Here is a 144,179-nt window from a genome sequence, read left to right on the forward strand (position 1 = left end):
GTGATACTAAAGAAATGCCCAAGAGGTCTCCTATATTCTAGGCACACTGTTTTTTACCTTCACCATGGAGTAGCAGCCCCATTTACCCTGGTAGTCATGGCCCATCACAGTAAGTCCCTTTTTTGCCTCAGTTTAAAATGACCTGGTAGCAGTCTTAACTTATGGTTCAATGGAATCATTACCGTGTATCCTGGTGGAAGCATTCCTTGCTTTGGAACTAAGACCTATAGGTCAGCAGGGTAAAAGGTCACAAAAACAACAGGCAAAACTTTTGCTAGTGGGTCACTGTGGGTAATAGTGAGATGCCACTCCTATTTCCACCCCTCCATTCCTGGACTACCAAGTCTTGGCTATGGGAGAACTAGCATTATATACTGAATGCTGTTTTAAGGCATGTACAGGCTCCTGGAGAACCTTGTCTCAGTCCTGTAAGGTACTGATTGCCACCTGATACTCTAACAGAGTTTCAAAAAGTCATTCCACTGTTCTATCAAGCCAGCTGCCTCAGGATGGTAGAGAACACAGAAAGCCCAGTGAATTTCATGAGCATAGGCCACTGCTGCACTTCATTGATATGAAGTGAGCTTGCATATGAGGCAGAACCATCTATGAACCAGGCCTTAGTTTTCTCTTCTTTTACATTACAGCGAGGCAGGTCTAGCATTTCTAACTCTCTCACAGTGGGCCATCTTTTTATCCATGTTTTAGCCAACCAACCAAACTGTCAGAGTCCTTTTTAACTCCCCGAGCTGCAACATTCAATACGGAATCCCTGCTCAGTGTGCCCATCTCACTAAATGTGGCCTGACCCAACTTTCTTCTACCTTATTTCACACAGTTAATATCCATTCCCACACATACTCTCTGGATTTCTGTCTGGATAAATTGGAAAACTCAAGCAGTTCTTCTGGAAGGTAGTGTACCTCATGAGTCACACTTTGCACCTCACTTTTAGTGGCCTGCTGGGACTTGTGTTTAATTATTGGTTGCTATAGCTAGAATGAATGCTTGTGCTCCCCACAAATTCATATGTTGAAATCCTAACCCCTAAGATGATGGCATTAGGAGATGGGGCGTTTGGGAGGTAGCTACTCATGAATGGGATTAGTGCCCTTATAAAAGAGACCTTAAGGAGATCCCTTGCCTCTTCTTCTCTAACGTGACATTACAGTGAGAAGAGGACTGTCCGTGAGGAAGCGGGCCCTCACCAGACACTTGACCTCGCTAGCTCCTTGATCTTGGACTTCCCAACTTCCAGAGCTGTGAGAAATCATTTTCTGATGTTTATAAACCACTCAGTCTATGGCATTTTGTTATGGTGGCCCAAACAGACTCAGACATTGCCTAGAAGCAAAGAGGAGTGGTGAGAGTGGGTCCTGAAGAGAATCAGTATTGTCTTTCAGGGCATCTGCCTGAGGGAAGGCCATTACAGTTTCTGCAGGTAACGCAGAGTAAATCCTCTCAGGTGGGAATAGAGAGGCTGTTTCTACAGGCAAAGACAAATCAGAGTTAATGGTCTTAAAGCTCCAAACTCCAGGACGCCTGGGTGTCTCTGTTGGTTAGGCTGCTGCTTTCAGCTCAGGTCATGATCCCAGAGTCCGGGGATCAAGTCTCACATCAGGCTCTTTCCTCACAGGGAGCCTGCTTCTCTCTCTTCCTCTGCCTGCTTGTGCGTGCTCTCTCTCTCTCTCTCTCTCTGATAAATAAAGAAAATCTTAAAAAAAAAAAAAAAAAAAAGCTCCCAACTCCGTCGGTTTTCTCACATGTCCCCATTCCACTTTCCAGAATCTCATTCTTTCCCAGTCAGTGCCTTTGCCTTAATAGGAGACACCCTGTAAGTCTGGGAATTCAATGTGTGTTATAGATCAGTCACTCCCACAATGAGGTTCTGAGTTTGGCTCTCAGCAATTTCAGCCCTGCTGTAGGTGATAAAGGTCTCTTTCAGGGCATATATAGACACTATTAGGTCATTTATGTGATGCTTGAGTTGGGAAATTGAATCCCTGAGCTCGTCATCTTTTTCTTCCCCGACTTTGTTCAGTGATGTTAGGAGAAACCAACTCAAGCACACATTTCAGAACACAGCTCATATGCTCCTCCCACCTTTCATTTTCCCTCTCCTCTATACCTTTTACCTTCATCTTTTCTGCCGCAAATTTCAATTTTTATACCTCTTTCAGGCAAAGCAAATTTAGCACCCAGTGAATTAATTGTGTACTCCTCAAATGTTGTTACTGGTTGGTTTGTATTGTTTCCTTTGCAAGGGATAGGAACTTAGTCCAAACCAGCTTAGGGCAAAAGGAGAATTTATTGGTTCATGGAATTAAGGGACAGGTTTAGCAACCAAACTGCAGGAAGGGGAATTTAGCTGTACTCAAAAACCACTGGAGCCAGGAACTAAAATCTGCTTCTCTCTTTGCAGATGGGCAACAAATCCCACTCTTATCTTTCAGCTTTCAACCATCTGGGAGGGGTGCCTTTGCTTCTTTATGGTTCAAAGCTCAAAAATGCTGGGCAAGGACTCTCACTGTTCTAAATCACCCAGCTGTCCTCCCCCCCATATGATGTGTGTGTGTTCGTATAAGAACACAGCACCTCCCAAGGAAACCAAATAGGTGAGGAGGAGGAGCTGTTTCCAGGAGAAATGAGGGATTTCACCACAAATATTAATAATTTCAGCAATCCTTAAGTAAAATATTGGATAACATTTTCGCTAATTTCTGCAACACTTTAAGCAAAACGGCATCAGATCACAGAGGAGGGGGCAATAAATATTGCATGCCAGGTAGCAAGGAGAAATACTTTCAGAGAGGCCTCTTGAGGTGAGCCTTTAGGATTGAGTGTGATTTGTCAAGCCAGGAGGGGATTCCAGGGAGAGAGAGAGTTCCCAGCTTGAACAAATGGACATAAATATCTCCTCTTCTAGAACTCTTTTTATATTCTGGAAAAATGTATTTGAAGCCACCATAAAACAAAGGACAAAAGTATCCTTTCAGCGCAAAGTTAGAGGATTAAATGATCTTTAGTTGGACTGAAACACAAGCTGTGTGAATAAACAAGTGACTAAATCCCCCTACAACTTGACTTTCTCATCTGCTGCATAAAGATGGTGATGGTACCTTAAGGCTCAAGTAAAGATTAAATTAGATAATCCCTCAGCCAATGCTTTCACACATCGTAAACGCCCAAAAAACCCGCTAGATATCAGCAGTTATACTCATAAATATAGCTGAAAAAAATGAATTAAATGCTAAATCCCAGCTATATACCATTTTTAAAGTATTCAGAGTGAACTCGTTATCCAAACCAAACATCGTGAGGTCAAAATATTTAAAATTACTCCTTTTAATAGTTCAGGTACGTACAGTGTTACAAAACCAGGAGAAACCAGGAAGCAGAGTTGACGAGTGGGTTTAGATGCTCTGATTTTGTCAACTGAGACAGGTGAGAAACAGGTGATCAAACCCAAAGAGCTCCCCGAGGACCTGCTGAGCGCCCGGATTGCGCGACCCAGGCGAAGCTGCAGCGAAGGCACAGCCCGGGGGCCCACACAACTCAGACGCGCAGAAGCGCGGAATCTCCGTCTGGCCCCAGCTACAACGAGCAACCCAGGATGGGGGTTCCCCCCAGCCCTCGCCACTCCGCCCGCAAAAGAACCCTGCCCCGCCCCCCGGCCGGTCGACGTCCCGGGCGGCGCGGTCGTGACGCCACTTCCTGTCGCCGGCGCGCACGTGGGAGGAAGTGCCGGTGCCCGCGGCCGCCGCTCCTGCTTGTCTCTCTGGTTACGTTTGTCCGCCGGCCGGGCCGCTTCCTCCAGCTGGGCAGCCGCAATGGGAGTCCCGGCTTTCTTTCGCTGGCTCAGCCGCAAGTACCCGTCCATCATTGTCAACTGCGTGGAAGAGAAGGTGAGGAGGCGCCCGACGGCCGCCAGGGGCTCAGGCGCGTTTAGGCCGCGGCCCTCGGCGCCCGCCACCTGCCCCCGAGGCACGGTGCTGGGTCCCGCGCCGCCCTGTCGGCCTCGCGGACAGGGCGGCCCGACACGCTGTTGGGCGCCGGCACCCGGAATCGGGGCCCGGGAAAGCGGGCGGGGCGGGGCAAGAGCGAAAGGGGTACGAACTCGCTTGAGGGCTGTTCCTCCCTTGCCCGCTTTTTCCGGGACCGGGAGGCCCCGCCCACGGCTTTGTTTCTTTCCGGCCCCGTGCATTTGGTTTTCCGAAGAGTCTTAGTCCATTGAGCCACTCCCGGCGGCTCCACAGAATTAGCTGGTTAGGGCTGCGCAGATGCTGATCCTGGCCTTTAACAACCTTGTAAAGTAATAACCGGCGGCGAGCTTTTTTGTTGTTTACTGTCGGTGCCTGAAAGGCTTCGTAGTGCCAGAGGCCATTTGTTGCTAGATTTGTTAGATTCCACGGCGAAAGCAGCCATCCAGGCAAGACAGGACAAGATAGAAGTCTGATAAGTGCCCCTTGTCTAGGTGCTCTACTGTCGGACAGCTTACTTGTTAAAATTTTCGGAATTCCTGGATGCACTCGAACAGTACATTTTTTGTTGTTAGTTTGTTAGTACATTGACTTTGTCCATTCTTCAGTTTTGTATTTATCGTTTCCGTGTTACCAGTCCGAGTTCGATTTTATACTCTTAATTAGAATTTTTGGGTTGGGAAGGTTCAAGGGGTCACATCATGCCTTCCACCCTTTCGTTTTTGAAGGAAGTACCCAGCTGTCACTGTGAAAACTTACTTTTGTTTCCTCCTGGCACCGTGAGATCTTAATTTTTGCTTATTAGCTATCCAAAGGGGGAATCGAAAACCTTGTTTTGATGGTATTCCCAGTATTCTTTTTTTTTTTTTCTGAAAGAGAAACTTAAACTTAATGCTTGTTTCCTTTGTTTTTTAAGACTTTTCTCAAACATAACATACATCTCATTCCATTTTTACTTTCTAGTGATAACCAGTTCTAACTCTTTTGGTTCTATTTCTGAGTATCATGCTTATACCTGATTTACTGGTTTTGGAACTAGCTGTGGAATTGTAGCTATGATAGAAGACGGTTTAGTCGCTCTTGCAATCTCCTTCCCCCCTCCAAATAATAGTACATCACTATCTTCATTTCTTCTAACGGTAAGCTTGATAATTTTACTATGCCTTTTTATTAAAAATTGTATTTCCTATATAAAGTATCCCTTGACTTTTCACTGTCAAAGCTTAGCTATTAGCTTTTCTACTCTGGCTGCCCTTACTGTTCATCTCAGCGTGTCAGTTATACTTTTCCCTTGTTGGCATCCAAAATTAAATTGTCAGGGCGTTGGTAATACTGATTTATTTCAAAAGCTAAAAAAATTAGGGGTGCCTGGGTTGTTCAGTCAGTTCGGTATCTGATTTCAACTCAGGTCATGATCTTGCCGCTCAGCCTGGAGTCTGCTTGTCCCTCTGCCCCTCCTTCTGTATCTGTCATTCATTCATTCATTCATTCATTCATAAATACATACATTCATACATACTTTGAAAAACAATGAAAGCTGAAAAAAATCAAATAGTCACTGTGCCGACTCAGGTTATGTGCTACTTTTGTCTTTTCCTTGGTGTTGCTTTTCTCTTTTCCTCTTTACATCATTCCCTATCCAATCTCCCTCTTGTCTCAGATATTCTATCAAGTCCTCTTTCTTCTTGGAGACTGCTTTTTGAGATTTTTTATTTCTATTGCTGTCACACTTGATTATTTAGGCTTTCTGGAAACCTGAACAATTCCTTTCTTCAAATTGGAGATACTGTTTTCTGATCATCTTTCTTGGCTTAAATCCTTGGTTTTTATTTTCAGTCAAATTCTTAAAGAAGTGCTATGTGAGATGTTAGTTTTCTGAGTCCGTTGTATCCTTGTACATATGGATGGCCATTAGCTAAACGTAGTTTTAGCTTGAAAATAAGTTTCCCTCAAAAGTTTGAAAATATTGTTCTTTTGACTTCTGTTATCCAGTGTTGTTGATGAGAATTGAACATTATTGTGATTTATTTAATCAACACACTTATGTAGCGTTTAACATGTATCGAGTGTTCTAGACACTTTACAGATTATTAAATCTTCATACTCATATGATTATTACTCATTATTATTACTATTACAGATGAGAAAACTAAAGGATGGAGGGGTTAAGTAATATACTTAAGGTCACTCAGTTAATGTCAGAGCCAGTGTCAACCAGGAAGACCATGCTCTTAATTTATGTGTTCTTCTGCTTTCACTCTTTTGTAATTTATTTATTTATTTTTAATTTTTTATTTTTTCAGTGTAACAGTATTCATTATTTTTGCACCACACCCAATGGTCCATGCAATCCGTGCCCTCTCCAGTACCCACCACCTGGTTCCCCCCAACCTCCCAACCCCCACCCCTTCAAAACCCTCAGATTGTTTTTCAGAGTCTGTAGTCTCTCATGGTTCACCTCCCCTTCCAGTTTCCCTCAACTCCCTTCTCTCCATCTCCCCTTGTCCTCCATGCTATTTGTTATGCCCCACAAGTAAGTGAAACCATATGATAATTGCCTCTCTCTGCTTGACTTATTTCACTCAGCATAATCTCTTCCAGTCCCATCCATGTTGCTACAAAAGTTGGGTATTCATCCTTTCTGATGGAGGCATAATACTCCATAGTGTATATGGACCACATCTTCCTTATCCATTCGTCCGTTGAAGGGCATCTTGGTTCTTTCCACAGTTTGGCGACCATGGCCATTGCTGCAATAAACATTGGGGTACAGATGGCCCTTCTTTTCACTACATCTGTATCTTTGGGGTAAATACCCAGTAGTGCAATTGCAGGGTCATAGGGAAGCTCTATTTTTAATTTCTTCAGGAATCCCCACAGTGTTCTCCAAAGTGGCTGCACCAACTTGCATTCCCACCAACAATGTAAGAGGGTTCCCCTTTCTCCACATCCCCTCCAACACATGTTGTTTCCTGTCTTGCTAATTTTGGCCATTCTAAGTGGTGTAAGGTGGTATCTCAATGTGGTTTTAATTTGAATCTCCCCGATGGCTAGTGATGATGAACATTTTTTCATGTGTCTGATAGCCATTTGTATGTCTTCATTGGAGAAGTGTCTGTTCATATCTTCTGCCCATTTTTTGATATGATTGTCTGTTTTGTGTGTGTTGAGTTTGAGGAGTTCTTTATAGATCCTGGATATCAACCTTTTGTCTGTACTGTCATTTGCAAATATCTTCTCCCATTCTGTATGTTGCCTCTTTGTTTTCTTGACTGTTTCCTTTGCTGTGCAGAAGCTTTTGATTTTGATGAAGTCCCAAAAGTTCATCTTCGCTTTTGTTTCCTTTGCCTTTGGAAACATATCTTGAAAGAAGTTGCTGTGGCTGATATCGAAGAGATTACTGCCTATGTTCTCCTCTAGGATTCTGATGGATTCCTGTCTCACGCTGAGATCTTTTATCCATTTTGGGTTTATCTTTGTGTACGGTGTAAGAGAATGGTCGAGTTATGGACCCTCAACTCTATGGTCAATTAATCTTCGACAAAACAGGAAAAATACAGTGGAAAAAAGACAGTCTCTTCAATAAATGGTGCTGGGAAAACTGGACAGCTATATGCAGAAGAATTGATTTATTTTTATATCTGAATTTTTTAAAGATCTTTGTATCCTTGGTAGTATAAGCTTTCATGATTATGTACTTAGGTATAGGGTTTTTTAAAATTTAAATTCATTTGGATCAGTACTTGGCTGACTCTCTGAGTCTGGAAACTTGTGTTCTTCAGTTCTAGAGAATATTCTTTGATTTTTTTTTTTTTCCCCTGACTTTTTTCCTCTGCCCTCTGAATTCTGGATACTGGGTCTCTGATTTCTTTTTTTTTTTTTTTAAAGATTTTATTTATTTATTTGTCAGAATGAGCACAGGCAGACAGAGTGGCAGGCAGAGGCAGATGGAGAAGCAGGCTCCTGCTGAGCAAGGAGCCCGATGTGGGACTCGATCCCAGGATGCTGGGATCATGACCTGAGCCGAAGGCAGCGGCTTAACCAACTGAGCCACCCAGGCGTCCCTCTTTTTTTTTTTTTTCTTAACCTATAATGTATTATTTGCTTCAGGGGTACAGGTCTGTGATTTATCAGTCTTATAAAATTCATAGCACTCACCATAGCACATACCCTCCCCACTGTCCATAAGCCAGGGACCCCATCCCTCATACCTCCTTCCCCTCCAGCAACCCTCAGTTTGTTTCCTGAGATAAGAGTCTCTTATGGTTTGCCTCCTTCCCTGGTCCCATCTTGTTTCATTTTTTCCCTCGCTTCCCCCCATGACCCCCTGCCTTGCCTCTCAAGTTCCTCATATCAGAGAGATCATACGATAGTTTTCTTTCTCTGGTTGACCTACTTTACTTAACATAATACCCTCTAGTTCCATCCACGTCGTTGCAAATGGCAAGATTACGTGGGGGGTTTTTGATGGTTGCATAGTATTCCACTGTGTGTGTGTGTGTGTGTGTGTGTGTGTATAGATAAAGAAGATGTGGTGTGTGTGTGTGTGTGTGTGTATATATCTATATACATCTGTTGATGCACATCTAGGTTCTTTCCATAGTTTGGCTATTGTGGACATTGCTGCTATAAACCTTGGGGTGCATGTGCTCCTTCGAATCACTACATTTGTATCTTTAGGGTAAACAACCTAGTAGTGCGATTGCTGGGTCAAAGGGTAGCTCTATTTTTGACTTTTTGAGGAACCCCCATACTGTTTTCCAGAGTGGCTGCACCAACTTGCATTCCCTCCAACAATGGAGGAGGGTTCCCCTTTCTCTTAATCCTTGCCAACACTTGTCATTTCCTAACTGGTTAATTTTTGCCATTCTGACTGATGTGAGGTATCTCACTGTGGTTTTGATTTGTATTTCCCTGATGCCGAGTGATGTGGAGCATTTTTTTCATGTGTCTGTTGGCCATCTGGATGTCTTCTCTGCAGAAATGTCTGTTCATGTTTTCTGCCCATTTCTTGATTGGATTCTTTGTTCTTTGGGTGTTGAGTTTGATAAGTTCTTTATAGATTTTGGATACTAGATACTGGACCTCTGATTGATTTATTTTTCTTTCTTTCTGTTCTCCCCTTCCCCCCTCCTCTTTTGTAGCTTTATTGAGATATAATTGACCTCCAGCAAACTGTACCTATTTCATGTGTACAATTTAATAGATATTGACATATGTGTGCATCCATGCAACCATCACCACAATCGAGATAATAAACATCACTCTAAAATATCCCATCTTCCTCTTTATTATTTCTCCTTAAAGCCCCTCCCTGTTGACCATCTTTAATCAACCACTGGTGTATTTCTGAATCTGTAGATAAGTTTTCATTTCCTACAATTGAATATAAATGAAATTATATTGTAGGCACTCTTTTTTTTTTTTGACGTGGCTCAGTTACTTTCATTCAGAATAATTATTTTGAAGTTCATTCATGTTATGTGTATCAGAAGTTCGTTTCTTTTTATTTTTGTATAGTATTCTATGTTGTGCATATATCACATTTTGTTTATTCATTCATGTGATTGAGGAGCATTTGGATTGCTTTGGGCCATCATAAAAAAAAAAACTATGAACATCTATGAACAGTGGTGTCCAAACCTTTGTGTGAATGTATACTTTCATTTCTTTAGAGAAATTACCTAGGAGTGAAATGATTAAATTGTATGGTAGATGTGTGATTATTTCAAAAGGAAAAATTGCCAGACTGTTTTCCCAAGTGATTGTACAGTTTTGTATAGCCACTAGTAGTTTATGAGAGTTCTAGTTGTTCTGTTTCTTCGCCAACACCTAGTATGGTTAGTCTGTTCAGTTTTAGTCCTTTTTTTTTTTTTGTCTTAGTCCTTCTTATGTAGTTTTATCTCTTGGTTTTAATTTACATTTCCCTAATGACAAATGATGTGGAGCATCTTTTTGGGTGCTTATTTGCCTTCCATATATCTTCTTGAGTGAGATGTCTATTCAGATCTTTTGTTCCTCCCCCCTTTTTTAAGAGAGGGAGAAAGGGGGGCAGGGGCAGAAGGAGAGGGAGAGAAAGAATCCTAAGCAGGGGGGCGCCTGGGTGGCTCAGTGGGTTAAGCCTCTGTCTTCAGCTTGTGTCATGATCTCGGGGTCCTGGGATCGAGTCCCGCATCGGGCTCTCTGCTCAGCAGGGAGCCGCCCCCCCACCCCTTTCCTCTCTGCCTACTTGTGATCTCTCTCTGTCAAGTGGATGAATAAAATATTTAAAAAAAAAAAAAGAATCCTAAGCAGGCTTCAGGCCCAATGCAGCTCGATCTCACAACCCTGAGATACGAAACATGAACCAAAATCAAGAGTCAGCTGCTTAACTGATTGAGCCACTCAGGTGCCCCACGTTGATTTTTTTTTAATTGTCAAACCCATTTTGCATTCCTTGGATAAATCCCACTTGATCATGGTGTATTATTTTTATGTATCGTTAGATTCAATTTACCAAAGTTTTCTTGAGAATTTTTACTTTATGTTCAAAAAGAATATCTGTGTTCTGGTATTCTTAGGTTTTTGTCCATTTTTATTATCAGAGTAATCTTGATGTCAGATTGAGTTGCAATGCATGCTCTCTTCAGTTTTCTGAGAAAAGTTTTTGCAGAGTTGGTATTATTTCTTCCTTAAGTATTTGGTAGAATTCACCAGTGAAGCCATCTAAACCTGAAGTTTTTTGGGAAGGATTCTTTTAGCTACAAATACAGTTTCTTTAAGTGAACATAAAACTGTTCAGATTATCTTTTTTTTTTTTAATGAGTTTGTATGTTTCATCAATTCTGTCCATTTCATCTAGGTAGTCAAATTTGTTGACATAAAGTTGTTCATAGGATTCCTTATTATCCTTTTGCTCTCAGTGGAAAATGTAGTGATGTTATCTTTCTCATTCCTGATACTCATTTTTTTTTTGTTTCATTATCAGTATTGCTAGTGTGATCTCAAAGAACTAGCTTTTGATTTCATTCATCTTTTTTCCCTGTTGTTTCTTCTGCTTTTTATTGAGTTTTATCCTTATTTTCATTATTTATTTCTTATGCTCACTTTGGGTTTAACTGCTTTTTTTGTCCTCATTTCTAAAGGTGGCAGCTGAGGTCATTGCTTTGATACATTGTTTCTTCTCAAAGGTTTGGAGTGCCTGCTACTACTGTGTTAGTTACATCCCACAAATATTGACATGTTGTGTTTTCATTTTTATTCAGTAACAAATACTTTCTAATAGACTTTTTTACTTCTTTGGCCCATTGTTTATTTACAGCTGTTACTTAATTTTCAAATATTGGTGATTTTAGGCATTTTTTGGTTTTTGATTTCTAGTTTTGTTCACTGTCATTGAACATACTTTGCATTATTTGAATCTTTTTAAAGTTTACCTGATTTGTTTTATGGCCTAGAATATGGTGTTGGTAAATGCCATTTTGCCTTAAAAGAGATACAAGTTCTGCTGTTGGGTGGAGTGTTTTATAAATGTTATCATGCTGGTTTATAGGATATGGAAGACTTGAACAATACTTAGTGATTTTGTTTCTTCTATCAATTACTGATAGGGGTGTGGAAATCTCTTACATATAATTATTTGGATACATCTGTTTCTTGTGCATAAATGCGTAGGATTATTATGTCTTCTTGAAAAGTATGCTCCTTAATTGTTACAAAATTAACTTTTTTGGCTCTCCTGGGTGACTCCGCATGGAGTCCGCTTGCTATTCCCTGCCTCTCCTTTTGCCCCTCCCCCACTCATGGTTTCTCTCAAATAAATAAAATCTTTGAAAAAATTATCTTTTTTATCCCTGGCATCCCTGCCCCTTTGGTCTGAAATTTGTTTTGCTCAGTTTTGAGATAGCCAGGTCTGATAGGTCTATTTCTTTTTGTGTCTTTATATTTAAAGTGTTTGTTTTTATAGGCAACATACAGTTGGTTTTTTTCTTTTTTTTTCAGAGATTTTATTTATTTGACAGAGATCACAAGTAGGCAGAGAGGCAGGCAGAGAGAGAGGAAGGGAAGCAGGCTCCCTGCTGAGCAGAGAGCCCCAACTGGGGGCTCAATCCCAGGACCCTGGGATCATGACCTGAGCCAAAGGCAGAGGCTTTAACCCACTGAGCCACCCAGGTGTCCCTGGGTTTGTTTTTTATGCTGTTTGATGATTTCTTCCCTTTTTTATTGTGGCAAATACACATAACAAAAATTTGCAATTTTTTAACCTTTTTTAAGTGTAGAATGCAGTGGCATTAAGTACATCCACAATATTGTGAAACCATTACCATTATTTATTTCATCATCATCCCAAACGAACTCTACCCATTAAACAATAATTCTCTGTGCTTCCTCAGCCCCTACTTTCTGCCTTGTGAATTTGTCTGTTTTAGGTACCTAATGAAAGTAGGATCATATTATATTTGTCATTTTGGGTCTGGATTATCACTTAGCATAATGTTTTCAAGACTTACTCATGCTTGAATGTACCAGAATTTCATTCCTTTTTAAGGCTAATAATATCCCATTATATGTATAGATCACATTTTGTTTGGACATTGGGTTATTTTTACCTTTTGACTACTGTGAATAATGGTGCTGTCAACATTGGTGTATAATTATCTGTATTCATGTCAATGCTTAGGGTATATAACTATGAGTGGAATTGCTGGATCTTGTGGTAATTCTGTTTACCTTTCTGAGGAACGGCCAAACTGTTTTCTTAGTCTCTGCATTGTAAGCAGGGTATTAAGGATTTTTACATTTCATGTGAGTATTGGTATGGTTAGATTTAAATTTGTCAGCTGTTTTCTGTCATATCTGTTTTTTGTTTCCATTTTCCAGTTCTTTTGGATTGAGTATATTTTTTCATTTCATTTTATCTCTTCCTTTGGTTTAACTATTTATTCATTCAACCATCAGATTTTCACTTTGTGTCCTTGGCTTATATAGGGCTCCATTAGCTTTACATTCTTAAGAAAAGTGCCTTTGGGCACCTGGGTGGTTCAGTCAGTTAAGCATCTTTCTGCCTTTGACTCAGGTCATGATCCCAGGGTCCTGGGATTGAGCCCCATGTCTGGTTCTCTGTTCAGTGGGGAGCCTGCTTCTCCCTTTCCTTCTGCCTGCCGCTCTGCCTGCTTGTCCTCTCTGTCCCCCCCACCCCGGGTCAATAAGTAAATAAAAATCTTTTTTAAAAAAAAGAAAGAAAAATGCCTTAAACTCTCCTAAACTCTAAAGAACTAGTGATTCTGCATTATACTCCTCTGCTCCCTCCGGTCTCTATTCTCTGGTTATTTCTGTGTGAGAGCTGAAACAAGGCAGTGTTGCCTTGTTTGACTTCAGCTGGAAGTGTGCATGTTGGTGAACTCAAATTTTTCACTGCTCTGCTCATGTTTATGAATGACTGAGAGTGCTGCAAATACTGATTTAGGGGTTACCAAAAGATTTTTAGTAAGTAGGTGAATTAGCAAATATGGAATTCATGAATAATGAAGATCAGTGGTATATATGCCACACAGGGTAGTTGTGTGAATTAAATCAATTAATACAAGTTAAGTTGTTTCAAACATTGCTTTGTACAGACACTTGGTATTTCAGAATCTTACTGCTGAATTAAGTTTCAGGAGTTCGTATGTCCAAGTAAAATTGGGGATATATTTGTGTCTAACTTTTGGTAATATTGTGTAGTGTAAGATAGTACTCTATCCTCCTTTTTTTTTTTCTCCCTTCCATTTGATTAAGTACTTTTTTATGACTGGCACTAATTTAAGGGCAGGAGGGACAGTAATGAACAGGGTAGCTGTTGATCCCTGATTCTGCATTCAGTTTTGGTCAGTATAATACTTTTGGGGGAGATGGCTACTACATTTTTAGGTAGCTTAATTCACCCACTTGAAGTTTACAATTAAAGGGTTTCTTGTATGTTCATGGATGTGGGTAACCATCGCCAGAGTCAGTTTCGGAACATTTTCATCACCTCAGAAAAAAACCTATACCCTGTGGCTATCAAACCACTATCCCCTGCCCCTGCTACTCCTATCCATAGGCAACCACTTGTTTACTTTCTGTCTCTCTGTAGAGACTTCCATGTAAATGGAAGAGACTTCCATGTAAATGGAATCATGTAGTCTATGTTTTTTTCCTGGCTGGCTCCCTTCACTTAACATTATGTTTTTAAAGTACATCCATGTTATAGCATGTATCAGTACTTCATTCTTTTTTATGGCTAAATAATGCTTCATTGTGTGGTGTGGATATACCATATTTTGTTTTTCTATTTGTGTATTAATGGACTTTTGGGTTGTTTCCACCTTCTGACTGGTATGAGTAATGGTATTACATTCACGTACGGGTTTCTGCGTGGACATGTTTTCATTTACTGGGTATATACCTAGACGTGGAAACTCTGATATAGGGTAACTCTGTGTTTGATTATTTGAAGAACTGCCAGACTGTTTTCCAAAACGGCTGCAACATTTTAATTCCCACCAGCAGTGTTTCAGGGTTTTAATTTTTCCACATTTCACTAATACTTGTTATCTGATTTTATTTTTGCCATCCTAATGGGTATGAATTTGATATCTCACTGTTGTTTTAATTTATATTTCCCTTAAAACTAAATTATACTGAGCATCTTTTTTCATGTGCTTATTGGCCCTTTGTGGATCTTTCTTGGAGAAATGTCTATTCATATTTTTTTGCCTGTTTTTCAAATTGTATTGTCCTTTGATTGAATTGGAAGAGTTTTTAAAATGTACATATTCTGAATACAAGCCCCTTAAAAGATATATGACTTGCAAATTTTTTTTTTCCTGTTTTGTGTTGTCTTTCCATTTTCTTGACAGTGTCCTTTGAAGCATGAAGTTCATACTTTTGATGATGAAATCTAACTTACTTTTTGTTTAGTTGCTTGGACTTTTGGTGTCATGTCAAAGAATCCATTGCCAAATCCAAAGTCATGAAGATTTATGCCTGTATTTTCCCCTGAGAGCTTTATACTTCCAACTCTTAAATGTGCATGTATGATCCATTATGAGTAAACTTTTGCATATGGTATGAGGTTAACGTCCAACTTCATTCTTTGGTGTGTGGCTATCCAGTTGTTACAACACCATTTGTTGAAAAGTGTTCTTTGCTAATTGAATGGTCTTGACACCTTGTTAAAAATCAGTTGACTTTAGAGGTATGAGTTTATTTCTTGTGTTTCATTTCTGTTCTTTTGATTTATATGTTTATCCTTGTACCAGTACCATAGTGTCTTGATTACCATTGCTTTGTAGTGAATTTTGAAATCTGGAAGTATAAGTCCTTTAGTTTATTCTTTTTTGATGATTATTTTGTATATTCGGCTTCCTTGCAATTGCATATGAATTTTATAATCCACTTCATAGTATAGATTTTACATTTCTTTGATTAACTTTAGTTTTAGGATACTACTGTGACTGGAATTGTTTTATTTTTCAACTGTTCATGGCAAATGTGTAGAAATTAAATTTTTTTTCTATTGATCTTGTATCCTGCAATCTTGCTGAGCTCATATATTTTAATAGTTTTTTAGTAGTTAATTTAGGATTTTCATATACAGGATCACATCATGCAAAGTTCTACTTCCTCCTTTACAATATAGATGCTTTTTATTTCTTTTTCTTACTTAATTGCCCTGGGTAGAACCTCCATGACAATTCTAACCTTAAAGGGAAACCATCTACTTCATCACCATTGAGTATGATGTTAACTATTTTTTTTGTAGATGCCCTTTATGTAAGGAACTTATTTTCCATTCCTAATTTATTGAGTGGTTGTTTGGTTTTTGTTTTTACCATGAAAGGGTGTTGGATATCCTCAGATGCTTTTTCTATATCTATTGAGATGGTCATGTAATTCTTGTCTTTCATTCTATTCATGTGATATATTTTATTAATTGATATTTTGATGTTAAGCAAGCTTTGCATTGCTAGGATAAATCCTACTTGGTAATCCTATATAATTCTTTTCATGTATTGTCAGATTCAGTTTGCTAGTATTTTGTTGAGGACTTTTATATCCCTGTTCACTAGAGAGTCTGTAGTTTTGTGTTCCTGTGACATCTTTGTGTAGTTTTGGTTATCAGGATAATACTGGCCTTGTAAAATGTGTTGGAAAATGTTTCTTCCTTTTCTTGTTTTTGGGAGAATTTGTGAAGAATTGGTATTCTTCTTCTTTTTTTTTTTTTAAGATTTTATTTATTTATTTGAGAGAGAGAGAACATGAGTGGAGAAAGGTCAGCAGGAGAAGCAGACTCCCTGTCGAGAGCCCGGAGCCGGATGTGAGACTCAATCCAGGGACTCCAGGATCGCGACTGAGCTGAAGGCAGTCGCTTAACCAGCTGAGCCATCCAGGAGCCCAAGAATTGTTATTCTTCTTTGAGTGTTTGGTGGAATTGAGTGGAGAAACTGTTTAGGCTCAGGCTTTACTTTTTTTTTTTTAAGATTTTATTTGTCAGAGTGAGCGAGTGGGTACACAAAAGCAAGGGGAGTGGCAGGCAGAAGCAGCAGCAGACTCCCTGTTGAACAGGGAGCCCAATGAAGGACTTGATCCCAGGACCCTGGGATCATGACCTGAGCTGAAGGTAGATGCTTAACTGACTGAATCACCCAGGCCTCCCTAAGCTTGGGCTTTTCTTTGTGGGTAGTTTTGTTTTCTGATTTTTTTTTTAACTGGTTTTGCCTCATATAGGTTTATTCAGATTATTTCTTTTGTCATTTTTATAGTTTGTCTTTTTATTAATTGTATGCTTCATCTAAGTTATCTAATTTTTTGGTGTACTATTCATGACCTTTTTTGTTTGTTTGTTTCTATAAAGGTGGCAGTAACATCCTGTCTTCTCTTTTGTTACTGATTCTAATAATTTGAATCTTCTCTTTTTCTAGGTCAGACTGACTAAATGTTTGTTGATCTTTTGAAAGAACAACTTATGGTCTCAAAGGTTTTTTTTCTTTTAATCTTTTCATTTTCAGTTTTGTTACTTTTTCCTCTAATATCATTTCCTTTGCTGGCTTGGGTTTAATTTGCTATCATTTTTCTAGTGTCTTAAGGTACATATATTTTCTAGTATTTTTTTTTGAAGATTTTATTTATTTATTTTATAGAGACAGAGAGGGAACACAAGCAGGGGGAGTGGGAGAGGGAGAGCAGACTTCCTGCTGAGAAGAGCCTGATGAGGGGCTCAATCCCAGAACCCTGGGATCATGACCTGAGCCAAAGGCAGATGCTTAATGACTAAGCCACCCAGGTACCCCTATTTTGTAGTGTCTTAAGGTGCATAACCTATAAGGTTAGGTTGTGGATTTGAAGTCTTTCTTAATATAGACATTTACAGTTGTAGATTTTCCTCTGAACACTGCTTCGACTCTATACCATAAGTTTTAGTATGCTTTATCTTCATTTTCATCAATCTCAAAGTATTTTCTGATTTCTCTCTTGATTTTTTCATTTCATTGGTTATTTATTCATGAGTGTGTTGTTTAATTTCCACATATTTATGAATTTCCCAGATTTCCTCCTGTTATTTCTAATTTCATTTCATTGTGGCTGGAGAACATATTTTAAATTATTTTTATGCTTCTAAATTTTTTGAGATTTGTTTTATGGCCCAGTGTTTGGTCCACTGGAAAATGTTCCATATGCAGTTGAGAATGTATGTTCTCTTGTTGGATGGAGTATTCTATAGAAGTCTGTCGGATCTGGTTTGTTAATAGTGTTGTTCATGAGAGGAGGAGTAAGATGGCAGAGGAATAGACCTAAATATCATCGGGTCCCAGGACTTCAGCTAGATAGTTATGAAACCATTTTGAACACCTACAAACTCAACAGAAGATTGAAGAGGAGAAGAGCAGCAATTCTAGGAACAGAAAAGCGACAACTTTCTGGAAGGTAGGACATGCGGAGAAGTGAATCCCAGGCAGTATATGGGAAGACACATTGCGGGGGGCGGGGGGGGGGGTGGCTTCCAGCAAGCGGTAGAGCAGCGGAGCACAAAATTGGAACTTTTAAAGAAGTCTGCTCCACTGAGAGACGTCACTCTAGAGGTAAGTGGGGGATGGAGCCCTTGCTGAGACAGTGTGGTCTCAGAACCTGTGGGGTCACAAAAAGACCGGGGTGCCCGAGTGTGGTAGAGCTCCCAGGTATAGGAGCGGGGAAGCTGGCTGCAGAGACAGAGCCAAGGAGTGGGCTCTTAGCTCAGGATTACCTTAAATCATGACCCAAGGCACAGTCTGGCGATTGCTCTTCAAGCAAGGACCACACGTGTGGTAGATTGGGGGAGACCTCCTTCTTCCTTCTCCGGGAGAAGTGGCACAGGAGTGCGCTGCAGGAATCTGCTGGGTTTGGAGACTCTAAACAGGGCCATGTGCCAGAGATAAAAACAATAGGTCACAGGCTAGGTGAGCATGGAGTGTGGCTGGAGACTGGGGACTTGGGAGTGATTGACTGCTTTTCTCTGAGGATGCACTGAGGAGTGAGGCCCCGAGCTCTCAGCTCCCACAGGGCTGGAGATTGGGAGGCTGCCATCTTCATTCCCTTCCTCCAAAGCTGTACAGAAAGCATTCAGGGAATAAAAGCCACAGAGAACAAAACCGAGCAGATTACTTAGCCTGGCCCTTAATATGGGTGGTGCAGTTCCTCCTCTGGCAAAGACATTTGAGAATCAATGCAGCAGGCCCTTCCACCAGAATGTCAACAAGAACATCCAGTCAAGACCAAGTTCACCGATCAATGAGAACTGCAAAACTTCAGAGCTACAGGAATACAGCACATAGAATTCATGGCTTTTTCCCCATGATTCTTTAGTCTTTCAAAGTTAAATTTTTTTAATTTTATTTTTTTCTTACTCTATTTTTTAAAATTTTACCTCTTTCCTGTTTTAACATTTTTTGACTATTCTATATTATCAATACCTTTTTAAAAATCTTTTTAAATGTTCATTGTTATAGTTCTATTCTATCCCTTCATTGTATTTAGCCTTATTTTTTGTATACATAGAGGTTTTTCTTTCTTTAAAATTTTGGAATACAAAAAATAAATAAATAAAATTTTGGAATACAGTTTGTTCTAACAGATCAAAATATACCCTAAATCTAGCATGTGGCTTTGTTCTAGACTCCAGCCTGATCACATTCTTTCCTCTCTTTTTCTTCTTTTTAAACTTTTTTTCTTCTTAGTATTTTCTTGTTTAGAATCTTTTTAAGTTTTCATCTTTACAATCATATTCCATCCCTTAATTGTACTTACTCTTATTTTTGTGTATATGTAAGTTTTTCTCTCTTTAAAATTTTGGGAGCAGTTTCTTCTAACAGACGAAAACACACCCAAAAATTCTTCCCCCACTCCCTGGTTTCGGGTCTCTTCCAATTTGGTTAGTGTATATTTTTCTGGTGTCATTGCTACCCTTTTAGTATTTTGTTCTCTCAGCCATCTGTTCTTACCTGGATAAAATGACAAAGCAGAAAAATTCACCTCAAAAAAAAAAAAAAAAAAAGAACAAGAGGCATTACCGACAGCTGGGAACCTAATCAATACAGACATTAGTAAGATGTCAGATCTAGAGTTCAGAATGATGATTATCAAGGTGCTAGTTGGGCTCAAAAAAAGTATAGAAGAGAATCCCTTTCTGGAGAAATAAAAGAACTAAAATCTAATCAAGATGGAATTTAAAAAGCTATTTATGAGGTGCAATCAAAATGGAGGCTTTTATTGCTAGGATAAATGTGGCAGAAGAGAGAATTAGTGATATAGAAGACCAAGTAATGGAGAATACAGAAGCTGAGAAAGATAAAGTACTGGACCATGAGGGGAGAATTTGAGAGATAAGTGATACCATAAGACAAACAATATTAGAATAATTGGGATCCCAGAAGAAGAAGAAAGAGAGGGGGCAGAAGGTATATTGGAGCAAATTATAGCAGAGAATTTCCCTAGTTTGGCGAAGAGAGCGAGTATCAAAATCCAGGTGGCACAGAGAACCACCCCCTCAAAATCAATAAAAATAGGTCCACACCCCATCATCTGATAGTAAAACTTACAAGTCTCAGCGATAAAGAGAAAATCCTGAAAGCAGCTTGGGATAAGAAATTTGTAACATGCAATGGTAGAAATATTAGATTAGCAGCAGACCTGTCCAGAGAGACCTGGCAGGCTGGAAAGGACTAATGTGATATATTTAGAGCACTAAACAAGAAAAATATGTAGCCAAAAATACTATATCCAGCTAGGCTGTCATTGAAAATAGAAGGAGTGGGGCGCCTGGGTGGTTCAGTGGGTTAAAGCCTCTGCCTTCGGCTCAGGTCATGATCTCAGGGTCCTGGGATTGAGCCCCGCGTCCGGCTCTCTGCTCAGCGGGGAGCCTGCTTCCTCCTCTCTCTCTCTGCCTGCCTCTCTGCCTACTTGTGATCTCTCTCTCTGTCAAATAAATAAAATCTTTAAAAAAAAAAAAAAAGAAAATAGAAGGAGAGATAAAAAAAACTTCCAGGACAAAGAAAAATTAAAAGAATTTGCAAACACTGGACCAGCCCTACAGGAGATATTGAAAGGGGTCCTCTAAGCAAAGAAAGAGCCTAAAAGTAATAGACCAGAAAGGAACAGAGACAGTATACAGTAACAGTCACCTTACAGGCAATACAGTGGCACTAAATTCATATCTTTCAGTAGTTACCCTGAATGTAAATGGGCTAAATGCCCCAATCAAAAGACACAGGGTGTCAGAATGGATAAAAAAAAAAAAACAAGACCCATTGATATGCTGTCTACAAGAAACTCATTTTAGACCCAAGACACCTCCAGATTTAAGGCAAAGGGGTGGAAAACAATTTACCATGCTAATGGACATCAAAAGAAAGCTGGGGTGGCAATCCTTATATCAGATAAATTATACTTTAAGCCAAAGACTATAATAAGAGATGAGGAAGGACACTATAGCATACTTAAAGGGTCTGTCCAACAAGAAGAACAAATAATTCTAAATATCTATGCCCCTAGCATGGGATCACCCAGTTATATAAACCAATGAATAACAAACTCAAAGAAACACATTGACAGTAATACAATAATAGTAGGGGACCTTAACAACCTCCTAACTGAAATGGACAGATCATCCAAGCAAAACATCAACAAGGAAATAAAGGCCGTAAATGACACACTGGACCAGATGGACATCAAGGATGTATTCAGAACATTCCATCCCAAAGCAAAAGAATACACATTCTTCTCTAGTGCACATGGAACATTCTCCAGAATAGATCACATCCTGGGTCACAAATCAGGTCTCAGCTGGTACCAAAAGATTGGGATCATTCCCTGCATATTTTTGGACCAAAGTGCTTTCAAACTAGAACTCAATCACAAGAGGAAAATTGGAAAGAACTCAAATACATGGAGGCTAAGGAGCATCCTACTAAAGAATGAATGGTTCAACCAGGAAATTAAAGAAGATTTTAAAAAATTCATGGAAACAAATGAAAATGAAAACACAGCTGTTCAAAATCTTTAGGACACCGCAAAGGCAGTCCTGAGAGGAAAGTATATAGCGATACAACCCTTTCTCAAGAAACAAGTAAATTCTCAAGTACATAACCTAACTGTATGCCTGAAGGAGCTGGAGAAAGAACAGCAAAGAAAGCCTGACCTCAGCTGGAGAAGAGAAATAATGAAGATCAGAGCAGAAATCAATGAAATAGAAACCAACCAACCAAACAAACAGTAGAACAAATTAATGAAACTAGGAGCTAGTTCTTTGAAAGAATTAGTAAGATTGATAAAGCCCTGGCCAGACTTATCAAAAGGAAAAGAGAAAGGACCCAAGTGAATAAAATCATGAAAGAGGAGAGATCACCAAAGGAATACAAACAATGATAAGAACATATTATGTGCAACTATACACCAGCAGATTTGACAATCTGGAAGAAATAGATGCATTCCTAGAGACATATAAACTACCAAAACTGAACCAGGAAGAAATAGAAAACCTGAACAGACCCATAACCAGTAAGGAGACTGAAGCAGTCATCAGACATCTCCCAACAAACAAGAGCCCAGGACCAGACCTCTTCCCAAGGGAATTCTACCGTACAGTTAAAGAAGAATTAATACCTATTCTGAAACTGTTCCAAAAAATAGAAATGAAAGGAAAACTTCCAAATTCATTTTATGAGGCCAGCATTACCTTGATCCCCAAACCAGACAAAGACCCCCCAAAAAGGAGAATTACAGACCAATAGCCTTGATGAACACAGTTTTTAAAATTCTCACCAAAATACTAGCCAGTATGGTCCAACAATACATTAAAAGGATGATTCACCATGACCAAGTGGGATTTGTTCTGGGCTGCAAGGTTGGTTCAACATCTGCAGATTAATCAGTGTGATACAATATATTAATAAAAGAAAGAACAAGAACCATATGATACTCTAAAAAATGCTGAAATAGCACTTGACAAGGTACAGCACCCTTTCTTGATCAAAACTCTTCACAGTGTTGGGAGCGGGGGGGTGGGGTTATGGACATTGGGGAGGGTATGTGCTATGGTGAGTGCTGTGAAGTGTGTAAACCTGGCGATTCACAGACCTGTACCCCTGGGGATAAAAATATATGTTTATAAAAAATATAAAAAAAAACCTCTTCACAGTGTAGGGTTAGAGGGTGCATACCTCAGTATCTTAGGAGCCATCTGTGAAAACCCACAGCAAATATCATTCTCAATGGGGAAAAACTGAGAGCTTTTCCCCTAAGGTCAGGAACATGGCAGGGATGTCCACTGTCACCACTGCTATTCAACATAGTACTAGGAGTCCTAGTCTCAGCAGTCAGATAACAAAAAGAAATAAAAGGCATCTGAATCGGCAAAGAAGAAGTCAAACGCTCACTCTTTGAAGATGATATGATACTTTATGTGGAAAACCCAAAAGACTCCACTCCAAAACTGCTGGATCTCATACAGGAATTCAGTGAAGTGTCAGGATATAAAAACCAATGCACAGAAATCAGTTGCATTTCTATACACCAACAGCAAGACAGAAGAAAGAGAAATTAAAGAGTTGATCCCATTTATAATTGTACTCAAAACCATAAGATACCTAGGAATAAACCTACCTAACCAAAGAGGCAAAGAATCTGTACTCAGAAAACTATGAAGTACTCATGAAAGAAATTGAGGAAGACACAAAAAAATGGAGAAACGTTCCGTGCTCATGGATTGGAAGAACAAATATTGTGAAATATTTGCAAAAATGTCTATGTTATCTAGAGCAATCTACACATTTAACGGAATCCCTATCAAAATACCATCAGTGTTTTCAGAGAAATGGAACAAATAATCCTAAAATTTATATGGAATCAGAAAAGACCCCGAATAGTCAGAGGAATGTTGGAAAAGAAAACCAAAGTTGGCAGCATCACAATTCCAGACTTCAAGCTCTGTTACAAAGCTGCCATCATCAAGACAGTATGGTACTAGCACAAAAACAGACACATAGATCAATGGACAGAATAGAGAGCCCAGAAATGGACCCTCAACTCTGTGGTCAACTAATTTTCAACAAAGCAGGAAAGAATGTCCAATGGAAAAAAAGACAAGTCTCTTCAACAAATGGTGTTGGGAAAATTGGACAGCCAAGTGCAGAAGAATGAAATTGGACCATTTCCTTAGACCACACACAAAAATAGACTCAAAATGGATGAAGAACCTCAATGTGAGACAGGAATCCATCAAAATCCTTGAGGAGAACACAGGCAGCAACCTCTTTGACAGCCAGAGCAACTTCTTCCTAGAAACATCACCAAAGGCAATGGAAGCAAGGGCAAAAATGACCTGTTGGGACTTCATCAAGATAAAAAGCTTTTGCAAATTAAAGGAAACAGTCAACAAAACCAAAGGACAATGGAGAGAATGGGAGAAGATATTTACAAATGACATATCAGATAAAGGGCTAGTATCCAAAATCTGTAAAGAATTTACCAAGCTCAACACCCAAAGAACAAAGAATCTAATTAAGAAATGGGCAGAAGATATGAACAGACATTTCTGCAGAGAAGACATCCAGATGGCCAACAGACACATGAAAAAGTGCTCCACATCACTTGGCATCAGGGAAATACAAATCAAAATAACAGTGAGATACAACCTCACGTCACTTGGAATGGCAAAAATTAACCAGTCAGCAAATGATAGGTGTTGGCGAGGATTCAGAAAAAGGGGAACCCTCCTCCGCTGTTGGTGGGAATGCAAGCTGGTGCAGCCACTCTGGAAAACAGTATGGGGGTTCCTCAAAAAGTCAAAGATAGAGCTACCCTATGACCCAGCAATCACACTACTAGGTATTTACCGTAAAGATACAAATGTAGTGATTTGAAGGGGCATGTGCACCCCAATGTTTACAGGAGCAATGTCCACAATAGCCAAACTATGGAAAGAACCTAGATGTCCATCAACAGATGAATAGATAAAGAAGATGTGGGGTGTATGTATGTATGTATGTGTGTGTACACACACACACACACACACACACACACACACACAGGAATACTATGCAGCCATCAAAAAAACGTAATCTTGCCATTTGTAACAACGTGGTTGGAACTAGAGGGTATTATGCTAAGCGAAATAAGTGAGTCAAAGACAATTATTATATGATCTCTCTGATATGAAGAATTTGAGAGGCAGGGCTGGGGGTCGTGGGTGGAAGGGAGGGAAAAAATGAAAGAAGATGGGACCAGGGAGAGAGACAAACTGTAAGAGACTCTTAATCTCAGGAAACAAACTGGGGGTTGCTGGGGGGTGGGGAGGGAGGGATATGGTGATTGGATTATAGACACTGGGGAGAGTACTTATGTAAGTAGAGTTGTGTAAGAATGATGACTTACAGACCTGTACCCTTGAAGCAAATAAAACGTTACATGTTAGTTAAAGAAATGAAAAGGAATAGTGTTGTTCACGTCATCTGTTTCCTTATTTTTTTTTTAAGTTTTAATTATTTATTTGACAGATCACAAGTAGGCAGAGGCAGGAGGGGCAAGGGAAGCAGGCTATTACTGTTGAATTGTCTATTTTTTCACTTTTGTCATTTATTAAAAGATTTGTGTTTTAAAAAGTTTTTTATAATAGCTCTTGTTTAATTCAAGTGTAATTAGCACACAGTGGTATTTAGATGTACGCATTGTTAGTTTTGCATGTACAGTATGATTCAAGAATTCTGTACATTACTCAATGCTCATCAGGAAAAATGCATTATAAATCCCATTTATGTTTTACCCATCCCCTCACCCATCTCCCCTCTGGCCACCATGAGTTTTGTTTTCTTATATGAGTCTGTTTTTTGATGGTCTTTTTGTCTTTGTTTTTTGTTTTGTCTCTAGTACTTCACGTACAAGTGAAATATGGTACTTGTCTTTCACTGTTTAACTCATTTCACTTTGCATTATATCCTGCATGTCTATCATGTTGCAAATGGCAAGATCTCATTTTTAATGGCTGAGTGATATCCCATTTTGTGTGTGTGTGTGTGTGTGTGTGTATCACAATTTCTTTATCCATTCATTTGTGGATGGACACTTGGGTCATTTCCATGTGTTAGCTGTGGTAAATAATGCAGTAAACATAGGGGTGCATGTGTCTTTTAAAATTAGCATTTCTGTTTTCTTCTGGTAAATACCCAGTAGTGGAATTAACTGGATTATATGGTAATTCTGTTTTTAATTTTTCGAAGAACTTCCAGCTTGCTTTCCACAGTGGCTGCACCAATTTGCATTCTTACCAGCAGTACAGAAGAGTTTCTTTTATTCCACATCCTCGCCAGCACTTGTTATTTCTTGTGTTGATTTTAGCCATTCTGACAGATATGGAATATCTCGTTGTGGTTTGGATTTGCATTTTTCTGATAATTAGTGGTGTTGACCATCTTTTCCTGTGTTGGCCATTTGTATGTCTTCTTTGGAAAAATGTCTTTGCAGGGCCTTTGCCTATTTTTTTTTTTTTAAGACTTTATGCATTTGACAGACATCACAAGTAGGCAGAGAGGCAGGGGGAGAAAGAGGGGGAAGCAGACCCCCTGCTGAGCAGAGAGCCTGATGCAGGGCTTGATCCCAGGACCCCGAGACCACGACCCGAGCCGAAGGCAGAGGCTCAACCCTACTGAGCCACCCAGGCGCCCCTGGCCTTTGCCTATTTTTAAATTGGATTATTTTGGGGGGGGGCATTGGTGGTGGTGTATAAGTTCTTTATATGTTTTGGATAATAACCCCTTATAGGACATCTCATTTGCAGATGTCTTCTGTTTTGCTAGGTTGTCTTTTTGTTTTGTTGATGGTTTCCTTCACTATGCATTCATTTTTGTATAGTCCCAGCAATTTAATTTTGTTTTTGTTTTCCTGGCCTGAGGGGACATATCTAGAAAACTATTTCTATGGCCAGTGTCAGAGAATTATTGGAAGTGTTTTCTCCTAGGAGTTTCATGGTTTCAGATATCACATTTAGGTCCTTTGTTAATCCATTTTGAGTTTATTTTTGTGCGTGGTGTAAGAAAGTGGTCCAGTTGCATTTTTTGCATGCAGGTGTCCAGTTTTCCCAACACCATTTGTTGAAGAGACTGTCTTTTCCCCATTGTATATTCTTGCCTTCTTTGTCATAGATAATTGACCATCTATGCATTGGTTTATTTCAGGGCTCTCTATTCTGTTCCACTGATCTGTGCCTCTTTTTCTTTGTGCTAGTACCATACTGTTTTGATTACTACAGCTTGGTGTAGTACATTTTGTAATCTGGGATCATGATACCTGAAGTTTTGTACCTTTATTTCAAAATTGCTTTGACTATTTGGGGTCTTTTGTGATCCCTTACATACTTTAGTATTATTTGTTCTAGTTCTGTGACCAGTGTTATTGGTATTTGGATAGGGATTGCATTAAATCTGTAGATTGCTTTGGATAGTGTGGACATTTTAAAAGTATTGGTTTTCTCAGTCCCTAAGTATGGAATATCTGTGTCATTTTCAGTTTCTTTCATCAGTACTTTATAGTTTTTAGAGCACAGGCCTTAAACCTTCTTGGTTATGTTTATTCTTAGGGATTTTATTATTTTGGGTGCAACTATAAATGAGTTTTTAAATTTCTCTTTCTGCTACTTCATTATTCGTGCATAAAATACAGTGGATTTTTGTATATTAATTTTGTGTCCCGTGACTTTACTGAATTTATTTATCAGTTCTAGCAGTTTTTTGGTGGAGACATTAGGGTTTTCTGTGTATAATGTATAATCTGCAAACAGTAATAGATTTACTTCTTCTTTACCAGTGTGGGTGCCTTTCATTTCTTTTCTTGTGTGATTGTTGTGGCTAGGACTTCCAGTATCATGTTGAATAAAAGTGGTGAGAGTAGATATCCTTCTCTTTCCTGATCTTAGAAGAAAAGCTTTCAGGTTTTCATCAATGAGTATGGTGTTGCTGTGGGTTTTTCATATATGGTCTTTATTTTTTATTTTTTTTAAATTTATTTATTTGAGCAGGGGAGGGCCAGTGGGGGGAGAGAGAGAATCCCAAGCAGGCTCCATAGTGAGCATGGAGCCCAGTGCAAGACTTGATCTCAAGACCCTGAGATGACCTGAACTGAAATGAAGAGTCAGATGCTCAACCCACTGAGTGACCCAGGCACCCCCATATGGTCTTTATTACGTGGAGGTGTGCTCTAAATCTGCTTTATTGAGTGGTTTTGTTTTTTGTTTTTTGTTTTTTTTTAAGTCACCAGTAGATGTTATACTTTATCAAGTGCTTTTTCTGCATCTATTGAAATGATTGTATGGTTTATATCTTCTTTTTTCTTGTTAATGTGATGTATCATATTGATTCATTTATGATTATTGAATCACATTTGAATCCTTGAATCTCTGGAATAAATCCCGTTTGATCATGGTGAATGATTTTTTTTTAATGTATTGTTCATTTGGTGAGCTAATATTTTGTTGGGGGGTATTTGCTTCTATGTTCCCCAGGGATATTGGCCTATAGTTTTATTTTTTGGTAGAGTTTTTATTTGCTTTTGGTATCAGGGTAATGCTGGCGTCCTGGAATAAATTTGGGAGCTTTCCTTCCTCTTCTATTTTTTTTTGGAATAGTTTGAGAGGAATGGGTATTAACTCTTCTTTAAGTATGGGGATGGGAGGGGACTGCAGAGGGGGAGAGAGAGAATCTTAAGCAGACTCCAGACCCATCCTAGAGCCTCTCTGGCCTCAGTCTCACAACCCTGAGATCATGACCTGAGCCAGCAAGTAGGGATCAGACACTAATCCTGCTGAGCCACTCAGGCATCCCTAGTGATACAGTTTCATTGCTAGTAACCAGTCTGTTCAAATTTTCTATTTCTTTCTGATTCAGCTTCGATAGTTTATATGTTTCTAGGAATTTACCAATTTCTAGGCTCTGCAGTTTGTCAGGATATAATTTTTCACTATTCTCTTATAATCCTTTGTGTGATGTTGGTTATTTTTCTTTTTTCATTTCAGATTTTGAGTTCTCTCTTTTTTTCTTGGTGAGTCTGGCTAACGGTTTATCTCTTTTGTTTATCTTTTCAAAGAGCCAGCTCCTAGATTTATTGTTCTGTTCTGTTGTTTCCTTTCTTGCACTGGCTTTGGAAAGCGTCATGTATTTTGATGCTCTGTTACTACGAGCATGTATGTTTTTAATTGTTATAATTATTGATGGATTGATCCTCTTATCACTATGAAATACCATTTTTGGTAACTTTTTTTTTTTAAGTGTATTTTGTCTGATACTGATAGGACAGTTCTAGCTTTCTTGTGGTTGCTGTTGCATGGTGTTCCCATCCATTTACTTTCATTTTCTGTCTGTGAGTCACAAGTGTGTCTCCTGTAAGCACTTGTACCTATAAATAACATATAATTGGATCTTTCTTTAAAATCCTGTCTGACAGTTTCTCACTTTTGATTGGATTCCTTAATCCATTTACATCTAATGTTATTGATGTAGTTGGATTTATATCTATTGTTTTACTTTCTGTTTTCCATATGTATTTTATAATGCAAAACTTAACTTTCATTACTGACTTTTTTTTCACTATTTTTTTGAGTGTTTTTTTTAAGTGGTTGCTCTAGGGTTTGCCAAATACCATTAACTCTTGAGCAACATGAGGGTTAGGGTTACTGGCCCCAATAGTTGAAAATCTGCCTATAAACTTTTGAATCCCCAAAACTTAACTGCTAATAGCCTACTCTTTACTGGAGGCTTTACTGATAACATAAATAGTCAATGAACGCATAGTTTGTGTCTGTATTATATACTGTATTCTTCCAGTAAAGTAAGCCAGAGGAAAGAAATGTTAATAGAGGGGTACCTGGGTGGCTCAGTGGGTTAAAGCCTCTGTCTTCAGCTCAGGTCATTATCCCAAGGTCCTGGGATTGAGCCCCACATAGGGCTCTCTGCTCAGCAGGGAGCCTGCTCCACCCCCCCCCCACCGCCTGCCTCTCTGCCTACTTGTGATCTCTCTCTCTCTGTCAAATAAATAAATAAAATCTTAAAAAAAAAAGAAATGTTAATAGAAAAATCATAAGAAAGGAAAAAATACATTTATAGTAGCATACCTATATTTACTGAAAAAAACCTGCATATAAGTGGGCCTGGCCCACAGATGCTGATGTTCTGCAGCCTGGTGGCCTGGGCTCAGGAGCAGCAACCACCAGGCAGGCCTACGAGCAGCAACTGTGCTCTGGAAGCCCAGAAAAGCTGCCCCATCTGCTTGGAGGTGTACCACCAGCCTGTGGCCATCCATAGCTGTGGCCATATGTAAGTGTACTGACTTCTGGGAGGCCACAGGGATGGGGCACACCTGTGGAGAGGAGTTTATGCCTGATGCAAGAGGGGCCTGAGGTACAAGACTGCTGCCTGTGCAATATCGTGCCTGCCCTTTGGGTGGATTCCTCAGCTCAGGTCTGACCTCTTGCCTGCCAGCCCTGGGCACTCAGTCCAACCACCCCATCAGCACATGTGGTGACCTGCAGCCCTACCTGGTCCTGGGGCTCTCTGAGGGCTACTGACAGGCTTAGCTGGCCTCTTCGGCTACTCAGAGGGCAGCAGGTCACCTTCAGTTTGGTCCCCTGAAGACTGGGGTGGGCATTTGTAAATAAATGTTTTACATCTTTTGCTCTCCACTCTTAAAGGTCCTTGTATAAGTGGACCTGCACAGTTCAAACCCATGTTGTTCAAGGGTCAGTTGTATATGTTATCACCTTTAGATTTATAGTAGTTTAATTCCAGTAATTTATAGCACCTTTACTGCTACATAGCTAGATTCCCACTTTCCCTTTTCTGTGGTATTGCCATTATACATATTGGACTTATTAATGCTACAAACCCAGCAGTGCATTATTATAATTATGACTATACTATTTACAAGAACTTTCTTAGCCCATGGCATCTTTGCTCCCACTCCATCTCCATTTGTGCTGTTACTGGGAAATACATTGCACTTACATTACATTGTGTTAGAAGCCACAGTACATTATATAGTATCATTTAATCCAATTGCTTTTTAAATCAGTTAAGAAAAGAAAGGATTAAAGATATGCGTATTTACCACTATTGCGTTTACTTCAGCCTAAAGAACTTTCTTTAGTATTTTCTTAAGTTGGTTTTGCTATCAACAGATTCTCTCAATTTTTGTTTATCTGGTAGTCTTTTTTTCACCTTCGTTTTTGTTGTTGTTTTGTTTTGTTTTGTTTTGTTTTAATTCTAAGTAGGCTCTGTACCCAGCATGGGGCTTGAACTCTTAACCTGAGATTGAGAGTCCAATGCTCTAAGGACTGAGCCAGCCAGCCCCTTCACTTTCATTTCTAAGCATAACTTTCCTTGGTTTAAGACTTTTGGCTAACAGGTTTTGCATTCTGCACTTTATGTTATCCCATTGCCCTCTCTTGATTCTGTTATTTCTGCTAGGAGCCAGCTGCTAATCTCATTGCAGTTCTCTTGCAAGTGACTCATTCTGTGGATTCTTTTAAAGGTTTCTCATTATCTTTCATCTTCAGCATTTTTACTCTTATGTGTCCATCTGTGGTTCTCTTTATGTTTACCTTACGAGGAGTTCTTGGAGCTTCTTGCATGTTCAGGCTATTGTTTTTCAATACATTTGGGAAGTTTTTTGGTTATCATTTTCTTGAATATTTTTTCTGTTCCTCTTCTGTCCTAGTAGGTACTCCGTTTACATGTGTGTTCATGATTTCATTGTGTCCCATATTCCTCTCAGGTTTTCTTTCCTTTTTCTTTTTCTTTTTTTTCCTCTTCTGCTCTTTGGTTTGTGTAATGTCTTTTTATCTATCTGAGTTTTCTAATTCTTTTGCTTGTTCAAATCTGTTGGGTGTCTCAGGTGAGTTTTTAAAGTTATTGTACTTTGCAACTCCAGAATTACAGTGTTTTTATTTTTAATTTTTATTTTTGTTAACATTCTCTATTTGAAACAGATTGTAATCCTACCTTTTTTTCCTTAGGCATACTTTTATAATAACTACTTTAAAATCTTTTCTGTTCATTATGAAATCTGGATATACAGGTGGTTTTTGTTGCTTGTCTTTTTCTGGTCTGTGGTTTATTCTTTTCTGTTTTTCTGCATATCTAGTAGATTTTTGATGCAAACAGGACATTTTAGATAATATACTGTAGCACTTCTGGGTACTGGTGCCCCCTCCCTGCCCCATTCCAGGGCTTGTTATGTGTTCCTAGTTTACTTCCTGGTTACATTGTTGTAGTGAACTACCTTTCTTTCTCACTGTGTTACATGGCTCTGAAAGATCAGATACCTCCACAGGGAGGTATAGTTTGGGGCCTGCCCATAGCCACCCTGGGATGACCTGTGTGGTACAGGTAGGGGGCTCTGTCCCACTTTCTCTGATCACACCCAGCTGTTCAACTCCACTAATTTTGGCCCTTTGCTCTGTTGTTTTCATTAGTGCCCTGGGGCACATGTTCCTCTATAGACAATCCAGTCATACAGGTTCTTTCCAGGGATTACTTTCTGAGGTTAATATGGGGTATTTGTTCCAACCAAAGGAAGGTTCCTCCCAGCTGTCTTACTCCCTGGTTCTCTTCTCAAACTAGCTGGCTGGGGAAATCTAACTAAGGGAATCTAAAACTGAGTTCTGTAGTTTGGTATCTGACTTCAACGGTGGGAACTTTATTTACAATGGAACCTCAGCTAGGATTCATGATTGTTCTAATGCTGCTGTTAAGTATTAGGCAGGCTTAAGCAGAACTGCATCTACTTAGCTATTGCTAAAAGTAGTGGTTTCTGCCTCACGTTTGAGGAGCCAGAAAGCCTTGTAAGGTTAAGTAGAAGAGTAAGTTGGTGTGAAATTAATTTTGAGTGGTTTATGTTAAAACCTGTGGAGTATCTTTTTTTTTTTTTAAGGTTTTATTATTTTTTGGCAGAGACAGAGTGAGAGAGGCAACACAAGCAGAAGTGGGAGAGGGAGAAGTGGGCCTTCTGCATAGCAGGGAGCCTGATGCAGGGCTGGATTCCAGGGCCATGGGATCATGACCTGAGCGGAATAAAGGCAGACACTTAAGGACTGAGCCACCCAGGTGCCCCTGTGGAGTATCTTTTTATACATACTCACTATTCGTGTCTTTGTACTATCTTTACTTTTTAAAATATTTTCTTTATCTTGATTGCTTGGGATCTTTATCAAACAAATGGGATGATTTCTCAAACTGCCTATTTGGGATATATATACCCTTTTTCCCATGAAAAGGAGAAGGCTTCTTGCTAGGCAAGAACTGCCAGCCTTCTGGGTAGGTGTACTCGTTCCTCTGGGACAAGTCAGTCAGCCTGGGTACTGCACTGCCTTTCCTCACCCATCTTGCTTGGTCCCTGTGGGGCCTGAGTGGTAAGGAAGGGGGAGAATGCAGGGGACTGACTCTCCTGGCTGTTAGTGCTGCTGGTGCTGATGGATTATCCAGAAGCTGTCCCTTGAGTCCCTCTCTGGGTCTGGAGACTTCTTGTGTTTACCCACTTCTTGGCAGGAAAGCTCCTGTCTGCATGTTTTAGGCTGTCAGATGTTCTAGTTTTCCACATTTCAGATATCCCTCACGAGTTTTCAGCCACAGAGAACTCTGGTTTTCTGTCACAGATTCTGAGTTGTGGATGTTTGTTGTTAGTCTCATGGTCTTGGGTTAGAAAGGGAAGGCTGCAGTGTATGCTCCGTCTATCATTTGGAAAACCCAAAAGATAATGAAAACGTATTTGAAATGAATTGATTTTGGGGTTCAGAGTGGCTCCTTTTATCTGCCCTTTGATTAAGATCTCTCTTTAACCAGCAAGAGACACATTGGCATTTTATTTGGCAAGGCTTTTAAGGAGTGAATTCCTTTGTTGAGCATCAAAGTCTTCTCTTGAAGAAACTCTAAATTTATGTAATTAGCATGTTGAATATATCTGCAGTAATTCTGAGAGGAAAATATATTCACAGTCTTCTTACTGGAAATTCCTGGAATGCCCTCTTTTTTTCCCCAAAATTAATGCCTCCCTCACACCTGCCCCTCCTCCCCTGCTTCCCCAAAACATGCTTCATTTTCTAGGTAGTATAAATAGAACTTCTCGTGCAGCTATATACTCAGCATTCATTGAGGAGCTGCAGTATGCCTAGTGGTGTACTACGGACCAAGAGCAGAGGCTGTTAGCAAGCCAATGGCCTCTTGTTTTTGCACACACAGTTAAATTGGAACACATTCATAGCCATATTGTTTATGGCTGCTTTCACTCTGTAAACGCAGATATGAGTTGTTGCAGCTGAGAGCATATGGCCAAGTCTAAAGTATTTTTAACCTGATTTCCTGGGGAGCATAAAGACAGTGAGTCTTGATTAACCTGAGAGTGGTGTCTGGCTTGATGCAGAGAAAGGAATGTGTGGACTTTGGAGTGTAGAGGCTAGATGGAGAGGTTGATAGCTGACTGCCTTTGTAGAGTTTGTTTTTGTTTTTTGAGGGGAGAGTTTATCAGGTTGTCCTCTATTGAAATAGACACCATCAAAATTGACCTCTTACTTTCCTTACCATTTTTATCCTATTCATTCTGATTAGGCCCTTTTTCCTGACACACAAGTATATGTGTACAGAGCAGTATCTGAAAGCTGCTGCTCTGTTCCTTCCTTAAATCCCTTTTGTGATTGTCTTTTCTCCCAATTATAAATGTACATTAAAATGCAGTCTCATTCCTTTCCCTCTCTCAGAGATAACAACCAGGGTCTCAAAATCGTTCCCTTGCTTTTCTTCTTATGCTTTCACTGTGTATGTTGTACTCAGCCCTGAACAATACCTGTTATTATTTTTTTGTTTTAGAACTTTCTATAAATGGTACTGTTTGTATTCTTCTGAAGCTTGGTGGATTTTGGTTTTGTTTTTTGTTTGTCTGTTTTTGGCTCAGTATAAATATATTTGTGACTGTCCTTTATTTCTTTGACTCTCCCTTGTGTCTGACATTCTGGTATATGGACATCCACAGTTTAACATTAATCCATTCTGTGGGCTCTTTTTCCCACTAATTAAGTTGACCTTTCCATTTTTTTTTTAATAGTCTTACTGAAATGTAATTTATATGCCGTAAAATTCAGCTGTTTAAAACGTACAATTCAGTGGCTTGTATACAGAGTTGTTACCACTACCTAATTTTAGAACATTTTATCACTCCCAAAAGAAATGTTGCACCCATTTGCATTCATTTCCTATTACTTTTCTCCTCCCCCACCCCCAGATTGAAACTCCTCTGTTTCTATCTCTATAGATTTATCTATCCTGGATTTTTCATATAAATGGAATCTTCTGTGGTCTTTGATGACTGGCTTTCACTTAAAATGTTTTTGAGGCTCATCCATGATGACGTGATGGCTTTTAAGTTCACAGTGTTTTGCTGTTAGAAATGATGCTTTTATTTTTTTTTATTTTATTTTTTATTTTTTTTAATGACTTACTAACAGTAAAAATTTGGTCTCATGTTCTTATCATTCACTGAAGCTCTGGAAGAAAAAACAAAGGTAATATTCATTACAAAAATACAATGGAGGGGTGTCTGGGTGGCTCAGTCGATGAAGTTCCTGCTTTCAGCTCAGGTCATGATCCCAGCATCCTGGGATCGAGCCCCATGTCAGGCTCCCTGCTAGTGGGCAGTCTGTTTCTCCCTCTCCTGCCCCTCCTCCTACTTGTGCGCATGCATTCTCTCTCTCTCTCTCTCTCAAGTAAATAAATGCAGAAGGAGAAGCAGTTAGTTTTCTGAGGGATGTGTATGAAGAGTTATAAAATGAGTGACGTTTCATCTCAGTCTAGACTGTGGAAAATCAGCAAGGTTTCAGAAGGTGGGTGTGGGCAGGAAGACAGAAGGAGAAACTACGCAGAAGAGGCAGGAGATGGAAGAGGGTTTTCTAGGAACTCAGAAGAGATGGGGTTGGCCTGAATGATACTGTGGCAGGCCAGAAGGCTAGTAAGGGTCAGTCTTTGAGGCAAGTGATGATGCAGTGATGGTCATAGCAGTGGGACTGAGAGGAAATGAAGTGGAGAGGCCTTTTTTTCAGGTTAGATTGATGGACTTACTGATAATGGGTTGGGGGCAGAGAAGAATTCTAAGATGACTCCCATAGTTTCTCACTTGGACAACTGAACAATTTGAGATTTTGATAAATATCCTTCACATAGTTGAGATTAACTTGTGTTGGAAACTATCCACTTTCCACAGATCAAATATCTGCATTAGTTTGCTTTAAGGAGTAAAATCATTTCTTACCTTATAATTTAAAGATGGCTTAAACTGTTTTACTTCCAGTTCAGAAGTGAAAGGGGTTTTTACTGAGCCTAGGATATGTTAATTTTAGACTTGAACAATCAAACTATTATTGTCACTTTTCTTGTAGCCAAAAGAATGCAATGGTGTAAAGATCCCTGTTGATGCCAGTAAACCAAATCCAAATGATGTGGAGTTTGATAATCTGTATTTGGATATGAATGGAATTATCCATCCCTGTACTCATCCTGAAGACAAGTACGTAATCCATTTTTGTCACTGATAGCAGAAGTTACAGGGGAGTATTGTATTCTGTTATGCTGTTTGTTTGTCCTTATAGACCAGCACCAAAAAATGAAGACGAAATGATGGTTGCAATTTTTGAGTACATTGACAGACTTTTCAATATTGTAAGACCAAGACGACTTCTATACATGGCAATAGATGGAGTGGTAAGTGCTAAGAAAAAGTTAGCTTATAATCCTCTGTTTTTGTTTTTGCTGTGTTCCCGAGTGTCTAGAGTGAAAGTCAGCTAAATAACGAAAAATGTTGACTGTGGTGAACTTGAGAAAGGCAGCCCAACTCTTCAGTCATGCATTTAGATATTTCTTGTACCTATTTTGTGCCAAATATTGTGAGATACTGGGATAATGGTGACTGCCCTTTCTTTTGAAGGGCTTAAAATGAGCAAGGTAGTTACTCGTGGGCTTTAAAGGTATTAGATAACATGTGCACAGTACTGAGGAAAGAGGAAATCAGTGCGACTAAGGGAGCTAAGAGATAGGAGGTGACTTTTGTCCCATTTCTTGAAGCATAAAGAATAATGGGAGATTGGTGGGCAGTGGAGGGGGATCAGTGGGATAGATAGGAAGAGTGAAGAGCTTCTGGATTTCTCAAATGGGCCCAGTAAATATACTTCCCATGCCTTTGACCACATTTGAGCAATTACAGGTGTTTTAGGTTGGAAGGGGAAGTAGAGCAATGTCTTGAGAAGGCTTTATTGCCATGCTTAAGAGTTTGGATTTTCTCCTGTGGGCAGTGACTAGTCCTCAGAATACTTTAAGAGGGCAATAACTTACTGACCTAGGGTGATATGTCCCGTATCAACTAGCTTAGCTTATAAATAACCAGCAAACTATATATCAGCATTCAAGGAAAATTAAGGTAAATCATAACCCTAAAATTTATTTAGCTATACACAAACAGATTATCTTTCTTTTAGATTTAGTAATCCTAGTGGCTAATGGAATGATTTTAAAAATCTAGAAGATTAATTTTTCTGTGAGGTTCTCTTTATACAATGAAAAATCTTAGTTACTTGATAACTTGGTAAGTTGCAGTTGAAGTGCAGTGAAGAATAGAGGGAACAGGAATATCTTATTTGGTGCTTATTTCCATTCATATTAGTGAAAGGTCTTGAAGAAAATCTGTCATTTTACATCCAGTGTTCCCTTACTGCTAGATCAAGTATAAACTGTATGCATACTTGTATGAGCGTCTGTATGTCTGTCTGTCTGTCTGTATGCTCAGGTGCGTAGCATGTTTTGTTGAAATATATGTGTGGATCAAAGAACATGGTACTTGAGTTAGGTTAGGTGGTCTTATTTTATAGGAAAAGGAACTATTTAAAAGAGAGTTTAAAATAACTTATTTTATGTAGACAGGATGCTTGAATCCCTTCCAGTCCCAAAACTCAGTTCAGGAATTTCAAAATTTTAGAGTCCAGTTCATTTCATTCAAGCTTATCCAGTGATTTTAAATTATATTTGGTCAGAGTAATTCAAAAGTATTTTCAGTTAAAACCTTGTTCCCTTTCTAGTTGCTTTGCTTTCTTGTAGAGACAGAGTGGTTATTGTGGGACATACAATATAGAAGTACCTTGAGGTCCTACAGATTAAGAAGTTATTTTCTTTAGTTTTTATGGGACATGGTGAATCTTGTTTGAAGACCATTCTTCCTTTTAGGCATGGACATAAGGTCTTCTTGATCCTGGTTCTGTGCTAGTATCTATTCATTTTATGCTGGCTGGGTGTTTGAGTAAAGTGAGCTGCCCTTGGGTGCCTTGAAGCACCATAGCCCAGTAGAAGTGGCTTTGGATTGTGGGCTCTTTAGTATTAAGTGGCTTGTTAGGATGTTTGTCCATTTTACATGTCACTCACGTACATGACTGAGGCCAGCTTTTAAGGTCGTCATCCAAATTTAAGTTCTCAGGATTTATTGTCATGAAAGGATTATTAGATATATTAGATATTAGGTATATTACTTTTCCATTTTAGTGTATTATTTTTATAAGAACACCTAATTGAAAATAATGGATAGATTTTGTTACATGTATTTTGAATAGTATAGTATGACTATCTAATAATGTTTTCAGGCACCACGTGCTAAAATGAACCAGCAGCGTTCCAGAAGGTTTAGAGCATCAAAAGAAGGAATGGAAGCAGCAGTGGAGAAGCAGCGAGTCAGGGAAGAAATATTGGCAAAAGGTACAGAATGTGCATCTTGAACTTGGACTTCTAAAAGAAATGTATATAGATTGGGGGAGAGGTGTCAGCTTTCTGTCATTGTAGGTATGGTTTTAATTTAATTGGGATCTAGAATATCCAAGGAAAATTTATGTTCACTGTCAAAAAGTAGTTAATGGAATCCTTCGTTCCCGCTAACAAGCTTTTCTTTTCCCCGCTCTGTAGTAAAAGGGAAACCTAGGAATAAAAGGAGGGAATTCTGGTAGGGAGAGCTGTTTGGCAGCCCCTTTCAAGGCAAGTGCAGCTCTTCAGCTAACTTTGATGTATCTGTAAAGGAGGAATATATTAAGAGTGCCTCTTACTTTTCTTTTCAATGGGGGCTGTTAGAAAGCTACCATTCTGTAAACATTTTCCTTAAATCAGTCTGGGTAGCTTGCTTATTACTTTCCCTTAGAACTCAGAGGTCTGTAAAAGGAGGCCCAGGATGACGTGATCCATATTTACAGGCTTTCACTTAAGTCAGACACACTTCAATAGAGGAGTATGCAACAGGCACTAAGGCAGTGAAGTACCCAGGGTTCCCTTGACTTGGGGGAAGGGTGGGGTGTGATCATCTTTGCAGTTCCCCAGAGCTTGAAATTCCTGTTGGATAAATAGGTGGACCTTGACGAAGTCTCAGAGGGACGGAAGGTCAGGGAGTCCAGATACTCCATGGGACCAGTTCTCTCTTAAGACACTTCTGTCTGTGAGATGGGGTGTTTTAGTGGCGGGGTGATTTGTTTGGTGTTTTGTTACAAGGTCAGTATGATAGACCGGAAAAACAACAATTTATTGGCTCAAGATATTGTACTTTGCAGGTAAAAGGATACCATAGTGTAGTCAACTCAGGCCTACAATTAAGATACATTTTCTGTTTTAATTTGCTAGAAGCGTACGACTGTATAGTTACTTTAGCTGCAGCTCGTAATATGCTTAAGGCCTGTTTGTACTTACAAAAGATAGTCTTTGATTTTAAAGAGGTCTTCTTTCTTGAAGATGTTTTGAAATATATTTGTCGTTAAAAAAGCTAATCAGTGATATAGAGGACAAATAGGACTTTTATATCACAGCTGATGATTTTGTTTATCATATAAGGCTGTAATAAACTTGGCAGTTTACAGGTACCTGGGTGGCTCAGTCGGTGCATCTTTCTTTGGCTCCGGTCATGATCTTAGAGTTCTGGGATTGAGCCCCGCATCAGGCTCCCTGGTCGAGGGGGAATCTGCTTGGCCTTCTTCCTTTCCTTCCACTCGTTTGTGAGCACGCACATGCATGCCCTCTCTCTGTCTCAAATAAATAAAAATCTTTAAAAAACAAAAAACTCAGCACTTTAATTTTGTTTTTCTAAGGTACCTTTATCTCAGGAACTACTATCCGAAAGAAAACTCCTAAATTTTGTGTGTGTGTGTGTGTGTGTGTGTGTGCGCGCGCGCGCTGCAGAGGGCATTATGAAGAATATCATAATTTCCATATTTCTATGAAACTATAGTATCTTTTGTATACCATATATTGTTTGATGGTCATGTTAAAGCTTATATTAAATTTGACAGGATGAATCTTATTTTCTTTCCCAGAGGGGGAACATTTGTTCCTCAGGTGACAGTATTTCCCTTTCTTTTGTATTTGGACTTGTTTTGTTGTTCTGGCTTAATACTGAGTAATTTACCTGACTTTTTATAGAGAGAACAAAACATTGCCTCTTTTTCCTCTAGGTGGCTTTCTTCCTCCAGAAGAAATAAAAGAAAGATTTGACAGCAACTGTATTACACCAGTAAGTCGTCTCATACTTTGCCAGCTATTGCTAACTCCTAAATGGTAGGTTAATTTATTTCTTTCTATCATTTTAGGGAACTGAGTTCATGGACAATCTTGCTAAATGCCTTCGCTATTACATAGCTGATCGTTTAAATAATGACCCTGGGTGGAAAAACTTGACAGTAAGTTTCACATTTTGGTACTTCAAAAAGATAAGCGTGATCATTTTAGGCTGTACTTTGATATGACTGATACCCCATAAAATGCTAGTTGACTGTCAGAAGAAAGAGAACCTTCCAGGGTTATTAGAGATGGGATGCCCTGCATGGTCCAGTTTTAGGCTGCTGAATTTTCTCTCAATGCCAATTTTGTCCTCTTAACATCACTATGAAGCTATAAAACAGGACCCATGATTTAAAAAAAAATATATATATAATATTTTATATTACATATAAATATGTATATATAGGAAAGCAAGTTTTAAATGAAAATTTCTACTGTTAGAAATTGAAATAGAGCCAGATTAAAGTCATGGGGCTGCCTTTAAAGAATAGCTGTGTTCTCCTATGTGTTTAAGTAAAATTTTATTGTACTTTTATGTAATTTTAAATTCAAAGCTTGTTGGGGCACCTGGGTGGCTCAGTCAGTTAAGCATCTGCCTTCTGCTCAGGTCATGATCTTGGGGTCCTGAGATCAAGACCCTCATTGGGCTCCCTGCTAGTTGGGGAATTTGCTTCTCCCTCTCCCCCTTCCCTTGCTCATGTGTGCCCACTCTCTCACTCAAATAAATAAGATCTTTTAAAAAATAAAAAATAAATAAATTCAAGGCCTATTTTGCTATAAACTAGATATGGTAAATTATATTTAATGGGTATTTTTTATTGATTTCTCCCAGGGTTTATGTAGTTTGGGGCTATATCCTTGAGCAGCAGTGAGTATACTAGAAAGTGATCAGTTCTTCTGGCTAAATTTGACTGAAACATTTCATTTTTTTTCTATTCCTGTAGTAAATTAACCAATGAAACAATTTTGGTGTTTAACACGTACCTTATGAAACATTTCTAATTAATAACAGTCTTAATGGAATTATCCTAATTTATTTTAAGCTATTCAGTTTTATTGATTTTTGTGCTAGAAAATTGGGGATGCACTGACAGTGTTAAAAACTGTTTTTTATAGGTTATTTTATCTGATGCTAGTGCTCCTGGTGAAGGAGAGCATAAAATCATGGATTATATTAGAAGACAAAGAGGTAAAATTCCCTTACGAATATTTATTATATGTTCTATTAAAAAAGCCAAGCCATTATATAGAAAATATTTGGTAGAATGTGATATTCCTGTGCTGTAAAATACATTTATATAAATATAATGTATCTTTTTCCCGTCTTTAGCCCAACCTAACCATGACCCAAATACTCATCATTGCTTATGTGGAGCAGATGGTAAGTTTCTTCTTACCATTTGATTTGATGCTCTTGGATTAAACCATAGCTAATTGATGGTTTGGTGTGTAGTAGTGGATTATTCCTGGTTTCTTGGAAATTCTAATATATCTTGCTCATTTCATGTTTGAGAAGGAATTGGTATTAAGTTTAATCTGTGATTTATGTTCATTTATCTTAAATTTCAAAAATATTTTTCAACCTTTTGATATTGCATACCTTTAAGATGGAAGATTTTTGTTGCCCATGTGTCTGGAGGACAGCTTGTTGCTTGAGAACTAAAAAAATTTAGGTTTTTTGGCTTTATTACCTCTGTTTATGTGCTTGTTTTGGCTTTTCTTTGTGTTGTGTCTTGTGTTACAGTGGTGTCCTTTATCATTGGTTGTGGTAGGGTCTTCTCAGAGTGTTCACTGTTCATTGTTTTATCCTTGTTGGTTGGTAGCTGATCTCATTATGCTCGGCCTTGCTACACACGAACCCAACTTTACCATCATTAGAGAAGAATTCAAACCAAATAAACCCAAACCATGTGGACTTTGTAATCAGTTTGGGCATGAGGTCAAAGACTGTGAAGGTTTGCCAAGAGAAAAGAAGGGAAAGGTAGGAACTTTGAAATGGTAATTGCCTCACATTCAAATTTTTTCTGTTTTATTTTTTGTTGTGATAAAATACACTTAACGTACAATATACTGTTTTAACCATTTATAAGTTTACAGTTTAGTGGCATTAAGTATATTCATTCAGATTGTTTCATTTTTAGAATGGATAAAGAGAAGACTGTATTGTATTACCTACTTGCTCTGTTAGCCCTCATAGGAATGTATCTTTCATAGCCCTTTAAAGTAAACACACATTCAAAAGCATGCATGCATTTGTCTTTCTCCTCTGAATTCTGATACAGCTTATGTCTACATGAAGCTTAGGTCTCTTGCACTTGATTTGTTTGTAGAAATATTTGTTTCAAATGATTATTTTTCTTTAAAACAATGTAAATAAAATACATTAATTTGCTTGGTACTTTTAAGTTACTCCTAGTTCCTCTTTATTTTGGGTTCCCTTGATTATATCCAACTCCCTTTGAGTGTGTTTTCATCTGATTAAGAATATGGTGCCTCTTTAAAAGACATGCTGAGTGGGGAAAAAGGTAAAAAGTATACTGTATATTCATAGAGAAGAGTCTAGAATTATATACCTTGAAATTTAATATTGGCTGGATGTAGGTCAGCGGTTGGCAAACTACAGCCCTCCAGATTTGACCAATGAGCTAAAAATGGTATTTATGTTTTGAAAGAGTTGTAAAAGCAAAACAAAACATGAAAGAATATCCAACAGAGACCATATGTGTCTCCAAAAGGCTAAAATGTTTAGTATCTAGCCTTTTACAAAAAACATTTGCTGATCCCTGGTCAGGTATGATTGGGATTATGGATAATTTACTATTTTTAAAATGGTTTGGGGAGTTCTTTTTTTTTTTTTTTGGTAGTTCTTGTAATATTAAAATGTATCTTGCTTTAGAGAAATCCACAATATTTACTTCGTTGGAAAAAGTTACAGGGTTTAAAGTAGACTTGTTTAATCTTGACTCCCCTTCCCTGCAGCATGATGAACTTGCAGATAGTCTTCCTTGTGCAGAAGGAGAATTTATCTTCCTTCGTCTTAATGTTCTTCGTGAGGTATGTGGTAATAAACATTGGGATCAGTTCTCTAAAGCAGGGTGGCTTTTGATAACTTCTAATGGCAGCGTTCCTTTTTGGTTGTAGTATTTGGAAAGAGAGCTCACCATGGCCAGCCTGCCGTTTACATTTGATGTTGAGAGGAGTATTGATGACTGGGTCTTCATGTGCTTCTTTGTGGGAAATGACTTCCTTCCTCACTTGCCATCATTAGAAATTAGGTACGTGTGTTTGTGTGGGTTTTCAAACTAGTGTTTTAGCCTTCTTGCCTTTACAGTACACACTGGTCCTAATGCGTAATATTTGTTTCCTGGTGGCAGGGAAGGTGCAATTGACCGTTTGGTTAACATATACAAAAATGTGGTACACAAAACTGGGGTAAGTTAACTCTTGAATAATTTCAAAACAGAAGTATTTGCTTTTATAAGAAGATCATTTTACATGTATTTTATCACTTACAGGGTTACCTTACAGAAAGTGGTTATGTCAATCTGCAAAGAGTACAGATGATCATGTTAGCAGTTGGTGAAGTTGAGGATAGCATTTTTAAAAAGAGAAAGGATGATGAGGTAAAGTGTTTCTATTGCAGTAGCTAAATTGCTCCTGTCTCTAATAGGCTGTGATGATCCTGTGATTGTACTTTTAACCTCTTTGAGTGCGTTGTTATGTCATTATAGTGTATCAAACACCAATGTAATCATGAGTGGTCAGTGCTTTGATTATTTTATAAAGGTGGTGATGCTTGCTGTGTGGAACTATGTATTGCACACTGTGTGGTTGCGTTGTAATTTTTTTCTCTCTTCATAATCTTAATAAAGATAAAAATCCAAACACCTATCTAATCAATAGGTTGTGAGATGAGGGTGCCAAGGCTAGATGAATCCTGGGATTGAACTTGTGGCTACCATGTTTTATAGGAAATATTTATGCCCTGGAAGATAGGTTCAGACTTAGCAATTCTCTACTCTGGTAGTAGAGTATAGGGGATCAGGGTTGGATTGCATCAGCCAAGGCAGCGGGTTGCAGCTCTGAGTAAGAAATATAATACATGAAAGAAATAAAATAACAAAGCACTTGGAAATGATTACATATGATAGGATGAATACTTGGTGAGAAGTTCAGGTTTCTGACTTGGGTAGTTGGGAGATTGCTGGTTCCATTCACTGAGATAGTAAGCGCGTAGGGTAGAGCAGGTTGAGGTGGGTGACAAGGTAGAAATTGAGTTTCATTTTGGAGATACTAAGTTTGAGGCGCCATATGGCGACATTGGAGAGAAGAAAGTCCATGAAGCAGTTAGATGGGTTTGTGTAATGCTTAGGCAGAAGTCTTTTGAAAGGAGATTTGAGAACCCTTAGTAGGGGGGAGGTACTTCAAGCTCTAAGTGTGAACTTGAAGTCCCTGGGACCCTGTGTGTAGTGAAAGTGCCTCCAATAGAAATGTTGAGAAACATGGACATTTAAGGAGAAAGAGGAGCTGGTTGTAGAGAGATGGGAGGAAATCCCTGAAGAGAGAAGCCATTGGTGCTCTCTTGACTTGTCAGGGCAAGATGGACAGGCCTCTAGTACATGGCCAGAGGTTCGGAGGCTCTGGGGAGTCAGTGGGTGGAAGGGCAGTAGCCTGGAGCCAAAGCAGAGTGGAGGATGATTATGGGGGAGGGTCAAAGGAGGCAAGCAGTGGGTAGAATTAACAGATAGTGCTTCTTAGAGAGTGAAGGAAATCCTTTCAGAAACTGATCTTACAAAAAATTCACATGCCTATTTTGAGCAAATATTGCTACTTTACTTCATAATTTTCTTACAGATTAAAACATATCATTTTTTTATATTTTCTTCAACTTTGTGTACTGTTGCTAGTGGTCTCTTTCTTAGAACTTTCAGTACCATTTTATGTAACAGAGTGAGTGGACTGTAATTCTTTCCAAAACCTTTGGTTCTTGGTAATCCCCTATGGCAGCAAGTATTTTTCACATGTAAGGTTCCAGTAACAGAACTGACTTTGTCTGGGATATCAAATGTCTACCAGTGTAGCCATTTTGAACTGAGACTTCAACAAGTGGAATTGGCTCTTGCATTTATGCTTAAGAAAAAAACTATACGTATGTACTGTGTACTACTTGATATAAAAACCTTAGAACAGCCCTTTTATGTGGCTTTAGCAGACTCTGTACTAATAAATATTGGTGATATTTGGCATTAGAGAAGGATGTATGAGATTTGATAGGTACCAAAGTGCTTCAGGCTTAAGTAATATGGCTTCCAACTGGACTAGCAGAGAGGGCATTTTAAAGCTCTTTGGATCTTTTTTGGTGTTCCTGATATCATATGATGTCTATCAGCAAGGTTGGGCATTGATAGAAATATATGAACCTTCAGAAATTCAACATAAAAGTATCTAGGTTTATGTGTTTTCCCAGAAACTGTCTGTGGCATTTGACCAATTTCCAAAGGAGTTCATAGCACAAAATAGTAGAAAAGGAATACATCAGTATTTGTTATTAAAATTGAGTGGTTGAAGGTGATGCTTTTTATTTTATAAGCTTTGATGTTGGCCCTTTATCTTGCAAATGTCCTTCATTTAGCCAGTAAACATTTATTAAGTGTTTCTCCTGTGCCAGATAGTATTCTGAGTGTCATTGATAAAAAAGAAAAACAAAAAGGCAGACAAAAATTCCTGACCTCATGGAGCTTACATTCTTTCTGAAATGGACAGTAAGCACAAAAACTAAGTGAACTGTGTACTGTGTTAGAGTGATGAGTGCTGTGAAGAAAATTGAAGTAGGTGAAGAAATATCTGGGAAGGTGAAGATGGGGTTGTTGCGGTTCTAGAAAAGTAATTAGCGAAGGCCTTACCAACAGATGACTTTGAATAAAGACCTGGAGAATGTGAAGAAGTAAACCATGCAGGTGTTTGCAAGAAGAGCATTTCAGGCAGAGAGAATAGCCAGTGCAGAGGCTCTAGGGCATGTACCCAGGATATTGACTATATGGAGGCAAAGACGGAAGCCAAGAGCCCAGTTAGGAAGCTCTTTAGCAGCCATCCAAGGGAGCCAGCATGGTGGCAGTGAAGATGATAAGAGGTAGTTGGATTTTAAATATGTTTTGATGGTTAAACCACTGGATTGGCTAATAGATTCAATGCTAGTTCAATGACTCAACGGCATTTTGTCTGAGCAGTTGAAAAATGGTCTGAGCAACTGACGAAGAAGACTGGGAGGTGCTGAGTTGGGGGTGGGGATCCCATTTGGGGCACATTAAGTTTGAGACAGCCAATTGGAGATGCTGAATGGGGAGAGGTCCCGGTTAGAGACTTATCACCATATAGATGTTGTTTAAAGCTATGAGACTAGATGATTACTCTTATAAGAGTAGAGAAGTCCAAGTATTAGGCACAGAGGAACACTAACATTGAGAGGTTGGGGAGTCATGGTGCAAAGGCATGCAGCAAGAGTGAAAAAAGAGAACCAGGTGAGTGTAGTGGTTTTGAAGCCAAGAGAAGAGCGTGATTCAAGACCAAAGAGTCATGGTCAGATAAGGACTGAAAACTGACTAATGGCTTTCACTGTCTGCAGCTTGTTGGTACCCTAGATAAGAAATATTTTAATTAAAGATAGAGGGAAAAGCTTGATTAAAGAAATCGGTGGATTTCATATCTTAGGAGGTTTTAGGGTAGCCGTTCACCATTTATCCAACATTCAGCCTTTCTTCTGGAGGAAAGTATACCTTTCAGACCTTAAGTAAGGGTGTTAGTTTGCATTTGGCATTACTGACCTGAAAGGGATAGAAGTGCAGCTAGTCAGGTGGCCGCCAGTATAGTACCTGCTGGCCCTTGTTTTGGGCTATTGTAGGACCTTAGTTGTTCCAGTGCCTTGATACTCAAGGAATCTTGGGCATGGAAGGAGTGCTTTCTGGGACCAAGGAGGCCTTTGAATGGCCGAACAGTTAGTGGGAAATAAGATCAGTCCCAAATCTGTTTAATTGAAACCATGACTACATTTTGAATATGAGTGGAAGGGAAGAATCAATACAAACTGGGCCCTTTCCTGTGAATTAAGGTGGCTCAGAATGAGCAGTACAAACATCTGAATTTCTTTACTTTCTTTCATGAGATTGACTTTTTGGAACCTGCAGTTGGGTGGGGGCGGGGATCGTGTTTGCACAGAGCCCCACTTCTCTCTTTACCCACTTGGTGCTGTGGGTGCTGCAGAATTAGGAACTGTTGAGCCCTCTTTAGGTAACAAATTCCTTATTAAATTGTCTTGTTAATGGTTTTTTTTTTTTTTTTAATGGCTATCTTGGTTATTAACTGTATTCAGCTAAAACTTAAGAATTGTTTTCTTTTATTTGTATCTTCTCCATGTTGGCAGCCTATTTGCTCCAGGGTAAAACCAAGAGTCTTTGTCATGACTCTTGCATTCTTTCATGAAATGATTTCAAAAACTATCTGAAAATATTAAGAGGAACAGTTAAATTATATCTAAACTCCATTTAGAATGCTCTCTATCCATCTGAAGTTCTGATAAAACGCACTTTGAACATATAGTCCATTGCCTATTTTAACTATGTACCTAGGTTTCTGGGGTCTTCCTTTAAAACCTGAATTGTTTCCCAAATCATTCCTGGTAATGTTTAACTCTGGCACTTTCTGTGTATGTAATATTTGACAGAATATGTGGATTTTATACTTTTAGGACAGTTTTAGAAGACGACAGAAAGAAAAAAGAAAGAGAATGAAGGTGAGTTTTAATTAATTTCATAAGATTGGCAATAGCATAAGTTTACGGTGTGGGAGAAAGATGTTTATTGCAGTAGCTTTATTCCTTATCCTGTAGGAGTTGGATAGGGGTGTAATGTCTACCCAGCTGCCTTCTTGCCCAGAGGAAGAATACTGGTGTCAAGTCTTTTCTAAACTCTGGAGTCTGAAAAGATGCACTTGATGGGTGTGGGGTGCCTAGCTATTTGACTTTTTTTGTGATAATCAGGTATTTTTGCAATAATTGTCAACCCTTTATACTCTCTTTTAAGTTACTGCATTCTGTCTACATCTTCGTCAGATTAATCTTCCTGAAACTCTTGTTTCTTTGTATGGAAATGACGAGCGACTTTGTAGTCCCCTTAGAGCCACTTCTCTCTCAGGCTGGCTTGTGGAGTGTAGTCTGATCTGGCCCGATATTAGCCACCGAGCTTTTCTGTGCTCTCTTCTAAATGTACCACATCTCTCCCGACTCAGAGTGTTACCTACATTTGCCAGCTCCGCGTGGATTTCTGAATTCACAACTCCCTCATATCTTAGCTTTTCCACTGGGGCCTCCCTAGGCCTTGGCCCTAGTCCAGGATGAGCAGTCCTTTTCTTTGAACTCCACTGCTTCTTGCTTGTGGTGTTTGTTTTCTTACCTCATTGCATAATGTTCTATAGTTACTTCTTTAGTTCTTATTTTTCTTGTCTTAACTGGATTTAAAACTTACGGAATTTAGGGAGTGCCTTTTATTAGAAGTGAGCAAGTTGGGGAACTTAGAAGGGAAAAAAGTAGAGTTATTTATTGTTACAGGTAGTATCAAAACCAGTTAGGTTGAGAGGGGAATATCTGCTTTCTACCTTATGTATTACTATTTTCTTTCAGTCAATATCTGCGTAAAAAGTATGTTTTACCAGTCAGCCACAATGGTCATCGATTCCAGCTATGATTATAGCTCTAATTAATTGGAAATAGTTTATTCTAGCAAGGTGAAGAGTAAATAAAAGTGGGTTTTCCTAACTATAAATCAAACTCTTGACTAGTTTTTTAACCTTCGTTGTTATATTATTTTTATGTGCCTGAAATCCTTTGTCGAATGTATTCTGAAATTGTCAATAAACATAATGGAATAGCTTACTGAGGCTTGAATAAATTCTGTGTATCAGAACAGTATATTATATGTACTTTTAGAACTGTTATTATTAAATACTACAGAGTATTGTTTGCAGGGTGAGTTACCATCAAATCAAATTTTGGACAGTCCTGTAAATGCTAACAGAAATCTGGTTCCTCCTTTACGTGCTTACAGTGAGGACTCGATGTGCCATCTTTTCTTCCTGTCATCTGACTGTATTGTGATTTAATTTTAATTTCTACATTTGTTTCCACTTACGTTAGAGAGATCAACCAGCTTTCTCTCCTGGTGGAATATTAACCCCTCATGCCTTGGGTTCAAGAAATTCACCAGGTTCTCAAGTAGCCAGTAATCCAAGACAAGCAGCCTATGAAATGAGGATGCAGAATAACTCTGTAAGTGACTGACTTTTACATGTCATTGAAAAGTACAGACCATCAGAGGTCTCTTGTGGTTGTATGTGAATTTTGTTACTAAGTCTGGAGTTGTTTTGTGTTGTAGTTTTTCTCAATTTCTTTTTCCTTGAGATATTTTTAACTTTGTTGCATCCATGATTATCAATATGTAAATATCTAAATGATATGAAAGAAAAGAAAATGCATGTAAATATATATAGCTAAGTGGCAGCAATGTTTCTGTAATGCAAATGGGTCACAGTGCTTCTCCCTTCCCCTAAAGGTACTGGGTGCTAGAAGCATGATGGGGACATCTGAGTATCTCATAGCTGGGTAAGAGAGAAAGGTGGGTTTTCCCCTTTCTTTCCAGGGATCAGCTGTGGGCATTTTATTATATATATTCCTCAGTCTGTCAAATACAGGTATTCCTCACTGCCTAAATTCTTGCTTTCCAACTCAGGCATGGAATAGATTTGAATACATATTTTCAAGTAGCTCTCACTATGCAGATTCTGGTTGCTCTGTACTTAGAAACTCAGGAATTGAATGGATCTGCCACTTGGTATCCCTCCTTGTTTGAACTTAGTGATCCAGACTGAAGAAGCAGATCATCTCAGCCAGCAAGGCTGTAGTCTGTCCAGTAGCTTCCTGTTGTAGTGGTTAACAAACCATGAGCTCAAGAGCACAAGGCAGGGCAGCAGCAGGGGTGAGGGAACAGACAATGAATTGATGTACAGCAAATAACCAAAGCTATTGCTTATTTCAGGCTAGTAGGCATAAGAGAGAGTATGTGTTATAAAGAGAGGACATATATTTTGTAAAGTTTAATATCTAATGTAAATTTTTGTTTTGATATATTCAAGGAAATTGCATAAGTTTTGAGATTTCATTATGCTAACAGTTACCTTATTGATGCCCCAAATCTTTTATTACAAGGCAATCCTGTATATGGAATTTTTGCCATATCAGGAGACTGATTTATATTCCTGCAAATTCCCATCTTGAAATTTTAGGACCTTAGCTATGGAATTTGAGAATTCATGAGAATTTGCATCTCCTGAGAGAAGCAGCCTGGGTTTCTGTTATGTTTTTTCTTCTGTTTGATTTTTGTGTTCTTGTCTTATTCCTTCCACCATTAACAGTGGGATATGGAGGGTCAGTGAAGGGATTGCATTGAGACACTTGAATAGAACAGAAAAGGCTGATGCTTTTTCTTAATCTCGGGAAGGCAGGGAGGTTTACACTTTGCCAGCTCTGATTGCTTTGAGAAGGATTCCAGTATTATATTGAGGCTCCACAGGACTAGACCCATTGTTGATTAATAACGTCTGCCATGGAAGTAGGAATAGAGAGATTGATGATTAAGTTGCTTATTTGATTCTGTTTTAATTCCCCTTGACATAATTATTTCTGTTGGAGTCTTTGCATAGAGGGATTTTCATCTAGAATATTATGAATTTAAGGAAATCACAAAGCCTAATTACCAGTTCATTTCAAAGGAGAATTTAAAGTTATAGATTTATTGTTGTTTTGTTTGTTTGTTTGAGCTGTTGGGCATATTAGTATCTAGTATTGAGTAGTGTCTACCTGATGGTCTATACTGTTAATGCTTTACTACTGGCTTCTGTTTCCTGATAAATGTGTTTTTAAATTTTGCATTCTGAAATACAGTTTGTATTGAAATCTGTGGCCATTTCATAAAATGTGATTGCAAAAAGAGCGTTTTAAAAAGGAATTTGAGGGGTACCCGAGTGGCTCAGTGGGTTAAAGCCTCTGCCTTCAGCTCAGGTCATGATCTCAGGGTCCTGGGATCGAGCCCCACATCAGGCTCTCTGCTCAGCAGGGAGCCTGCTTCTCCCTTTCTCTCTGCCTGCCTCTCTGTCTATTTGTGATCTGTCAAATAAATAAAATCTTTTAATAAATAAAAATAAATAAGTAAAAAGGAATTTGAATCATTTGGGGTGGTTATGTTCAGGAAGGACTTGGTTGGTAGAGAGCAGAAAAGAGCAATAAAGATTTAATATTAAAAAAACACTTTTTGTTTTCCCTTGCCGGTATATTATTTTGTTATCAGATAAAGATAGTTTGTATCTTTTTTGTCAGTTTGGAAAAGTTTGCTTTTTACCCAACTTCTCTGTACTTAGACAATTGATAGGAATATCGTTCTCATAATTTAATCCAAATGGATTTAGCGATGGTTTAAAAATTAGTGATAACTTACTGAAAGGTGAGCCACCATATGCCACACCTTCATCTTGCTGTTGATCCTTTATACATATCATTTCATTTAATCCTTGCTGTAAGCAACAAAGAGGACATTATCCCCATTTCAAGTTGAGGCTGACAGAGGTTAAATAAATTGCCCAAGGCCAAACAACTAGTAAAGATTAGAGTTGTAATGTCAAACTAGGATTTGACTAAAAATACTCATCTCATTTTCAAGTACAATAGTACCTTCCTGAATTTATGTTTTGTAGTTTTGGTTTTTTTTTTGAACAGTATTGACCATAGAGTGTCATGAATAAAATGGAAATTATACATTTTTAAAAAGTAAGTTATAAACTCTATGAGAAATACAATTTTGCTTTGTTGTAACTTTTTTTGGCCTATAGTGTGAACTACATTCATACTAAGTTTTTAGTTGTAGTATCATTAAAGTAGCCTCGTAAGCTCTCAGTTTAAAAATAATTCAGTTTAATCACAATATCTAATATGCTGTGAATAATAGAAGAGAAACTTTATCATGAAAACCTTTTTTGCCACTTGTGGTTTTGGTCACTTAACATAAAACTAAAGTTGCAGAGAATTTGAATTTTTTACTTAAATGTTAAAATACTTTCAGGTGTTCACTGTATTCATTGAATTAGGTACAAATGGAAGATAATAGTGAATTTAAAGTGGTATCCAAGTCTTTGAAATAATGTTTGCATTTTTCTAAGTTACTAATACATTTTTACTTGGACCTTGAATTTTAAACATTATCTATAAAATAATGTAGCAGTTATCTGACAGAGTCTTGTTAAACTTTTGCTTTCCAGATGGTTGTGTGAGGTTGAGCATTTACCATTTAACTTCATTCTCACCAGCACTATTTTGTGTATTACTAATTAATATATTTGTATTTTCCTCCTTATAGCTTTGCTGTTTGATTGGTGGAAACTGATCACAAACTCATAACATGAGGAAACCACCGAAGAAAAAAATAATTCCCATCCTTTAATTTTTAAAAATCTATAAAATTAAATTCTATTTTCTTCTGAAATAATTTTTATTCTAATAATGTTCAGATTCTTTTGAATTTAAGCATAGGAAGCTTAGAACTATATAATTCTTTTTCTGAAGGAGTAGAGTATGCCAAGAACAGTCTTTATATTTTCTAAATGTACTTACCATATCTATTTAATAGCTTTAACAGTTGTATTGCCATGAAGCATGATTGTAATAGCAGTTGGTTGTAACTTCTTCTGTGAAATGAATAATTAAATCCTTCCTCTGTAATATTATAATTGTTTGCAGAGTCCTTCAGTATCTCCTAATACGAGTTTCACTTCTGATGGCTCCCCATCTCCAATAGGAGGAATTAAGCGAAAAGCAGAAGACAGTGACAGTGAACCTGAGCCTGAGGATAACGTCAGGTGAAACCATTTTTTGGTAACACTTTGTTATGAAATTGCTGAAATAGATGCTGTCTAATTAATGCTGTTTAGCTTAGAGCAGCAGTGCCTTCAGATGCTTGCCTGTGATCTTTTTATCCACCAGTAATTAATGTGGAAGGTTAGAATAGTCAGTAAATTCCAGTGAGATGTGTAAGCTATAGCTGTTAAATCTAAGTATCTAGATTAGTATGCATGCAGGTTTTTGTCCTCCAAGCCACTTTTCCCTCTGAGACCAGGCACTAGATCAGCTAGACATGCGGTGTTTAGCTCTATGTGATCTGAATGTTACTGTTTTGAGATTAAATTTTCAAGCTGCTTAACACAGGAAGTTCAGTTACACTTGGATACTTAACATAGTTTGCTTTAATCTTCTCAATTGGAAAGGTTCTTCCTCAAATGAAATATGCAAAAGTCATTCAGTTAAGAGATAAATATGTATATTTTTTTAAAATCACAAACGTGCATGTATACAATTATATTTCATGACAAAGAAGTTTCCCTTTAGCTATATACTTAAAATTTCTAATAGGAAACTTTGATTCTTTATCCAGAAATTTGAGATCATTATATAAGATTAATAATCTCTTTTATAATTAAATCCAGATTTGAACCCTGGGTTCCGCATGCAAAAGGCCAACAATCTTAACAATTGTAATTCATTAAGAAGTTAGCAAAATGATATATTTCAAAGTTAAACAATGGTGGTCCACAACTCATGCTTCTTTTATAGGACATGGATGGTATGTTTGCATTTATGATGAGAAACTTCTCAGGTGTCATGTATGGTTCTGTATTTTCCTAATGTCCTTTGATGTTAGATTCTGAGATCTGTGATGGCTTGTGATTGAACATTTTCCTTATCCTCTGTTTCTGCAACTCTGGATTTTCCTCTTGGAGTATGTTATCTGTTTTATTGGGTAGCCATCTTGATCAATACCAGCTTAATAGTTGAATTGATTTGTTAGTACTTCATTGTGTAATCCCAGTGCTGAGAATAGTCAAGGTAGAAATGCTTCTGTCAAGAAGTGCTTGAGACACTTAACGTGTATTTCATTAATATTTTCTGTAAAACAGTTATAATCCACATCATAGAGGATATTTCTCCTAATTGATGTTCTGTGAATGCATTGGGGCGGGGGAGGGGATTAAAATTGGTGTGGTGTATTCTGGAACATGACTGTAATTAATTAGTAAGATGTGGCACATGGTGGAAAATAGTCCTTAATGAGAATCATCTTGATGTTCTTGATCTGTCCTGATTTGTTTCTTTAGTGTTCTTTAGCTTCTTTGTGTTATGTTTAAATCTTTTAGAGAACGAAAAATGAGTACTTAAAAAAGCATTTTGAAAAGGTGGTTCTTTACATGTATTTTCAGTGATTAATAATAATTTAGTGTATTGATTTACTGCTTCTGAGTTCTACCAGAACATACAAACGTGTGTATGTGTCCTTCCCGTAAGCCAGCAACTCTTAGCTGAAAGAGGGATAAGGCCCAAGGATGGGAGAATTGGTATAAACATAATTTTCTGCCTGGTTCCTAGAATGTTATTTTACAAACCACTTTTTATCTTTTAAAAAATTACCCATGCAAATATCTTCTTCTTTTTTTTTTTTTTTTTTAAGATTTTATTTCTTTATTTGACAGAGAGAGACACAGTGAGAGAGGGAACCCAAGCAGGGGCAGAGGGAGAAGGAGAAGCAGGCTTCCTGCTGATCAGGGAGCCGGACTCAGGGCTTCATCCCAGGACCCTGGGATCATGACCTGAGCCGAAGGCAGACATGTAACAACTGAGCCACCCAGGCACCCCGCAAAACTTTTTTTTTTCTTTTTAAAGTAATTTGGTTGACTGCTTTGTTTAGTTTAAATGTATTTTAACAAACTGAGGAACTTACATAAAATATCTTCAATATTTGAATCTTACGGTGTAGTTTCAGAATTGGTCTACAATCAAAAAACAAGTAAAACAGTATTAAAATTTGAGAAAACAAGTGTTCAGTATCTCCTTTAGTAGTATTTTTCTCTTTTTCCAAAATGTAGTTTTATAAGGTCTCACTAGAATTAGTGTTTGGATTTTTGATGTTTGACTGTCTTAATAAATTCTGTGAAAGTGGGCTTTTTTAGATAATTAAATGAAGCTGTGATAGCATTACTGTTTAACTCATTCACATTTCACCTGGATATTAAGTATAAAATGATTTGGGTGATAAACCAGTGGACAATTATGGAAAGTATTAATTCAACGTGAACCGGCTTTGCCTGGGTTTTAGGCTATGGGAAGCTGGTTGGAAGCAGCGGTACTACAAGAACAAATTTGACGTTGATGCAGCTGATGAGAAATTCCGTCGTAAAGTTGTACAGTCTTATGTTGAGGGGCTCTGCTGGGTTCTTCGATATTATTACCAGGTACAGAGAGAATATTTTCCTCTAAACCTAGCTAATCATTTTAGGAAGATCATAATTTCTGTGTATTATTGAGCTTTAATGAAATTAAATCCAGACTCATTCTTTTAAAGCTTCCTGTTCAGAAATTCATTACCTTAAATATTTGTTTATAAAGGCTTTTACGCTTCTCAAGTGTTAATATATAAATAAAGATAATTTTTGTTGTGCTTAAGGATTTCAGCATCAAGTAGTGTGGGTTGAGTGTACTTTGTCTTTAATATAATTAAGTATGGTGGTTTTTTAATTGGAAGTAAAAAATAATAGTCACTAATGACTGAACAAAGGACAAAGACTAGAAAATACTAGTAATTTGAAAGGCATTTGAATGATACAATTTCCTCTGTGTAATGTAGTGATGTTACATGAAATGCATTCTAATTGGAGTAATCCGTATCTGACTTAAAGCCTTTGATAATTGAGATGTCAGATTGGTGAGAGATTAGGTAGACATATAGGGGATTGTAATACTAGTAGTTAATATCTGGTTTCATTCTCCGAGAGCAAGGCAAGTTAAGTTTGGTGTGATCTAAGAAAAGATGAAGTTTGTCATTAAGTGGAAAGTATAATTTAATGCATTGTTAACTGTATAATAATAAATTCATGTTTTACTTTTCTTCTCAGGATTTTAATTCATTTAGGCATAGAATCAAAATACATATTAGGAGTTGTTTTTTCTATCAGTAAAAACTTCTTTTTGATGGGTTTACTTAAATATTTTTATAATAAAGAGAAAATTGTCACAATAAAATATAATAAGGAATTATAAAATGAAACTTTTGGAAATTTTATTTAGTCACTGTTCAGTGTGATGTCCCTTCCCCATCTATATGCTAAGTAAGTGCCAGCTATCACTGCTCTTCATTTTATTTGATAATGGCAGCTGTGAAATTGGAAAGAAATGTAACCAAGCACATTTTAAGGGTAAAAATCTTCACCAAATTGTACTATACAAATTGTATTTACAAAGTTTGGTATTAACTACTGATTATTAAAGACACTTTGCAGTAGTTTTTTAAATCAAGGAGCCATTGATACAAAGTAAAAGTTCAGTTAAAACAACTCTTAGGACTCATGGGGAAAAAATATATGGAATGTACACTGGAAGTTATGTATTTTATAGGCTAATACTCTAATTTTTATTTGCTTTTCTGTGTCCGTATTGAACGTAGATTTTTGTTTTTGGTTTTTTTTTTGTTTGTTTTTGGTTTTTTTTTTTTTGTTATGATTCTAGGGCTGTGCTTCCTGGAAGTGGTATTATCCATTCCATTATGCACCATTTGCTTCAGACTTTGAAGGTATTGCAGACATGCCATCTGATTTTGAGAAGGGCACTAAACCAGTAAGCTTAATTATTTAGAGTCATGAAATTCATAGAATTTTGGCTTAGATAAAAATCGTGTGTCTTATCTTAAAACTTTTTTCTTTCTTGCAGTTTAAACCATTGGAACAACTTATGGGAGTTTTTCCAGCTGCAAGTGGTAACTTTCTACCTCCATCATGGCGGAAGCTCATGAGTGATCCCGTTAGTGTCTTAGTATTTTGAGTATGTTAGTAACTGGGGTTTTGTCATGTTTCACGAACGTTAGTCACAAGTGCTTTTGCATCTAATAGTTAAAACAGTGAAGTCCAAAAACAAAGTGAAAGTATTGAGTTCTTCTGTATGTTTTTCACCTTTTTACCCCCCTACTTTCCTTGGCTGTGAGAACGCTACCTGGTATAAATAAAATTAATTTGTGTTTAGGAGCAATTCTTAAAACTGTTACTTTGTTCTAAGCCTACCTGTAAGTCATTGGTTTTTTTTTTTTTGTTCCAGCCATGTGTGGTGGCTACCAATGTTCAGACATCTCTGAGCTTATTTTGTGTGCCAGATAGAAAGGAGAGCCAGGCAAGAAGTAGGAATCATTAGAGTCCATAAACTCTTCATTGACTGTGTTGGGTTCACAGTTGTCAGTTATAAAATTCCTCTCTAAAAATGCCCCCCCTTTTTTTCATTTTTTAAAATAAAATTGTTAATTTTGTTTTACTATTGGGATTAATGACCTGAAATCTTATCATTTTTTAAAGGAATGAAACCTTATTTTCTCATCAGGCCTGATAACATGAATGAAAGAAATGTCAGATTCTTTAAAACTCAGACATGTGTGACTTTTGTTTTGAATCTTTATTTTTCTCCTTGACATAGGATTCTAGTATAATTGACTTCTACCCAGAAGATTTTGCTATTGATTTGAATGGGAAGAAATATGCATGGCAAGGTAAAATTTAGACATTATTCCTTTTTGTTAAAACAGTTTCCACTTTTTGGTAAACTGTAAACGAACATGATTTAGGTGATGAATTTCTGTAAAAGATAAATATTTTAAGAATTGCATATCAAAATTTGATTTTTTTTTTCTATCCACCCTGGCATTGGCAATGATTAATAGTAACATTCTGATAAACAATAAATAGAGTTAAAGTAGACCAATCGTTCTTTTGTCTTTTCTGTGATTAATTAATGGGACTTGGGAATTGCTTTCATTTAGTAGCTCATTCACACCTTGTAAGGTTGCTGAGAAGTACAGGTTTACAGTTTTTATAAGAATGTCATTTTTAAATTACTACTAAATTTAATGTGTTATTTACCACTCAGCAAATGTGTGATAATGACTGAATGTAAAACACAATAAAGAAGTCTCTCACATAGTAAGTCAACTATTATTTCATGCCAGAGGCCCTTTCAGCAAATCACTTTAAACTGCTTCCACTGTATATTTTTCTAAGATAATTTCATTTGGGAAAACCATGTTTTTACTTCCTGCTTGGTTATTTCCTGTGGTACAGATGACCAGTAACATGACTCAGAGAATTGTGAGATGGAAGGAGGGATAAGTAATAATTTACAAATTGAAAATCGTTTTATGAGATTTTAGGGTTGATTTTGGGTTTATGTAGTAAAGGAAATTTCATACCACTTTAGTGGATTGATAATGGGAAATGCAGCCCACTGATTGGGGTTAGCAGGTATTGTGCTCTATGGTCATATTTTGTTGTATGTAAATTGGTTGGAGTCTTAGGTTGTTTTTAAGGTGCTTTGTGGAGGGTATTTTGATTAATAGAAGGAAAGGGCTAAGAGGCAGTAAAGTAAAAATGTAAGTACATAAGTAAGTGTTGAATAAATAAGTAAATATATAAACATGCAGATGTCTTGCTTTCTATATATAATAATCCAGAGGAAAAGTGAGATAGTGCACAATGGTTATAATTTCTTCACATCCTTGCCAACATTTGTTACTTTCTTTTTTTATTCAGTAAATGGCTTTTAAGTGTTTTTGTGTTTGTATTTAACACTTAAATACACTTAAATGTATTTAAATTTATCTCTTCAGATTGCTATTTTTCTTTTCTTTGGATAAATATCCAGAGGTGGAATTGCTGGATTGTATGGTGTTCCTATTTTTAACTTTCTGAGAAACATCCAAACTGTTTCCCATCGTGGCTGCACTATTGTGTGTAAGAGTTCCCTTTTCTACATCCTCACAAACACTTATTTTTGTTTTTCTTTTTGGTAACAGCCAATCTTAAAGATGTGAAGTGATATTTCATTGTGGTTTTGATTTGCATTTCCCTGATAATTAGTGATGTTGAGCACCTTTTCATGTGTCTGTTGCCCATCTGGATGTCTTCTTTGGAAAAAAATGTTCAAATCCTCTGCCCATTTTTTAATTGGATTTTTTTTTTTTTTTGTATTAAGTTGTGTAAGTTACTTGTATGTTTTAGGTATCAACCCCTTATTGGATGTATGGTTTGGAAACCTCTTCTCCCATTCAGTAGGTCACCTTTTTGTTGATTTGTTTCCTTTGCTGAAACAAAAGCTTTTTAGTCTGATGTAGTCCCATTTGTTTATTTTAGCTTTTGTGGCCCTTTCCTGAAGAAACTGGTCCAAAAAAATATTGCTGAGGCTGATATCAAAGAGCTTACTGCCTGTGGTTTATAGTTTCAGGTCTGACATCCAAGTCTTTAATTCATTTTGAATTTATTTGTGCATATGGTGCAAGAAAATGGTCTAGTTTTACTCTTCTGAATGTAGCTTTCTGGTTTTCCCCACACCATTTCTTGAAAAGACTTTCTTTTCCCATTGTGTATTCTTGCCTCCTTTGTCATAGATTAATTGACTGTACATATTTGAGAGTTTTTCTGGGCTCTCTGTTTTATTCCATTGATCTGTGTGTTTGTTTTCATGTCATACCATACTGTTTTGATTGCTATAGCTTTGTAGTATGGTTTGAAGTCAGCGAGTGTGAGACCTCCAGCTTTGTTCTTTCTCAAGGTTGCTTTGGCTCTTTGGTGTCTTCGTAGTTCCATACAAATTTTAGGATTCCTTGTTCTAGTTCTTTGATAAATGCCAGTGTTATTTTGATAGGGATTGCATTTAATATATAGTTGGCTTAGGATAGTATGGACATTTTAACAGTATTCTTCCAATCCTATCAACATGTAATATCTTTTCCATTTATTTGTGTCTGTTTTTTTTTAATAATAGCCATCCTAATGGGTATGAAGCAGTATCTCACTGTGCTTTTGATTTGTATTTCCCTAATTATTGGTGATGTTGAGCATTTTTTTCATGTGCTTATTAGCTATTTCTGTATCTTTGGAGAAATGTCTTTTCAAGTTTTTTGCTCATTTTTGAATTGGGTTTTTGTTTTTATTTATTTATTTATTATTTTTTTATTTATTTATTGGACAGAGAGAGAGATCACAAGTAGGCAGAGAGCCAGGCAGAGAGAGAGGAGGAAGCAGGCTCCCCGCTGAGCAGAGAGCCCGATGCGGGGCTCAATCCCAGGACCCTGGGATCGTGACCTGAGCCGAAGGCAGAGGCTTAACCCACTGAGCCACCCAGGTGCCCCCGGTTTTTGTTTTTATATTGTAGGAGTACTTTATATATTTTGAACACCAGTCTCTTATATATGATTTTGTATTTATTTTCTTCCCTTTTGTGATTGTCTTTTTACTCTGTTTGATAGTGTCCTTTGATGCACAAAGTTTTTAATTATGAGGGAGATTTAATTTTTGTTGAACTATTTTGTCGTTCCTGTGTTTTTGGTGTTGTGTGCAAGAAGTCATTGCCAAATCCAGTGTCATAAAGCTTCCCCCCTCTTTTAGGAGTTTTACAGTTTTAGCTCTTAACATTTAGGTCTTTGATCCATTTTGAGTTTACTTTTGTATAGGGTGTAAGATTAGAGTCCATCTTCATTCTTTTGCTATGGATGTCCATTTTCCCCAGCACCACTTTTTGAAACAACTGCTCTTTCCCCATTGAACAATCTTGCCACCCTTATTGGAAATCATTTGACTATGTATCTGAGGGCTTACTTGTGGGCTCTCTATTCCACTGCCTAATACGCCTATCCTTACGCCAGTACCAAACTGTTTTGATTACTGTAGCTTTAGTAAGTTTTGCCGTCGAGTGATGGGAGTCCTCCAACTTTATTTTTCTTCTTCAAGGTTGTTTTGGCTCTTTGGGGGCCCTTGAGATTCCAAATGAATTTTAGGATGAGTTGAAACTCAGACCTTTAATATTTTTATATTTTATGTAAGTATTTTCAGTTATTAGACTGCAGCAAGAACATAACTTTTTTGAGGTCAGATTTAGTACTGTGAGGAGTTACAGTTATTCCCCCATGTCTTTAAAACTTGTTAAAAGTAATGGTAATACTTAAGTTCTTACCTAAGTTGCATGTATCTTAAAATGATAGAAGATAAAATATATCTGGGTAGTTTTTTGACATTTACTGAACTCTTGCAATGTTGTGTTTTTGTAGTATTTCCTTAATATACGTAAGAGGAATATAGCATACCCATTTCAAATGCTACGTATTTTATATATGAACAGAGTATTTTAAGTTCTTTGATCAAAGTCACACAGTGGCTGAACTAAGATTGGACCCAGGGAGTGTGACTACTCTGTATTTACCTAAGTGCTACTACTTGGGTTACTTGTGGTGTTGAGGTAGTGCATGTTAACGTAATAAATAAGTACTCAGGAGAAATTAGCTGTAAATGTCATTTTTACTATCAGCTCACTCAAGAACTAAATTTATCACATCTGGGTATAAGGCATTTCTTTCTATCCTGCCCAGTAGGGCTGATTTGTTGCTTAGTAACCTTATTGCTTTCATTAGCACTGCAAGTTGCTTACCAGTTGGAGCTGGCTTTTAGAGTTGATATTGTAAGACAGTCTTTCTGATAATTTGTTAGTCTTAAGTGTATGACTAAACAAAACTTGAACAACTCCCTGCATTTTTTCCATGTAAATGTTCACCAGTAGATGAAACAGCCTAACTTTGGTGATAGATGTTAATATTCTTGAAATCACTTTTTAGGCCCTTCAGAATTCACTTAGTTTCTTTTTTTTTTTTTTTTAATATTTTATTTATTTATTTGACAGACAGAGATCACAAGTAGCCAGAGAGGGAGGCAGAGAGAGAGGAGCCGAAGGCAGAGGCTTTAACCCACTGAGCCACCCTGGCGCCCCACTTAGTTTCTTTTTAACTTTAAAAAAAATGCATATTTCCCTTCTAGATAATGAAATTGAACCTGTTTCTAAACTTTGAAAATATGGTAGCTAAATAATTAATGAAAACTTTGGGAACCTTTCATTTCTCTCATTTTAAAGGGAGCAATCAGAATTGTGGCAGTTTTGACTGTCAATAGTTTCAAAATTATTTAGCTCTAATGAGCATTTCTCTTTGCTGTTTATTTTATACTTTTTATTTTGTCAAAAGACTACTGTATACAGTATAACATATACATGTGGTCCAATAACTTCGTGTATCTTTCTAGAAATAGATACTGTATTACTGGTGTGCTGCTTTGAAAATTATGAATGTAGGTTGAAATAAAACAATTACTTTAATTCCAGCACATTCCATAGGACAGTTTTCAGCCTGAATATGATCAACTTGGATCCTACCCAGCCCCCAAGATTACTTAAGCAAGTCCTTAAACACTTTTTATATCTAAATTAGTTATTATGTTTTAAAATGTAAAAAAACAGAATGCTCGGGGTGCCTGGGTGGCTCAGTGGGTTAAGCCGCTGCCTTCGGCTCAGGTCATGATCTCAGGGTCTTGGGATCGAGCCCCGCATCGGGCTCTCTGCTCAGCAGGGAGCCTGCTTCCTCCTCTCTCTCTGCCTGCCTCTCTGCCTGCTTGTGATCTCTCTCTGTCAAATAAATGAATAAAATCTTTAAAAAAAAAAAATAAAGAATGCTGTGCAGTTTTAGAGCTGGAAGACATTCCATGTATTTATTCACATTGAACAGACCTTCTGAATATTTTAGTTGAAAATCAAGTCCTAGAAAGATGAAAGGACAAGTTCAGACTCTGCAGATTAACTGGCTTGCTCAAGGGCATCCTCATAAGTAAGGCAAGAGAACATAGACTGGTGTCCAGGTGGCCACTTGTTCATTTAATTTAAAAGTTTTATCATCATGGAGTTAAGATTCTGCAAACATGGTTTTTCATATGAGCTATCTTAAGGATGGAAAATATATGAAACTTCTTTCTTCTCTGAACACATGGAAAGTATTTGCATCTGAGATTTGAATAGAGTTCAGTTCCAAAATGTTTTTACGCCAACAGAGATATTCTACTAGAAATGTTTATTTGAACGAGTAATAAGTGGAATTTGGGTGATCCTAACAGCTCAGTGGATGGTGTGCATTTCTTTCTCCAGGTGTTGCTCTGTTGCCTTTTGTGGACGAGCGAAGGCTGCGAGCTGCTCTAGAAGAGGTATACCCAGACCTCACTCCAGAAGAGAGTAAGAACTGTGCTTCCACTTGGTCTCAACATTGAGTCTGTATCTTATAGACTTTACATTTCTGTATAATATTAGACTCTTTTTTCCATTTGTCAAATTTCACATATAAGGGGCATAAAGCATTGGTTTTTACTTCATAAGAAAAATCAACTTTGCTTCTTAAAATGTATTATCCAAATTGAATAGTAAATACAATTTTTTTTTTAACTTACAAGTGTTAGATTTATTAAAAAGCAATACTTTAAAGGGTGCTGGGGTGGCTCAGTCAGTTAAGCATCTGACTGTTGATCTCAGCTCAGTTTTTGGTCTCAGTGTTGTGAGTTCAAAGTTCACAGTGGGCTCCATGCTAGTTGTGGAGCCTGCTTTTTAAAAAAAAAAACAAAACACAGAAACAGCATTTCAGGAATATCCTTTGACTTTCTGATCCCCCCCCCCCTTTTTTAAACATACATTTATTTATTTATTTTAGAGAGGGCAAGCATGCATGAGCAGGGGTAGGGGAGGAGGGAGAGGAAGAGGAGGAATCCTCAAGCAGGCTCTGCCTTGAGTGTGGAGCCCAATGTGGGGCTCCATCCCAGGACCTTGAGACCATGACCTGAGCCGAAATGCAGAGTCAGCCACTTCACCGACTGTGCCACCTAAGTGCCTGCCCCTTGACTTTTTGATTCTTACATGACATGCACACACAAAACTAATTTTCCATGCTGTGAGTATATTAATTTCCTCTCTGTCCCTTCTTCCCTTCATCCCCTCCAATAAGTTAACGTTGTTTAAAAAGCTATGTTGAAATAAAGGCATTTACTTAGTTTGCTTACCTCAAATGTTATTGGTACAGAGTGGCATTTAAAATACTGACAGTTAAAAGTGTTGGGAAATTGCAAAGCTAGACTCTATTGGAAAATTTATTTAATGCCAGTATAATAAACCTATAGAAATAATTTCTCTGTCAGCCATCCTTAGAGTAGTCTTTGTTATCAGATGGTGTAATTTGTTTGGGTTTGCTCAGGAAATGGTTATGTATTTCTTACAGGAAGAAACTGAGTTCTATATAAGTTTATCCCTTATCTTACAATACTATATTGAAATATGTTTTAGTGATAATATTTTCTGATAGTCTTTGATCTTCGAAACCTTAATGTCAAACTTGTTTTTCTTCTACAGAGACCTCACATATTTAGGTCTGTCACTTTTAAATTATTTTTTGTAGAGGTACTCAGCTCTTAAGTGTCTTTCTGCCTTTGGCTCAGGTCATGATCTCAGGGTCCTGGGGTCAAGCCCCGCATCGGGTTCCCTGCTCAACGGGAAGCCTGCTTCTCCCTCTCCCACTCCCCCTGCTTGTGTTCCCTCTCGGTGTGTCTCTGTCATATAAAAAAAAACTTTAAGAAATAAAAAGTATATTTTATTGTAGACCTTATACTAAAGTTTTAAAAATTTAGATGTTTCTTTTTATTTTATTCTCGTAAAAGTTGCTCTTGCAGATATAATTGTTTGATCTTATTTCTTTCCTTATTTTCCCCCCAGCTAAAAGAAACAGTCTTGGAGGTGACATCTTATTTGTGGGCAAACATCACCCACTCCATGACTTCATTTTAGAACTCTACCAGACAGGTTCCACAGAGGTATGGTCTCTTTTTCCATCATGAAGTGCTTTTAGACAGTATAATTATTCGGTTAATTCATCAGAAATAAATTTGTTAAATTTTGATAAAATAGAAATAAGTGGGGTGCCTGGATGGCTCAGTCAGTTAAGCTTCTGCCTTCAGCTTAGTCATGATCCTGGGGTCCTGGGATCCAGTTCCACATTGGGCTCCCTGCTCAGCAGAGAGTCTGCTTCTCCCTCTGCCGCTTCCTAAAGCTCATGGACACATGCTTGCTCTCTCTCAAAAATAAATAAATAATATCTTTTAAAAAAAGAAAAAGAGGGCACCTGGGTGGCTCAGTGGGTTAAAGCCTCTACCTTCAGCTCAGGTCATGATCTCAGGGTCCTGGGATCGAGCCCCACATCGGGCTCTCTGCTCAGCAGGGAGCCTGCTTCCCCCTCTCTCTCTCTGCCTGCCTCTCTGGCTACTTGTGATCTCTGTCAAATAAATAAAATCTTTAAAAAGAAAAAGAAAATGTACCATTTTAATCTTTAAAAACCATTTTAAAAGTGTATAATTTTGTGGCATTAAATCTATGTACAGTGTTGAGCAGCCATTCACCACTATCCACTTGCAGAACTTATCTTCCCAAACAGAAACTGTTATCCCTTAACAATACATCTCCATTCTCTCCTCTTATTTCTGATAACCTGTCTTCTACTTTCTTTCTCTGAATTTACCTGTTTTTGGAAGTGGAATAAATGGAATCCTATAATATTTGTCCTCTTGTGACTGACTTATTTTACTTAGTGTAATGTTTTCAGGGTTCATCCATGTTGTAGCATGTATCAAGGCTTCCTTTTATGACCATAGTGTGTATATACCGCATTTTCTTTATCCGTTCATCTGTTGATGGAAACTTGGGTTGTTTCCTCCTCCTGGCTTTTAAGAATAATGCTACTATGAACTTTGGTGTACATGTATATGTGTGAGTCCCTGCTTTCCATTCTTTTGGGTTTATGATCAGGAATGCATTTTTCCACAGCCAGTGGATGTACCACCTGAACTATGTCATGGGATTCAAGGAAAGTTTTCTTTGGATGAAGAAGCTGTTCTTCCAGATCAGTAAGCATTCATTTGTGCACGTTGGGGTGACTGGGAGGAAGTTTAGCTAGCATTTTTTCCTTGTTGCTCAAATGTTTTATTTTCTAGTAATAGCAAGAAAACAAAACAACAGAAAACCTGCTGGACTATAAAAATACTTGGGGTCAGAGCCCACCTCTTTAGCCTAGTAGCTGTATCACTGTATGCAGGGAGCCCTGGGGGTCCCTAAAGCCCTTACAGGAGATCCATGAGTTCACAGCTATTTTTATAATAATACTAAGATGCTATGATATTATTTGCTTTTCTCATTCTCTTTCTCTCTTGAGTGTACAGTGGAGTTGTCCAGAAGCTGAATGTAGTGTGATAGCTATCTCAAGAGATTGAATCAGAAGCAGATAAGAGAATCCAGCTATTAAGATAGATATTAAGCCAGATATTAAAGAAATTTTCAAAAATGTAAGACAATGACACTTTTTTTTGCTTTGTAAAATAATTTTTCATTAAAAATGTTATTTATGTTAACATAATGGGTTTATTACTGTTATCTTTAAATTAGTATTTTAGAAATTTCTTAGTTTTAATTTTTAATAGGTAAATATTGATACACATAACCAACATAACCAGAAGCTCTTTGAGGTCCTTGATTTTTAGAAATGTTTTAAAGGGGTTCTGAGATCAGTGTTTGGGAATTGCTGGTCGGTTGTATCTTCCTCTTTTGTAGATAGATAATGGATGGTTTTCCAAAGTGATTATACTATTTTGTAATCTTAGTGGCAGTTTGTGAGAGATCTTGTTGCTCTACGTTCTTGCAAACCCTTGGAATTGATTGTCATGACCTTAATTTCTGTCAGTTTAGTGGACGCTTATTGGCACCTTGTGTCTTAAAGTTGCATTTCTCTGATTACTAATGAAATTGAATGCCATATGGTATATTTATTAGCCATTAGGTTTCCCTCTTTTATCAAGTACCTGTTCTGTTCTTCTGTGGTCCTTTCCCTGTGCCCCTTTTTGGTTTGTTTGTATCTTTTACAAATTCTGGTATGAACTGTTTGGCCATAATAGTTTTCTGTTGAGATTACAAGCAAGGAAGACAGGGTCCTTTTTTTAAAGATGTAATTGGTTGTGTCATTTTTTTGTTGGCACATTTTAATGATTTCTCTTTCCTAAAGCAGCATCTTAATTCCACTTGTCCAAAAGGTTACAACTTACTCCCTTCTTTCTCTTTAGGATAGTATGTTCTCCTGTCCCCATGTTACGGGATCTGACACAGAACACTGCAATCAGGTAAGTCTTCGAAAATTCATGTCCTTTGACCAAAACACAGCTCTGAACTTGCAGATAAGTTTAAGAAGATCCCTGAGTCACAAGGAAATGGCAGCTGTTATTCCACCAGTGCTTTGAGATTGGAGAGTCCCTGTGTTGCAGACCTCAGAACAGAGCCTCTTGACTTTAAATTATGTATATTGTTAAGGTTACTGATTTAACAAGCTTGCTTCTCTGCTTACTGGTTTCCCCTGACAACCTCTTAATTCTTCCTGGATTAGGAAAGTGGGAGGTAGAAAGTAGGAGTTTCTAAGAGTAGTTTACTATGTAGGAGCAAACAGACCTCTTTACCTCAGAGACCCACACAGCTTCTCGGTGTTATAACAGATTATTTTAATTATATTTACAGGTGTGGCCCTGCAGAGTTTAAAAACAAAACTATTACATACTTTATTTTGGTTGAGATAAAATAAATTTGTGGAAATGTTTATCAATAATTATTATAAACTAAAATTAGATCATTTCTGCTACCTGGAAAAATGTATTTCATTTCTTTCTTTCTTTCTTTTTTTTTTCCTCCAATTTTTTTTTAATTAACATAATGTATTTGTTTCAGGTTACAGGTCTATGATTCATCAGTCTTACACAACACACAGACTCAACACAGCACACACCCTCCCCAGTGTCCAACACCCAGCCACCCCATCCTTCCCACCCTCCCGTATTTAATTTCTTGCATTTCTTCATACAGCATTCTGTACGTGTAAAATATAATGTGACTGTTTAGAATAAAAACCAACACACTTACTGTTCATTTGCTTAATTCTTGTATGTAATTACAAATCTCGATTGCAGGATTATGTTACCATTTTCTTCAGTCTTTAGGCAAGACTAAGGAAAACACATCCTAGTAATTCAAGGATTTTGTAAAAGCCTGCTTGGGAATACTGTTACTGAATCCTTCTCTCCCAGTCATTGTTACTATTTCTGTTACTCTTCGGAAGTATTTTGGATTTTATTTAAATTTATCATTGTAAAGTGTGAGCATATTCATTTTCCTATTAATAGATTTAGATAGAAAGCAACTGCCACTTTAGAGGGGCTTTTATTTAAAGAAAACTGTCATGAATTTGGAACATCTTTCTAAATTAGTTGCTTTTATCTTTACACACATTCTAAATTTATCTTTACATGTAATTTGTTCTGGCTCTCTGTCTTTGGGCTCTTCTGTTAAGGGTGGAGTTTAGAATTGTGGGCCATGCTCTTGCACCCATCACAAATAGTCTGGTTCAGGTAGATCCAGTGTGGACACTGTATTAACCCATGGGATCTCTCTGCCTTGAAACAGTGCTTCAGGTCAGTTAATCCTACCAGTTCCGTCTTTGGATTGTCACATGCTTGCTTGTGCTCCCCAGTTCTTCATGTTTTCAGGGGCCTTTCTGCCCAGCCCTCTAGAAGTACTTAACTTTACAGTTAGGACAGAAAGACTTGTCCAAGGGAAGAATTACAAAATTGGCAAATCCTCTAACTTCTGTTTGTATGGTGGTGTTATTGTTGGCTGGTTGGTTCTGAGCCTGAGGAAGGCCTTTGGTATTATTTGGTATCCATTGTGTTCTCCTAAGATTATTAAACTTAACAAGACAAATACCAGATCTAGGTGCAAATTCAGACATATGTTGAAAACTTCATAATAAAACCGATTTGAGTTAATGTCCCAGAGATTTGTGAAAGACCACATTAACTTTTACCTTACGAGCTAATTTTCAGTGTTTCCTATGAGGCGTAATGAGGTTGATCCAGTTTATTGCAGTTTTTGAGTGTGTGTTTGGGGGCTTGTTTTTCATCCCAGTCTTGTGTTTGTTTTATAAATGAAAATCTGAGAATGCAGGCTCTGGTGTCAATTGCTGGTTATTTCTATTTTGACTCCTGTCATTTTTTTCCCTTCTCTGTTTGTATGTATCCAATATTCCATCCCATATTTGAGAAGTTCTTCAAGTTGAGTTTAGGTGGGTTTTCCTACCACATAGCTCTTACCTGTAGTGTTAAAAAGGCATGTGATAGAGGTTATTGAAGTGTTTAAGTTCCTAGAAGGACTCTTAGAAAAATATAGTCAGCTGTGACCTAGGAGATCTCTCTCCCCCCCAATTCTGATTCCATAAATCAGTCAACATTATTAGTAGCTTAACTTTGAACAGAACAGAGCTATCTCTCTTATTTTTCCTCATCCCATTCTTCACCATTGTAATTTGCTTAGATGTAATATTTTTAGACTAATTCTTTGTTAACTTAAAATATAGGGGCACTTGGGGCGCTCAGTCAGTTAAGCGTCTGCTTTCAGCTCAGGTCATGATCCATGTCGGGCTCCTTGCTCAGCAGGGAATGTGCTTCTCTTGCTCCCTCTGCCTCTTCCCCTGCTTGTGCTCTTCCCTGCCCTCAAATAAATAAAATCTTGGAGGGGGGGAACCTTTAAATATATAAAACCTCATATGATCTTAAAATTAAATTTTCTTCCCACCTCAGTGGCGCAGTTTTCTATTCATCTGGAGTAGAGAGACAGACACACACACACAAACACACACACACACACACACACACCCTTTGTTTTACCTCAGACTCAGCGTTCTGGCCTTCTTTGTCCAGTGCCCCCCATCATTTCTCCTTGCTGATCTCCCCTTTCTGTCCCTGACCGTCCTGTTGCTCTGCTCTCTTTCACTATGTGCTTTGGCTTCTCATTCAATCTTAATTCCTACATCTATACCACTGTTCTATATTCTCTTTTTCCCAGTTGTTTTTTGTTTCTGGCTCTTCCCAGTGAGCCTGTGTTGTAGGGGTTTTTGTTTTGGGGGGTTTTTTTTGTTTTTTTTTTTCCTTTGAGTTTCTTCTGAATTACTGTAATGATTTCCCAGCTAATTTATTTGATTCCACCTTCCCACTGAATTTACTGCCATACGCTATGAGACTTATCTTTGTTAAACACTGCTGCTCCTCAGAAATCTTCACTCTGTATTGTCAGTGGAATTATACTTCTTTGCTTTTTGAAGGCCTGTCCTGGTTTGGCAGAGCTATGGCTCTGTGCCTGAATCCCCACAGTTCCTCAAGGACACCTGCCCTCCTCCTTCAATGCAGGCTCTTCCCATGAGTATCCCATTGACTTTTGTGCCTTCCTTACATTGTTTGGAATGTTCGTTCCTTTATATCCTATCTTTCATAGCTTTTCTTCTCTTCTGAAATGTAATCTGAAATTTATATATTCTTATATGTTATTTTTATCAGTAGCACTGTTAAGATTTTGGTTGTTTTTTTTTTCTTTTTTCTTTTTTTTTTCTTCTTTTTTTTTTTTTTTCTCCTAGCACCTGGCATAGTTCTAAACCTGTGTAAAAGCCCAGGTGTTCATAGTGTTCATAGTGTCAAAGCCCAATGTTTGCCATCATCTTCCAGCAACCCTTATTCCTTCAGAGGAGTATTTCTCAGACTTTCTATGAATTAGGCAGGGGGTAGGAGGTTTTCTAAAAATGTGAATTTTTTTTTTTAAGATTTTATTTATTTATTTGTCAGAGAGAGAGAGAGAGGGAGAGAGAGCGAGGGAGCACAGGCAGGCAGAGTGGCAAGCAGAGGCAGAGGGAGAAGCAGGCTCCCGATGCGGGACTCGATCCCAGGATGCCGGGATCATGACCTGAGCTGAAGGCAGCCGTTTAACCAACTGAGCCACCCAGGAGTCCCTAAAAATGTGAATTTTTAATGTAACCATTACTGCAGTATTTGTAAGACTCATGGTTGGCAAGCAGATAACTTGAAGTCAGAAGCCTAGAGGAAGGGGAATACATAGAGTCAGTCACAGATTTGATGGTGAAAGCTCTTGGGAGGGCTTAATTTCCACTACCTGGTTAGCCTCCTCTGATAGAATGTCAGAAAAGATATCTTAAGTCCTATAAACTTAAGTGCTTTAAAATGTCAAGTATATGAATCATGAAGTTTTTCTTACAAGAACAGTTTGCATTGGTATGCTGATTTAGCATTAATTAAGGAATGTCAGGGGAAGGTAGAGTAAAAATATGTAACTTGATATTTGGAGTTTTCTGCTATCTTTGTGAAGTGTGCTAGCACTCAAGCTGTAATAGTACTTAAAATAGCATTTCTAAGGCTAATTCTTAAAGTGAATTGAGTTGGAAAGGGGTGTTGTACATTCCATTCCTTTTCTGTTGAGACTTTGCTATAGTATTTTCTTCTTACTAACGGTGTCTAAAGTGCTACTTGTAATACAAATAAAAGCACTGCTCAGTTTTGTTATTTTCAACAATGCTTAGGTTTATAGTTTTTATATTTTGTCCTTAATGTGCTTGTGATGACAATTAGGTGATTAAAATAACAGGGAGGTTCCCTACCAACGGAAGGATCCATTATGCTACTCCTGGACATGATGGTCTGGTAGAGGGAAGCCTAGGCTTTGTAAGTCAGCTCTGTGCCACCTGGAAGAAGTGGTGAAAAATGCTTGTGTTCACAGAGTTAGATGAAGCAGTACACATCTAAACACAGTTCTCTTACCTCAGAAGGGCCACCTGTTGAATCTATAAGCTGTTCTGTTAACTTATTTCCTCCCTGAAGGTGCTTTTGTGTTCTCAGTGTTACTGCTTTCTCTCCCCTGACTCGCCCCACAGTTAAGCTCTTTTGTTTCTGGTGGTAGAAATTGTCAAGGATTAATCTTGTTTTTCTTCTTTATTATTTCTATTTTTATTTTTTTAATTTTTATTTTATTTCTATTTTTATTTATGTATTTTATTATAATAACATCATTTTTGTTATTTTAGTTTTTCTGTTTATAAGAATTTTAATTACATAAACCTGGAAAAAATGAAGGAACTTTGAAAGATTGGGTCTCAATAAAGTTCCCCTTTGGGACTTTGACTAATAGGCTCCTGCCTGGTTTATGTGTTTCAGGTTTTGTTTTTTGTCTTTTTTTTTTTTTTTTTAAGATTTTATTTGTTTATTTGACAGAGATCACAAGTTAGGCAGAAAGGCAGGCAGAGAGAGGGGGAAGCAGGCTCCCCACTGAGCAGAGAGCCTGATGCGGGGCTCAATCCCAGGACCCTGAGATCATGACCTGAGCCAAAGGCAGAGGCCCAACCCACTGAGCCACCCAGGCGTCCCTGTATTTTCAGTTTTTGGAGAGGTTTGTTTAAGTTGTGGCTGGTGTTTCACATTGGAAAAGTACAGTTGAGTTGTGCTTTTCTTTTGTTTTATTTTCTAAAAATATAATAGTTCTTAGTATATATTTTTGGGAACAAATTACTAAAAAAAAAAACCACCCTGAACCAGTGAAAGCTTAACTCATTTTAGGAGCGAATAAGTCTTCAAATTGTTCTCCAAGATCCAAGGGAAAAGAATGCTTTAATCTTTGAGATCAAAAATAGCATCACTTGTCTCTTCAGTGGGGACCTCCAATCTTATTTTTAGATGCTCCTTTTCTGTCTCCTAATAGTTTGTTTCCTATGAAGTATATAGATCACTCTCTTGAGTTTGGTTCTGAGGGTAAGTAGGGGAGATGTTGGAGATTTTTTTCCCATTATCTTGGAAATTTTTTCCCTTTTAGAACATGACCATGAATGATGGAATTTTTAAAGCAGTTTTATTGAGGGACAGTTGACAGTAAACTGCACATATTTCATAAATAAATGGGTTTGTTTTCTCAAACACTGGTTTCGGCTGTCTTACTATGTCTCTTGTAACCATTATCCTTCAGGAGAGATTATCCCTGTGAACCTGGGGTTCCCTCTTCTGCCTGGGAACTCGTTGCCTTGACTGTTTCTTTCATTTAGTTTCCATTTTTCTGTACATCACTTGCAGATCTTCATCTCAAGCCCTCACCTGAATGTGATCTTCATTCTAGTTCCAGCCCTGCCATTTCTTTTGCCTGCCCAGCATTCCCACCTCCAGCGCCTATTGAAGGCCCTTACCTAGACTGTGTTGATGATCTTTTGGTTCTCTCTTTCTTCTCTCTTACACACTGTTGCCAGGAGTTTCTTTTTGAGTTGCATTCCTGATCATGTTTACTCCCTGACTACCTGAAGTGATTTCACATTGTGGTCAGAACAGGCTCTCAGTGACATTAACCCAGTTTGGCCAGCCTATGTTCCTGCTCACCTCTGTTCACAAACTTGCTTACTCCAATCTAGCTCTTCTCAGCTGAGGTTTCACTTGGGAGTTAAGGCTTGAGACATTGGGATGCCTGGGTGGCTCAGTTAAGTGACCAACTCTTGATCTCAGCTTGGATCTTGATCTCAGGGTCATGAGTTCGTCTCCTGTGTTTTGCTCCACGCCCCGTTCCATGCCCAACTCTACTTAAATTTAAAGAAAAAAAGGCCTGGATTCCTGGGCAGCTCAGTCAGTTGAGCCTGCCTTCTGCTCAGCTCACAATCCTGGAAGTCCTGGGATCGGGTCCTGTATCCGGCTCCCGGCTCAGCTGGGAGTCTGCTTCTCCCTCTAACCCTGCCTCCTCTGTGCCCACCCCCCTCAAATAAATAAAATCTTTACATAAATAAATAAATAAATGATTTTTAAAAGGCCCTCAGGCCAGTTCTCAAACTTAAAGCATTCATTTCATGTAACCAGTCAGTTTGTGTCTTATTCCTTTAGAATGGGACTAATTATATGTCTTTCTTGGGAGAATTGAGGATGTAATCACTCAGATCATTTGTATAGGGATGGCTTCTCTCCCAGATCCCTATTGAGAAGGCTGCTCCAATTAAACTGAGCTATTCCTTAGTTCCTTTGGAAGCCCTTTCCATGTCTTGGTTACATTAATTTCCTTCCATTCTGTAACCAGTCCTGTCCCACTTTATATCATGACCTCTTGGATGATGTTTTCCTTGGTCCCAGGTGAAAGAATCCTCTTCCCTCTCCCCCTTGGACACCTGCTTTTATCCCATATTAACAAAGACATGAGTGGAAGGTATGTGTACACACATCCTTTGACTCAGCATCTTTTCTGTGTCTGTTATTGCCTTTTCCACTTTCTTACGAAAATGTTATTAAATATTTCCTATTTCCTTTATCAGAAGGGGAGGCAAGCTTGATGCCTGTCCAGGATTTGTACCCTCACGCCCACCCTGAGACTGTGTATGCTGTGGGAACTCTTAAAGTTTGTTTGGTAAACTGCTGAAAAGCTCTGCTGACACAAAGATAACTGTTTTGAGACATTCTAGTTGCAAGCCTTGCTTTTTATTACTGATTTTCTCTCTTTACTTTGTATCTGGAAGGCCCTAACGAACCTCTGTACTTAACTACCATTTTCTCTGTCACCCTCTTAAACCTGTAACACTGCCCTAAGCCACTTTGCCCAGTAGAGAACATTTGAGATAAAGACAGTTGCCAGTGAAGAGTGAATTGTAAGAGGAATTGATTCAGTAAATGAAGTATTGTTTAGCTGCTCTTGAGATCAGCATTTTTATTATAAATGAAGTTATTTTTGTGTACTTAAAATGTAGTTAAATCCCAGTGCTACGAAAGTAGGTCCTAATAATTTAAAGTGGCAATATTTGAAGAGAGAAAAGTTCGCTATCTAAAATGTCAACCAGTTCAATAAAACCTTCTTGAGTAGAAACGTTTTTCTGCCTCACATTGAGGTCTTTTATCCATTTCAAGTTTATCTTTGTGTATGGAGTAAGAGAATGGTCGAGTTTCATTCTTCTATACATAGCTGTCCAGTTTCCCAGCACCATTTATTGAAGAGACTGTCTTTTTTCCACTGGATATCTTTTCCTTCTTTGTTGAAGATTATTTGACCATAGAGTTGCAGGTCCCCATCTGGACTCTTGAATAAAACCGTTTTCAAGTGTAATCATGGAGGAATTTTAGAAAATAAAAAGCACAAAGAAGCAAAGGAGATAATTATACAGAGCATATCACTGATTACTTTTTTGAATATATGCCTAGGCTGTTATATACATATTGAAATGTCAATTGAGGATTCCATTTTTATGGAGAACCATAGTTTCTTTAACCAGTCCACTATTAAATCCCACACTTAGGTTTTAGTTTTTCAGCATGAATACAAATGTCGTGAGCATCCTTAGTTATAAACCTGGTACAGATCCAGAATCCAGAAGAGGCATTGCTATATCAAAAGGAAAACTTAAATATTTACCAGCTTTCGGGACATGCAAACCCCACCAGAAAAGAAGCTTGATCCAGCTTATACTCAACAGTCTGAGTGTACAGATTTATAAAATAACAGTAAGCTTTTTGTGTAGTTTTCAAATTGTGACTGTTCCTGATACAAAGGAAACATTAAGAGAGCACGATAGAGGTCTCCAACTGGGAAATTTAACATTTTTCCCCATAGATTATTTGTGTTCACTTTCTGATTTTGTGAGTATTTCTAGTGGCATTTGCATCTTTTCTTTCTTGCCACAAGAACTAATTTTCCCTAAGATGCTGGAGGGTAAGTCTTTGCCCCCACACGAAACAAAATTTATTGTCTTTTTATTGTTTGTAAACCTCTTCCCCATCTCCAGTATCCTGTTGGAATTTCTCAAGATTTGAAACAGTGTCTGTTTCTTTTCTCTGATCACCCACAGTTAGCTAGAGCATGGCTTTTCCCACAGAGAAATTTACATGTAGGCTGTGTACTAGGGATTAGCAGCACTTTGGTGAAAAAGATACTTAGCTCTTTGGCGACACTATTGATTAAAATAATTTTTGGAGAGACTTTTGAATTTTAGTTACTCTTTTTAAACATGAAAAATACCTTAGTTTACATAATAGTTGAGCCAAGGTAATATAATGAAGTCATTAAATTGTATGTTGCTCTCTCCTAGTATTAATTTTAAAGATCCACAGTTTGCTGAAGACTACATTTTTAAAGCTGTAATGCTTCCAGGAGCAAGGTAACAATGCGGTTATAAAATATGAACTATCTCATTTTATTTTGTATGAACAGTGTTTATTCCAGTACTAAATATTGTATTTTCAAATGGTCAGAAAACCAGCACCAGTACTGAAACCTAGTGACTGGGAAAAGTCCAGCAATGGACGGCAGTGGAAGCCCCAGCTTGGCTTTAATCGGGACCGGCGGCCTGTCCACCTGGATCAGGCTGCATTTAGGACTCTGGGGTGAGTAGTAGGTTGCTGTCCTTTGTATATTTTGCTTTTTTTGAGTCATTCACAAGGATTAAGTTAGTATTTATCCTACAAATATTTAAGAGACCATTAATTGAAACTACTTGGCAAATATTTTAATGACTTTGATACTCTCATGCTCTTCATTTTAAAAATTCACTTCTGTTTCTTTGGTTTATGCTTTATGTGTTATTTGAGAATTCTGTTATTTTCTCTTAAAAGGTTCTCCTGTCTTTCTGACAGATCTTTCAAAGGAACAGAACATTCTCTTTACCTTCAAGAAAGTTTTAGCTGAATTAATGTATGGCAGAATCTGTTTAAAGTGTTAATCAAGGGGCGCCTGGGTGTCTCAGTCAGTTAAGCATCTGCCTTCAGCTCTGGTCATGATCTCAGGGGACTGAGCCCCCCATCAGGTTCCCTGCTCAGCAGGAAGCCTGCTTCTCCTCTCCCACTCCCCTTGCTTGTATTCTGTCTTTCTCTGTCAAATAAATAAGTAAAATCTTTTAAAAAAATAAAGTGTTAATACATTACAATATATGATGCATAATATATAACAAGTACATAATACAGTATATGATCAGTACATGAAGATAACTCAACTTTGATCCATATTCCTACTTCTTAGAATTTATCTTGAGAAAATAATTTTAGAGGGGCATAAAGTTAGTGCCCAAATCTATAGTGCATTATTAATAGTAGTACTAAATGAGAGGAATAGTTTAATAAAATGAGACATCACCATAGTGAAGTAGTGAATAGTGAAGTAGTGAAATAGTGAAGTACTCAATAGGTATACATCCTATAATTACGAAGACAACGAAAAATATAGGGAAATGTTTCATAGAATTGAAAATGGCAAGTTATAGAGCAGAAGTATATGTAGTGATAGCAATAGCATGGGTCCTTGAGGGCAAAACTTAAATATGATACAAAAAAGAAAAGTAGACTCACTCTTTACATGAATAATTAATTAATAATTATCAGTTAAGAATCTTGGTGTGGCAAACAAACATACGCTATCACCCTTACCATTGGTACTATTTTGAACTTTGTTCATTATAAATCTTTTAAGTTTGTATTATCTTTATCAGATCTAGTAGTAAAGGGACAACTACTAGCATTTATTTAATTTATATCAGCTGTCATGTAATGAATCTGTCTATAAATTTTTTTCTGGTTGGTGGGATCCTTTTACAGCCATGTTATGCCAAGAGGCTCAGGGGCTGGCGTTTATGGCAATGCTGCACCACCACCTGCAACTTATCAGGGGAACTTATACAGGCCGCTGTTGAGAGGACAAGCCCAGATTCCAAAACTTATGTCAAGTAAGTTTTTACAAATTGATATTTGACATGCTAAATGAAATAATTCAGCAAAGGTTGATTTCTAATCTCATTGCTAGAAAGATGTATTTTATCAGGGCAGAGATAGTGGACTATAAAAACATAATTGAGAAGAATTAGAAGAGAATAAAGTCTTTCAGATACTTTTATTTTGGCTGTATATAGTTAATTGAATAATATGAATTGGATTTCTTATTTTCATCTATAAATATGCCACAGTGAACCTGTGCAGAAGGAGGTGTGTGGAGTGAATTGCTGTTTATTCCATTAATACAAGTACTGGGGCATTTAAATCCAGTGCAGTAGATGCGGAATTACAACCTCTTAATCAATTGAAAGACAACAGTATCTTCCTTTTATGATGCACATTGTATGTTGTGATGCATGTTAAGATAAAGCCAGGTATTGCTTTAGGTAGGAATACTCCTTTAACTTCGTGGTTCTGTGAAAATCTTGGCCTTTCCCTCACCTCTTGTAACCTGTTTTGTGGACAGAAGTGGTTCAGAAATGTTACCCACTGAAAATAATTACATGGCATTTGGATTATAGTGGAAAAGGAGAAGAAGGAGTTAAATGTTAGGCTTTTTATAGATTTTGTATTAATTTTAAATTGTGTCCCCATTTTGTTATTTTTTGAGCTTTGTGGCTGTGTTCAAGTCATGTGCCAGGTTCTAAAAACCATCTTCTTCATAAAGCCTTTGCTTCTCCATTCCTGATTATCTGGTTGCTACCCAACCAAACTGGCACAGCATGGTGGTGGGGGAGACATGACGTGACTGTGGCAAGATGCTAAACCTTTGTTAAATCTAAGTGTTACTTTATTCAGTTTCTTTCTGATTGTTGGAAATATTTCATGCAAATTAAATTAACAAAAACAGGGGGCTGCTGTGAAAAATCTTTTTAAACCAAAGTTGTAGTTGTCAAAGAAATACCAGATTAATGTGAAGATTGTTGGGGAGTATTTATCCTATGTTAACTAAATACCTACCCCTGTTTTCATGCTAATTAAGTTACAGGCCCACCTTTTTTTTTTTTTTTTTTTTTTTTTTACTACCCAGATTTTCCTGGTACAGGATCCAGGAAGAAATTGGTTCTGAAGGTCTCATTCTGTCTTAGAGCTCTCTCTTTTCAGTGTATTCTCTCTGCCTGTCTATCTCTGTCTCTCTCTCTGTGGCTTTATGACATTGAATGGAACAATATTAAGACTACATGAAAACTATGGCGTTCAGAGGTTTTATTCTATTTAGTGAAACACAGAAAGGGCACAGTTTAATGGGCCTTGTGGGGATCTGCTTATTGCGGTAGTTTACTTAGCTGCTTTCCCCCTAAGATTTAGCAAATGACATTTCTGAGTATTTCCATATATATATCAAGCTGTGCCACATTCAACAGAGAGGTCTTGGAAGAGTCACCTATGCCCTGATATTTTACTAGTAAATGGTGAAAGCATATCCAGCTTTTGATAAAGCCAGCTGTTTATTGACACATTCCTTATTAGTTCCTTTTTTTTATGACTCTTCACTATGTACATCTATCCATAATGGTATCATAGCTTCCAAATAGGAAGAAAAAAATGAGATGCAGAGTGCTAGAACCAAGTATATTCTCTATGGCTTAGGTTAGCTGGTATTTCTCAAAATGATGGTTATGAGGCATTTCTGAGGTTGTTCCATTTAGTAAACTTTGAGAAATTTGGAGAGAGGTTTGATCAGCAAAGGTGAAAGCATGTGTTCTCCATTATGTAGCTTCCTTTCATTTCATGGTTCCTAAGGCCCAGTCTCTGGACCTGCTGTCACCATAATCCAGATTATCACCCAGACAACTACTTAAAACCTTTGAAAATATTTTTTTTCCACTTAAATTGATTGATTTTAAATATAAGATTACATCAAAAGTATATGACATTGTATTTTTTCAAATATACATGAAAATAAGTACATAATTATGAAGATAAAATGTTTGTTCACAGTCCCCAGAAACTGATCTTATATACCACCCGTGATATGCATACCACACTTTGGGAAATATTCCCTAGATCTTCTATGGAATCATAGACCCATATGGGAATCTATAAAAACCATGGACTGCCTTCACAGAAAATAAATCACTTACTCAGTATGTTGTTCATGTAAATCCAGGTGCTTCATTCTCAGGTCCCCTTTCATCCTGCAGGATCCATCTCCAACAGTAAGAGTAAGAAGAAAGTCAGGAAGGTCTTTTATTTATCAAGGTCACATCAGAGGTAAAGAATTTCATGTCTTTCATGGCCTGTAATTTTTTATAGTTCTTAAGTTTGTCGTCTTCATCAACAGTCAGCTCTTACCAGATTAGCATCTGTGCATTTTATTTCAAATAGTAGGGTCACCTCTCCCTTTTTATTACCTTGAGTCTCTCATTTGCCATTGTTACCGGTCTTATGAGTGACTTTAATTAGAATCTATTTCAGTCAGTCTCTTATTTTAATTATATCATTAAAAATAGGGAATATGTTTTGTAAAGTAGGGATTGATTTAGGGCAAGAAATGAGTGTCCCTCTCTGCCTGCTGACTTGTGAACACTGAGCCACCTGAGCATTAATGCTGGGACTTTCAAAGGGAATGGGAATGGTAGGAATGAAAAAGTTTATGGGAAAAAAATCAGCAGGAATGTGCTTTTCAAACTGAGCCTACTGAGGAGAGTTTGGGCTACTCTGGCTTGATGGAGGAAAAAAAAAAAGTTTAAAGTATATGGCAAAAAGTCAGGTGGTATTAAGCTTAGAATAACTGGGGGTGCCTGGGTGGATCAATTCAGCGTTTGCCTTTGGCTCAGGTCATGATCCCAGAGTCCTAGGATCAAGCCCCTCATGGGGCTCTCCCTCTCCCACTCTTGTATTCCCTCTCTTGCTCTCTCTCTTGTCAGATAAAAAAATAAAATCTTAAAAAAAAGAAAAGCTTAGAATAACTAGCATAAAATTCTGGGAGAATAAATGGGAACCAACTATGAGGGTGGGAAAGCTGATTTTTTTTTCCTCCATACTTTTAGTGACATTTTAAATGGATTTTAACCATAATACATGTTAATTAAAGGAAACATGGCAGATAATAAAATATAAACACCCGTAATCCCACGGTCCTGCAATAAAGCAGTAGTTTCTTTCATTATATTCTTACATGCAATTTTTGAAAACTGGATTATTATACATGTATCTTCATATGCTTTTTTATTACAATGTAACATATAAAGTTCTGAGTCATAAGTGTGAAGTTTGATTAATTTCTATGAAATGAATACATTCATGTAACCACTACTTTGATCAAAAAGTAGAAAGTGACCAGTCTCCAGAAGGCCCCTGTTATGTTCTTTCCCAGGTGCCACTCCAGCCCATTAAAGTAATTATTTTCCTGACTTCAGTGTCATAGATTTGTTTCATCTGTTTGTTTTTAATGGACTCTTAACATGATTGACCTTTTTGAAAATTTCCCCTCTTTTGTTCCATATTTTGTTTCTGAGATTTATCTGCATTGTTTCTGCAGCAGTTCGTTCATTCTCACACTTCCTCTGCTCCATCAGTGACTATGTCGTCATTTCTCTCTCTTTGGGATAGTGTTTGGGTTGGTTCCCGGTTTAGGGCTTCTGGAGTAGTACTGCTGTGAAATTCCTGTGTGTCTTTGAGCACACATAAGTAAACATCTCTGATGGGTAGGTATGTACAAGTAGTGGAATTGCAAGGCTAGGTCACGTGCATGTTCAGCTCTCATGAATAAAAATGCCAGACACATTTCCCAAGTTAAATTCAGTTTATACCAATTTACATTCCTTTAGCAGTGCAGGGAAGGTCCAGTTGCTCCACATTCTTACCAGCCCTTGGTATTGTCAGTCTTTACACCTGTACCATTCTGCTGGATGGGTAGTGGTCTTCCAGTGATATTTAATTAACATTTTCAGATGTTTTAGCCAAAATTTTTTTCTGATTTTTCTCCCCATGAATCTGTCAAGATGGTAACCAAAGTGCATGTGTTAAGTACATTTATTTTTCCTTCCTGTCTTAATTAGATGTGTGGAATAATGTTAATTCAAAACTTCTGAAATGTTGAAAGTAGTTTCAAATCCCTGATCCTGCCTTCTTGAAACCGTAAGCTTGTGAGCCTTTTGGCTAAGGTAGTGGCTCTCCTCTGATCTTCCTGAAGTAACCTGGAGAGTCACCTATACCAACAGCACAAGTTCATCTGAACTGTGGAGCAGCATAGTGTAGCATGTAGCATGGTTACGAGAACATAGCCCCTGCTTTTACCGTGCCACTTAGGAGCCCTGTGACATCCCTGCCGCCCCCCCCCATTTCTAAAATGGTACTGAGAATACCCCTCTCACAGAATATCCATAATAAAGGAGTTTAAGTTATTAAGCACTGGAAGTGGTGCCTAGCACACAGTAAATGCTATGAGGGCATTAAATAAATATTAAAAGATCAGCTTTCTTTTTTATAGAATCTTGAACTGTGAAATTTGGTCAGAAATAGTTACAGTAAAATTGAGATCTAAGCCATTTAATTTTTTTAATGTTTGTAGTATCATAGCTATTTTCTTTATGTGGTACAAAATAACACTCAAGGCAGGCCATTTGGTCAAACTCTGTCTGCTGTAGGTGTTTTTCACTGTTGGTTTTTGATTTGTCTTTGATGTGTCAGTTTTTGGCTGATGAGTAATTGTCTGGGTACTGATAACTTGCTGGAGTCAAGTGCAGCCTTGAGTACTCCATGTGAATAAAACATTTCATTTCTGTAACCCAGAGAACCCAGTATGTCACTTCTCTTCATTTCAGTTGGTAAACTTGTCAATTAGCTGCATTTGGAAAGTGATTTTTGATTAGTGCAATCAGTAAACATGGAATCTTCCCTGTGATTGCCACGCTGATTAGGTAAATTGTCACTTGAGGAGCTATTGGCGAAGCCTTGGTTTATATGGCCTTAGAGCTTTAGAAAAGGGATAAGTTTTTAAAGACCAAAGGAAAAAATTAACTGTCATTTTTCCTCTCTCGCTGGTACCTTTCTGAAGTGCAATTCACTACCTCAGAATTTTTTTTTCTTCCTCTCAATGGATCTTCTGTTAGAGCCATACAAATGAATGATAATAAGTTTGTTTTACCTTCTACTTCATTACTTTTCAGCCAGGAAATATTTCTGCTTTATGAATACTTAAGGGTTATATATATTTCTCGGAGCCACATGAAGAGATTTGTTTAAAATTAGCCTTGAAGGTTTTCTTTGATCCTTTTTATTTTTCTTTTCTTGGTTGAAAGCAAGAGATGTTTTAGTAAGTGTGTGACAGAATTTTTACATCATAGGAAATTTGCTTAGGTTTTAACAAAAACTATAGTTTTTGCATGTGCTAAGTTGATGTGAAAGCAGTTATTGTGGAAGTGAGAAATAGTAAAAACAAAATAGAGTGTGAAGTACCTGGCGTACTAAAAATGGAAATACGGACTTTGGCCATTTGTCTAGGCAGGTGCATAGGTAGACTATTAAGAAGGATTCCTTCTCTCTACAGACAGTATTTGTACTTAATGAGCTTTACATTCCAATTCCACTTAGAAATATTGTTGTGCTTAATCTAACATGAAGCATATTTGAATCTAATGAATATGTATTCTGGATGATGGTGACTTTCCCTCCATTTGTTCTGTTTCTAGGAGAAAATATACAAGATTTTTTTCTGCCTTTATTTTTCATGAAACATTTTTGAGGTTTTTCTTGATTTAAATGTATCTTATTTTTGCTTAATTTTAAATTTATTAGGGATCCTTTGTGGAAGCTTCTACAAGTACCATGGAAAGTTTGTATTCTGTGATGATACCATGTATATAGAGACCCCGTGGAACCAAAATCACGGAATTAAGTCTTCATGGTAAAAAGAGGCATGTTTCCAGGAAGACTATAAGTGATTCTGGGACATGTGAAATACAGAGCTAGACAGAGGTCCAAATGAAATTCACTGTATTTCTTTTGATTTTGGTTAATTAGCTAATTTTATATATGTAAGACACCAAAATAAAATATACTTCTGGAAACATTTTAACCAGTTCTCATGAAACTAACTTGTGTACAACATAGAATAGACCAGTGGACTTCCGTGTGTAACAAAGTAATGATCAAAGGGGCACCTGGGTGGCTCAGTCGGTTAAGTGTCTGCCTCAGTTGGTTAAGTGTCTGCCTTTGGCTCAGGTCATGATTCCAGGATCCTGGGATCAAGCCCCAAATTGGGCTCCTGCTCCTCCTCCCCTCTGTGCATGTTTTTTCTCTCTTTCACTCTTCGTTCTTGCACTCTCTCTCAAATAAATCTTTAAAAAAGGAAAAAGTGGCCCAACAGTTTATTTTACTTTCAGTAGATTGCTTTCTCATGAATGGTAATGTGTTGAAAATCATGTATGTGTTGAAGTAAGTGTATTTCACGTTTTTTCGTAGTAATAAACCACACAGATTATCATTGCTGTTTTTGTAGGAAATTCTGGTTTTACCTCTAATGATTATGATTTCCTATTTATATATGGTCTGTAGTAATGATTCAGAAATTATTCTGGGCCTGTAGGGATCCTTCTTTCCCTGTTGGCTGTGGGTTATGTGGTGATAACTCCCATGTCCTCATTCAGGTTTGGAATATCTAATGACTGCATGAAAACTCCTCAGCAGTATTCCTGTTTGACCTCTGCTAGTAATGGCTTTTAAGAGACGGAAAATGTCTTAATTGAAATTGACTAGAGGTGCCACCTTCCTTTTTATGTTTTTCTTAGATTTTATTTCTTGACTTTTTATTAACATATAACATATAACATGTATTATTTGTTTCAGGGGTACAGGTCTGTGATATATCAATCTTACACAATTCACAGCGCCCACCATAGCACATACCCTTCCCAGTGTCCATAACCCAGCCATCCTTCCCATTCCTCTCCTCCAGCAATCCTCAGTTTGTTTCCTGAGATTAAGTCTCTTGTGGTTTGTCTCCCTCTCTGGTTTTATCTTGTTTCATTTTTCCCTCCCTTCCCCTATGATCCTCTGCCTTATTTCTCAAATTCCACCTATCAGTGAGATCATATGATAATTGTCTTTATCTGATTGACTTATTTCGCTTAAAGTAATACCCTCAAGTAATTACCTTAAAGTAATCAATCCACGTTGTTGAAAATAGCAAGATTTCTTTCTTTTTTTTTTTAACGAGATGCCACCTTTCAATTCAGAATGGGTCTCTGCATGAAAATAATGGTGGTGAAGGCTTCCTGCTGCTTTCCAAGAGAAGCATCTATTGTGGGTTTGGCTGCCCCCCTGCTCTGGCCAAGGGTGGTTGTCTCTTTAGGAAAACTGTCTTCAGGGGGCAATGTCAGCCTTGTTGAGGTGGGGAGAGCCCAAAACAGTGGTAGTTGTTCACACTGTAATCATGTGAACAGCTAGATCCTCTGCTTGTTCCATGTTCTCCTTTGTGGGGCTTTTAAGCATAATTCCATTTTTCTCTCCACCCCCCCCTTTTTTTAAGTAAACCCAGATTGCATTTTTTTTGGTTCCTAACCAGAGATAAGCTTTCATTTCTTCTTTCCTTTAAGGAAGTAATTTTGAAAAGCATGTTTCTAGTTTGTGTTTCCATTAAAATGTGAGTCTGAATACATTATGGTAAGCCTTGTTGTCCTTGGGTCTCAGGAGTCTGAAGGAGGTTACTGTCCTCACACAGTGAACTCATTAGACAACTCCTGGAACCAGCTGTTTTAATTAGGTCACACACAGACCCTGCTGAAGGGTGGCCAAGGTGACTGCAAGACTGGAGACCGGAGCAGAACAGCACTTGGTTTACATGACCTGCTGAGCTGCTGAGTGCCTGACTTGTGTTTGGGGCTGCTCCTTTTAGCTTGGTTATGTGCAGGAGTAGCAGCCATTTAGTTGTTCCTTGGAGTCAGATGTTGCCAGTTCAGCTTTGTGTTAGAGGAGGAAGTTTGAGTCTCAGAAAACAATGGAAAAGTGGGTGGTCCTTTTATTAGCATCTTCTGGCCTGTGTTGGAGAAATGCGAGCCCTCCACTTTGTTGTGATAGCTAGGTAAGCCAGAGTTCCTTCCAGTTTCCATGCTTAGGGGGAAATTCTCAGGATTTCTATTGAAGTTACTATTCTTTCAGTTGTATTTATGGAAAAGAACCTAAATCCCTTTCTTTTGCACAGCATTTAAAATAAAAATGTGAAAAACATACCTTTACATACTCATGCACACATACATAGGTAGTGAGAGAGAAATGTGGGAGTTTAATGACTAAGACTCTTGAAACTATGTTTCATTATCAAAGGAAAAATAATGAAAAATTTACTGACCCTGTTGATTTTGTGTCTTTTTACATTTGTAGTTTGTGTAATTATGCTAACTTATTTAGTTTGTATTTTGTCTCAGATTTTTTTTTCAAGAAATTTTATTTATAAGAATATAATATGGGTAGCTGAATAGTGATTACTTCTTAATTGAATTCTGGAGTTTCTTTGATGTTGAGTTGTGTCAGTTCTTTATATATTTTGGATACTAACCCTTTTTCAGATATATCATTTGCAAATATCTTTGGTTCTGTAGGTTGTCTTTTAGTTTTGTTTGCTTCAGTCTGCAGAAGCCTTTTATTTTGATGTAGTCCCACTAGTTTATTTTGTGCTTTTGTTTCCCATGCCTCAGGAGACCTATCTAGAAAAATGTTGCTGTGTCCTATGTCAGAGAAATTACTGCCTGTGCTCTCTTTTGGATGTTTATAGTTGTGATTACTTAAAATCTTCTGTTGACCCTTCCCTGTTTATTTTCCAGATATGAGGCCACAGGATTCCTGGCGGGGTCCTCCTCCTCTTTTCCAGCAGCAAAGATTTGACAGGTAATATTAAAGCAAACATGACTTTTAAATATTTTTCCACATCAACATTTGAGGTTTGGGCTTTCTCCAGGGTTTGAAATGTACTTTCTTCCCTCTAAACAGTTTCTGTTGTGCTTCTTTTAGGAAAATAGATGCCTAACACATTGATTTAAAAGACTCCTCTTTATATACGTTCCCACTTCCCTTGGTCCTTGGCCTTTATTTTAGTGAATGTTTTAAGGTAGCCTGAAAAATGTAACACAGAGGGCTTAAAATTGTATTAGGTTTTGGTCAGGCTAAACAAATTTCTTTTTAGAAGGCTTGTGCAGCTTAATGAGGCATAACTAATGGTGTTCCACTTTTATCATTTCTGTGCGGGCAACACAGCATTAGTACAGACCAACCATTGATTCTTGCTACAGACCTCTTGAAGTCCTAATCAGCTTCTTTGGTACAACTTTTTCAGGGCTGACAAGCCTATTGTAGGGCAGTGTCACTGTAGGTCAGTAGTTATTAGTTGCCACTGAAAACAGTTTCTTTAACTGCTTAAGACTGAACTGAATTAAATGCAGAAGGGACTCAGAAAAGGATTATGGGATCTGCAGTCTAATAAGTACTGGGGACTAGGAAGAGTGTGACATGGTTTAATAACAAGGGATGTTTGACTTATGTTCTTTCATTGATAAGTTGTGTGCTCCTAAGTCAGGTGGTTTCTACATGACAAGACAGCTAGGCATATTATGAATAATTATATTAACATCTGTAGAATAATTTTTTACAGGGCAACTTTCAAACCTATCATTTTATGCTGGTTTGCCAGCATCAGTAAATGCTGAAACCAATTAAACCTATAGTAAGGCTTCCCTCTTTGCCTTCCCAATTCTAATCTGTTTTGTTCCCCTCTCTTTTACTGTTTTAGCAGTCTGATCATCTGAAATGAATAAAAGTGTTGTTATGAATGGGGTTATAAATGTTGCTCCCCTTTTAAGAAAACTTTCTTTGGAGATTCCCAAACTTCATTTCGTGATTTTCTTCAAGAAGATAAATCATGTTACTAAATTATATATTAATAGTAGCAACTACTTAGTGCAAGCTGCTTTTTAAATTTAAGATGACTCATACAATGCCTGAATTTATGTTTTGTTTTCAATATAAGTAGCCCAAGCATACCCTACTTCCACATCTTTGGGATACTACCATTTTCAGACAAATTAGAAAATGAGTAAGGCTTAAGTTTTTCCTAAATTACAAATTACCACATTGGAACTGATCTCATTTTAAATAACTGTCTTTCTGCATTAAGTTTGTTAAGTTTGATTTTCATTTTCCCTACTTTGTTGCTTGCTTCTCTCCCGTGTTGTTAATAATAAAGGTTCGTAGGCAGAACCTTTACAGTCTGCCGACTAAGTGTCAGCACTGTGAGCGAACATACCTTTAGAAAAGACTTCATTTATTCCTCCTAGCAAGCCTCTGAAGTAGATGTTGTTTTTACAGATGAGGAAACCTAGGTACACAGCAGTCGAGCAGTTTCCATACATTTCTCTTCTGTACCATTCTTTACTAAGAAACTTTGACTTGAACAAACAGAACTTTTTAGAATGCTTATGTGAACATAATGTTATAGTAAAGCTGTAGGGACTTAGAGGAAATAAAGGATCTCCTTCCACTTTTGAGACATTCTTTCTTCATTTCCAGTGGCTTTGCTTTCCTCTAGACACTGAAAGATCTCCTAAGATCATCACCATTGTCCTGATTTCCATCAGGTTTTTGTTCTTCTGCCCTAGCCAAGTACTTGTATTGTATCCTGACTGTCTTTGTGAACTCAGCAGGTTAGGGACAAGTTTTGTGGAGCATTCATTTTTGGTCTAATTTTAGTTGGAAACTTGAAATACTACCTTAAAGCAGAAGTTAAATGTGAGCATAAGAAAATTCTTAGACCATGTCATTTAAGAAGCATAACATTCATAAAGAAAACAAAGTTTGAATTCAGCCACCTGAAATTTGTCCATTAGGCTGTTAGCAGATATACTTAGCAGATACAGACTGACAAGTGTGTCTAACCATTCTGATTTCACAAGGCGTAAAGGAGAAAATAAAAACTAGTAGTCACTTTGACTTTACTGAGATGTGACACAACTGGTAAGTAGTAGAATTCTTACTGGAACCAGTTTTACGGATTTTTTTTTAAAGATTTTATTTATTTATTTGACACAGGGAGAGCATAGGCAGGGGGAGCAGCAAGGAGAGGGAGAAGCAGGCTCCTCACTGAGCAGGGAGCCTGACCCAGGGCTTGGGCCCAGGACCCCAGGATCATGACCTGAGCTAAAGGCAGACACTTAACCTGCTGAGCCACCCAGGCACCCCTGATCCTTATTATTAGTTCAGTACTTGCCCACTGCACTATTTTGGGTATTTGGTTGAGAACCCTACTAGAAAACAAAATGTTGAATGTACTTTTTTTGCTAAAATACACTGTTTATTGAATTTTCCTACTTTGAGGTAGTATCTATACTCCATATGTTCATTTCATTTAAAAATACAACAGGGGGCACCTGAGTGGCTCATTGGGTTAAGCATCCGACTCTTGATTTTGCCTCAGGTCATGATCTCAGGGTTTTGGGATGGAGCCCTACCTCAGGCTCATGCTCAGCAGGGAGTCTCCTTGAGATATCTTTCTCCCTCCCTCTCTCTGCCCCACCCTTGCTTCACTCATGCTCTCTTTCTCTGTCTCTCTCAAAAATAAATAAATCTTTAAAAAAAAAAAATACAACAGGAACTGCCCCACCCTTGCCTTCTTGCACAGAGACAGGCCAGCTCAAACTGAGTGAATGGTACAGAGTTTTTGAGTTCTCTTCGTCGCTAGAGTTGTGCCCTATTGTGTAATTCTTGCCAGGGAAGGCTTCTCTTTTCTGGCCATATCCAAGGTGGCCATTTACTTTTTAACTTATGGGCATTAGGCTTAGTCGGTCATGGAAAATCTTTAAAAACTGCCAAATATATAAATTTAAAATATCCAGATTGGTCGTAGTGACTTCATATTGCAAGCTACTTTTCAAAATGGGAATTTAGAAACTTAAGAATTTTTTTTAAGATATTATTCATTTATTTGACAGAGAAATCACAAGTAGGCAGAGGGGCAGGCACAGAGAGAGGGGGAAGTAGGCTCCTACTGAGCAGAGAGCCTGATGTGGGGCTCGATCTCAGGACCCTGGCATCATGACCTGAGCTGAAGGCAGACTCTTAACCGACTGAGCCACCCAGGCGTCCCAAAACTTAAGAATATTGTTGTCATAGAAAAAAAACAAAAAACAGAGTCTTAACCATAGAGGGCAAACTGCTGGTTACCAGAGGGGAAGTGGGTGGGGGATGGGTGAAATAGGTGATGGGGATTAAGGCACTCAGTCGTCATGATGAGCACCAGGTGGTGTATGGAATTGTTGAATCACTGTGTTGTACACCTAAAACTAACACTGTGTTTTAACTATACTGGAATTAAATTTTTTTAAAAAACATTTTAAAAAAAGAAAATCGAATGTTGGCAATAATGTAAATATATATATGTAGTTGCCATCCATGATGCCAAATGCCTCAAGTAAGTTGTCTCAGTAGATAGCTACTAATTTAAAAAAGGTAAAATGTGTCAACCTCAATACTTTGGTCCCAGATTTAAAGTGTATTTTTGAAGGTAAATTTACTTGTAACTACTTGCAAATGAATACAGTTAGTATAGAACTATGGTAGACCTGTGGAAAAGAAAGGACTGCCAGTAAAAAGCAAAAGAGGATAGTACTTGTCCCTCCTACTGTTCTTTCTATTTAATTTCAATTAAAATATTTTTATAAAAATTATCTTTCAAAAACATTTTAAGTAATTATTTTTAACAAAAAGAGGACTTTGTGCTTTTAAATTGTGGCTTTGTTTCTAACCTATTTTTAGAATATAAAATAATGTAAAATTGCATTTATAATATCATCCATACCAGCAGATTTTCCAGAAGCCCAGTTGAGTGAGTTTGATCATTGCAGAACTGAAAATAAAAATTGATTACAGTTAACACAATGTGTGAGTTGCATCTTTGGTGTGTCGGTTTTATGTTAATGGCCCAGTTTTGATAAGCCTCCTTGGTTACAGTACAAAACATTAACCCCTCACTCCTTAGAGACCAGAAGAGAACATTCCTGTCTCTCTGCATAATTGTTCTTTCCAAAGAGATGGGACACTCTTGCTAAAATATATTTGTATTAGTAATGAGCCTGAAAAATAATAAAAGCCCTGAATATATGGATATTCCCTCTGAGATATATTTTTTATTTTGAGTACAGCAGATTTTATTGGTTAAAGCTCTGGTTTCACCATTAACTGTGAAGAATAGTATTGGCTTCTCTATAGTTCTTCAAGGAGTTGTTCTTTGAGTCATCACACAAAAAGAATTATCTTTGGTATTAAAAAAAAAAAAAAAAACAAGCTCCAAGTGAAGGCAAGGAGAATGGGAGGGTAGAGAGGATGGATTCAGGTTTGAATAGCTGTGAGAAGAATGCATTACCCAGCATTACCCAGTGAGCCCAACTTCAAGCTGTTCCCCCCACCCCCAGGACCTGGGAAGTGAAATTCATATGCTGGTATGGTTGCAGTTAGTGCTTTAGAAATTTTAAAATTCTGTGATTTCTCCTAAAATCTGTAATGGCCTCAAAGCATCTGGTGTTAAAAATATATTGGAGAATTTTGCTTCTGTTCTTTATAGTGACTGTTCTGTAAAATGGAAGTTGAAAATGCCTCGATAAAATTGTGTCTTACATGGTGATTATCTTTAGAAGATGTATCTTGGCTACATTGTTTATGTGATAGTTTTACATTATTATTTAATACATCATACCTGTTGCTTTGTATCTGCAAAGTTAAAATAGGCACTTGAAGACAATTAAAACATTTCTTTTGACTAGTAATCCGGGCCGGCAAACTGGGTTATAATAGCTGTTGAATTTGTGTTCCCATGTAAACTGTACACCAAATGCCAGTCAGCCCATGCCAATTAGTGCTCATGTTGCTAGGTCACCGTGGTCAATTGAAAACTGCATCAATAGAACTTGAAAAGGTTTCCTCCCGATCAGACCTTCTGACATATTGAGCAGAATAATGGATGGGAAAAAACAGCCAAGTCCCCTACCCTAGATTCAAAATACTGAGCAGTAAGAATTCATTTGCAACCTGCAATTAACTAGAAAGAATGGACTCCAAGAACGAGTCTAGACATTTTTAAAAATAAAGCCCATTTTCCTGTCTTGTACATGTTTACTCTTTGGATAGCATCTTAAATGTAACCAACTTGGTGATCTTGGGTCCAAATATTCAAGTGACCAAAAGGAAATTTCATAGTTGAAAATGAACAAAATATTTTAAGTCCTACGTTTCTGATTCATTCGCGTTTAGATCCCTTTTCTTTAAATGCTGATACTTAAACATGTTAGACTACATTGAATATGAGGGGCATAAAGGTCACTCTGATGCTGTACGTCCCATTTGACAAATGCAGGCAAATTTGATTGTCCTAAGAGTTGGAGATGATGCTAGCCAGTTTGAGACTTTGAGCTATGTAACAGGTTTGACTTATAATGCAGACATAATACTTCTCCACAGAGGCGTTGGGGCTGAACCTCTGCTGCCATGGAACCGGATGCTCCAAACCCAAAATGCAGCCTTCCAGCCAAACCAGTACCAGATGCTGGCTGGACCTGGCGGGTATCCACCCAGACGTGATGATCGTGGAGGGAGACAGGTGATACAGTGTGGGCTGTGGGATGAAAAGCACGCTGCACACTTGGTACTTAGCCATGCTTCTGAGGACACCGTATTTTCCTAAAAACATTTCTGGATGAGATACTGATAGTGTCGGTCAGCTGAACTTGGGTCCCTCAATTTAAAATGTATATAGAGTGAGTCTGTGCCTTATTCTATCTGTTACACCCTGAAGATGCTAAAGGTTTTCCAGCCTGAGAGTCCTTTTAATCATAGCGGTCAGTAATATTTAGCACAAATAGAGTCAGTTGCCAAAACATTTTTTTATTCTTCAAGGATGTTCTTTATAGTAGTAGAAACTAGATTTCATAGTAGATAATTTTGCAGAAGCTGAAAGCAACAGTCTACCCTTTTAGCTGTTACCTTTATTCATCTTAGAAGTCTCCTCTGTCTTGATTCATCTGGGATACCCCTTTTCATGGAAAGAAATATCTCCTTCATTATTTCCCACACATTTTTTTAGCTAAATTTAAATAGCTTTACAATGAGTATAACAATTCCTAGACAAATTTATTTAGCATGTGTGAGCTTCATTTCCTTCTCTGTAAAGTATCCAGTTTAAGCAGAATTTAAGACAGAGGTCTGTTTGCCTCAGTCTGTTTGTCCCCCCAGCCATTTGACGCCTGGCTAGTATTTACGTGCTCTGCAGTCAAATCCTTGCCAGAAAACAGGGTCTGAATGCTACGATTTAGTGTGTGCAGTGTTCATGGAGTTTAGCACCTGTGGTGATGTGAAGTGGTTTTAAAATTGCTTACCTGGTGTTGCCTACAGGCCTTTTGCACTTCTTCGAATATTAATTTTCTTACACAGGTTCTTGGCATGGGTCCCTTTGTGTAAGACCTCTCTTTTGACAGCTTAGAAAGATGTTTTTTTTCTTCTACACATTTTTGTGTATCTTCTTACAAGGCTATTCACTTTATAAGAAAATAATCATCTTAATTATCTTTTGAGAGAATTTTCTTAAAATTTATTAAAATCTGTTCATAGAATTTTATTTTGAATTACTGTCATCCCCAGAGGTCTAAAAATCCTATCAGTAGTTTGCCATTTTATGCTGAAGAGTTGATGGGATGATAGTAGGCAGTCTACAAAATGAGTATTACTGAAATGGGGACATACTTATAAACTAGAAGAAACCCTGGAGAATTTTTAGTCCGATTACCTCATTTTCCAAGTGGGAAACAGCAGTGGCAGCAGAGCTGTGGCCTGGCTGCCGGGTTCTTCTGAGCCCAGTTCCTCTGGTTTCTCATCTCCTTCAGAGGAGGTCTTCCCTGGAAGGAACACTCTGTTTTTACAGCAGGTAAAATCGTTATTCACTTAGAAGATACAAACCAACTGGTAAATTTATAATTCTTTTAGGACCTTTTACAAATACATTTCGTTTTCTCACTTTTTTTTACAGATAGTTTTTATTAAATCACAGGTTTTGAAGTACTATTAAATTGCAGGAGTTCATTGTTAAAAACACTATAATTATGATCACTCTATTTAGTGAAGTTTATATGACTAAAAATAAAGCCTTAATGGTCTACACATACTCATTATAATTTAAACCACTGAATGACAACACGGGGCCAGGGTGTGGGGTGGGGAGTCTGTTTCAGAATCCTAGAAGCCTAGAAAGGGAATTTTGAGGGAATTTTTTTGTACAGAAATGTTATTTGTAAGCTTACTAGGATATGTTGTGAATGTCACTAGTAATTATGTAATAATCTAATGTGTTACTTAATACTCTACTATTTATAGCTAAACATACCCCAAAAAAATCCCTAAAATTAATAGTTCATTAGGCCTCAGCTGCCTTATCAAGCTCTTGTCTTGGTAAGCAAAATGACTTTTCCAGCATATGTCTAAAGATGATGTGGACATCTTACCACAATGTGACTTGAATTACTGCCAGGGGTGGCAGGGAAGATTGAGAACCACTAGTCTTTTACACAGGTCCCTTAACTGTAGTTCATTTGTATGCATTTTAAGGAGTTTCTTAAGTGTGTGTTAGAGCTCCTTTGGGTATTTTTCATTGGTACCATTTATAGCAAGCTTTGCATGAAACTGGGGGCCTAAAGCATCTATTTATGAAAGACCTTCCATGTTAAATACTTTTAAGACATATTCAGCTTCTTTATGCTGTGTTTTTCCAGAGAGATGTAAAATTAATTTCTTTGAAGTGGTGTTAATCCAGAAGATAAACTCTCGCTTTTGCTTATTTACAGGGATATCCCAGAGAAGGAAGGAAATACCCTTTGCCACCACCCTCAGGAAGATACAGTTGGAATTAGGCTTTTGTAAAGCTTTCCCAAATCCTTTCATCATTCTACAATTCTATGCTATTTGTGGAAAGATTTCTTTCTCAAGTAGTAGTTTTTAATAAAACTACAGTACTTTGTGTATTTCTTTTAACTGTGTATATTTCTACTGACCTGATCTCACTGTTTATGTTGCTTTCCAAAGATGTGTGTTGCATAATACAGTGGATCTGAATTTATTATTGCTTGTAAAACACATTTGATGGAATAGGAATACTGGTTTTTCATTATGGTTAAAATCAAACCAGCTGTGGATTTTAAAACACAGTATATTCTAGATCATCTAAGATCCATGCTGATTTTTAATGCACAAGAATTAGGTATGAACTCCTGAGCTGGAACCCTCAGCTAACTAGAGTATATATTGTTCAGTATTTCTTTGGAAACATTTCATTAATGTACTTGTCTTATGGAAATTTCTGGACTTTAGTAAAAAAAAACAAACAAAAAAAACTGAAAACTCTGGTGTCTTGTGTCCTTATTATAGAATTTCAACATTGAAAATCTTGGCCATGTGTTGTTTTAAGTCCTTTTTTCAAACAATCATTTCTATAATTAGATGTCAAAAGAACACCAATGAAGAAGGAAGACAACCCAAAGAACTCATACGTTAGTATGTGAGCTACTGACTTGGCTAACTATACAATCTCTAAGAATAAGTTATTTATGTTTTATAAATTTCATATGGACTTGTCCTTCAGTTTTAAGGCTTGTTTTACATCTTTAAGAAAAGGTGAAAAGTTTAATTTGTAGCTACTTAGCCTGTCTTCTTAGCATATTTTTTGCATTATTTTGTAATAATTTCAGTTTGTACTCATTTTTTTTTGCTAGTCAGCACACTTACTCCTTAAATTTATTCTTGATGTTCATACATGGCATTTCCATATGCACTTTCATTTGTTTGCCACAACAAATTTACACACATGTGTCAAGACTTGCTGCTTTGTTACAATTTGCTTATTCTCGCCTAAGATTGTAGAATAAGGTTTTTCTTTCACCTTCTGATTTAGGACATTTTTGCTTAATACTTCAACTAAGGCACACTTGTTAATCTTAGCCTATGCAGAGAAAAGGCCACCTTACTCTTAAATAAGAAGGTATTTTGAAGCTGTTGAGTTCTTTGCTGGTGATGGGTGAATAGAGAAAGGTCCTTCATTGTTGAGACAAAGCCTCTCTGCTGGGAATTAACAACACAACCATTATAACCTTCACAATATGTTAAAGTGATAACACCTTTTAAATTTCTCTATGTTCCAAATACTACAAATGAATAGCCACCTAAATCAAGTATTTCATATTCCAGAGGAGCCCATATAAATGTCCTACTCTCTATAGCTTCATAGATACCCCAAACCCACACTTAACACAGAACCTATATTTTCTCAGATTTTTGGTTTTTGTTTAATTTTTAGCTGTCATGAGTGTGTATAAAATAATTGTTTTTGCTTGGCCTATACACAGTTACATATAACTTAAATTTTTTTAATTTGAGTGTTTAAAGTATTTTGAAAGCATCTAAGCCAAAAGCCTGATGGAAAAGCTGTGCCAGCTAGATTCCCTCTACCTGGTGGGGTGTCCTGGAGGACACCTGCCCCCTAGATGAACCCTCACTTACAGGCCTGCTGCATTCCTTCATCCTTGCTCCCTCCTTTTGCTCCTTACTCCTCCTTCGTCTCCTTCCAACTTGTCCCCCCAAGTCTGAATCTGCCAGAAAAATGTCCTATTATTTCAACAAATGAACGCTTCTTAGAACTTCAAATAGAATATTTAAAGCTATAAGCATTCCCTCCATATTCGGATATAAAAAATAGTTAATGGACCCCATTTAAATAACTACTCATACTATCTAAGTAGGAGACAGGTTTTCAGGGTCTCCTATTAAAGATGCTTAAAAAATCTTAGAACATGGAACAGTGATACTATTGTGGCTCTAAGGGCCCTTAATGAGCAGTTGTCTTCCCTTTAAGGATCAAATGAGGTAATGCACGTTAAAATAACAAAGCCATCCACAAAGTATTAGATTGCCATTTGGCGTTACAAAGGCAAATTGGGTGTAATGAGCCATGGTTAATTTTCGTCCTAGGGCGCGGGACGTCTGGGCGGGCCGGAGTGGAGCTGAGGGTTGCGAGCTCCCGTTTTCCGCGGGGCGCATTGGAGGTCGGGCACACCTCCGACCGAGTCGAGGGCCTCGGGGCGCGGTGACATCGCAGCCGGGCGGGACGGTGGCGGCGTCCGGGAGCCATTGGCCTGGCGCGCGGGGACAGAGGGGCTGCTGCTCTGAGGCAAGGTCCCAGGCGCGCCGGCGGGGCGAGTTAGCGTACCCCATCCACCCGCTCCTTTCGGCGCCGGCTGCCTCTCCCGCCCGCGCCCCGACCTGCGTCCAGCCGCTCGCCGGCTCGGAAACCCCGCGAGCCGCCGGTGTCTAGTAGGGTGGGCACAGGAAAGTTCAAACCCCCGACCCACAGTGTGGTTTCGGCCGCCGCCAAGCCCAAAGTGAATCGTTGCAGCCGCAGCCCTCGGTTCCTAGAAGTGGCGCCGCAGCTTTCTCACCAGCTCGTTTTACCGTCTCAACTCCCTGCACGAAATGCAAACACCGAGCCTGTAAGGGGATAGCGGAGATCTTCCTTCCGAGGCTGCAGTTTTAAGTTCTAAGTCTGAGCGTAACCGAATTTAGCTAAATTTAGAAATCTGAAGTTCAGACATTCTCTTAAGAGTCAACTAAGACTCCCCATTCCCGGACAGCTGAGAGCTGCCAGGCTCCATCCCGCTAGTCCGACGCCTCTTCCTGATCGCTCCAGAGGGTCAGTGAGCTGAGTTCTCGCCAGACTCTTCCTGGAGATCGACTGTCCTGCTATTTCTAATGAGGAAAAAAGTCAACAAACAATAAAATAAGAAATGGCCCGTTCTCAACAGATTTTTCCTCCACTCAGGGTAAAGTTAATCTCTTGTGTTGCTTGTTTCTGGATTTCGTATTTACGGAATGAGGAGGGCTAAAAGAAAACATGCTTTGATTTTTGTATGTGAAATGGGAATAGAGCTATATTCACTACTGCAAAATAGCACAACTTAGAGTTACGCAATGTTAGTAGTTAAACCTTTATTAGAAGTTACCTAAACAATGACTGAAATAGAGGTTACACGGGATTTAAAAAATAAAATAAAAGGCATTTCATTCAATTTTGGGTACACATTTCATTGAATTGCGGGTATACATCTAAAGCAAAAACAATGAAACAAAAAAACTCTCCCAGAAGCTTCCACTACCCCAAAATGAAAAATGATAAAAGTGATCCTGAAATCACAAAGTTTTCTAAGTACTTACTAGGAAGAGCAAATTCCTGTTGGAATGTGAATGCAGCACCTGTCTGCTATTTTCTGAATCTTCTCCAGATGCTCACCAATTCTCACTAGCAGTCTCACTAGCAGTTAAAACACACACACACACACACACACACACACACAAAACAAAACAAAAAAAAAACTTTTTTTTTTTTTTTAAGTAAATTGTATCCTAATTCCCTGTCTTAGTAAGTTTGGGCATGACAAGTAGCAGCATTTTAAAAAACTGGACCGAAATTGTCAACATTAAGGTTTTTTTTCACACAAGTTACTGTTGTGTTAAACCATGGGGCAATATCATTCATGCTTTGAACATCTGAAACTTGTACTGCCACTACATAATGCATTATTTATGCACAAATTCATATCTAAAAACCCAGTCCATGGGTCTTTGTGATTGTGGTTCACAAATTTACTCCGAAAGTCTTTTAAATCATTAGTATTCAATGCAGCTAACAAAGCCATTCTTTGGAAGGTGCTTGCATTTAGTGACCAGGATAGAGTCTGATTTGCTTTAAATTGAAAGTAAACAATTGCTAGCAGAATGGAGTTTGGACACATCTGTGTTGATAAAAGTCTGGCTACTTGTTTTGACCATCGGGTTTTAATTCTAAGCAAAACCTTAAATAGAAAACTGGGTTACACCCTCCATGCTTTCTATACAAAACACCATTCCTGCGCCTTCAACATTGCACACTGCCACACACTCAAAGCTTCAATTCATATCCGAATGAAGATTACAGAAAAGTACCTGCAATCCCTGCTATTCCTCTCTGCAACTTTGATTCTGGGTTTTTGTTTCTGTGCCTCAACTGGAAAAGATAAGCTTGTTGTGAAACCCCAAAACATTTAGGAAAATATCACATCTGCAGTTAGCATTTCTGGAACCGAGTTTTGCTCTGGCCTCTGCTAAACTTTGAGAGGGCTTTGTTCCACTCAGACCCTGCCTCGGCCCTCCCTCTTGGTTGTGAAGACACTTATCCTCCTCTTCAGTTAATGAGTTTCACCTAGTCTGGCCGTTTGTGTTTTTATAAAAGATCGGCAAAGCACTAATTGCAACAGAAGAAAAAAAGCTCTTGCTTTGCATTAATCAGAATGCAGAATTCTATAGTAAAAACATTTTCTATTCCAATGTCTCAAGAACCAAACCTTATCCTAATTTCAGAATGTGCACACATAAACTGTGCATTTCTGGGGGTAGGATGTTAAGCCATCTGCAGCGATTACTTCTGGCAGTGGTTCCTTTACTACTTAAAGGAATGCTAAAGGGAAAAATATATGCCTACAGCAAATACACTTTAGAAAATACTGTATAAAGAAGGCTGTTTTTTCTTAATGATCTTTTGGATACAGAGTTCACTTAATCTAAGAGACTCTTTGTTCCAGAAATAAATTATCGATGGAAAAATTGTCTATGAAGATTGTTTTCTTTAAACATGTTACTTGGAGCCTTTAGTCCATAAACTATTATTGGTAAGTATTGGGTTGTAATAGGTATATATATTGCAAACCATGTGGACTTTTGGAACACATTTCCTAGAAGTTAAATTTCAGAATTCTGGTACTGATGTGAGGGAATCAAATTAATATAGACAAGCATTTTGAAATTTGGCATATCAATAATAATTTTGCTAGCTTGGCAAAAATGTCCAAAGTCAGTTCTATCAATATGCAAAAACCCAAATTGGGAGAATTTTCTGTAGGTGTATTGCACCATTTTTATACTATTTTCTCGCTCAAATTATTTCCTTTTATGCAAAGTTTTTTAAAAAATTAGTTCTCATTTTCCCAAAAATGCATTCACATACCGTTGATAAAACTGATCCCCTTGCTTGTTCAGTGGTTGTTTTTTCCCTCTGTGAAAGGGACTAGAGTTTTATTATTATTATGTAAAATACAGTTTAGAGAAAGTGCAAGTTTAATTTCTAAAACACCTTCTGAAGGATTCACTTTGTACATTCAGAAAAACACCCAAACAATGAAGTGAAATGAAATATTTCAGTCTCAAACTAATTCTAAAACTTCAATGTGTAAGAGTTTTAGGGTCTCTGTTAACTATTTGTGATCATCTATAAATCACACTTCATCCATGTTAGGTCTTTAATTTTCATTCGTTTTATAAGCTAACAATCTTCAGCTTGCTTTTGGTATTTTTACTCCAATACCAGTTATTTAAATCATGAGTAAACTGAGCTGCGGTGTGTCATGCCAGCAAGTGGGGGGTGGAGAAAAAAAACAAACCAAAATAAAACCTATACAACTTAGTCAAAAAGAAATGACCACTTGACTTTAACCAAAAAAGTACTTAAGATTCTTTTAAGTTATATTTAAATATTCATTTGAAACATAAGAAATATAAATTGGCATATTAAAGAGTAAATACATTATTTGTGCAATAAAACACCAACAAAATCGGTGTGCAACCCCTATTAAGTTGTAAATATGATGGGAAAATTATAAATAATTCTTACTCTTTACATTCTGATTACAATAAATCACCTTCTTCTCTTCCTTCTTGACATGCTTTGAAATATATAGATTGATGTCAATTTTAGCAAATTTGCTTGCTTATTCTAGTATTTTATCAAGGTATTCAAATTCAGATAAGCAAATAACTTAGAGCAAATAACAGATCTACGGAAAGACAGCGTGCATTTATTTTATCAGCTGATTTTGGGAGACCAGATTCCACATAAGAAGTAGTTTACAATCCTTCCTTCTTATGAGCTGCTTCTTACGGTAGGAAATATCCTCTTTTAGAGTAATATAGAAACACTCATTTGCCAAATAACGATCAAAACATTTTAAAATCGCCATTAAACTTAAAAAGCTTTATCAATTCATATAAGCAGTTATTTTGATTATTTTTATTCCAAGTCTCTATTACCTAAATGGCAATAATTCCCCTGCAATAATGTTGCTATGTGCATGATCCACCTTGAGCTACAATGTACTTTCAATCAAACATTAATGAAATTGCACTTAAGGGGGAGGCCTTTGAAAATTAATCTCTCAAGTTCCACTCCAAAAAAGAATTCGTTATTAAAGCTGGGTTGGTTTTTTGAGCTACAAACACCAACAAAGTTTCCAACTTTTTAAAACTCTTGAGAGCTTTGGTTAGGAATGTGGCGGATGTGGACTCAGCCAGCTTTTCGAATAATTTAGGAACTTCTGAAGGAGTAAATCACCACCTCACAGCCTCCTGGCGTCGTATTATTCAGTCCCGGGGCTGTCGCTGTTCCCCACCCCCAGCAAAGAGGTGCAGAGGCTGCCCCTCTCCACGACCCGTTCCTTAGTTTCTGATCGCCGTGTACGTTAAGAGTCCGCTTCGGTGTGTTTCCCCCGTCGGTTCTCGAAGTTTCTTACACAGCCTCCGTGCCGCAGGCCGGACCCCGCCCCGGGGCGCCCGCGCGGTCACCACGTCCTGCCATAGAGCAGGTTGGCGCCGAGCACGCCGCCGCCGTAGTCCCCCGCGGTAGCGTCCAGGGCCGCCAGACCGCCCCCCGGCCCGTGCAGCGCGGGCGGGCTGGGCGACAGCTCCTCTAGCTCAGGCGCCGGCGTCGGGGCCGGCGGCTGCGGGCCGGCCTGGCCGGGTGTCGGGGTGCTGGCACCGTTCTGGCACGGCTTGCCGTCCTTGACTAGCACAGGCACCGCCACGCGACGCGGGGACGGCGGCGGGGGTGGCGGCGGTCCCAGGCCACCCTCCTGCTGCAGCTGCTGCGCCGCCTTGTCCTTGGCCTGCCGCTTCATCTTGTAGCGGTGGTTCTGGAACCAGATCTTGACCTGCGTGGGCGTCAGGTGGATCATGCTGGCCAGGTGCTCGCGCTCGGGAGCCGATAGGTACTTCTGCTGCTTGAAGCGACGCTCCAGCTCGTAGACCTGAGCCTGCGAGAAGAGCACGCGGCGCTTCCTTCGCGGCGCCGCCGCAGCCGCATGCAGCGGCGCCAGCGTCTTGGCGGCGTCCGCGATGCCCGTCAGCGACCCCATGCCGGCTACGTTCACGCCCGCCGATGGCCCCATGAACCTGGAGACTGGGGAGGGCCCCAAGGGGAGAAGCCGGGTGAGCGCCAGGCCTGCTGGGATCCTGCTCCCGCCGCCGCCCCAAGCTCTTCACACCGCGCGGCCCGCGACGCCGGTGGGACCCCGGCTGGTCCCAGGACCCCCCGCGCGCCCCCAGCCCGGTCCCGGCACCCACCGCGCCCCCCCGGCTGGTCCCAGGACCCCCCGCGCGCCCCCAGCCCGGTCCCGGCACCCACCGCGCCCCCCCGGCTGGGTCCCAGGACGCCCCGCGCGCCCCGGGCGGGAGCCCGGGACCCTCGGCTCCGCGCGCGCGCCGGGCTGCGATGGGCAAAGTCCGCGCCGTCCGCCTGCCCTCAGTCCCGCGCTGCCCGCCCCGCTCACTTGACGAGTAGCGCGGATCCGGGTTGGCGCCGTACCAGCCGGTGGCCGCGGCGGCCGCACCGCCCCGCATGCCGTCCGTGTAGGCGGGCAGCTCGCCCACGTTGCCCAGGCCGCCGTTGCAGTAGCCGCCCATGGCGCCGTGCGAGAACTGCGAGACGCCCGGCGGCATGTGGTAGGTGGCGGCTGCGGCCGCCGCCGCGGCTGCCGCCGCCGCCGCGGCCGCCGCGTTGTGGCCCGCCATGGCGTGGGGCGGCTGCATGCCCGCCACCGCCGCCGCCTGCGAGGAGGGGCCGAGCGGCGGCGCACGGTAGGCGGCGGCGGCCGCGGCCCCCAGGGGCGCCCCCAGGCCGGGCGGCGCGCCGTCCATGGCGCCGCCGAACTTCTTGTAGGTCTCCTCGATGGGGCTCAGGATGTCGGACACGGAGAAGGGCGTCGTGTGCTTGGGGCTCAACGACATGGCTCGGCGAACGGCCAGGTAGGGGGGCCCGGGGCGAGCGGGACGCGGCGGCCGCTTGTCGCCGCCACCCCGGCTGCGGCGGCAGCGCCTGTGACGAGGAGTCGGCGACGCGGCGAGCCCCCGAGCCGCGGGATCTGGGGTTTATTTTAGTCCGCCGCCAGGTTTACGACAGACTCGGGGGGCGGAGCAACATCCCAAACGAGCAAACAATGGTCATTGACATCTTTTTCTCTACCCCCCACCCCCGTAATGGAGGCAAAAAAGGTAAAGGGGGCAGTTGCGTGTTTCTTGAGAAGATCACCCCCCTCTGCTTTCTCCATCCTTCCCGCCTCCATCCCCAGCAGTTACTCCAGTCCTCAAGCACCAGAAATTAGAAACTCCGAGGTCGGCGTCGGGGCTTGACGTCAAGAACTCAACGCTTCTTTCCTTCCAGACCGGAGTTTCCCTAAAGGGACTTTGTAGCAAAGTCCACTATATTTGGGCATCGGGGATGGGGTGCTGAGCTGCAGGGGTTATGCAGGGCTCGCCTGGTCCTCTACAGCGACCAGCGCCTCATTCGCTCCATCATCTGAAGTGTTGGGGAAAAAAAAAAAAAAAAAAGAGAGAGAGAGAGAGAGAGAGAGAGAGAAAGAAAGAAGAAAAAGAAAGAAAAGAGAAAGAGAAGGAAAGACAGAAAAAAGAAAAGAAAAGGCTCTTGGGTCCCACCGTAAAAGCGCATAAAGAGATGAGGTACAATGACCATCATTTGCCATTGCAGGACTTCTAATTTATGCATCTTTAGACCCTTAAGCATCATTTTGTGGGCAGCCAAACGGGCACTTCCAAATTAGTTCGAAGTGTCCAAATCCAAAGAAGAGAGAAAACATGCACACCGAGATACCCACAAATACACAGATGCTAACTTGTAAGTATTCTGTTTTTAATCTGTGGGGATGGAGGTTGGATAAGGGAAAGAGGGTACATTTTTATTTGTTAGAAGGTTTCATGTTCATTTACACTTGTAAAGTTCTTCACAATTTTCTTTCCTTTGCTGCTGCTTTTTTCCTCTCTTCTTCGCTCCCTCCTTCCCTGTTTTTTTCTCTCTTCCCGCCTCATATCTCTGTCTCAAGTAAATATTCAATTTAGGATTTATTCTCCTATCACTGCCATGATCAAAAAGAAAAAGAAAAGAAAAAACCCCAAAACCTAAGTATTTCTAGCTGTTTAAAATGGGTCTTTTTGTTGTTGTCAGAAAATATATAACTTGTTTAAGGAATATGAAATGGATGCTGAAACCACGTAAAAAAGATAGTTTCTCTTGAAAAATAGAAAACCATAGATAACTGATTTTTTAAAAACTCATTTCTTAATTTGCAAATTTACCTGCAGAGCAAAGAACTTAGACTTTGTGAACTCTCCACCAAATGCTGAACATGACAAAACAAAAGAAGTGTGCAAAGCATAGTGACTAAATTTTGAAAACAATCTTGCAGTTAAAAAAATGAAAATGGGGAAATGAGAATACAGTTTTTAAGTTTTCCTGCATACTGGTGGGTCAGGAGAAAGAACAAGGGGTATGCTTTGTTAAGCAAGATTTTATTGTTCAAAAAGAAGGAGAAAAGAATGTGTGAAAAACGTTCTAGGTTAACTTAGCAGTACATGTCTTGAAGGCAAGAACAGTGTTACCTATTCCTTTTCCTGTTTGGTTTTAACCCTTTGGTTGGAATGTCTTCCAGAGTTTTGCTCTTATTGTTTTAATCATTGTTTTGTTCATTTCAACCAGTTTTGCAAAGAATGTGTTCTCTCTGGGGGTGAGGGGATGGGAAGGGACCAGTATGGTCATCTGTGAGAACAAAGTATCAACCAGGCAAGTGCATAGAGGAGTATTTAAAAATGCTAAAGGAACAAAAGGCAAAGTTACATGAATTGTTCGTAGTTGTCAGTTAATTGATTTAGCAAGGTTAGTATTGCTACAATTTTAACATGATACTACTTTTACAGGTCTGTACTGAACTTGAAGCACTTGGGCTAGGTCTTCATCTTCACCTGCAACTGGAATTGCCTATTAATTTTTAAAAATTGGTGGCACACAAAGAAGCATTTATATATGTACTTAGGTGATTGTTGGAACCCTGAAACTGCAGTTTGGCTTTAAATTTTGTTTTAATTAGAATTGAATTGTTTACTTGTAGTAGTTTAAACAAAAGAAAGTAGAAAGATATTTCGAACTTTTATCAGAGACAACAAGGTAAGCAAAAATAATTGTGCGATGGCATCTATGGATAAAAAAGTCCATGTGAACCATTATATTTTATTTTTCAAGTTCAAACATGTCTCAGAAATGAAACCTATTATAATGTTCATGTTGATTGGTTACCCAAATTGAAGAAGTGTTTATAATTACATTTTTCCAGTTATTATTTAGTCTGTTTTCAGGTTATACATTTCATCTAGTGTAATTCGTTTTATAGAACTACAGGATAGCATTTCCCATCAAGTGGTTATACTGCAAGTTGTTGCTTATTTTGTTTTTCAGCTGTATTGAGTCCTGCTACAGGTTCATTTACATATGGAAGGATCCCATTTTTAAATAAAAAGTACTTTATCATATCTGGAGGCTCTCTGCAGAGAGTCACTTTCTGGCTGCTGAGGAGCTTGATACCCTGAATGTTACTCTTTCACTGGAGGTCAGTAGTTAAGAAAAAAAAAAAAAATCACAATCTGTAACATTTCTCTTTATCAATTATTTGTGCCTCATTCTAGAAATGACATACTTTCATGCTGGAAACACTGTTTGGATACGTGCAGATGATGTCTAGAGGATGTATATGTACATTTATATACAGACACAAATTAAAACAGTCCACTTCATATTCCATTAAAGCTTTTCATCAAATTCACTTCATCAGATTGTTGTCTGTCCCAATTATGTATGGTAATTTATACTCCGTAGTTTCTTAAATATTATCGACTAAATTGGATTTCATAGGAAATGTATTTTTAAAGAAAGTTTTTTGTTGAGTTTGCTTTCCTTAAAAACAATGCTGGCAGGCTGGGGAGGGGTGGGGTGGGGAGAGAAGCAAATACCACTAAAGGGTAAGTGAAAAGAGATAGCCCTCCTACTCCTCTCCTCCAGCCTCTCAGTTTCCCTTTTTCAGAAGCTGTTTTGTTTTTTTCCTTCCCCTGCCCCCGGGATAGTCTGTACAATTTGAAACATATGACCATTTTACACACTAGGGGTAACATGTTTTATATGGTTTGGTACCTTGCCTTTTTCATAGTTTAGGTTTTTGTAATTTTACACATCACATTTAACACTGGAAACTTAAGAAATAAATGGGTTCTGGCAAAGATAGAAAATTTTCCTAGACAAAAAGTTTCAGTGGGATCTCTTGGCTTCTGACAAAAATGTGAAAAATGTGGTATTTATTGAGAATCTCGGATGTGTTAGTTAACTTTAAGACTAAAGATATTTGGCAAAAAAAAAAAGAAAAAAAATTCTGAAGTAGAAGCCTTTTCCAGATTTGGGATTTGCTGTTGTGAGAAGCTCAGAGAAAGGGGCCCCGAGAAAAGTTGAGAAACCTTCTGACATATCCAGCCAGTACTTAAAGGGAAATGTTTCTTTATATCATTGCTTTTCTTTTTTTTTTTTTTTTTTAAGATTTTATTCATTTATTTGACAGAGAAAGATCACAAGCAGGCAGAGAGGCAGGCAGAGAGAGAGGAGGAAGCAGGCTCCCTGCTGAGCAGAGAGCCCGATGCGGGGCTCGATCCCAGGACCCTGAGATCATGACCCGAGCCGAAGGCAGCGGCTTAACCCACTGAGTCACCCAGGCGCCCAAATCATTGCTTTTCTATCTAGCAAATAGATTTCTAATGTGTCCCAAATTTCCTAATAAAGACATACTGTGTTTGAAAATATAACTTTCTGCTAGATATTCAAGACAGTAAGTGACTTTTAGAAATGAGACACTTGCTACATTTGTGATTGGTTTAAAATATTTGTGAAATTATTTGATTGGTAAAATTCCCATTTTGTGGAAGTAACTTTAAAATACAGTAGGGAAGGAATAAAGAAATATGTCAGAATAGTACTTTGAAGCAAAATTTGAGGTTATAAAGAGGAAACAAAATGTTATAGATATAAAACACAAAAGTTTTAAAAAATTAAAAAAATTTGCTGGGATGCCTGCCTGGCTCAATCTGTGGAGTGTGGGCCTCTTGATCTCAAGGTTGTAAGTTCAATCCTCATGTTGGGTGTAGAGATTACTTAAAAATAAAATCTTAAGAATTTTTTTTTGCTGATTCCCATCAATTTCTGAAATTTGGTTCTTATTTCTTTTTAGTCATAAAGGCCTTTTGTTTTAAATGTTCATTTCATTATCTTGAATCTCTTATGATAATATTACACTTGGATTAATGTGACTTTGTTATTTCTCTTTCCCTCTTCCAGTGGGGCACAACAGAGGTAAGATTTCTGCATTACTTGCATGCCTCTCTGCCCTACTTCCCTCTCTGAATCTTTAGTCCATCTCTCCATGGTACACTGAAGTGCAGCTAGGGCCTAGGGCTGAGGAGAAATGTAAGGTCTCTTCTTGAGAGAACAAGGAGAGGCTAGAGAACTTGGTATCCTCACCTCATCCCTGCAATCATCCTTTCATATTTTCTCCACAAAATGCAAACTTTTTGCAATTTAGCTCCTATTAAAAAATCTTGAGTTACTGTTTCCTAAGATTCAGGTACTTTTGAAAATAGTGTTCTGACCAATGAACACATTTTAAATTGATGGTTATAAATACAATGTGAGAACAAATGGTAGATGTTAAAGATGATATTGTTGCTGAAATTATCATAATAATAAGGTCCAGTTGATTCCTGAAAAACAAAAACCAGAAGCCTGCCTTTCTAGAGTCAAGCTGTACAACTAGTTTTTACAGTCTCCATAGAGAATAACATTAGGCTACATCAGGAATGTAAATATATGAAAATTGACCAGTATGTCATAATTCTCTCACCCTGGGATTATGAGCTTGAGGTAGAAATTTAAATTTTTGTGTGCTTTAAAATATTTTTTTAGAGCAATAAAATACATGATAGTGAAAACAATGGCAGTTTTGAAATATATTTTTTATTTCCTTTTTTTTTTTTTTTTTTTAAAGATTTTATTTATTTGACAGAGAGCACAAGCAGGGTAAACATAAGGGAGAAACAGGCTTCCCACTGAGCAGGGAACCGGAGGCTTGAGCAAAGGCAGCTGCTTAACCAACTGAGCCACCTAGGCACCCCCATTTTTTATTTCTGAATAACAAGTTTACTTCTGTGTCTTGCTTACATAGAAAGTTTAAGACTTTTTAGAATATAATAGCATTTCCATTGAACAGTATCTTAGACATTTTTACATATTTTGGAATGTCATTAAATAGCTCTTTTATACGAAAAAATGATCCTTTGAATTTTAGACAAAACATATTTCTATTATTTTGTGGAAGGAGCTAGTCATTCTAAAGGTTTAACCATATCTCTGCATATACCTGACTAGGTATAGCTTTTTAAAAAATACATATTTTTGTAACTTTTTTCTCATATACCCTCAATTTTTCCATAAGGGGCTCAGTGAATTTAATGTAAAATCTCTTTCTCTCAGCAAGTCCCATTAAAGATGTGTATCACCTTACATTTACAAATTGAATTGTAATTATCAAGGAAGGTAAAAGAGTCTTTACACCTAACTTGGGTATGATTGGGTTATTTGTTGCCATCACTTGAAGGAGAAATTCTCATTTTTGACATTTTAATAAATTATGGGTTGCATTTATTATTATTAGAGTTTTACTATATACGTTTTGGAAGAAGTAACTACGATGATAATATAATTTTAGAATAATTTGCCCAACTTTATCCTTTTTTGTCCTGTGTACCAGTAATGTTGATGACATATTTGCAGATACTTGTATATATCTCTCTGCATTCTAGGTTGAGAACTGTGTTTGAAGCAATAGTCTAGTGTTCACCTCAAATCAGTAGGAGTTTTGGTAGATTTTATTTTTTAACTTATTTTTTAAAGACTTTACCCACTTATTAGAGAGAGAGATTGAGAGAACGAACGGAAGGAAGGGCAGAAGGAGAAGCAGACTCCCTGCGAAGCAGGGAGCTTGATGAGGACTAGATCCCAGCACTCCTGGATCATGACCTGAGCCAAAGGCAGACGCTTAACCTACTGAGCCACCCAGGCAACCCAGTTTTGGTAGATTTTAAACAACTTAATTATTGGTTCAGTAATTTGCTTTAAAAAATATACATTATTTCATTAATCTACTTTAAATGACATAAAGATATTAAATGCCATAAAGAGAACAGAACAGATAAAAGTCTGAGAAGAACTGAGTAATCTGTTTGTGAAGTAATCTATTAATGGAATCTGACTCTTCAGTAAACCTAGTATTTATTAAGTTTTTGAAAATCAAAAACAATACTAAATTTTAGAAGGTAGTTTGATTTCCATGCAGGGAATGTCAACAGGTTAATACTGAAAAAGTGATTCAGGCTGGTTTTAAATTGAACTAGAAATAATGAAAATTTTAGAAAAATGCTATAAACTACAAAGCTATTGAAATTTGGCCAAAAATGCCAAATAAGAATTGCTTAAGAAAATAAGTACCAGTTTGAATGAAAGGAACTTATCATTGGCATACAGGGTAATGTAGAATTATCTAGTAGAAGAAATGTAAAACATTTGTAATAATCTCTTCCAAAATAAAAAGTGTATATATCCAATAAAATAAAAAAAAAAAAAACAAAGGAACAACTAACTTAGCCATAAGAATAAATGGCAAACTTCAATGGGCAAAATACTTTAAAGTTACACAGTAATGGGGTGTCTGGGTGGCTCAGTAAGTTAAGCCTCTGCCTTTGCCTCAGGTCATGAACCCAGTGGTCCTGGGATCAGGCCCTCAGACCTGTGACAGGCTCTCTGCTTGGCAGGTAGCCTGCTTCTCCCTCTGCCTGATGCTCCCCCTGCTTGTTCTCTCTCTCTCTCTCTCAAATAAATCTTTAAAAAAATAAAATTATACAGTAAAAAAAAGTTTAAAATTGAACTTAGAGTTGTTTAAAGTTCACTTTTTTTTTTTTATAAGATTTTATTTATTTATTTGACAGATCACAAGTAGGCAGAGAGGCAGGCGGTGGGGGTGGGGGTGGGGGTGGAACGGAAGCAGGCTCCCTGTGGAGCAGAGAGCCCAATGCAGGGCTCTATCCCAGGACCCTGGGATCATGACCTGAGCCAAAGGCAGAGGCTTTAACCCACTGAGCCACCCAGGCGCCCCTTAAAGTTCACTTCTTAATGGGATAAATAAATATGAACTGTGAAGGGTATTTTAAGTCTGAATGTTGTACATAGTTGTCATTCTAGGAATTACATAATGAAATACTTTATTATTGTTTTAATTTGTGCTTTATTTCCTTATATTGAAGACATAAAATATTCTGAAAGATCTGAATGAAAACTTTCACATATGAAATTGTATTTTTCTATAAATAGTCTGGCATATGTAATGATTTCATCTAGAGTTAATTCTCTGAAATGTAGTATTTCCTTAGAATAATCAGTGATAGTGCATATATGATTGAACCACTATTGTGAACATAATTGATGGCAGACTGCCTTGATGCAGCTCTTATGAACAATTTGCTGAGATTCAAAGGGTGTTGGTAGAAATGGTAGTTTAGAAATTGCCTTCTAAAGACACTGGAGGGTGGAAAAGAAGCCTGGGGTTTCCGGTGTCCTCTGAGATCATTCACATAAATCCCTGGTTTAGTAAGTCCAAGTGTTGTGTATGTGCTCTGCTCATGAAAAATAATATTTATGTGGCAAAAAAAGATATTATTTGGTCATGGATCTTACTTTTTTTTTAAAGAATTTATTTATTTGAGAGAGCACAAGCAGAGTGTAAGGGCAGAGAGAGGGGGAAGCAGGCTCCCTGCTGAGCAGGGAGCCCCATGTAGGGCTCTATCCCAGGACCCTGCGACCATGACCTGAGCCGAAGGCAGACACTTAACTGACTGAGCCACCCAGGTGCCCCAGTCATGGATGTGTGTGTGTGCGTGTGTGTGTGTGTGTGTGTGTGTGTGTGATTTTATTTTATTTCTTTTCAGTGTTCCAGAATTCATTGTTTATGCACCATACCCAGTGCTCCATGCAATACATGCCCTCCTTAATACCCACCACCAGGCTCACCCAAACCCCCACCCCCCTCCCCTCCAAAACCCTCAGTTTGTTTCTCAGAGTCTACAGTCTCTCATGGTTCATCTCCTCCTCCGATTTCCCCCAACTCACTTCTCTCCATCTCCCAGTGTCCTCCTTATGCTCCACAAATAAGTGAAACCGTATGATAATTGACTCTCTCTGCTTGACTTATTTCACTCAGCATAATCTCCTCCAGTCCCCTCCAACAGACATGATGAATACCCAGTCATGGATCTTGAATGAACAAACTGGAGTGTCTATACTATACCTGTTTAAAAGGAGTAATGGAGAATGTTCTGTATATTCAGTATTCCACATGGGGTTGTCTTTAACTTCTTGGCAGTAAGTTAACAAATGTAAATACAAAAACCAAACACTTTTCATACCAAGAACATCTAATCATGAATAGTCCTTAGCTTTCTTCTACACATAGATTGCTATATTTCTATGTGTTTAAGCAGTAAGTTGTATCTCTCTTACATAGATATTTTTTAAAAGATTTTATTTATTTAAGATAGAGCAGGCTCCCCACTGAACGGGGAACACAAGGTTCCATCCTAGGACTCTGGGACCATGACCTGAGTTGAAGGCAAATGCTTAACCAACTGAGCCACCCAGGTGCCCCTCTCTTACATAGATATTTTAACATAGAGACTCAGGAGGAATTAATTATGTGATGCTATAGAGAAAAGCTTAATTCTGTATTTATTCTTCCTCTACATTGATTCATAAAGGACAGGCAATTTATAGATATATTTTTGTGCTTTTTAGCGTTTAGTGAGAATCTGAACCTCGTGTAGTTGAACCTCACATGAAGCTTTCCAGTGGTCAATTGAAAAAGCCAGTTTCCACCTTTTTTATTTTTAGGAAGAAAAAACCCTGATTCCTCAGGGAAAGAGGCATTACCTAACACCTCACTTAGAAATTCCTCATGGAGGACTTCACATAGGGAACACTGATTATAAAATACTTAATAGTTCTATAGCAGATGGAATTATTCTTTAAGGTTGGCTCACTATAGTGGTCATTCCTCAAAAATTTGAGACCCCAGCCACAAATCAATTTAATTAAGGTAACTGAATGAAAGATGGGAGCAAAGATGGGAGCAAAATATGGTCCAGGTTTGTAGCCTTCTAATATTGCAGGAATGAATTCCATACTTTTCAAAGACTTCCTAAAAACCACAATAGTGTTCAACAGTTTGATATTGGAACGTTCTTATACTGAGGCTAGCTAAGTTACTGTGATTTATAAGAATCGTATCTAATCCAGTCCTTTCATGCTAAATTGTAAGTCTAGCCTTTTTCTATAATTTTCTATAAAGCCCTCTAAATATAAGAAGATATATTATTACCATATTGTCTTATGTTTTCTCCTTTTCATACAAAAGCCTCCAGAATAACAACAAAAAAATCTGAAATGAACATAGACAATTATATTAACCAATAATTTGCCAAGTGATTACTAAATGCTTAAAAGTGTCCAGAATGCTATAGAAAATTGGAAAGAGAGCCCCTCTTTTTTTTTTTTAATTAACATATAATGTATTATTTGCTTAAGGGGTCCAGGTCTGTAAATCATCCGTCTTAATTCACAGCACACACCCTCCCCAATGTCCATCACTCCTCCACCCCATCTGCTCTAGCAATCCTCAGTTTGTTTTCTGAGATTAAGAGTCTCTTATGGTTTGTCTCCCTCCCAGATCCCATCTTGTTTCATTTTTTCCCTCCCTTCTCCCCATGACCCCCCACCCTGTCTCTTGAGAGCCTCTCTTATACCAGAGCAGAAACTTGGCGTACATTTCTTGATCTTGAAAAAGTACTTTTATATGCATATATGCATCACTTTATTATTTTAAATTATATATATGTTTATGTTTTTATGTTTGTGAATGTGTATGTGTATGAATATATGTATGTATGTATGAGAATACAGGCCAAGTTCTAAACAGTTGATTTACTAATGAGATTTTAATGTATAGCCCATTTGTAAGGTGAAGATAAGGCTAATATCCTAAATAATGAACATTTATTAATGTTGCTAATGTGTGCACTTTCGGTGTTTATTTCATTTAATAGTTATAATAGAAGAGAACTTAAAGTATGATTGACATTGCAGTGAATTCAACTGAAAAAATATTTTGAAAAGGAGTGAGGAAAGAGATCTCAAAGAAAATTCTTTATAGTGCTTTCCTGCCTCTTTGCAAGGTTGATGATGGATCAGAATTTATGCAATGTTTGAGTAGCTATTGTTAATGAGACTATTATTACACAGTCACACTATTTTGATGACTATCTAGAGAAAGCTTATAAACTTACTATTCAACTTGATGTTTGTTTTGTATACATTTCCTTTATAAGGACAGCAGAGAGTTTGGAAGTTTTACATGACTGTAAGTAGAGTTAAGAGAGCAGTGATAAAAGGTGTTTCTTTCCTATACTTGCTAAAATTATTTCCTTAGAAAAAGTAAAAATATAATTTCTCAGGTTATAGTGAATTATAAATATTTGATTTGTAGATTACAGGCAGTAATTATTGATGTCAGCTTAGTATTACTAAAATTATCAAAGTAATAGAAACTTACTGCAAAACAAGCTAAAAATAGTATCTAAGTATATAGAGCAATTCTGTCCAAGAATGATACAATGTGAGCCATATGTATGATTTTAATTTTTTTTTCAAGATTTATTTATGTATTTACCAGAGAGAGAGAGTCTTTTTTATTTTTTTAATTTCTTTTCAGCGTAACAGAATTCGTTGTTTTTGCACCACACCCAGTGCTCCATGCAATCCGTGCCCTCTCCAATACCCACCACCTGGGTCCCCCAACCTCCCACCCCCCCCCCGCCCCTTCAAAACCCTCAGGTTGTTTTTCAGAGTCCATAGTCTCTCATGGTTCATCTCCCCTTCCAATTTCCCTCAACTCCCTTCTCCTCTTCAGCTCCCCATGTCCTCCGTGTTATTTGTTATGCTCCGCAAATAAGTGAAACCATATGATAATTGACTCTCTGCTTGACCTATTTCACTCAGCATAATCTCCTCCAGTCCCATCCATGTTGATACAAAAGTTGCATATTCATCCTTTCTGATGGAGGCATAATACTCCATAGTGTATATGGACCACATCTTCCTTATCTATTCATCCGTTGAAGGGCATCTTGGTTCTTTCCACAGTTTGGTGACCATGGCCATTGCTGCTATAAACATTGGGGTACAGATGGCCCTTCTTTTCACTACACCTGTATCTTTGGGGTAAATACTCAGTAGTGCAATTGCAGGGTCATAGGGAAGTTCTATTTTTAATTTCTTAAGCAATCTTCACACTGTGGGAGAGTCTTAAGCTGACTCCATGATGAGCATGGACCCTGTCACTGTGCTGTTCTCCCAACCCTGAGATCAGTACCTGAGCCAAAACCAAGAGTCAGATGCCCAACCAACCGGGCCACCTAGACATCTCTGATTTTAAATTTCTAACAGCCGTATTAAACAAATGAAAAGAAACAGGTGAGATTCAACAAAAATCTATCTTATTGAACCCATTATATGCAAGTATTATTTCAAAATACAACCAACATTAAAATTATTAAGAAGTCTTTTTGGTCACTATAATCCTTGTAATTTTACACTACTGCTCATAATATATATATATATATATATATATATATATATATACCTTTATGTATCTAAACCTTATATTTAGACTTTAAAAAGATAATGGTATCACATACATAGTCTGACTTCCTTTCTTCACTTATATTAATTTCCACATCAGTGTCTATACATATATTCCTAGTCAGGACAAATACATACCCTTATGGCATTGCACATAGATGTTCATTATTCTTTCTAATGATCATGTTATAGTCTATGATATGGTTTTACTATATGTTATTTTATCAGTTCCTTGTTAATGAGTTTAGGCTTTTCTCCTTTCCTCTCCTCCCATCCCCAACCTTCCCCTTCTCTCTTCCCCCAACCACTTCCTTTGGTTACAAACAGTGGTGTAGTGAACATACATGCAGATCCTTGTGCACTGGTACAAATATTTGTGCAGGATTTCTAGAAGTAAAATTGGGTCAGAAGTAAGTTCATTGTGCATTTTGGTAGAAATTAGCATTCACGGCACCTGAGTGGCTCAGTGGGTTAAGCCTCTGCCTTCAGCTCAGGTCATGATCCCAGGGTCCTGGGATCGAGCCCCGCATCAGGCTCTCTGCTCGGTACTGAGCCTGCTGCCCACCCCCCACACCCCACCCACCTGCCTCTCTGCCTACTTGTGATCTCTCTCTCTGTCAAATAGATAGATAAAATCTTAAAAAAAAAAAAAAAAGAAATTACCGTCCAAAAAGTTCATCTCAGTTTACACATCAGCAGTGTATGGTATACTCTCTTCTCCCTGCATCTCTCACCAACACTAGATAATCACTAAGTTCCTTTTTACTAGTCTAGTTCAGTTTTACACACATAATTTAGTATCTCTTTAATGTTCTTTTTACTGAAGTACATTCATTTAAAAAACAAAAAAGAAACAAAAAGAAAATTAGCCAAGAAATATGTAAAGTATGAGGGGGAAAAATCCGCAAAATACATCCAGAGATAACCACTATTTTTTAAATTTAGTTAGTTTATTTATTAGAGAGAGACTGCAGGAAGGCGGCCAGGGGGAGAGGGGGAGAGAGAATCCTAAGCAGGCTCCATGCCTAGCAGGGAGCCCTATGTGGAGGCCATCTCAAAACTGTGAGATCATGACCTGAGCCAATACCAAGAGTCAGACACTTAACCTACTGAGCCACCCAGACACCCCCAGAGATAATCACTCTTAAATAAGTATTCAAGCTACAAATTTTAGCTTAAACTCTAATATATTTGCATTTCTCTTCTTGTTACTTTTCTTTGAGAGGAATATGGCATAATACAAAGTGATTATGCTTTAGAATTAGGCTTCAGTTGAATCCTACTCTACCAAACTGTAAAATTTGGCTGTAAATTTTACTTAACCATTCTGAACTCAAAGTTCTCATCTGTAAAAATGTGAAGGTTAACTTAAATATGTTTAATAAATGAAATCACATATCAGTTCCATAAAATGTTTGCTTTATTTTATTGCTTTGTTTTGCTCTCACCGCTTTCTTTCTGAGAACAACAAAAGGACTATTTTCTAAAATACTATGTTTTGTTGCAATGGTTGGAAACCCACAATGTGTCAAAGGAGATGACTGAGAAGTAATATTAGTATAGTAATTGATCTGGACTTGTGGAAAGGAGATTTATTCCTTTGAGTACTGAGTCTTTCTCACCATCCTCTGGCACCTCCCCTTCACTTATCTCCTCTTGTCTCATGACATTATACAGCCAAAGTGTTGAATCATGTTATTCTTCCCTTTTGGGAAAACATGAACCACCAGGCACAAAGGAAATACCTTTTTCTTTCCTTTTGGAAGAAAATTATCCGAATAATCCTGGAATCAACCAAGCAGAAAAGTTTCTTATGTGGATAATTTGCCTTTGGAAAGTTCTATGCCAGTGTAGAAATACCTTAAAGGTTATGTCTTTTAAAAACCCTAGATGGGGACTCTACAGTACAACATACGGTATGCTACTGAAGGAAACCTATGTAACTAGAACAATATTTTGCGTGTAAGTTTATTCCAGTATTGTTTGGGTGACAAACTAACAACTACAAAATCTTTGTCATAGAGATGGAATGGCTTTTAGTCCTTTGCTACATATACATTAATATATGCTTTATCCACTCAGTCCTTTATCCAATAAGCATTTGTGAATTGCCCACAAAATGCCAAGCTGTAGATACAAAGAAGAAGACAGAACAGGCTCTGTCCTCAATGAAGCCTTCTGGTAGGGGGCAGGGAAGTGGGAAAGAGAGAGAGGGATAAATGAGCCAACATTTGTAATTTATTTTTTAAAGTGCTATGGTAGTTATGCATAAGGGGCTATGAAAGTACAAAGGAGAAACCCCTAACTCAGTCTGAGGAAAGGATGGGTTGTGGAAGATCAAGGAAGCTGACCTGGGTGAAGTAATGTAGGGGATGAATTTTGTAGATCAGGGAGTTAGAAGGAGGAAATGGTATTCCAGACAGAGGAGCATATTCAAAAAGGCATTTTAAGTCAAGGAACACTTAGTGAATGTCTACCATGTGCCAAGCCCAAGGAAGCATGGAATGTTCAAGGAATGGCAAGTAGCTGCATGTGACTGGAGTATAAGATACAATTGGGAATTAGTGGGAGATCAACTGGAAAGTTCAGCAGGAGCCATACCATGAAGAGCCTTATACACCATGCTGAAATAGATTGGACTTATCCATAGAGAACAAGACGACTGGATTTATGTTTTGGAAAGTTATCCTGGCATTAATACTATTTTTTTTTTTAAGATTTTATTTATTTATTTAACAGACAGAGATCACAAGTAGGCAGAGAGGCAGGCAGAGAGAGAGGAGAAAGCAGGCTCCCCGCTGAGCAGAGAGCCCGATGTGGGGCTCGATCCCAGGATCCCAGGATCATGACCTGAGCCGAAGGCAGAGGCTTTAACCCACTGAGCCACCCAGGCGCCCCTATCCTGGCATTAGTATAGAGAATGGATTCAGGAATACTAATGTTAGAGGTAGGGCATCTAATTAAGAAGCTATTATAAAAATATATGCGGGCTTAAACTAAAGCACAGCCTCGAAATGAAGATTGACAGATTTAAGAGATATTTAAGGGGTCAAATAGATAAATTCAGAAATCTAAGAGTCACCACACGTGAACCCATTTCCCTCACCCCCATTAGCAGATTTAGACCTGTCAATTTCATAAGTTAAAAAAAATACAGTCCCATATAGGAATTCATGCCATTAATTTCCATTTTTTTTATTAAAGATTTTATTTGACAGAGATCACAAGTAGGCAGAGAAGCAGGCAGAGAGAGAGGGGGAAGCAGGCTCCCTGCTGAGCAGAGAGCCCTATGCGGGGCTTGATCCCAGGACCCTGAGATCATGACCCGAGCAGAAAGCAGAGGCCCCAACCCACTGAGCCACCCAAGCGCCCCCATTAATTTCCATTTAAACTCATATTATTCATAACTATTTTGAGCTGCAGATTACAGGAACCTGCCTTGAAGTAGCTTATGTGAAGAGGGGATTTTGAATGATACTGGAGTTGGTTTTATAGACCAGAGAAGGATAGGCATGCAGCTGGATGTCAGAGACAAATGGAACTAGAAACTTTAATGTCACCAGCACGCTCATTTCCTGATAGCTTTCTGTATGTTGGTGGTGTTTCTCCTATACAGATCAGTTTTCTAAATGTGGAAAGAAACCACCAGTAATAGTTCTGGCCCTCCTATTCTGTGGGTCCCTTCTCAGAGTCATTTCTACTTTAATCCTAACATTTGTTTAGCATGTCCACTTTGGCCGCAATTCTATGACAGGCAGCTACCAATAGAACAATCGGGTTCAAGTTATGTGTGTGTTTGAGAGGAGGATAGAGAACAGCTCCCAACTGGAGGGAGGGACATTATAAGCAAAACAGAACAGAGCCACCAGAACTTTGTCAAATCCAATAGATTTTATCTAGTACCTTTTCTTTAACTTCTGTGCTACAACTGATGGTAGTGATCATCACTTTCTGGAAAACTTCCTTAGTTTCTGTTACTCTTCCCCCTTTGACTTCATGCTCATTCTGCTTCATGCCCCTCACAGTTAAAAAAAATTGTGTTCAAAACTCAGTCCTTGGTATTCTGATCAGCAGATCTCAAACTTTTGATTGGTGGATCTTAAGCTGTTTGCTGCCACCTGATTACCTTATCTTCACTTTTTCTGAATATCCAGGAGGAAGAGGAAGAGTGTAGCTGGCTGTCCCACTTCTCTTCCAATTTACCAGGCACCACCAGCTCCTATCTCTTGATCTCATGGTTTAAAGGAAGTAAAGAGCAAATCTTTTTTTTTTTTATTTATTTTTTTTTTTTTTAGGGGAATCAACAGGCAGAGGGAAAGGGAGAAGCAGATTCCTCAGCGAGCAGGGAGTCCTATGCAGGGCTTCAGCCCAGGACCCTGGGATCGTGACCCTAGCCGAAGGCAGAGGGCTAATGACTGAGCCACCCAGGTGCCCCCACTGAGTCATTTTCATTTAAAATGAGAGCAAATCTTTTAAAGAAGGACTGGACTCCCCTGCCTTACATTTAGAAAATCCATTGTTCTTACAGCATTAGCAACATCTCTCTGTGAATGACCCATCCTACTTCCAGGTTACTTGTGATCTAATCGGGTCTTACTATCACATGGATATTCCAGGCATAGCCCTACCTCCCTGTCTTTGTTCTTTTCCTCCCAACAATACACATCTCATTCACACATCAAGGCAAGGCCCAGCTTAAACTCTGTCTTCCATAAAGACTTCATGGCTACCCCAGCCCTCTTGATCTCTCTTTTTTACTGATGGCCTACTCCAACTTAGAGTTTCTAGTACACAATTAGATTTATCAATTAGATTTATCATTTGTTGTTATTTTGTCATTGTTGGAGACATTATGTGGAGAGAGCTGGATTCTTTAAAAAAAAAAAATTAGATATGTTTGGGCACCTGGGTGGCTCAGTGGGTTAAAGCCTCTGCCTTCAGCTCAGGTCATGATCCCGAGGTCTTGGGATCGAGCCCCGCATCCAGCTCTCTGCTCAGCCGGAAGCCTGCTTCCTCCTCTCTCTCTGCCTGCCTCTCTGCCCACTTGTGATCTCTGTCTGTCAAATAAATAAATAAAATCTTTAAAAAAAATTAGATATGTTTGACATACATTGTATTAGTTTTAGGTGTACCACATAGCGATTTAATATATGTATATCTTGTGAAATGGTTACAATAAATTTAGTTAACTTTCACCACTGCATGTAGTTATACATTTTTTCTTTTGATAAGAACTTTCAAGATCTAATCTCTTTACATCTTTCACATGTATTGTTAACTATAGTCACTATGCTATAAATTACATCCCCAGGACTTATGTATCTTATAACTGCAAGTTTGTAGCTTTTGGCCAACTGTGTTCATTCCCCTTTGCTCCCAGTCCTTGGCAACCATCAATCTGTTCTCTGTATCTGTGAATTGGGGCTTTGTTTGTTTAAGATTTCATTTATAAGTGAGGTCATTCAGTATTTGTCTTTCTAACTTATTTCACTTAGCATAGTGCCTTCAGAGTCCATCCATGTGGTTGCAAATGGCAGGATTTTCTTCTTGTTAGGGCTGAATAAAATTCTCTTGAATATATAAGTATATATATATACATATATATATATATGTATATACAATAAAGAAAATTATATATATATACATATATATGTATATATATACTTATATATATGTATATATATATATATAATTTTCTTTATTCATTCATCAGTTAATGGACACTTAGATTGTTTGCTTGTGTTGACTATTGTAAATAATGTGGCAGTGAACATGGGAGTATAGGTATCTTTTTAAGATAGTGATTTTGATTCCTTTGGATAAATACTCAAAAGTAGAATTGCTAGATCATATAATAGTTCTATTTTTAATTTTCTGAAGAACCCCATACTGTTTTCCATAGTGACTGCACCAATTTACATTTCCACCAACAGTGCACAAGAGTTCCCTGTTCTCCACATCCTTGCCAACACTTGTTATTTCTTGTCTTTTGATAATAGCCATTCTAACAGGTATAAGGTGATATCTCAGTGTGGTTTTGATTTGTATTTCCCTAGTGATGTTGAGCCCTTTTTATGTAACATATGCAAAAGATTAATATTGCTACTATAAAAGTGCCTTCCAACAAATAAGCCAATAGAGAAAGGACAATTTACAAAAGAAATAATGCAAGTAGGTAATAACCACCTGAGAAAGTGTTCATTCTCCAGAAGCATTAGGGATTTGCTAATGAAAACAGCCATTAGACGCCATTCCTCTCTCCCAGAAAGATTTACATTCTATCTAGAATTGGAAAATAAAGGACTACAAAGGCACATTGTTGATGACGGTATAAAGTGATACAGCTTTTTTGGTCTGAAAATGTTGTACAAGGATACACACACACACACACACACACACACATTGTCCTGATGGTAGCATAATTTGTAGTATTGTAAATAATATGAATTCCCATCAATAGGAAAATGCCAGGTAGTTGCTGAAAGAGTGGGGGAGGGCAAAATTCAGCTGCATTCACAGCCATGAGTAAATATGGATGATTTTGCAGGTTGCAAAATCATACAATATAATCCCATTGTGTGAAAGAAAGAAGGAAGGAAAGGAGAAGCATGTATTTAAACATATAGTTAAAACTTCATCAGTCTGTTTATATGCCTGGAAAATTATTTGGAAGGAATCACACCAGTTTCAAAGAATTACCCAGGGAGCAGAATTAGGAGAAATAAAGTGAGGAATTTTCACCTTTTACATATGGCTGCGATTGTTAGGATTATCTGTTTTTAATATGTTAATCTTGTCTCTCCAGTTATTTAACCCTGGCTCCAGATAACGTCATCTCTTCCTGGTAGCACTTACCACAGTGCTGATCATTTAAATACTTGACTCCACTTTCTACTTGGTTACATGGTTTTTGATTAGTAAGTCTGCTGTAATTTTTATCCTTATTCCTCTATAATATAATGTTAACCTCTATCCTCCTCTGGCTTCTTACAAGATTTCATTTATCTTTGGTTTTCTACAGTTTGAATTTTACATGCCTCGTGTAAATTTTTAAGTATTTTTCTTACTTGGTGTTCTTTCAGCTTCCTGAATTTTTAGTTTGCTGTCAGCCATTAATTTTGGAACATTCTTGACCATTATTATTTCAAATGTTTTTTCTGCTCCATTCTCTATTTCTTCTGCCTCTTGTATTCCAATTATGTGTATGTTATATATTTTGAAATTGTCCCACAGTTCTTAGATTGTCTTGTGTTTTTCACTCTTTTTTATTTTTCTTTTTGCCTTTCAGGTTGGGAAGTTTCTGTTGACATCTCTTGAAGCCCATTGAGTAATTTTGTGGTTTTTTGGGGGAAGATTTAATTTATTTGAGATAGAGTGAGAGCAAGAGAGCATGCACAAGCAGGAGGAGAGGGGCAGAAGGAAAGAGAGAAGTAGACTCCCCGCTGAGCAGCTGAGCAGGGAGCCCTACACAAGCCTCAATCCCAGGACTTTAGCATCATGACTTTAGCTGAAGGAAGACACTTAACTGACTGAGCCACACAGGTGCCCCCACTGAGTCATTTTGATTTCTAGTTTTTCTTTTTAATTCTTAGAGTTTCCATCTCTATCTTATCTTACCTCTATATTCTTGCTTATTGTCTATTTTTCCCCATTAGATCTCATAACATATTAATCACAATTATTTTAAAATCCCTGTTTGATTAAAAAAAAAAAAAATCTGTGCCATGCCTGAGTTGTAGTTCTGATGTTTTCTTCGTCTCTTCAGACTGTGCTTTTTCTTGTCTTTTAACATGGCTTTTAATTTTTTTTTTTAATAGCCAAACACTATGTGTCAGGTAATAATTATTATATAGGCTTTTAGTGTAAGATTGTAATGTTAATCTGGCTAGGATTTGGGCTGTGTTTAATTTGTAACTGTAGGTGCTAGAGGCTTCAAATTTCTCTAGTGTTCTTTCTTTTGGCTCTCCTGTTCTTAGAGGGTTTAACTAAGGACTCTTTCTTGAATAGAATCTGTGTCTTGAATCTCTTTTAGCTATCCCACTGTTATTATAATGAAGCCCTGATGGTGTGGTGATAAAGTGTAGGGGGAGGGAAGTGTTCTATAGTCTTATTATTAAATCTCAGTCTTCTAGTGGGCCCGTGTCCCTCAGTGTGAACTTCAGAAGTGTCTTTTAGCTCCCCACAATTTTTGGTGAGGTGGGAAACCTAGAGAGGGCTGGAGTTGGAGAAATTTTCTTTCTTCAGATTGGCTAGATCCCTGGTAAAGTCCGTCCCCTGGAGAGTGAGCATTTGTAGGGGAATTCCCTGTGTATATTTTACAATGTCACTTTTCCCCTTCCCCTGCCACGGTCTTGAGAGAATCTTTTTTGTTTTTTTACCATAAGAAGTTGGTGGGAAGTGAGATTATCACTGTAATGTTAGTCTACCCTCAGCCTCCAGAAGTTAATCAAATTTACCATTTAAGGGTCCCTACCAGTTTATGGCTCTAGCATTTCTGCTCCAGGTAAGCAGATAGCTGTGACACTCTAGGTTTTCCGTCTTGATAGATTTCAAGGTGGCAGATAGCCTTGCATCCTTAGTTTTCTAATGGGTACAAACCATTGCTCTTCGATTTGTTCAGTTTTTTGCTTGTCGTGGGATGGAGAGTGATGACTTCCAAATTTTTTGCATGTTTGAGGTGAAATGAACTAAACACTTAGTAGCCACAAAATAAACTATATTGGACTGTAGAATTTTGTATATTTAACAACTTATTTTTTGTTTTGCAAATTGCTAGCTTATATAAAAGTTTTTATTTTTATTTTTTAATTCTTTTTATTTTGTTAAGATTTTATTTATTTGAAAGAGAGAGACACAGCAAGAGAGGGAACACAGGCAGGGGAAGTGGGAAAGGGAGAAGCTGGCTTCCCACTGATCAGGGAGCCTGATGTGGACCTCGATCTCAGGATCAATACCTGAATCCAAGGTAGACGCCTAATGACAGAGCCATCCATGTGCCCCTATATAAAAGTTTTTAAATGAAAAATTAAAGCCATCTTTAAATATTTAGAGAGTTATAATATGAAAGATTAGATTTGTTCTCAATGTCATCAAAAGATCTATTCATGGAAATTTTATATATGTAGGCAGATCTTTTTTTTTTTTTTTTTTTTGCATTTCAATGACTTTATTGAAAGGTATATCCCTTAGTACCAAAACATAGTTGGTTAGGCTACCTCTGCCAACTCAAAATTAACACTGATGTAGTCAATTATTGAAATATATCAGCCTTTTGGGAAAACTGAAGTTACCCACAAAACACAGTTCACAAAAGTATAAGATATATTGTGGTTCTTTGGTTTATTTTCTAGTGCACATTTATCCACAACATGATGTCAGAACTGGGTATAGCCATTATGGATGGACTCACGCTACTTGCTGCACTGAGTAACTGTCTACAACACTTTTAAAGCTGTAGATCTCCTTACAGTCACTGACTTAATAGAAAATCTTGAATACTACCTTAGCAACTTCATAGTTATGAAGATGCTTACTTACTTTTTTAAAGACTTTCTTTTGGCACAGGAGGGGCAATTAGTGAAAGTATATTCTCTTCCTTTAAAAATTCTAAATTAGAAGCAATAGCAGTTTTTATAAAAACAGCCCTTAGTAAAAGCTTCTGGAGTGTTAAATCAGCAAATTTTTGGAGTGAAGTTATTTTGAACTACTAACACAATAAAAACAAATTTTCTTGATGGGATTAGATGGAGGAAGTAGATATTATGTAATTATTATCATGGATACAAACATTACCTGTTTTTTAGAAAAAATATTAAAGATAACTTAGTATGCCAAAATGACTAGGCCTGTAGTTTTACTTTTATAAAATGCCTTCAAATTTATGTGTAATTCCCACTTATCAATAAAGTTCAATCTCTGGATTATCTATTACTTGCACTACAGGTACCAAGAAACCATTTTCACTGCCTTGAATAGTGACCCTTGTTATGCCTTAAAAGTGCATTTGTGAAATGTTGGTTTTCATGCCTACCTCCTAATTTAGAATTTAATTAGGTTACCACTTTTAATACCATCTAAATACAATATACTAACCCAATATAGAAGGTTGGGTCAATGTTAGAAATGAAGATTCACAGTTCACCTTCCCAGGCTTGTTATTAACATTTCACATTTGTGCTCTTAGCTTTGAATTGTATGCCTCACAGATGAATTCAAATTTATTTTAATTCCCCTATAGCTTATTAATTAGGTAGTTTTGCCAAATCTGAGAACATCAATGCTAATCTAGTTGTGATGTTCTGAGGCTTCACAGTTTAAATCCGTTAAAACATTATGGAATCCATAGCTCAGGACTGTGGAGAAAGGCTTCAGAGAAGAGCTTTTTGTTGCTGTAACAATCCAATTAAGGGACCATTTCGGGAATTGTTGGAAGGTGGGTTATTCTGTAGTAACTATGCTTCAATTGCCGTGCAGTACGTCCAGAAACAATCCATTTCAACTTCTGAACATTTGGTTTGGAACACTTGTTAGATGAATATTCAGTTAAACACTTGGATACAAGTTCTTGCCAGAAGGTCAAATCTCTGCCATTTATCTTGGAATGTGTCTGAAGACATTCTATTCCTTCTGTTAACTCTACACACTTCTGTGCTTGGATCTCCAGTGCAATGATAGACAATGCCAACACAGAAGGCTTTGCTTTAGAAAATATGATCCTGCAGTGGCATGCCTTAAGTTGAGCTTCTAGTCTTTCAAAATTAAAGCTATTCCTCCTTTCAATTGGTAAGTTCTCTTGAATGAGTGAATAGTAGAGTTGCAGAAACTGAAAGGCAGTAGTAGCTTTGACTTTCCAACACACCTTCTCCAAAACAATCTTTTCCATTCTCATCAAATCTGAAACCGTGAACCTATACTGGCTTATTCGGATCAAGTCAGTTGCCAATGGGACATTCCTTTCCTCTTCTATTGATTTAACAGCCAAATAGAAGCAGCTCAGCCCAACACACCCAAGGTGCTTGGGCTGTACCTTCATTTTGGACAGGAATCTGTCCAGTAAATTCACAGCTAGAGAAAATGTCTCCGTGTCGAAACCAAAGAACTGAGTTAGACTGAGAAGATCTTTTACTTCAAAGTCCCTTAGCCTTGCAGTCATTCTGAGGCCATTATCGTGTGCAGATTCAATTAGTCTCAAGCCGCAGACCTTTGGCTGACATCTCGACTCCTGTTCCAACAGGGCATTCAGCTGGTGTAGCAGTTTCTGAGAGTCAGTTGTTGTCAGTACCTCTATCATCTTGACCGCGACTACGGCTCTTCAGCGGTAACCACCCTCCCTGGGCCTGCTCTCACCTCACCCCACGATATCAGATCCGATAGGCCCACGAGGTGAGGGGACTCGCGGGTAAAAGGGGAGAGGCCCGGGGAGGGGGAGCCGTCCTGAGTGGAGGTCTCCGCAGCGCCGCCCGGACGACACTGCCCACCACAGGGTCAGCTTGGAGGCGAAGGGGAGATCTTTTTTTTTTTAAGATTTTATTTATTTATTTGAGAGAGAATGAGCATGAGACAGGGGAGGGTCAGAGGGAGAAACAGACTCCCCACTGATCAGGGAGCCCGATGCAGGACTTGATCCTGGGACTCCAGGATCATGACCTGAGCTGAAGGCTGTCGCTTAACCAACTGAGCCACCCAGGCACCCTGTATGTAGGCAGATCTTAATATAAGGAACTTTTAGGAAAATTATTCAACAATGTTGGACATATAGATTTATGATTTGAAAATCCATTTCTAATTGTGAATTGATTTGGGAATGCCAGTAAGTTTTTCCTACTCCCATCAGTGAGTATGTGGAAACAGACGCTAAGTGACAAATCCTCAGGTACTTGCAGTAAAAGAAAAACTGTCTTGGATGAGAGGTGGCCCTACATAGCTTCTGATGAGGAGATTTTTTGATTCTCAGTGTATCTTTTAAGCCTCCTGAAGGAGAAAAAGTCTACTACTTTTTCAAGTTTTTGTCTAAATACAGTTTAAATCCATTTACACGCTTGTAATAGCGATGGCCTTTGAGGAAGCTGATATACAGTGTCCTGAACCCCATTCCAGGCTTGCAGCTAAGGGCTAGGCTTGCAACCCATCTGCAGCAGGATGCTGCAGCAGGATGCCCAGCAGTAGCAATGCCTTCAAAGGAGACCCCAGTGGGCAAACTTGCATGTATGTGTAATACTTAGCTGTCTTGACATTGCTCACAAGAGTGCCTGTGAAGCAGAAGAGAAAGAAAATCCCTTTGCACAAGCTCCTGTGAAGTGACTTTCCCTTATGCAGGAACTTAGGTTCAGGGAAGAGATAGGCTCAACATGTCTTAAAGATTTATCTCCATTGCTGGGAAGCTGCTATATGTGGCATGCTTGCTGCAAATACAAAGCTTATGTGTGGCAAGGCGATTTTGTATTGCTTTTGCACTAAAAGCTTTATTGTTAATGAAAAAGAAGGAAAGACCTTGGTTGGTTGTTTTACCTCGTAGTGTTTTATATTGAAGAAACATTCATGTTTCCGAAGGTTAAAAAATAAATCAGGTCTTTAAAAATTTGTTTTCAAGGGCTAAGAAATATCATTTTGAAATAATAATGTTTTTGAATTGTATATAATTCATGGTTTCTGAACTCTATACAATTCATTGGTTTTTTTCCCCCATTAATGAACCTAAGGTATATTTATGAATACATTTTCGCATTTTATTTTCCAGGAACCACTTATGTTGACTTCAATATACTCATTAAAAAACTGAGCACAGAAAATTTAGGTTTTTGCCCAAGTCACATTTGACATTAGTAGCAGAGTTGATAGGTTTATATAAAGCGATTCTTTCCTAACACTCATAATTTTTTAAAAATGCAAATTAAATTACAATTTATAAACATTAAAATTCACTCTTTTTAGTGTTTAGTTCTGTGAGCTTTGACAAAGGTGTAGAGTCATGTAACCACTGCCACAATTAAAATATAGAATATTTCCATTAGCCAAAAAAATTCAGTTGTGTCCTTTCAAAGTTTTAGATTTTACTTTTAGGTCTATAATCCATTTTTGATCCATTTTTGTGAGGATGTAAGGAAATATGGATGTAGTTATTTATTTTTTTCTTCCTTCCATCATTTCTTCTATCTCTTTGTCTGTCCTTCCATCTCTCCCTTTTTTCTTTTTCACTTTCAAAAGTGGAAATCCAATTATTCGAGGACCATTTGTTGAATTACTTTTTTGTTTTTGTTGAAGATCAATTCATCTTATAGGTGCATGTATAAAATTTCTGAGCTCTCACTTTTATTTCATTAATCTATATGTGGATAAGTCTCATGGATTTTAAATTTATTAGTGTGGGTAAGAACTAACATGGCCATCGTTATCCCACTAATTGAGTTGTGACATGCCAAAAAAGTACAGAGCAAAGATTTATATATGTATATATATATATATATATACACACACACACACACACACACATTTGACTTTTAAAAATGTCTTACTGTAACTCATTGACATTTATATTTCCAATCTAAAATACTGAGATTACGTTTGGATCAACACCTTTGGTACTTATACCCTGAAACTAATTATGTTGCCAGTATAATGAAATGAAAAAGTTAACATGTTTAAATCTGTCATGTGAAACTATTTCAGATATCATAGTAAGACCATTTTGCCATCCTGTTTGTCTCTTGTCCCATAATTACTTTTTAGTTTCGAGAAAAATCTGTTTCAATATTAAATGTATTCAAGAGTAAAACATTACTAAGAAATTAGAGATATTTCTTTCTCTGAACTCTTAGTATAAGTCTCTTTGTTTTGTCTAACTTCATCTTGTCTGACCTGAGTTTGAGTTGCAGAGTGTGTATCAAAGTTGGTGGGACTCCCAGCTTCTCCCTTGCCTTCATTCAAAGCAAGACTTCTTTGGTTCTTCTGACGAGAGTTGTATTCCACCAGATATTTTGTTTTTCAGGTACTCCAGGTTCTTCTTCAAGCCCTATTTCGCTGTAGGTAGATTTTGTCTCTATTGTTGGAGGTGATGGGGTACGGGAAGCAAGGGACGGAGTACCAACTGCTAAAATCTCTGCTCCCTACACCTCCAGATCTGGGGCTCTAAATCAGTCCCTCATTCCAGGGTGTGGCTGTGGAAGCAAGAGGAATGAGAAGAGTTTTTGTAGTTGTTCTTGTTTGTTACCTTGACCCAGACAACCCTGATATGTTCAATTCTCTTCCCCAGTGACTCTTATTCTCTACCATTGATTGGGTCAGCTTTCTATAGTCTTTGAAATGTTCACCTCTGCCATGACACTGCTTGGGCATGGTCACTCCCAGACCATAGTTATCTCCCAGTCTGTACCATGCTGAGGACAAAATTCCAGAAAGCCACAGCTCGGCTTACAGATAGGACAATTCTTTACTGCACCTACTAAGGGTCACACTACGTTGCCTCCACTATACTATGGTGTTTCCTGCTTACCAGACCTTGGCTCTCTCTCTTATTTGACACCTTTCAGAGTGTGCCTCTGAAGGGACTCTGCCTAACACGTTTTGACTACTCCCCAAAGGCAAGCCATTGTCATTTACTTAATGCTATTCCCCTCTCTCCCTGATAAAGTGAGTTGTTTTTACCATCCCCTCTGCGTAGGCCAGAGTACAACTCATTAAGTCAGTCATGGGGGTTTGCAGAGTTCCTCAGCACTTTGTAACACCCCACACCAACACACACTTCCACCCCACTCCAGTGTTATAACCGACCTTTTCATTTCCCTTTTTTGAGGGCATTACAGCCAGGAATAGCTAGTTCAGTGGTGTTAGATGAGAAACATTCTAAGCCTCCTGATTCAGCAACCCAAACTCATTGTGTTCATGGTGCCTTATTTGAAGGGACTGCTGTAATTGGAAGACATCTCCCTGTACCCTTAATGACTCCATACTTGGAGCAGCAACCTGCTGGGGCCAGAGGAGAAGCTGATTTTACCTGTAGGCTTCCTTGCTCTGTTTTGTTTTCCAAATGTCAGTCTTCTAGGGAGGCACCTGTGCACCTGCCCTCTATTTCAGGGTGTGACGCCGAGAGTCAGCCATTTAAAGACTTGATATGTCATCTTCTACATTCCTTTATGCATTTTTAAAAAACATACATGGGGTGATACTACACAGACAGTAATCTTTACTCCTATGGCATTTTCCATGTTCATGAAAAGGTATTGTATAGTTATGACATTGATTACTTCACCAGATCTTTACTGACAAATATTCATGTTGCTCTAATTATCAGATACTGCAAGTAGCAATCCCTGAACATCCATGTATGTACATGTTTGTGTACCTGAACAATAATTTTCTTAGGATATATACTTAGAAGTAAAACTGAGTTTATATTTTGATACACATTGCCCTTTGGGAAAGCAATACCATTTATGTTCTCACCAGCAGTACATGAGGATCACCTTTTCCCTACACTCTCACCAGCTTTGGACTTTATTATTTTCTTCATCTGTCTCACATCATACCCATGCTATGGGAAACAGAATACTTTAATATTTTCATTTGCATCTCTTTGATTTTCAGGGGGGTTGAGGATCATTTAGTATACTGCATAGTCATTTGGACTTTTTTCTGTGAATTGTCGGTTCATAATTTTTTCTACTGTAGCGTTCATCTTTTCTGCATTGATTTGTAAGAGTTCGTTATGTAGTAAATAAATTAACTCTTTGTCTTGTGTATATTGCAGTTTGTCTATTTATTTTGATTCTAGTGTCTTTTGCTGGATGACACTTAGAATTTTTATGCAGTCAAATGTGTTGGTATTTTCCTTTGTGACTTCTGGTTTTTCACTCTTTTCCCACTTAATGATTTTAAAAATATTTTAATGTATTTATTGCTCCTAATGATTTTTTAAAATATTCTTAGCATGAGAAGTTTGTTTTGTTAAGGGAAGGGTTATTAGGATGACTTCCCATGGTGAATGAAGGGTAATATGAAGTCACTTCTTCACAGGTATGGTGAAATAGAATCTTATGAGCACCATAGAAGTTGAGTTCAGTCAAGAGCTTAGTTCGATGACATTGGGTATGTCAACAGTTGTTTAAACAATTGCCCCAAATGTTTCATAATTTAAATGAAAAATATAACTTACGTTTCTCTTTTATTAAGTTGAACAAATCTTTTGTTTCCAGCCTTGACCAGCTTTATATACCAGCTTTATAGTTTTTAGACCAACTAACCAGTTGGCTTAGACTTTTCTGTATAAGGGGAAAGAAACCTGGGTAAGCAATATGTTATTAATTTCTGTTGTAACCACTCTGAGAAACAGAATGGACACTCTAAAATTTAGTTTCAGATGTTGAGACTGATGACACCCCACACACACACACACACACACACACACACACACACATCAAGAGGGTATGAAGAGTTTAATTATCTATATAATACAGGTCTTTAGGGAGAGCAGAGCAGGGCAGGCATCTGAGGAGATCCAAAATGGCTTGAGAGCGTAAGGAAAGGAGACTGGCATGGCTTTTGTGGTTGGGCATGGAGATGGGGAAAGGGTTCCTGTGTTTGGGCAGGAACTTGCTTGGTTTGAATCTTCTGGGGTCAAAGGAGGGAGCACTCAGGATTTCTTATAAGCTTTCCCTAATGTGGGGCAGTGGGGCAGGTTACAGGCAGGGGTGTGGCTTACAGGCTTATAATGGTCAGATTCCTTATTATAACCACTAATCACCAAGCAGTGCATATCCTGAAAGGTGGGAGCACAAGTATATTGAAGAATTTACACTCCCCCCAAAATGCTGGTTTATGTGGAAAAGTGTTTATGTACTTGCTAATAACCAGAAACTACCAACTAGCCAACCAAACACCTTTAAAAAAAAATAAGAGTATTTGCATCAGGAAGAGCAGATAATCGTGATGTGGATGTTCATCACACCTAACCTAAAGCTTCTTGATAGCCCTGACATTTATGTTAAAACAAATTTTAAGTGATTTCCTCAGCCACATGGATATACGTGGTATTATACTCCTCTAATGATAATGCCTCAGTCCTAAGTTTTTCCATTATTTGGTGATTTAGTTACTAATGGCCTATGAATCAGATGTCAGCAATACATTATTCCTGCAATATTGAGTATCTAGACATTATGGCTAGTTTTCTTTGTAAAAATTCTATTTGTTGATATATGATTTTCTCATTTCCTCCTGAAATCATTCCATCATTGTCAGTAATTTTATTCTCTCTCTTTAGGCAGCAGTTACTGCCCTTGACTGCTTGCTTTTCAGATTTTCTGTCTTTCTTGGAAACCACTTTCAACAGTACAAACAGATATAGCAGAGCATTTACTTCTTCGATATTCCTGCTTTTGTTGAGAGTGTAAGTGGCTATTTGATTTCAGCGGGTTCTTTGACTTAGATTACTTACATGTATCTTTGTAAATCTCTTTAGTTCTGAGATAAGTTTGGTTTCATGTTCAATACTAATTTTCACGGCCTGAATGATTGGTTGAGAAAACTGAAGAATCAAATATTACTTATTTTTTCACCACTTAATGCTATGCTATATAATTAAGTTTTGCCTAGTGTAAAAACTTGTCATACACCAGGCTCTTGAGTCATAAATTCCATTTGTAGTTAGTTGTTTTCAAAGAGTTAGTATTCTATCTTTTTGTTTTTATACTACTATTTTTGAATCCTTTGTTCCATGCTTCCTATGTAAGTTTTTATTTTATGTACAAAAATTTGCTCTCTTTTTCAAAGTATTACTCAAGCAACTTTCACTGCATGAATCCTTTTTATTCCATTATCCTACTTGTTGGAATTACAAACCAGAGATTTCTGAGAGATCAACAGGAATTTCACGAGATCAAATTCATGGAGTTGAGGGATTCCTTTACTAGACATATTTGGCAAATACAAAAACTGTTAAAATAGAAATCTCAAAAATTAAAAATAAGAAACTAATAGTCTTTGATCCAGCTTTCTTGGAAAATGATGAACACACTTTACTTAAAATAGGGACAATAATTTTCCAATCAAAAGAGTAATCTGGTTCCCTGTTCTTAAAATCAGAACCTCATTAGTAAAATGCAAAGGGATTGTGCTATCAGCATTAACATGGATTAGATTTGTTTCTTAAGTCAAATGGAATTAAATCACTAAGCTCTGAACTCAGAAAAATTTCAGCAAGTACTGTACAATCTTGATATAACCTATACTATAATATGACCAAAGTAATAATTATACTCTAACAAAATTACATTCAACATGCCTACACATTAATTATTGAAAGATAACTATATATTGTTCCCTATGAAAGTAAACATACTACTAATATGATGATGAAATAATGTTATATAGTATAATCATGATGTTATCAGCATAGCTTCCAAGAAAAGGTTAAACTTTAATACAATATGATCCTCCAACATTACTATTTAATGTTCTAATCTGTGCCTCCTTTGTCACAAATACAGGTTTGGTTCTCTTTCTGGATTCTGTTCTCTACCATTGGTCCATTTGTCTTTCCAAGCACTAAACCACAATGTGTTATTTACTGTGACATTTTAATAAGTTTTGGTATCTGATTAAGTCCTCCTACTTTGCTTTTCTTCAATTGTCTTGGCTATTCTTGGCCCTATACATTTTCATAGAAATTTTAGAATCATTCACTAAATGTTGATATCACATACAAATGAATGACTAAAACCCTAAGAAATAATCACTAAAAGCCACATGTTTCAGGGGTTCCTATGCTGTTTCACTGACTGGTAACTATGCAATGATAGATGGGAATGAGAGTAGCAAGATACCACATGGGCTGGTGCTTCCTGAGCCTATTTGACCTGTGACACCACCACCACTCTTACCACCAAGGAGAATACAGCTGCCTCTTCTCAATTCCACACACAAACTTCAGACCACACAAACCTTCTGTGACTTCTTTCCCCTTCTAGGTTAACCCGATTCCACCTTCAGAAGGAAATGCTGGAGTGGAAGGACAAGCAAAGAGGGCATAAAGAGTGTTATTTGCTCTGCATCTTAGCCCTAGCCTAACGGAAACATTCATTTTATAGTTTATCAAGAGACATATGAAACAAGGTGTTGCAAAGTATTGGGGAAGGCCTACACTGGAGTCAAGTCTATCTTTTCAGGCAGGAAATTAATACCATAATTCTCTCTATGGTTTATCACCATACACCCATAAGCCATCTGTCAACTTCAGTGTAAACACAATACCTGATAGGTCCCAGAACACAGAAATAATTGTTCAGGAAGAAACAGAATTAAGGGTAAAAAAAATTCAAAAATATTCTTTAGATTAAAATAAAAGGCTGAGCAGAGTTTAGAGGAAAGCCAATGCAAAGGTATTGCTACATATTGGTGTTGAGGTCCTATTTTTAAGGTACAGTTGACATATAACATTATATTAGTTATCACATATTGGTGTGATATTTGTATACATTGTGAAATGATGATCACAGTAAGTCTAGTTACCGTCCCTCACCATACATAGTTACATTAGAATCACTTTGTCACCTTCTATTAAAAAAAGTTTTGGGATGTTTGGAATGGATCAATTTGGAAGAATGGATTTATTTATCATGTTGGTTTTCCATCCATAAACATGCTATGTCTCTCCATTTGTTTTGGTTTCTCAATGTTTTATAGCTTACTGTGTAAAGATCTCACACATATTTTAACAAAATGTATTTCTAGTAAAATGATTTTTAAATATATACTGAATAAAATTTTTCATTTTCTGATTGTTGCTTGTATATAGAAATAGAGTTGTATAGAAATACTTTATTTTTTTTTTAAGTTTTATTTGAGAGAGAGAAAATGAGTGAGAGAGAGAGAAGGAGCAGGGGGAGGGGCAGAAGCAGACTCCCTGCTGAACAGAGAGCCCAGTGTGGGGCTCCATTCCAGACCTCCAGGATGATGATGGATCCTTAACAGACTGAGCCACCCAGGTGCCCTATAAATACTTTAATTCCAGCATACTTGCTAAATGCACTAATTCTAATAATGTATTTGTAGATTATTTTGAACTCTCTGCACACACAATCCTATTGTCTATGAATAAAGATGGTTTTAAATCTTCTTTTTTCCATACTTAAAGTACCTCATGACTTGTGCAGGCTAGTTCAAAATTTAAAAATCTTCATTGTAATTAATGCACCACATTGACAGATGAAAGAAGAAAAACCATGATGAAAATTCTCAGAAAATTAAGAATAGAACTCATACAACTCAATAGAAAAAGAATCCCAAATAATCTGATTTTTTAAATGGGCAGAGTAAACATTTTTCCGAAGAAGACATACAGATGGCCTACTGGTGCATGAAAAGGTGCTCAACATCACGAATCATCAGAGAAATGCAAATCAAAACCATGAGATATTACCTCACACCTGTCAGAATGGCTATTATCAAAAAGACAAGACAACTCTACCCTATGACCCAGCAATCACTCTACTGGGTATTTACCCTAAAGATACAAATGTAGTGATCCGCAGGGGCACATGTATCCGAATGTTTATAGCAGCAATGTCCACAATAGCCAAACTATGGAAAGAACCTAGATGTCTATCAGCAGATGAATGGATAAAGAAGATGTGGTATATATATACACAATGGACTACCATGCAGCCATCAAAAAATGAACTCTTGCCATTTGCAATGATGTGGATGGAACTAGAGAGTACTATGCTGAGCAAAATAAGTCAATCAGAGAAAGAGAATTATCATATGATCTCCCTGATATGAAGAATTTGAGAAGCAACATGGGGGGCTTGGGGGATAGGGAAGGAAAAAATGAAACAAGATGGGATCAGGAGGGAGAGAACCCATAAGAGACTCTTAATCTCACAAAACAAACTGAAAGCTGCAGGGGTGGGGGGTGGTGGTAGGGAGAGGGTGGTTGGGTTATGGACACTGGGGAGGGTATGTGCTATGGTGAGTGCTGTGAAGTGTGTAAGCCTGACAATTCACAGACCTTTACCCTTGGGGCTAATAATACATTATATGTTAATAAAAAATAAAAATGTTATTTTTATAAAAAATTGAAAAAAAAAGACAAGACAACAAATGTTGGCAAGAACATGGAGAAAAGAGAACATTTATGCACTAATGGTGGGAAAGTACATTGGTGTAGTCATTATGGAAAACAGTATGGAGAGTCTTCAAAAAATTAAAAATAGAATTATTATATGATCCAGCAATTCTTCTGGATATTCATCCAAATGAAATAAAATCATTATCTTGAAAAAAATATCTGGGCCCCCATGTTCACTGCAACACTATTTACAATAGCCAAGACATGGAAGAAACCAAAGTGTCCATCATTGGATGAATGGATTAAAAAAATGTTAATATGTAGGATGTGTGTGAGTGTGTGTGTGTGTAATTTAGCTATATAAATAGGATATCTTGCCATTTATGACAATACAGATGGAAGGCATTATGCTAAGTGAAATAAGTCAGACAAAGACAAATACTGCATAATCTCACTTATATGTGGAATCTAAAAAAAGAACTCATAGAAAACATATTGGTGGTTGCCAGAAGCAGGGTGTGGAGTGGGTGAAATGGTGAAGGTGGCCTAAAAGTACTAACTTCCAATTATAGGATAAATAAGTACTGGATATGTAACATGCAACATAATGACTATAATTAATTTATACTATATTGCATACTAGAAAGATGCTGACAGTAGATTTTTTTTTTTAAGATTTTATTTATTTATTTGACAGAGATCACAAGTAGGCAGAAAGGAAGGCAGAGAGAGAGAGAGGGAAGCAGGCTATCTGCTGAGCAGAAAGCCCGATGTGGGGCTCGATTCCATGACTCTGAGTTCAGGGCCTGAGCTGAAGGCAGAGGCTTTAACCCACTGACCCACCCAAGCGCCCCTAAGTAAAGCTTTTATAAACATCCAAATGGAATTTTTTGTGGGGACATAAATTTCAACTCCTTTGGGTAAATACCCAGGAGCACAATTGCTGGATCTTACGGTAAAGTATATTTAGTTTTGTAAGAGATTGCGAAACTGTCTTCTAGAGTGATTGTACCATTTTGTATTCCCACCAGCCATGTATGAGAATTCCTGTTGCTCCACATCCTCACCAGCATTTAGTATCTTCAGTGCTCTGGATTTTGATCGTTCTAATAGATGTGTATCTCATTGTTGTTTTTCATTTACATTCCCTGATGACATAGGATGTGGAACATCTTTTCATATGCTTAGTTGCCATCTGTATATCTTCTTTGGTGAGGTGCCTTTGGTTCATTTTTTTTTTTTAAGATTTTATTTATTTATTTGACAGAGAGATCGCAAGTAGGCAAAGTGGCAGGCAGAGAGAGAGGGGGAAGTAGGCTCCCCCCTGAGCAGAGAGCCTGATGCGGGGATCGATCCTAGGACCCTGAGATCATGACCTGAGCCGAAGACAGAGGTTTTAACCCTCTGAGCCACCCAGGTGCCCCTTTTTGTTCATTTTTTAATTAGATTGCTTGTTTTCTTATTTTTGAGTTGTAAGTTTTTTTGTGTATTTTGAATAATAGTTCTTTATCAAATGTTTTTGCAAATATTTTCTCCCAATCCGTGGCTTGTTTTCTAACTCTCTCAACATTATCTTTTGCAGAGCACAAATTTTAATTTTAATGAAGTCTAGCTTATAAATTATTTCTTTTAAGGGTCATGTCTTTAGTCTTATATCTAAAAAGATATCACCATACCCAAGATCATCTGTTTGTTTGCCTATATTATCCTCTAGGAACTTAATAGTTTTGTGTTTCACATTTAAGTCTATGTTCCATTCTGAGTTAATTGTTGTGAAGAGTGGGAGGTTTGTGTTTAGATTCTTTTGTTTTATTTTGTTTGCATATGGATATCCAGTTGTTCTGCCACTATTTGTTGAAGAGACCCTCTTTGCTCCATTGTATTGCCTCTGCTCCTTTGTCAAAGATCAGTGGTTATATTTATGATGGCTTATTTTTTGGCTCTCTATTCTGTCCATTAATCTATTTGTCTATTATTTCACAAATGACACACTATCTTGGTTATTGTAACTATAGTAAATCTTTAAGTTGCATATCATCAGTCCATCAACTTTGTGTTAGCTACTCTGGGTCTTTTACCTCACCATATAAAATTTATTTTTTAAAAATATTTTATTTATTCATTTGGAGGGGAGAGTATGAATAGGGGTGGGACAGAGTAGAGAGAGAAACAGGCTCCCCACTGAGAGGGGAGCCCCAATGTGGGGTTCAATCTTAGGACCCCGGATACATGACCTGAGCTGAAGGCAGATGCTTAACCAACTGAGCCACTCAGGTACCCCTTCCATATAAACTTTAGGATCGCTTTGTTGATATACATAAAATAACTTGCTGGAATTTTTATTGGGATTGCACTGAATCTATAGATCAAATTGGGAAGAACTAATGTCTTGATAATACTGAGTCTTCCTATCTGTGAACACAGAATATCTCTCCCATTTATATAGTCCTTTTTTTTTGTTGTTGTTTTTGTTTTAAGATTTTATTTATTTGACAGACAGAGATCACAAGTAGGCAGAGAGGCAGGCAGAGAGAGAGGGGGAAGCAGGCTCCCTGCTGAGCAGAGAGCCCGATGCGGGACTCAATCCCAGGACCCTGAGATCATGACCTGAGCCAAAGGCAGAGGCTTTAACCCACTGAGCCACCCAGGCGCCCGTATATAGTTCTTTTATTTCATTCATCAATGTTTTGTAGTTTTCCTCATATAGATCTTGTATATATTTTGTTAGGTTTATACTTAAGTATTTCATTTTTGGGATGTTAATGTAAATGGTATTGTGTTTTTACTTTCAAATCTACTTTTTCATTCTTGGTATATAAGAAAACAATTGGCTTTTGTATTAACCTTGTAGCCCATTACCTTGCTATATTCACTTATTAATTCCAGTTTTTTTCTATCAAAAAATTTTTTGGATTTTCTGCATAGGCAATTATGTCATCTGTAGACAAAGACAGTTTTATATCTATCTTCTTGTTGCACTAGCAAGGATTCCAGTATGATGTTGAAAGTTTTGGTGAAAGAGGATAGCCTTGCTTTGTGCCTGATTATCACGGGAAATCTTGGAGTTTTTCATCATTAGATATAATGCTAGCTATAATATATTTGTAGATAGTACTTGTCAAGTTGAGAAAATTCCCCTGCATTTCTAGTTTCCTGAGAGTTTTTATCATGAATAGGTTTTGGGTTTTGTCAAATGCTTTTCCTGCATCTATTGATATAATCTTGTGATTTTTCATTTTTTAGTCTGTTGATGTGATGTAATCAAACATCAATTGATTTTTTAATATAAAACCAGCCTTGCATACTTGGGATAAGATCCACTTAGTCATATGCATAATTCTTTTAATACTTTTTGGGATCCAGTTTGCTAATATTTTGTTGAGAATTTTTGCATCTATGTTCATGAGACATATTGACCTGATACTTTTCTTGTCTTGCGATAGCTTTGGTTAAGTATTAGATTAATGCTGGTCTTATAAAATGAGTTAGGAAGTGTTCCCTCTGTTTCTATTCTCTGAAAGAGAGTGTAGTGAATCGTTATAATTTCTTCTGTAAATGTTTGGTATACTACACCAGTGAGTCCATTTGGGCCTTGTACTTTCTGTTTTGGAAGGTTATTAATTATTGATTCACTTTCCTTAATAGATAATAGGCCCATTTGGATCATCTATTTCTTCCAGTGTGAATTTTGGCATGTTATATCTTTTAAGCAATTAGTCCATTTCATCTAGATTATCAGTTGCAGAAAATAAAAAATAAAGTTACAGTTTTGGGGGGCATTTATTCAGTTTAATGTTCTCTGAGATTCCTGGATCTATGTTGTAGTGTTATGGTAATTTAGTGGTACAGGAAATTCTTAGTCAATTATTGTTTCAAATATTTCTTCTGTTCCTCTGGTATTACCATCATGTTATGTTATGTTATGGTATTATATAAATATTGTTACATATTTTGCAGTTGTCCCATGGTTCTTGCATATTCTGCTCTGTATTCTTCAGTCTTCATTCTCTTTGCTTTTTGGTTTTTGAGGATTCTATTGATATATCCTCAGGCTCAGAGCTTCTTTACTCCATTGTGTCCATCAAACACATTCTTCATTTCTGTTTCTGTGCTGATTTTGTTGTTTTATCTTTAGCATTTATTTTTGGTTCTTTTTAGGTTTTTCATTTCTCTACTTACATCGCCCATCTCTTTTTGCATGCTGTCTACACTATCCATTAGAGCATTTAGTATATTAATCATAGTTGTCTTTAAATTCCCAGTCTGATCATTCCATCATTTCTGCCTTATACGTTTCTGATGCTTGCCTTGTCTCTTCTAATTGTACTTTTTGCCTTTTGGTGTGTCTTGTAATTTGTTAATAACCGACATGATGTTCTGGGTAAAATGAGCTGTGGTAAATAGGCCCCTCGTGATGTGAGGGTGGTGTAGGTGAGAGAAGTGTTCTATAGGCCTATGATTAGGTCTCAGGGTTTTTTTTGTTTTGTTTTGTTTTTTTAAGATTTTTTTTATTTATTTGACAGACAGAGATCACAAGCAGGCAGAGGCTGGCAGAGAGAGGGAGGGAAGCAGGCTCCCTGCGGAGCAGAGAGCCCGATGCAGGGCTTGATCCAAGGACCCTGGGATCATGACCTGAGCAGAAAGCAGAGGCTTAACCCACTGAGCCACTCAGGCACCCCTAGGTCTCAATTTTTTAGTAAGCTTGTACCTCTCGTCTTTGAACTTCACAGGTGTTTCTCAGATTTGTCCCCCTTACTCCCATCCCCCACTTAGGTGGGACAGGATTGCCAGAGGCAGCTAGAATTGAGTAGTCCCCTTCCCCAGGTTAGTTAAGCTCTGATAATACTCCAGCAGGTTACGCTCAGGTTAACTAGTTTCCCCTGAGCGCAGTCCTTGTTAGGAACAGAGTCCTCTGGTATATTTCAGAATGGTTCCTTTTCTCCTCCTCCTACTGGAAGCAGGAGGGGATTTTTCTCTGATATTTACTGTAAGAATCTACTTGAATTGCCAGTGGTAAATCTCACAATATTGTGGGTCTCTGTGACTGGATTCCCTGGAGCTTTTAACTCTTAGAATTGTCTGCACTGAGCCTCCAACAATTCTCCATTTGTAGTTCAGGTGTTTCTGCCCTGACACTGGCTCCCACTCGTGAGTGTCTATGCCAGGAAGTCCTGACTCTGTACTCACCTATCTTTCCAGTCTTGGGGGCAACAGTTTGCCCTTTGTTTTTCCCTCTCTTATTGATCCAAGAAGAGCTGATTTTTCAGTCTATGCATCTTTTTACTTGTTAGGATGGAGTGGTGATTTCCAACCTGAAGAAATTGTCTTCAGCTGAAGAGAGCTCTCTTGCCCAAAGTTAAACCCCCTCCCTGTCTGTAGCCAATGACTGGTTGATAAGTACCAGAATGCAAAGTTATGCTTTCCTTGCCTCATTGGGGAAATTTTCTGAAGAACTGTGACAGCTCCTTAGCTCTATTCAGGATCTGCTGAGGCCTTTGTTGTGACTGCAACATAGTTCAACTTTTCCTTGTGCCAATCTTGTTTCCACCATTCCCTTTCAGATGTTATTCCTGAGATGACTCCCCAGTAAGTCTTTTGTATGCAATCTCTGTCTTAGAGTCCATTTCCAAAAAGCTAACCTATGAGAATTACCTTTTGTCTACTTGATCTGTCAAACATAGGGGAGATTAACTGAAAAGATTCTTCCCTCCTCCTACCCTTCTTCCTGCTGTCCCTGTTTATATGTAAATTTGGTAAATTTATTCTTGCAAATGCAAGTTACAAATATATAACTCTTGTATGTTTTGCAGCAATTCTATTCAGAAAGTATGGATTCATGAAACTAATTCACTTAGAGTTGTGCTCTTTTATCTGTTCTAATACTCTGCCCATTTTAAATTCTAATCTCTTTAATATTAATATTGTACTCCTGCTTTCTTATTCTTTGAATCTGACACTGACCTGACCTTTTAGCCTTTTGGTGTCACACTGTTGTTACTGAATCAGAGAATTTGTTCTTTTCCTGTATTTTAATTATTATTATAATTAACCATAATTATTATAATTGTAATATCTTGCTTCTGTCATCTTGTTTTCTGTTTTTTATCCTTTTTTTTTTTTTTGGTCTTTGTAGATAGTTCTGTGTATGCACTGTGTGTTTTCTGTTCATCTTCAGTGATCAAAAAGGCATATATCCTGCTTTAAATTCTGCTAATAATGACCTTTAAGTTTTCCAGCTACCATTTTAACCCTTATGTCCATAGTCTTCAGAGACAAGAGGGAAACACCATGTATTAGTCTGTTGTATTAAGCAAGAGATTTGGCACAATTTTATTCCTCTTTCCTTGTCCCCATTTTTATGTTTTTATGTTACGAAGTTTTAGATCTGAATAACTGGTACAGTTTTACATTTTATTTTACAATTATTTATTTGGAAGACTGATGGTAGCATAACTTTATTTTCATTTATAGGTTTTTGAAATTTCATGTAAAATTTTTTCTATCACACTTCTTTTTATTGTGGCAAAATATAATTTTTACATTTAACTTTGGCTTGATAGACAAATATTTTGAATTCTCTTTCAATTTTGGGGGGGATACAAACTACAATTCTCTATATGACCACTTGTTTGCTTCTTTTTTTTTTTTTCCTTAATCAAAGTTGAATTCAGGTATGAGTTCAGTAGGTCTATTTGGGCAAAAATTTAAGGAGTAAGATATACAATTAAAAAATATGCAAAATAAGGCAATAATTTGAATTGAGATGTCTGGCTGGCAGATTATAAATATTACACTTTTTTTTTTTACAGTGGCCACTCTCATTTCACATCATTGATGATGGGAAACTGGTTTCAAACGAGTGCAGGATGGGTTGTATAAAATTCCCAAAGGACGTAGGGCTATTCAACAAAAATGCTCAGTTTCAACAAAATAGTTTACTAAGATTTTGATTAGAATTTTGTTGACAATATTGAGTTTTACAATTCATGAACATTATTTAGGTCTTTAATTTCTATTAGTAATGGTCTATAGGATTTTTAGTGTGTACATAGTACATGTACCTGAATTTATCTCTTAGTTTTTTGTGATTTTACTGCTATTATATATGACATATTTTCACTTAATTTTTGGATTGTTGTCAGTGTATGGAAATACAACTGACTTGCATATTACCCTGTGTCCTGAGACTTTGCAAAATTCATGTATTAGTTCTAGTTGTATTTTTTAGAGTATTCCTCTTCCCCAGCTCATATGTGTTTGGAATTTTTACATATATGGTCACAGCTGCGAATACATTTTACTTCTTCTTCTTTTTTTTTTTTTTAAGATTTTATTTATTTGATAGACAGAGATCACAAGTAGGCAGAGAGGCAGGCAGAGAAAGATAGAGGAAGGGAAGCAGGATCCCCGCCGAGCAGAGAGCCAGATGCGGGGCTCGATCCCAGGACCCTGGGATCATGATCTGAGCCGAAGGCAGAAGTTTTAACCCACTGAGCCACCCAGGTGCCCCAGTTTTAATTCTTCTTGTTCAATCTCCGGACTTTATTTCTTTTTCTTGCCTTACACCAAAGATTAGTATCTCTAGCCCAATACTGAATAGAAGTACTGAAAGCAGACATCCTGACCTCGTTTCCAATCTCAGGGGGAAGCATTCGATCTTTCACTATTAAGTATTATGTTAGCTATACATTTTTTGCTGATGCCCTTAATTTATCTGAGGAAGTTTTCTTCTATTTCTAGGTTGCTAGAGTTTTTATCTTGAGTGTATGTGGAATTTTGTCACATGCTTTTTCTGCATATATTGAAATATTTGTTTTTCTCCTTTATTCTGTGAATGTGGTAAATTACATTGATGATTAAAAAAAATAGTTAAGGGGCACCTGGGTGGCTCAGTGGGTTAAGCCTCTGCCTTCGGCTCAGGTCATGATCTCAGGGTCCTGGGATCGAGCCCCGCATCAGGCTCTCTGCTCAGCAGGGAGCCTGCTTCCTCCCCCCTCTCTCTCTCTGCCTGCCTCTCTGCCTACTTGTGACCTCTGTCTGTCAAATAAATGAATAAAATCTTTAAAAAAAATAGTTAAGTCAATCTTGCCTTAACTAATTCATAAATCTTAATTATAATATATGTTCTTTTTTACATGATTAATTTCATACATTTTTATGGATTTTTCCATCTGTGTTCTATTTCTCTATTTTTGAACTCTGAGAATTTCCTCCTATTTCTTGGTCTACTAGTAGGACTATATCTTTTTTTTCGTTCAGTAGAAGTATATCTTTTTATGCTTCTTTTTAAAGGTGTGTTTTTAAAGATAACCCTAATATTATTATCAAACATAAATGTAGCAATAGTTCCATAATAAAAGAAAATATCC

General features: G+C 37.9%; 3 protein-coding genes across 3 annotated transcripts; 1 reads left to right on the forward strand and 2 right to left on the reverse strand.

Annotated features, from left to right (window-relative positions):
• The first annotated feature begins 3,717 nt into the window (after positions 1-3,717).
• XRN2 (5'-3' exoribonuclease 2) lies at positions 3,718-95,119 on the forward strand. Its single transcript, XM_032859311.1, has 30 exons — positions 3,718-3,905; positions 35,914-36,041; positions 36,124-36,235; positions 38,158-38,269; positions 40,000-40,058; positions 40,135-40,224; positions 41,222-41,294; positions 41,436-41,486; positions 41,929-42,086; positions 43,085-43,159; positions 43,247-43,380; positions 43,480-43,537; positions 43,621-43,728; positions 47,847-47,891; positions 49,290-49,421; positions 52,938-53,056; positions 55,345-55,480; positions 56,751-56,858; positions 56,952-57,041; positions 57,702-57,774; positions 63,237-63,320; positions 64,842-64,939; positions 65,946-66,025; positions 67,232-67,288; positions 76,081-76,149; positions 76,244-76,375; positions 77,579-77,706; positions 86,518-86,581; positions 92,195-92,333; positions 94,567-95,119. Exons 1-30 carry the CDS (start codon positions 3,831-3,833, stop codon positions 94,630-94,632), a joined length of 2,853 nt encoding a protein of 950 aa, XP_032715202.1. The 5' UTR covers positions 3,718-3,830; the 3' UTR covers positions 94,633-95,119.
• A 6,293-nt stretch (positions 95,120-101,412) lies between these two features.
• On the reverse strand, positions 101,413-102,868 carry NKX2-4 (NK2 homeobox 4). Its single transcript, XM_032859398.1, has 2 exons — positions 102,400-102,868; positions 101,413-102,029 (listed from the first exon to the last, which is right to left on the reverse strand). Exons 1-2 carry the CDS (start codon positions 102,854-102,856, stop codon positions 101,413-101,415), a joined length of 1,074 nt encoding a protein of 357 aa, XP_032715289.1. The 5' UTR covers positions 102,857-102,868.
• A 21,196-nt stretch (positions 102,869-124,064) lies between these two features.
• On the reverse strand, positions 124,065-126,247 carry LOC116868686 (cyclin-G1). Its single transcript, XM_032859312.1, has one exon. The coding sequence runs from the start codon at positions 126,037-126,039 to the stop codon at positions 125,152-125,154; it is 888 nt and encodes a 295-aa protein (XP_032715203.1). The 5' UTR covers positions 126,040-126,247; the 3' UTR covers positions 124,065-125,151.
• Positions 126,248-144,179: the final 17,932 nt, after the last annotated feature.

Source organism: Lontra canadensis, unplaced genomic scaffold (assembly GCF_010015895.1).
Source record: "Lontra canadensis isolate GAN:19392208 unplaced genomic scaffold, GSC_riverotter_1.0 scaffold16, whole genome shotgun sequence".
Classification (NCBI taxonomy): Eukaryota; Metazoa; Chordata; class Mammalia; order Carnivora; family Mustelidae; genus Lontra; species Lontra canadensis.

Coding starts and splice junctions, on each gene's coding strand:
- XRN2 (XM_032859311.1), top strand. CDS start 3,831: ATGGGAGTCCCGGCTTTCTTTCGCTGGCTCAGCCGCAAGTACCCGTCC. Junction 76,376..77,578: donor GCTGCATTTAGGACTCTGGG/GTGAGTAGTAGG, acceptor ATCCTTTTACAG/CCATGTTATGCCAAGAGGCT. Junction 86,582..92,194: donor CAGCAGCAAAGATTTGACAG/GTAATATTAAAG, acceptor ACTTCTCCACAG/AGGCGTTGGGGCTGAACCTC.
- NKX2-4 (XM_032859398.1), bottom strand. CDS start 102,856: ATGTCGTTGAGCCCCAAGCACACGACGCCCTTCTCCGTGTCCGACATC. Junction 102,030..102,399: donor GGATCCGCGCTACTCGTCAA/GTGAGCGGGGCG, acceptor GGCCCTCCCCAG/TCTCCAGGTTCATGGGGCCA.
- LOC116868686 (XM_032859312.1), bottom strand. CDS start 126,039: ATGATAGAGGTACTGACAACAACTGACTCTCAGAAACTGCTACACCAG.